Raw genomic sequence first — 144,179 nt, forward strand, 5'->3', positions numbered from 1 at the left:
CACAAAGTGATGGCACACTGACTGTGACATCTGACCCTTCCAATAATATACTGAGTAATTGGGATTATTGCCACTTTTACAGCCAGCAAAGTTAAGTCATGCAGCTGAGCAAAGTCTTGGTGTCTGTTTTGAAAACATTCTGAAGTTCAATATTTTTCCCTTTAGATTCCCTACATGACCTTAGACAAGTTACTTGACTTTCCAAATCTTACTTCCTCATCTTAAAACAAGATCAGTTGAGAGTCAACATTTATGTTTCCTTTATTCTCTAATATCCCATTGTTTTTGAATTATCCTCTTTTGAGATGTAATTCTTTCCATATGTTAAAAACAGTTATGTTCTCTCCAAATGCCTACTAAGTAGGATTCTATTCTCTCAGAATGGAAGAACTTGCCACTGTGAGCCAGATTCCCAACACAGTGCGTATCCCTCTAATGCTATAGTCTGTAACCAAACCTGTTTACATTAATAACTGTACGTCAACTGGAATTAACTCAGAGATTTCCCCTATGTGCTTCCCAAGTGTTTTCCTTATTGTTTGAGATAAAATAGTCATTCATATTTGCCCATGTCTTGAATCTGTGCCTACAATCATTGCCTTGCCCCTGCCAAGTTGAATTTTGCCTAAGGAAAAAAATGTTTGGTTTTTCAAAGTAAATCAGATGGATGGATGGAGAGTTGAGATGAATAGCTGGGAAGATGAATGGATGGAGGGAAGATCAAATAATGGCTGGAGGGCCAGAAGAATGATGAGATAGGTGTCTGGGTGGATGGGCAGAGGAATAAGTGAATGGGTAAGTGGCTAAGTGGTTAAAAGGATAGAGAAATGGATAGATAGGTAGATGAATGGATAAGTAGATGGGTACATAGATGAGTAAATGGGCAATTGGATGAATGAATGCACAGATAGATAGATCAATATGTAAATATAAATAACCAAACTTAGATGCAATAAAAAATACATACTCAGTCCCATCTTCACCACTTTGCACTGTGATTTGGGAAGCCCCCAGTTTGGGCTCAGAGAGACTTATCACACGTTTGTTCCAGAGGAACTTAACTTTCTGTATTTTTCCAACATTAAGATCCACATCAATAGCACATGTGTGGCTTGCATCTGGTTTGAGGGATCCTCTGAAAATGTAGACATAAAATGTTATGTCAGCTGGATATATGAATACATAACATGATTGCGATCTATCACTTCTCTAAACAATAGTTGCTGTTGTTGGTTTTCTGCAAACATCTTGGATGACTTCATACACATCCAGGGGCTGCCATAACATAAAAGTATTTGTGCAGAACACACCTTTTAAAAATACTGGACTCCAGATTTCCACTGTTTTAGTTTTTACCTACAGCTAAGTCAAATATTTGGGGTGGCATATTAATGCTCTAAGTTTGTTACAGGACCATTTGGGGCAATGTCTTATGTTTAAAGACGCATGTGGTTCAGCAGATGCCATTTGTTAGCATCTCATGTGTATTACAGGAATTTGTCAAGGACATTTAATTCAACACGAACATTTTTATGTAAAAGCTAGTGCAAAAACAGAACCTAACTTTATTGTACAGGTTATGCATTCATCTAACACATGTTTACCAAGCAGCTCATATGCCCAGCAAAAGCCAGATGCTAAGGCCACACAGCATGGATGAGATGGCCACAGGCTTCATATATGTACCTATGTGTGTGAGTATGGGGTGTGTATTGGGTATGTGCCATACAGATGTGCCTTGCCTGAAGAGATTTTGATATTTACAAAACCCAAGTCAGAAAGAAAACTATAGGCAATATCCCTGATGAACACAGACACAAAAATCCCCAACAAAATGCTAGCAAACCAAATCCAACAGCACGTTAAAAAGATAATTCATCACAATGAAGTGGGTTTTATTCCAGGAATGCAAGGATGGTTCTACATATGCAAATCAACAAATGTGATTCAACATATAAACAGAATCAAAAACAAAAAAACATATAATAATCTCAATAGATGCAGAAAAAGCTTTTAATAAAATCTAATGTCCCTCATGATAAAAAGCCCTCAACTAACTAGACATCAAAGAAACATACCTCAAAATAATAAAAGCCATATATGACAATCCCACAGCTAACACTTTATCGAATGGAGAAAAGTTGAAAGCATTCACCCCAAGAACTGAGACTAGACAAGGACGTCCACTCACATTTCTCCTATTCAACACAGTACTGTAAGTCCTAGCCAGAGCAATCAGGCAAGAGAAAGAAATAAAAGGCATCCAATTGGAAAAGAGGAAGTCTACTTATCTCTGTTGACTGATGACATGATTTTATATCTAGAAAATCCTAACAATTCCCCCAAAAGTCTGCTAGGCCTGATAAATCACTTTAGTAAAGTTTCAGAATACAAATTAATGAACAAAATTAAGTTGCATTTCTATACACCAAAAATGCTCAAGCTGAGAACCAAATCAAGAACTCAATCTCATAAACAATGGCCATACACACAAAATATACCTAGGAATACATTTAGCCAAGGAGGCAAATGAACTCTACAGGGAGCACTATAAAACACTGATGAAAGAAATTGCAGATGACACAAACAAACGGAAAAACATCCCATGCTCATGGATAGGAACAATCAATATCATTAAAGTGATCTACAGATTCAACGCAATTCCTATCAGATTAACAATGTCATTTTTTACAGAATTAGAAAAAACAATTCTAAAATTCATATTTTAGAATATGAATAAGAAAGAGCCCCAATAACCAAAGCAATCTAAGCAAAAAGAACAAAGCCAGCAGTATAACATTACCTGACTTCAAACTATACTACAAGGCTACACTAACCCAAACAGCATGGTACTGGTACAAAAATAGACACATATATCATTGAAACAGAATAGAAAACCCAGAAATAAAGCCACATATCTACAGCTAACTGATCTTTGACAAAGTCAACAAGAATAAACAACGAGGAAAGGGTTATTGAATAAACCTATTCAATAAATGGTGCTAGGATAACTGGTTAGCCATAGGCAGAAGAATAAAACTGAACCCCTATTCTTCACCATATGCAAAAATTAACTCAAGATGGATGAAAGACTTTAATGTGAGACCTGAAACTATAAAAATTCTAGAAGAAAACATAGGATAAAACTCTCCTGTACATTAGCTTAGGTGAGGCGGGTGGATCACCTGAGGAAAGGAGTTTGAGACCAGCCTGGCCAACATGGTGAAACCCCACCTCTGCTAAAAATACAAAAAAATTAGCCAGGCATGGTGGCGGGTGCCTGTAATCCCACCTATGTGGGAGGCTGAGGCAGGAGAATCGTTTGTACCCAGGAGGTGGAGGTTGCAGTGAGCCGAAATCTTGCCATTGCACTCCAGCCTGGGCAACAAGAGTGAAACTCCATCTCAAAAAAAAAAAAAAAAAAAAAAGAAAGAAAGAAGTTATGACTAAGACCTCAAAGCAAATGCAGCAAAAACAAGAATAGACAAATGGGACTGAATTAAACTAAAGAGCTTCTGCACATTAAAAGAAGCAATCAATGGAGTATACAGACAATCTACAGAGTGGGAGAAAATATTACAAACTATGAATCTGACAAAAGATTAATATCTAGAATCTATAAGGAACTTAAATCAACAAGAAAAAAACGAATAACCCCATTAAAAAGTGGGCAAAGAACTTCTCAAAAGACATACAAACATCAAGCAAACATATAAAAAAATTCTCAACATCACTAATCATTAGAGAAATGCAAATTAAAACCACAGTGAGCTACAATCTCATACCAGTCAGAATGACTATTATTAAAAAGTAAAAAAAAAATAACAGATGTTGGCAAGGATATGGAGAAAAGGGAATGCTTATACACTGTTGGTAGGGATGTCAGTTAGCTCAACCCCTATGGAAAACAGCATGAAGATTTCTCAAATACCTTGATAGAAAAATAGAACTTCATTTTGACCCAGCAATTGCACTACTGGGTATCTACCCAGATAAAAAGGAATAGTTTATCAGAAAAATACCCGCACTTGTATGTTGATCACAGCAATATTCACAGTAGCAAAGTCACAGAATCAACCTAAGTGTCCATCAGTGGTTGATTGGGTAAATCAAATTTGGCATATAGACAACATAAAATACTATGCAGCCATAAAAAAGAATGAAATCATGTCCTTTGTAACTACATGGATGAAGCTGAAGGCCATTATCTTCAGCAAAATAACTCAGAAAATCAAATACGCATGTTCTCACTTATAAACAAATGGATACACATGGACATAAAGCTGGAAAGAATAGACACTGGGAACTCCAAAAGGAGAGAGGTTGGGATGGGGATAAGGTTAAAAGTTTATCCATTGGGTGCAATGTTCACCGTCTGGGTAATAGGTAGACTAGAAGTCCAAACCTCACCATTACACAATATACCCATGTAATGAATCTGCACATGCACCCCCTGAATCTAAAATAAAATAAAATAACAAAAAAAGAAAAAACAATCTAGTCAGGTGACTGACATTCCAAAAGGAGTTAGCACATGACTCATTTTCAATAGTGAGTTCCCTCTCTCTGGGCCTCACTCTTCTCATATGTAAAATGGGACAATTGAACTAGACACTGAGACTTTCTTCCAGTTCTGACATTCTAGGATTCAATGCTTCTGTATAATAGATGCCTAGATTTATAAAGCACTTTATACTCAATCATTTTTGAATAATCTATTATGGAAAGTATGATCATTTCACATTACTATTGAACTTACTTGAAAATCTCATATTGTTTTGAGTTTCCATTACTTCCATACAAAGCAATCCTGATGTACCCATTCACTTTCTCTTTTCCAGAAAGTGTGGCTGATACCTTATATCTCCAACCTATACAAAGAAATACAACACATTTAATGAACTCATCTTATTGAAAAAATGATCTATGAAAACATTATTGTCCAAGCTCTGAATCCTCCAGGGGTGAGAGGCAATAGGACTGTGACTTAATTGAATTCCTGGGGTCCAGGAATTAAGGATTCTAGGTGGGAGCAAGGGACTCAGGGGTCAGTAAATATTATAGTTCAGCACAGTCCCTTATGAACACAGCAAGGTATGTGCTCTTGGATGAATGAAGGGCAGCTGATACTGCACATGTGTATTTTGACTGATACATGGTACAATGGACTGAATTCATGTGGGTAAGAACCCACATGAATGGGATCAGTAACCTCATAAAAGAGACCCCAGAGAGCTCTCTTGTCCTCTTTCCACCACGTGGAAGTACACAACAAGAAGACAGCAATGTGCAGCAGAACCTGATCGTGCTGGCACCCTGGTCTCAGATTTCCATCCTCCAGAACTGTGAGAAATACATTTCTACTATTTATAAGCCACCCAGTCTATGGTACTATGTTACAGCAGTCTGAACCAATGAAGACAATGGGTGTATTGCATGTTGTTTCGTCACTTGCCTTCTTACTTAATACACCTTAGAGGTTTTCTCTCTTCAGTACGCAGAGGTATAACCTTCTTTTTAATGGTTACATGTAGTATTTAATCTATAGTATTTAGTCATTCACAAAGTGGTGGGCATTTAGGTTTTCCCCTCAATCTTTCACTCTTAAAAATAAAGAGCAAGCATCCTTGAACACATCATCTTATGCACACACGCAAGTATTTCTCTATGGTACATTCTGAGAAGTGAAGTTACTGGGTTAAAGGAATGTGCATATAAGATTTTATAGATACTGCCAAACTGTTATCTTTTATGATAAATATTTTGAGGATTACAGGAAATACTGTAAGTGAAAAGTGTTTTGTAAAGTGCTGATAGAAATTTTTAAATTTGAAACTCCCTTAGAAAATAACTGCTCTTCTTTCCAGCCATTATATGATATTATGCACAGTAAATGAGTCTTGATAATTTTGCTATCTTGTACTTTTAAAATAAGAAGCAGGGCAAAATGATATCACCACGAAGTGTGTGTGTGTGTGTGTGTGTGTGTGTGTGTTTGTGTGTGTATGTGTATGTAGGAGGACTAATGTAATAGATAGTCATGACTGCAGTCACTTCTTGACTTACAGTGACTTTCACGTTGCCCTCTTCTGTTAAAAGATGCATCCTTCCAGCAACAGGGGTGGGTGAACATGTGACCCAGCCTGGGCCAATCATTGTACTTTTCTCTGCTGGTCAGGAGTATTGGTTAAAGTGGTGAGACCCAACACAAATTCCATTTCACTGTCCTTTCATTACAACTTAAGCTTGTTGTAGTTAAGTTTCTATCCATTGTCACCAAGGATACTGACTAATAAGGTTGGCACACTTTTAAAAATTAGTTGCAAGAATTTGAAGTGAGTAAAATGGAAACTTACTAGTAAAGTTACCACTCTCTCCTGTGTTCAGGAAAAAGGTTTGTTCCACAGCACTGGTTTTCCCCTTAAATTGGTCAGCATAGTGCCCCATTTTGGGGCATCCTTCAGCTGGACAAGGGAAACAGTTATTCTAGTGGGGAGAAAAAAACATAATTTGTCTGTTAGTGGTAGACCTTTGACTCACTCACTTAATCAATCAATTCAGCTTTCTTCCTATGTCTATCTACCCATCACTCACCCAACCATTCACTTTTCATTTACCTATGCAACCATCCATCTACCCATCCATCCCTTATCCATCCTTTCATCTACCCATCCATCCATTCTCATACCCATCCACTAATCCATCCATTCCTGCATCTATCTACCCATGCACCCATGCATCCATGTGTCCATCCATTCTCTCTTCTATCCACTGACTCATGCATTCCTTCATCTATCTACCCATGCATCCATGCATCCATGCTTCCATCCTTGGAATTGTGCATAGAACTGTGCTAGACCCTGCAGAGTATCCAAATAAGTGCCTTGAAAACTTGGAATATACTTGGGAAAACAAGTCATATCCAGGAAGCAGTAAAATTAAAATATGAATGGGGAATGAAATACAATATATGTAGGGAGAAGATAGGGAGAGATAATAAGTTATTTCAAAAGAAGTGAAGAAGGGAAGATCCAGGACCATTTTCACGTTAATGTGAATTATTTCTCCAGACTCATTGATTCTTATTTGTTGCTTCTCAAACGATAGTTCTTTAATTAGGTGCAGAGGAGGCAATTTGCTATCTTCGAATCAGGGATTTGATTGCTTTATGCCACAGTGTCATTGTCCTCTGCTCTTTGACCTCATGCCACATCCAAAATGCATGATGTGTAGAGCTATTTTGTTATTTGGAAGGAATCAGACAAGTACTAGAGGCCACATTGTTATCCATGACCCAACAAGAACTAGCACAGTGAAGGCTTCTCACTGAACACTCACAGACCTTGGAAATCAAATGTGATGTCCTTTTGACCTCAGTTCAACCCAAGAATGTCAAGGTTAAAATTAGTTTTGAAAGGACAAAATATGAGTTTAAACATCTTAATCAAGTAATTAAAGCTTAAGTCATCAAATAATGAATGAGTTTATGTCATCAAATAATGAGTGAACATTAAATGAATGTCTTTAGTTGTAATACACTGAGAAGGACCTGCTATTACTCACTGAAGCACCACCTAAAAAATCAAACAATTTCAGAGAGTGGGATATTCTGCCAAATACCTGGTCTGAAATCTTCATAACTGGCAAGTCTTCAAAGACCAAGAAAAAATGGGAAGCTGTTCTTGATTAAAGGAGACTAAAGAGACAACAAACTAATTGCAATGCAAAAAAAAAAAAAGAAGGGAAGGAAAGAAAGCAGGCAGGCAAACAGATACAGCTCTAGAGGGCATTATTTGGATAACTGGAGAAGCTTGAATATGTACTATATATTAGAAAATATTAGTGTATCAAAGATACATTTCTTGAGTGTTATTCTATAGGAGAAGGATCTTGTTTTTAAGAGATGGGGGCTAAAGTTTTTATAAGTAAGGTGTCATAATATCTTTAATTTACTTTCACATAATTTAGGAAAAAGTATACATACACACACATATATAAAATGTTAGCAATTGGTGCATCTAAGTGATAGGTGTACAGTATTCATCATTAGTCTTCTTTCACCTTCTTTGTAAATTGGAAATTTTTCTAAATGAACAACTGGGGACCCGAGTAAGGACCTAGCACAGTCAGGTCTGTGCCTTCCCCCTCCAGCCCACCCTGCTGCCCGGGGGAAGACGGCTTTGTGAGGCGCAGAATTTCCATTACCTCCTTGCATTAGTTGCAGAGTTACATCTCTTTGTTCTGTTCTAAGCCACAAGGACACAAAAGCACCCCAAACAGGGCCACCAACATCTTCCTCAGCCTCCTGGGGTAACCTACCTCCTGAAACTCATCATAGGAGGCACAGGGATAGCCCAGGAAGCCATCAGGGTTGAGGATGCTGCTTGAGTAATACTCGAAGCTTCTTAGGTGATTGCAAGCCACAGAGCCACTAATTCCTGAAAAAAAACAAAGGCCCCGGGAGCTCAAAGGAGGCCTTTCACTTTTAAGTGTGAATAACTCATTCTGACTAAGGAGGAATCAGCTGCACATTTCACCGATGGGTGTCGGCTCCTGAATATCTTGGGGCATTCGCTGAGCAGGGACCTACTCAGGGCTAGGTGACTGTGGAGGAGTGACACGTCCTGACAAGCACTTTTGTCCACTCTTCCAGGGGCGAGGCATGTAACACAAATGAATGAGGAGGGCTGGGGGCCGGGAATAGGGTGGAGTAGTGGGGGGGAGAGAGAGAGAGAGAGAGAAAGTGATAGAGAGAGAGGCAGACAGAGGCAGTTGGTCAGGGGAGAGAAAGAGAGAGTCAGAGAGAGACAGAGAGTCGATGGGGGAAGAGAGAGAGTAAGAGAGAATCAGAAAGAGACAGAGAGAGTCAGTTGGGGGAGAGAGAGACAGTGAGTTGGTAAGGGAAGAGAGAGACAGAGACAGAGAGTCAGAGAGAGACAGAGAGAGTTGAAGGGGAGAGAAAGAGAGAGAGTCAGAGAGAGACAGAGAGTTGGTGGGGGGAGAGAGAGACAGAGAGTCAGAGAGGGACAGAGAGCCGGTGGAGGGGGCGACAGAGACACATAGACAGAGAGAGAAATGGAGAGAGAAAAAGAAACACAAAAAGAGATAGTGATGAGAAAGAGATTCAGAAAGAGAGAGAGAGGATAGATAGAGACAGAGGAGAGAGACATAGAGAGGGTATATGTGTGTGTGTGTGTATATATATATAGTATATATACACACATACACATGATATATATATATTATATCTATAGTATATATACACACATACACATGATATATATATATATTATATATATATACACACACACACATACAGAGAGAGAGAGAGAGACTAAGAGAAGATAGCAATAGCGGTTAAAAGGGCCCCTCTAATCCTACACAGTCTAGCCAGGTGTCACATGTTCAAAGCCCCAAATCGCCTGGTCCTCTGATTTTTTCATAAGAAGCCAGTATCTCCACTTCTACCTGAAAACCTTCGCATGCGTGAGTGAAGGCAGCGCATCCCCATCTTAAAAACAGTTACCATGCCGGCCCATCCGATGCTGCTGCCGACCGCATCCTATCCCTGTGAGGACCCCAGAAACACCGGGCAGGCCTTCCCCATCAACCAGGCTTTTTGATTCTTTCTCTTTGCTATGCAGGGCACAAGGTAAAAGCGGTGACGGCAAGGTGGCCATGGCTTCTGGCCACTCTCTCACTGCATTTTATTTATCATCCTTTTCTTTAGAAAAAGCCCGGAAAGGTGTTTTTTCACTTCTCCGGATCCTTGGTAGAAAACTTCCCATGGGGAAATGCACAGCGACCCTGGCACACCTGTAGACCACTCCTGCGGGGTCTGCGGGGCTTTATTGCCACCCACTGAGAAACGAACACTTCCCTTTGTGCCCAGGCGGCTTCGTTCTCCACGGCTCCCAGCCCTCGGCCCAGTGACTTCCAGCTGAAGCCACGTTCCCTGTGCCCACGCCGGTGCTCATCACAGGACAAAAGAACCTGTTTCAAACTTAATTGTTTCTTTCATCCAAAATTGCTGCCCTGGGACCCCATAATGAAGGAGAAAGTGGATTTAATTATTCCTCAGCGCCCAGTGCCTGGGTGACTCGGAGCTTGACTCAATAGAAACACACTCCAGTGCTCATGGGCTTGTTCACTCGACATTGCCTCGCTAATTAAACCTGGGCTTGTTCCTATTATGTGTGCCCTGCTCATTGTTTGTGGGAGGGGGCAGCTATTATTGTGACTCTGGTGTGCTTTCAGGGAGCCTGGAATGGCCACGTCTCCCCAGGAGTTACCTGAGAGGGCAAAAGCTCCGTTTATTTGCTGGTGGATGCTGGCGATCGCTTTATCGACTCTGCTCTTTGACATTAAGCACATGGAATATTAAAATGACACACAAGGCTACTCAACTCAATTTAAAAGTATATTTCATGCCTGCTTTGGACGAGGCCCTGAGCAGGGTACTGGAGTGTCTGAAATATGCAAAACATAGTCCTTGGCCTTGGGGAACTCCCGGCTCAGAAAAATAGACTAAAATGATCACAGCCCCAAAACCTCCCTTCCCTTTTCAGGGAGGAGAGTGAAGCCTGGTGTCAGGGGAGGGGCAACAGGAATCAAAAAAGGCCAGAGCAAGGGGCAGCAAATCAGATGGGGCTATGAGGTCACCTAATGGCGGGGCATGGGCCCTGCTCTCTCAGATGAACAGAAATGTACACAGCTGGCCAGCAGCCACCATGGGTCTCCCAGACCTCCAGGCCTCCCCCTCCTACACGTGCACCCCAAACCCACAGAGCACATCCCTCCTTTGTCTTCTTCTTAGCAAAGTCCCCTTCCATTTCTAGCACCTAACAACAGCAACAGCAAGCAAGTCAAGGCCTTCAAATCTTAGCCTATGCCCTGCAGTTCTTCAAGGAGCAGGTGCTGCAGGTAGGATGGGTGGTCAAAGCCAGAGCCAACATGCCAGCCAAGCCGCTGTCCCAGGATCCTGACAACAGGGAGATACACAGGCTGGGGCATGAGATCAGGGCTTTATAGTTAGAAATTGGGCTTAGATATAGAGTGGCCTTGGATGAGCTATGTAATTTTTTTTTTTTTTTTGAGACAGTCTCACTCTGTCACCCAGGCTGGTGCAGTGGTGCTATCTCGGCTCACAGCAACCCCCACCTCCTGGGTTCAAGTGACGCTCATGTCGTAGCCTCCTGAGTAGCTAGGACTAAAGGCACATGCTATCACGTTCAGCTAATTTTTGTATTTTTAGTAGAGATGGGGTTTCACTATGTTGGCCAGGCTGTCCTCGAACTCCTGACCTCAAGTGTTCTGCCCACCTCAGCCTCCCAAAGTGCTGGGATTATAGGCATGAGCCACCACACCCAATTGAGTTATGTAATTTTTATGATCCTCAGTTTTTGGATCTGCACACTGGGACTAATCAGAGTAACCATCTCATTGCATTGTTGTGAAAATGCCTGGCACATTTTCACAACACTCCATAAACGGTGGCAAATGTCAGCATTATGAAGGCCAGACCATGCATTCTGCTTTCTCCCCAAACAGAGGAATTGCTGTCTTACTTCTTTAATTTACATACCTTCCCATATTCCATCGATATCAATAATTGTTGAAAGGATATTTTTCTTACATCCGGGCATTTCCTTTCCTCCATTTGGAAAGAAATCCAGATGGCCCACCTTTTGGCTCATTCCAAAACCTAAAACATTTGAAGCAGAGATGAGCGGTGAGGTGAGTGGTCCCAAAGTTAGGTTGTGGCCAGAGCAAGACCCTTTTTGGCAAATTCTCCCTTTATTACAGCTACCACTGCCTCTAGCTCTGCAGAAAGTTCTCAAAGATGGGTGCTTGGCAAGATGAGGAGGAAGGAGAGGGCAGAGGAAGTGAGATGAGGGGGAGGCTGAGCTTTGGGTGAGTGAGACACATACATTTGGATGTGTATCTGTGTGTCTTGGAGAGTCCTGGACCATAGTGATATGCCCTGGTACCATTACGCACCAGTAGACATATCAAGACTGGTACAATTTGTATTACTTTACTCATTTTAAAATTTTGATGTCTCCATTATATTGTTATGTGGAGACTACATAATATCATATTGTTATATTGTGAGCCATAGCATGTGGCTGGGATCTTTGGCTTTCAAAGCGCATGAACCCATGATCAAATCCTGGTTTTACTTACAGATTTTGTGATCTGGGGCAATTACTTAACCTAATTGAGCCTCAGTTCCTCAGCCATGAAATGGTGATAATAAAGCCCACTTTTTAGAGTGTTACAGAATTAATAAGCTAATGCATGCACAATGTTCAGTGTAGCACATGGTAAACACTAAGTAAGTGACAACATCCTCATCATCATCAAAAACATACCCTTTATTGGCAAGTTTCATGAGTGGCTATGTAAGAAAATATTGAAAAAAGAACACTGATTTTAGAAGAATTAAATAATGGGATAAAGTCTCCAACAAAACAAAGTGTAACCAAAGCTTTGACTGAAGAAGTAAGAAAAATATTCAAAAATTAACTTCGTATTTTGCAAGTACAGGTCAAGTTTTAAGAATGAATACATCTGCCACATTAGTTACTGGTAGATTGGGGAAGGATGCAGAGTTTGAAGATTGATTGACAACCTTTCATAGACTACAGAAGGGTTTTTGTTTAACCCAGGGCTGTAGGCTGATTCTACTGGCATTGAGCTAGCTATTTATTTGGGACTGGTACCCATTTTGACTGGTTGGTGCCCAAGCCATTCCTGTAGCTATTTCGAATGGCCTCCCCTGCTGCGTGTGTATGTGTGTGTGAGAGGGGATATCTGGACCCAATGTCATTAGCTGTAGCACAGGTCAGCAGGAGATGGGATTGAGGAACTCACCTAGGGAAGGAATCATGGGAGAAGAATCTGTGTGAATCACATCCACAAACATGGCGTCCGATGGGTCCAACCGAACCTCCTCAGGCGCATCCTGGAAGCACGGCTCTGCTGGATCCAGCCCTGAAAGGAAGAAGGTAGGCAGGCTGGACTCTAAGAACTGGGATTTAAAGCCAGTACTAGCAGACTAAGCATGGGGATTCCTCCCACTCCAGCAGCTACAGTTCTGGGGATTGGGTCTGCAGCTCTTGGTCTCTGGGAGAGACAGTCTGGGACAGAAAGGCTGGGAATGGGGTCATTGCCTGTGGATGAACATTCAGAAATACCCAGTGCCTGGCTCCGTGGAGGATCTGGGTAGCCTCCGTACACCCCTTCTTTCCCTTTCTCTTTTTGTTCTCACATGTTACCATTTGGCCACTGCTCTCAGAGACTGCAAGACCCCAGGTCTTACCCAGCTGCACGCATCTACTCCTTTGTGTGGCTCATGCCATTCTCCAGCCTGCTGTGCCCTTTCCCACATTCTTCCTTTATCTAAATCTTTCTCCTCCAAACCCAGCTCACACACCACCTCCTCATGTTGAAATGGAAAATCTAACCCCTCTCCTTTCTCAGCCCATTCCATCCACTTTGTATTATGCTGTCCCCAGGTCATCTTCAGAGAGAAACAGAGCGTGGGAGGAGGGGGCACACAGTGGCCTGTATTCTTGCCCTAGTTCTGCTCCAGGTCAAATGTCTGTCCTCTCTGAGCTTCTGTGTCCTTATCGGGAAAGTAGGAATAATGACAACCACCTACCTTACAGGGTCGTTATGAAACCCTCGTGAGAAGATGTAAGAGAAGGGACTTTGCAAACTGCAAAATTCTACATAAACACAAACCAATACCCCCTCATCCTTCACCCAGTGCCTTGGGCAAAGGGACACTCGTTAAATGTTGATGTGAACTGTTTGGTGAAGTTACAAACTGATTTGGCTGCACAAAATAAAGTTATTTGTGTCTTTGCCTTATATGCATTCAGCTTAGTGCTTCATTCATTCATTCAGTATTTACTGAGCACCTTCTATATGGCAGATCTCAGTGTACATTTGCATTTTCTGTCTTTGCCTGGCACAGTAAAGACATTCAAACAATTACGTGGAACTGATGAATTTTTAAAACCATCTCACATTTTTTCTTTTACTTTGCCATACTCTGAAAATAATAGCCCTTAAGTCATGGATTTAATGTGCTAGTTATATCTTTCTCCTTTTCTTTTCTTTCTTTTTTCTTTTTTTTCTTTTTCTTTTCTTTTTTTTTTTTTTTTGTTTTTTTGAGGCGGAGTCTCGCTGTGTCGCCCAGGCTGGAGTGCAGTGGCGCGGTCTCCGCTCACTGCAAGCTCCGCCTCCCGAGTTCATGCCATTCTCCTGCCTCAGCCTCTCGAGTAGCTGGGACTACAGGTGCCCCCCACCATGCCCGGCTAATTTTTTGTATTTTTAGTAGTGACAGGGTTTCACCTTGTTAGCCAGGATGGTCTGTATCTCCTGACCTCGTGATCCACCCACCTCGGCCTCGCAAAGTGCTGGGATTACAGGCGTGAGGCACCACGCCTGGCCTAGCTTCTTTTCTCCTCCCTTCCCTCCCTCCCTCTCTCTCTCTCTTTCTTTCTCTCTTTCCTTGCCTCCTTTCCTTCTTTTCTTTTCTTTCCTCCTTTCTTTCTCTTTTCTTTTTTTTTTTTTTTTTTTTTGAGATACGGTCTCCCTTTATTACCCAGGGTGTAGTGCAGTGGGGCTATCACAGCTCTCTGCAGCCTGGAATACCTAGGCTCAAGCAGTCCTCCCACCTGGGCCTCTCGAGTAGCTGGGACTACAGGCGAGAGCCATCACGCCTGGCTAACTGTACAAATTTTTTGTAGAGACCAGGTTTCACCATGTTGCCAAACTGGTCTTGAACTCCTGGCCTCAAGCGATTCTCTCGCCTCGGCCTACGAAAGTGCTGGGATTACAGGTATGAGCCAGTGGCCCAGCCTTTGTTTTAAAAAGAATGCATTTTTAATTTTTAATTATCTATTTTCTAGTACACATTATGGAAAATTATTTTTAAATTTAAGGCCGGTTATGACAAAAAATCGGGTCCCCAGGAGGACCATCAGGGGCGCCCTTCGCCATCGGAAGGTCGCTGGCCGAGGCTTCCGCGGTTAGCACCCGGGGGCCTGGGACTCCGGCCCAGGGCCCCCGCGACCCCTACCTGTGATCCTGCCCACGCGGCCTCCCAGCCTCCTGCCCGCCTCAGCGGCCGTGTGTGCGCCCAGGCTGTGGCCGATGAGATGCACGTCCTCAAAGCTGTACCCCAGCTGCGTCTGCGGAGGGATAGCGTGTCAGGTCCCACAGCACCGCGTGGGGACCCGCTGGTCTGAGAGCGGGGCGCCGGGCCCTGCCAGGGATGGGGGCAGGACCGGGGCTCGAGCACGCCGCCTGGGGCAGGGCGGCCCCGCTCCCCATCTGCAGCCGGCAAGTCCCGCAGGCCGGCTTGTGTGCGGGGCAACAGTGCTGACCAGCGGCCACCACGCCAACTGCAGGCCACCTGGGCGGGCGAGGCACACGGCCTGCCGCCCCGGACTGCCCCACCCCCAGCTCCCTTTCCTCGTCCCTGCCAGGGGTATGGCCTGTCTGGGCGAGTGCGGGTAGAGTGGGCCCTGTCTCTGGCTCCCCTCGCCCCCCTCCCGATAGATCCTGCAGAAAGGTCCAGGGCCTTCTCTCGTGGGTTGGCAGAGGATGAAAACTCATCTTCTGCACTGGGAGCTGCTGGGCAGCCCAGCCTGCTCTCTGACCCTTGCAGAACAGCCTGCAAGGAAGGTCCATTTCAAAAGGGGAAACCAAGGCTTAGTTTGCCTCAGGCCCCACAGCTAGACAGTGATAGGGCAAGGTGTCTTCAGGACAGCAGGCAAAGAGGAAGGTTGCAGAGCTTCATCTTGGGAATGGCCTTTCTTGATTACAACCTGGGCTACTGGCTGCTGGCCCCTACCCCTGCCCACGGGTCCCCAGGCTGCCTCTCCGCGCCACGTGGTACCTCCCTGCCCCTCTCTGACCCCTACCCACAGGACAGGGCCCAGGCAGGGTTTTACCGACAGTGCTTGTATTAAGAAAGCTGTCTCTGCCCCCACAACTCGAATGTTTTGCACGGCTTGGGTGTACATTGCCCGGGACCCATGGCTCCAGTCCACACAGATGCAGTTCACCTTCTCCACTTCAAACATTTTCTGGGGAAGACAAACAAGGGAGAGAAATCAATTTATAAACAGCACCCAATTGCACACCCCAGAGATAGGCATTCACATCTGTCAAACACCTAGCCCATGCCAGAGCTTTGATATTCCTATACCTGCCATAACGTCATCCTCACTGCAGTGCTATGGACTGGACATGCTAATACCCGCTTAACAGATATGGAAACTGAACCCTGGAATGGGTGAGTGACGTGTCTGAGGTCTCACACATCGTTAGGAACACAACCAGGTTAAAAAGACCACTTACTAAATCAGGTGTGAGCAGACTACTACTCAATAACACGTCAAATTCAGCTCCTCGGTTGCACCAGCCACATTTCAAGTGCTGAATAACATACATGGCCAGTGGCTTCTGATTTGGACAGTGCATATATAGAACACCTTCATCACTGCAGAACATTCTATTGGATAGCGGTGCTTTAGAGGGTAAAATTTAAGTGTTTTTTAATATCACAAAGGGGTTTTACATAAGTCATCAGGGATAAATGCCCAGTAGTTTGCTGCAGTCTCCACCTTGAGACTTTTTGACTGAACTCTGGGTATCTTCAGCCTCATAGGAGATTGTTGGCTAGAAATTGGTAGGTAGAGAGAGCTTGGTAATGGATGACCTTGGGAACTGGGCTTTCCTCGGTGGTTTTAAAAAGGACCCATCTCTCTCTGAAGTATTTCTTTTCCCAGTCTAAGGGAAACTGGGGGTACACTGTTTGAATCTGTGTGTTGGGTGCTGGTCTCACCAGGGAGTGGCCAAGTGGTGGGGCCCTACCTTGCACATGTCCGACGGCCAGCTGTCCTCCGCCTTGTCTAGGAAGCCATGGATGACGAAGCGTGTCTTGCGGTCCACTTGGAAGTTTGAAGCCTCAATGGTGTCTGGTTCTGTGCCATTGATTAGCTGGTTTAATTTAAAAAGATTAATTTGAATGTGGCCCTTTCCAAGCCACGAGTCTATTAGAGCCAGTTTCAGAATTGGTATCACAGCTTCAATGCCCACGAAGTTGGGTCAGACTAGAAGGAGCTCCTGATCTGGGGTTGTGGATAGATTTCAGAAAGTCCAGGTTCACAGACTTTCTATTTTAATTAATCCTTAATCCATATCTAGCATTTCAGTTCATCACAAAACTAGACAATAAACCACAGTGGTATTAGCAACACCTGTGACCCTGTCCCAGTAGAAGTCACAGGTATTTTCAGGTCATAATATAATTATTGCAGATATCTAAAAATATCATATATACTCATTAATATTTTAAATTATAGTAGTTATTAGACCAACCCCTAGATCTTGTTATTTAGTGAGATATAAAAAGCACATATATGACTATATCACATATTTATATATTTAAATGTTTTGGTAATTATTTTTCAATATAATTTGTTTCTTTTGTAATCCAATATATTTTAATTTGCATTTAAAAACATTGACCTGGCCGGGCACAGTGGCTCACGCCTGTAATACCAGCACTGTGGGAGGCCAAGGCAGGCGGATCACAAGGCCAGGAGATCGAGACCATCCTGGCTAACACGGTGAAACCCCGTCTCTACTAAAAATACAAAAAAAAAAATTAGCTGGGCGTGGTGGCGGGCGCCTGTAGTCCCAGCTACTCAGGAGGCTGAGGTGGGACAATGGCATGAACCGAGAAGGCAGAGCTTGCAGTGAGCCGAGATCGCGCCACTGCACTCCAGCCTGGGCAACAGAGCAAGACTCCGTCTCCAAAAACAAACAAACCAACAAAAAACAACAACAACAACAAAAATTGACCTAAGAAGGGGCCTTTAGGCTTCTCCCAGGTGGCCAAAGAGGTTCCTGGCACAGAAAAGGTGAGGAACCCCTGGACCAGAAGCTTAAGTGTGGGGGCAAGTTCAGTTCAGTGGAGCTGTGAGACTTTGGAATGCACTTCTAAATTGCCACAGGCTGCTCGACCCCCTTCCACCAACCCCTACAGATGAGATGCCAGAAGATGCCACCAACCCCTACAGATGAGACGCACAGTAACCATGTCCAAGCCGACTCTGGGCTGGGGGCACTAAGAAGGCTGGGCTGTAACATAGGGTCCCACAGTGGGTGACCTCAGAAACCTATTGACAGACACCTGGCTCCCTAAACTGTCAGGGGCCAGAGCTGTGAGCTGCTGGATTCTCAGCAATGTCTTTCTTGAAACTATCTCCTGGTCACTTCCGACACTCTCGAGCAAGTCTGATCTGCTTCTGCCGGGCAGACCTGCTGAAAACTGGAGGTTGCTCCAGAGGACCTCATCTTTTATCTATTGTGGCTACATGTTCCCTCTCCCCTACCTGTCTCCTAGCTCTTCAGGAAGGATTTACACCCGCCCCCACCCCCAATGCCCAAGAGGCTTCTCCCCCTCCACTCTCCTGTGTAAAAACGAGGCAGACTTTCCGGTGGCTACACCAGGCCTGGGCTTCTCCATAAATGCTGCTTATAGTGCCTTCCTCCCAGGGAACTAGGCATTTACGCTGGGGTAGCCCCTGAAGTTCTCTGCACCAGTGTGTGTGAATGTGTAAGTTTCTGGGTTAGGCAACAGTAGATTTCATTAGATACTCAGGTGTTTATGATCCTGACAGCTACGCCTTGGATTCTATGCCTTGGAGTTTCTGGAAAATTCCAAGGCAGTGACTTATGCCCTAAACAGCCATGCAAAGACTCCACTGTGGCGGCCCAAATATACCCACCATGCAGCGCTTACATGCCCGCTCTTACTTGGAAGTTGTTTGGATTTTCATTTGTGTACAGAAGAAAGCGGGTGTCAATGTCCTCGGGGGACCAGGGAAGTAATTTTACAGGTCGCTGAAGGGTTCCTGCCCACGGTTTTTCATCGGAAAAGCAGCCAAGTTGTCCGTAGCAGACCTCTTTTCCTAGGGTGAGCCACAAACAGGACATGTGTGAACTTCTGGAAAGAAGCAATGTCATATCCATACAGGAAAACTCTGCAGGACAGAGCCCAGTTTGGCTAAGGCCAGTGCTGGTCTTTATCTTTGCCATTTCCCAAACCTCTGGGACGATAAGAATCACCTAGGGGCCGCGGTGTCGAGGGGGTGGGAAGGGCAGGTGGGGGCGGGCGGCAGTGTGGGGAACAGGTGTTTTGTATATACACATTCATAGGTCCCTCCCTCAGAGATTCTGATTCAGAGGGTCTGGGGTGGGGTCCTGGAAGCACATATTCAGTAAGTGCCCCTTACCATTAGGCAAATTGGGGAATTGCTGATGCATAGGTTGGTGCAAAAGTAATTGCGGTTTTTGCCATTAATTTCAATGGCAAAAACCACAGTTACTTTTGCACCAACCTAATACAAACTGCTGCCTTAAAACCACCTCTTTCAGGAAACTTGCAGCTGGCCCTTTACATATAAGCATCAAATAGTGAGTATTTATCAAGTGCCTACAAACTCTGTAGCACAGAGTTGCTACTTTGTCGTGACATCTCTATTACACACAGCACAGGCCGTGCCCACACCAATTCACATGTCTTCATGTCATTCTTTTATGCACATTTTTTCAAATGATTCTCTGCCATTTCATATTTTCCCTTTTGCTCTTTGAAAAGGTAAGTTTCTTAAGAACAGGAATGATTTGTGTATTACACTATGTGTGGTAGAGACCCAATACATGTAATCCATGATCCAAATAACCACATCTAAGTCCGAGAGTACTTTCTGTGTCCATGACAGACATGATGACAGGATATGGTCACTACGGGTGACATAATTCCAGCCCAAAGGATTATAATGGGTCCTTTCTATTACGCTTCCTGAACTCTTGTACTGATGATGCCAAATATTGGTGAATCATTCAAAAAAAAACCGTGAGAGTTTATATTTATTTGCTATGTGCCAGATACCATGTTAGTACTTTCCTGGTATGGTATCATTTAAGCCTGAAAACACAAATATGGAATTAGTATTATCTCCATTTTACTGCTGAGGAAACCAAGGCACAGAGAGACAAGGTAAGCTACCCGAGGTCACAGCTAGTGGTGGAGGCAGGATTTGAACCCAAGAAGTTTAACTGGGAATAAAGCTAGAACTTGAGGGGACACCAAGATAAACGAGATATGAACCCTGTCCTGAAAGGGAGGAACTCTAACAGGGAAGCAATACTGATGGCATTGAATTCATTCCGGGAAGAGGTTGCACCCTTGGAGGTGGACTCTAGGAGGCTCAAGCAATGTTTTTGCCCCAGGGGAAAGGTAGCTGGTTAAATGAAGGGGCTCGAATGCAAGACATCTGGGCTCTGTTAAGTGGAGAGCAGGAAAGTGTTGGAAGGTGTGAGTTGGTGAGGTTGAGGGGAGATGGTGGTGGCAGTGGCAATGCTGTGCTTCCACAGGCAGTCCTGTGTTTTTGGGACTCGAGTACAGGGGGCTGAGAAGCAGAAGAGCCTGAGGAGGCTGGGGGCAGGGAAGTGAGGTGAGGCTTGAGGCCTGAGGCTTGGCCCTGATAGGGCTTCTTGCAACTCGCGAGGACCAGAAGCTGGGCAAGAAGGAAGGCCCCAGGAGGAGAGAGATGAGGAGAGAGCCTGGCGTGAGCCTTGGGGAATGTCCACATTTGGGGCAGGAGGAGGCTGCAGGTCAGCAAAGGAGATGAAAAGGGGCTGTATGGCTGGAGGAGCAGTCGCACCCACCCCAGTCTCTGCCATCAGGAGCCCGGCCTTAATTCATGGCTAGGATGGAAGGAGAGGCCAAGAGTAGGCTGGCGGAGTGGAGAAGACAAGGGGGAAGAGTCACAAGGCAGAAGAAAGCCCCCACAGGGACCCAAGGAGACCATGTCTCCTACAGCAGGACATGGGGGGCCAAATTGGGCAGTGAGGTATTCTGGCAGGAGAGGAGGTGAGGCAGCCCCCACGGAGAGGGAAAGGCTTCCGGAGGAAGCACACCTGTGAAGGCGTAGGCAGATGGGAAGTCAGCAGGCTGGGACTCAGGGGCTCCAAAAGAAAAGGAGGTGATTTGTGTTTTAGGATAAGTAGAACTTGAATATCTGTATCTCCTCCGGACAGAACCAGGTGGGGGAGCAAATTGGAGAGACAGAAACGGTGACTCTGAGAAGAGGACACATGGGCTTGATGGCAGAAAGGAAGGCTTGCCTGGCAGGACTGGGCTTTCTTGGGAGGGGGCACATCTACATGACTTTGGTCTGCAGGCAAGGACAAGGGCATTGGGACCCAGTGGGAACACCACACCCTCCGCTTGTCTCTCAGCCATGAAAGTCTTTGCAGGAAGAAGGTGGCCAAGCAGGAGGGTTACCGCAGATACTCTGTGTCCAGCACGTTGCCCTGTGTCTGCCTGAGAGTCAACACTCTCTGAGTGGCACAATTGTTTTCTCCAAGTAACGATAATCCTCTTCATAATCATTATAATAATTATTAATATACCTGTAGCTGCCTTATCAAAGGCCAGCCCAGGCATGTCACTTTCTCCCCAAAGGATTGGTGACAGCATCCTCACCTCTGACTGTGGCCAGCAGGAGAAGGCCGAGGGTCCAAGGGGGCAGCATCTACATGGATGGAAACATAGACACACACATAACCACGCGCACAGTGAGGCTGGCAGGGGCAGGACCCAGCCGGGTCAGGAGCCCGGGTCACAAGGACAGTGAGTGGAACAGACGCCCAGCAACCCGGGCCCCCCAGGGCTCTCCCTTGAGGTGGGGACCCTGAGGCTGAGTCCTCCCAGTGCACAGGGAGTTAGACAGCAGCACACTAGGACCCTGGACTCAGGGGCTCCACTGTGGCGGCTTCCCCGCCTCTGGGCCACGTCCCTCTTGTAGCCTGGGCTGCCCCTGCCGTGCCAAATCCTCTGCCCACATGGGGCCCTGACTTACCATGCTGCACCAGAGCCTCCACTCACAGCCCAGCAGGTTGGCTGTGGCCTTTTATAACCAGGCTTTATCCTTTGGACTCCTTAGAGGAAAGGTCAGGCAGGATAGTTAAGGCACTGCACGTGGGCACTTTGAACCTAACTTATCATAAACACATAAAACCAGCTCAACCCTGGGAACAGCAATGTTTGTTAAGTAAGATTCAAGGAAAGGAAAACCAGCTTTGAAAAGGGAAAGAGCTCTGTTAATCTGAGTTTACAGGTTTAGTTGCCAAGAGATTGTGTTCCCAAAGTGGTAACAGGGAAACATCATTCCGTACATAGCATCTCTGGAACAAAATGCCCTTGGACACATGAACCCCCAAACCCATCATGTCATCCTGTTGCTCTTGACAGACTGTGCAGGCCTAGGAAGTCAGGAGACTTGCTGCTCAGTGGAACTGACTGTTTTTGAAGACACACACCTTACTTACTTTGGGAGTGGGAGAGGTGGAGAGCTACCTTCCCATTAGAGAATCTAGACAGAGGACAAAAATGAAGGCAACCTCACAGACGAAGCGCCAAAGAATAAAATGAGGCCAGGCGCAGTGGCTCACGCCTGTAATCCCAGCACTTTGGGAGGCTGAGGCGGGCAGATCACGAGGTCAGGAGATCGAGACCAACCTGGTTAACACGGTGAAACCCCATCTCTACTAAAAATACAAAAAATTAGCCAGGCGTGGTGGCAGGCCCCTGTAGGCCCAGCTTCTTGGGAGGCTGAGGCAGCAGAATGGCATGAACCCGGGAGGTAGAGTTTGCAGTGAGCTGAGATTGCACCACTGCACTCCAGCCTAGGTGACAAAGCGAGATTCCGTCTAAAAAAAAAAAAAAGAATAAAATGAACATGAACACTGTTCAAATACAACTTTGTTTAGAAATAATATAGCTTGTCTTAAAAGTATTTCTGAGCTGCACAGACTGTACCTTGACCTGGAGATAAGAAGGGGAGATATTTTCTTTTCTTCACTGCTACAGAAGAACCTGGGTGAATAACCAGGTGCCATCCTGCCATGTTTTAAATGGGTGCGTAATTTAGATACACCAAAGTGCATACATCTTAAGTCGAAAATGTAATACAGGCTGGGCGCGGTGGCTTAAGCCTGTAATCCCAGCACTTTGGGAGGCCGAGGCGGGCGGATCATGAGGTCAGGAGATCGAGACCATCCTGGCTAACACGGGGAAACCCCATCTCTACTAAAAATGCAAAAAAAAAATTATCCAGATGTGGTGGTGGGTGCCTGTAGTCCCAGCTACTCGGGAGGCTGAGGCAGGAGAATGGCGTGAACCCGGGAGGAGGAGCTTGCAGTGAGCCAAGATCACGTCACTGCACTCCAGCCTGGGTGACAGAGCAAGACTCCATCTCAAAAAAAAAAAGAAAGAAAAAAGAAAATGTAAGTATAGTTTTATATACTCCTATGCATGTTCCCCAGATCAAGATATAAAACATTTCCAGGCTGGGCCCGGTGGCTCACGCCTATAATCCTAGCACTTTGGGAGGCCGAGGTGGGTGGATCACGAGGTCAGGAGATTGAGACCAGCCTGGCTAACATGGTGAAACGCCATCTCTACTAAAAATACAAAAAATTAGCCGGGCATGGTGGCGGGCACCTGTATTCCCAGCTACTCAGGAGGCTGAGGCAGGAGAGTGGCGTGAACCCGGGAGGCGGAGCTTGCAGTGAGCTGTGATTGCGCCACTGCACTCCAGCCTGGGCGACAGAGAGACTCCATCTCACAAAAAAAAAAACAAACAAAAAAAAAACAAAACCATTTCCAGCAGCCAGATCTTTCTACCACCATCACCACCCTTGTAACAATACTCTGATTTCCATCATCATAGGTTCATTTTGTCTGCTCTAGAATGTCATATAAATGGAATGATACAGTATGTACTCTTTAGCGTCTTGCCTTTCTCCCCCACAAGACATTTTTGAGATTCATTCACGTTGTTACATGTATCAGTAATTATTTTTTATTGCTGTGTGGTATTGATATATTTCTGTAAGAATACAGCACAATTTGTTTATCCATTCTGCTGTTGGTGGACATCTGAATTCTCCAGTTTGGGGCTATTACGAACGCTATTGCTAAGGACATTCTAGTCTAGTGCAGGTCTTTTGGCAGACATACGCACTCATTTCTCTCGGGTTTATGCCCAGGAGTATTGTGAGTCTCCTGGAGTGTGTTCAGCTTCAGGAGATGCTGCCAGACAGCTTCCCAAAGTGGTTACACCAGCGTAATTCCCACCAGCAGCTGGATGGGAGCTCTAGCTGCTTCCCATTCCACCCCTGGCCTCTGATCAATCCCAGAAGCACGAGGTTGCCAGCAATTTCCTGAGGGTTTCATGTCAGAAAAATAGTTTTTTTTTTTTTTTTTTTGAAACTCTCTTCTGAGAATTCTAAGGCTGGAGGAGTGTGGAGCTGAGGGAAGCCAAGAATGAACTTTCTTATCTCAAATGGGCTTTAGAAAAGTCAAGGTTTCTGGCTGGGTGTGGTGGCTCACGCCTGTAATCCCAGCAAGGTGGGCAGATCACATGAGGCCAGGAGTTCGAGATCTGCCTGGCCAACATGGTGAAACCCCGTCTCTACTAAAAATATAAAAATTAGCCTGGCGTGGTGGCGCATGCCTGTAGTCCCAGCTACTAGGGAGGCTGAGGCATGAGAGTCGCTTGAACCCGGGAGGCAGACATTGCAATAAGCTGAGATCGCGCCACTGCACTCTAGCCTGGGCAACAGAGTGAGACTCTGTCTCCAATAAAATAAAAAAATAAATAAATGAAATAAATTGAAAAAGAAGAAAAAAAGTCTTCTGGAATCTGTAGTGATGATGAAGCTTGAATGGGGTCACCTATGTCTCAGCAAATCCAGAGCCTGATGTCACCACCCGCTGCCCCTGGAGGTGATCGGCAGCTGAGAGAAGAGGTTAGGTCTAAGGCCTGACACTGATGTGCATAAGTGACCCCACTAAGGAGCCTGGAATGACAACATGATGCTGAATGAAGCCCTAGGCTCATGACATGGGACCAGTGGGTGCCGGTAGCTTTTGGGAAAACATCCAAACTCCTTACAGTGGCCTTTAGAGTGTGGTGTTCTCTGGACCTTCTCTTCCTCCCTGGCCTCACCTGTGTCTCTCTCCCTTGCTCACTAAACTCCAGGTGGTCTCTTGAAAGTGCTCATCTCAGGGTCTTTCCACATTCTATTTCCTCTTCCTGACACTCTCCCCTTTGCCTGCCTAAATCAAAGTCATCCCTGAGGGTCCAGCTTACAAAGAAGCCTTTTTCAATCCTCAAATTCAAAGCAGACCTTCCTTAACATCTCTTGTCATGTTCCTTATCTTTGCTTTCATAGAAAGTATCCCAATTGATAATGACATTTCCATGACAATTTGTTTAGGTCTTGTCTTGACAAAAGAGTCAAGTCCTGTGTAGCCATTGCTATGTCGTGACAGCATAGCACAGCACCAGCCAGATAGTAGGTAATCAGTAAATACTTGCCAGATGTGAACATGGGGAATTAAAAGTTAATGACTCATTTTAGCCAGATGTGGTGCCTGTAGTCCCAGCTACTCGGGAGGCTAAGGAGGCAGGAGGATCACTTGAACCCAAGAGTTAAGTCCAACCTGGGCAACATAGGGAGACCCTGTCTCTAACAAACAAACAAACAAACAAAAAACAAAACACAACAACAACAAAAAAAGTTAATGATTCATTAGGTTGGTGATGAGCTGATCCTATCTGTGTCCCCAGATGTAGTCTCCCTTCTTCTTCCTCTCTGCTCTGTGCCCTGAGGCTGCCTCTATGGGCTTCCTCCCTGGGCTACTTGGCCCTTGGCTTTCTGATTGGGTTCAGCCAATGGGAGGTATCAGCAGGTGGGATGGTGGACAGAAGAGGTTGGAGTATTTCTTTCCAAGGCTCTGACAGGTGCAGCTGGACACTGGACTCCTCCTGAGAGAGAATGATTGCAGTTGTTCAGAGGCCTGTGGTCCATTTTAGGGGATTAGCTAGGCACTTTCCTTTCCTGACTCTATATTCCTAACAAGGATTTCTGTCTTCCTTAGGAAAGACAGAGGGTTTTGGATTGTGTAGTTCTTTGATTTTTGGTTTAGCCACCCATGCAGTAGCCAACCCATTCTGTGGCTTGCTCGTAGCCTTTGGTGAGGTTTAGCTAAGGCACTTTCAGATAATCTGTGGGTCCCATCATCATCCTCACCTGGCTCTAGCCATGAATAGTCAAAGAAAACTTCTCACTGAGTGGCCAGTGGCGTATCATCTGGTCAACATCCACCGCAGAGAGCAGAGCTAGAAAAAAAAGGGGAGGTTGCAGTTCCTTTAGGCAAGAGGCAATTATTGTTATTTCCTGGTCTGCTTTATTCAGACTCTGTTCTGAGTGCCAAGTCAGATCACAGTCACCCCTGCTCTGGAAGGACTCACTGAGGCAGATTTGCTCAGTGTAAGGAAAAACTTTCCAGAGCTTAGACTCATTGGAAAATAGAATGGAGTTTTGTTGGTGGGGAATGAGCTCTCTGCCCCACTTGAATGACATTACAACATGAGCAGAGGTTGGCAGAAGTCAAGCAGCAGGTAAGGGTTGACTTAGGGGATCTTCTTCCAAGGTTGTTTTCAAATCTGAGACCCCACAAGAAATTTTGGAAACTGCAACCTAGAGAAAGGATGTTGCTTTTCTATTCAAGCAACAGTCACCCTGAAGAAGCACATCCCTTAAACCCCCTTTCTAAAGGGGATAAGAAATCACCCAAGAGGTAACAATGCCCAAGGTAATGAGGAGTAAACTGAGCAAACACATCTGGGGCATATAGTCCCAAGGGCAGATGTGAAGGGCCATGGGAGAGAGCTGAGAATGGGAAAGGAATCAGGTGGTGGTGGTTTAGAAGCTGTCCTCAGATAAATGGCAGTGATCAAATCCAAGTTCTTAGAGTTGTAAAACATTCAAGAAAGAGAGTCTTATTTAATTCCTGTTTTACAGCTGAGACAACAGAGGCCCCGAAAGGTTAAAGGGCTTAGTGTGAGGGTGAATGGAAGAGGAGGGACTTGACCTCTGGGTTTCCTCTGCTACTATGGTGCTATTGTCTCTCCTCCTGCAGGTCAGTTTGTTGATCTGTGAAATAGATGGAATCTAGGCTCATCAAGGAACATTGTCCTTGCACCAAGCTGCTGTCCAAAGAGGGCTGGGTACCCCTGCCACAGTCACCAGTAGGAAGCGAAGGTCAGCACCTGTGGGAAAACTTATTTGCTGACCACATGGTTGGCAGGTGGGAGGGTCAGGACCTGAGTGAGCCCTGCCAGCTGGCACAGCAGCTGCCCAGGGGATGGGGGTGGTTTTGGTCCTCCTTTGCTTGTCCTTGAGGCCTGTTGAAACCTATTTGTCCCTCCCCTTAACACTTTCTCTTTTTTCGAGACAGGGTCTCACTCCAACACCCAGGCTGGAGTGCAGTAGTGCAATCTCGGCTGTCTGCATCCTCCACCTCCCAAGATCAAGAGATCTCCCCAGCTCAGCCTCCTGAGTAGATAAGACTACAGTCATGCACCACCACTCCCAACTAATTTTTGTATTTTTTGTAGAGATGGAGTTTCACCATGTTGCCCAGGCTAGTCTTGAACTCCTGAGCTCAAGCAATCCTCCTGCCTCGGCCTCCTAAAGTGTGGTATTATAGGCATGAGCCACCATGCCTGGTCCCCTCCCTTCATTCCCGGTGCCCTTCCCCTCCTGGGGCTAGCATCACGTCTTTCTAGGCCATCTCCCTCCAGGTCAGCCTCCCCCATTTCGTAAAGTCCTTCTCGGCTTGAATCCTGTGGGTGGTTCCTCACTGCCTTCAGATGCATTATTCACATGTCGGTTCACTCATTCACACTCATTTTCGCATGGCTACAATGTGCTAGAGCTCTTCCAGCCTTGAAGGCACAACAGTGAGCAAAACATCCTCCTTTCCTGCCTTCATGGACTGATGGTCCCATGGGGCACAGACAATGGTTACCTATAAATACATATATAATTACAAATGATCAAAAACGCTAAGAAGAAAAGGCAGGTGAGGAGAGCTATCATGTAATTTGGGCTTTATTTAAAGAGAATAACTCTGTGGAGAGGGGTAAGAATTAAGGTGGAGTCCAAGCACCAAAACTAGGTATGCAAGGGTGATATTTTAGTCCATTTGTGCTGCTATAATAAAATACCTGAGACTATGTCATTTATAAAGAACAGAAATTTATTTCTCACAGTTCTGGAGGCTGGGAAGTCCAAGATCAAGGCACCAGCAGATTCAGTGTCAGATGTGGGATGCTCTCAGCTTCCAAAATGCTGCCTTCTTGCTGTATCCTCACATGGTAAAAGGGGACAACAAAGGATGAACTCATGGAAGATGAGATGGAAGGACCAGGCAGCTCTCTGGAGCCTCTTTTATAAGGACATTCACAAAGGTGGAGCCTTCATGATTTAATCATTTCCCAAAAGGCCCTACCTCTTAATACTGTCACAATGGGGATTAAGTTTTGACATGAATTTTGGAGGGACACAAATATTTAAACCATAGCAGATGGACATTGATATGGGTTGAATACAGGCCCCACAAAAAGATATGTTAGAATCCTAACCCCCAGTACTTCAGAACATGACCTTATTAGGAGATAGGATCTTTACAGAGCTAATAAAGTTAAAATGGGGTCATTAGGGTAAGCCCTAAGTCAATATGATTGACATTCTTATATAAAGGGGAAATTTGAACACAGAGACACATACATCCTGTGAACATGAAGGCAGAGATTGCCAATGAGTGGCCAGCAAACCATCAGAAGCTGTGGAAGAGGCCTGGAACAGATTCTCCCTCATAGCCCTCAGAAGGAACCAACTCTACTGACACCTTCATCTTGGACTTCCAGCCTCCAGAACTGGTGGGAGACAATACATTTCTATTATTTAAGCCCCTCAGCTTGTGCTTCTTTGTTATGGCAGCCCCAGCAAACTAAGAGCTCCCATATGACCTCTGCCCAGCCTAATTTCTGCCAACACCCTTGATGCCTTCCCAGCTGATAATTGCCTACCCAGAAGGACACAAACAGTCAACACTCACAGTTCTGAACCTGCTTTTCCCCTCTTCTGAGCTTTTGCACCCGGGGTTCCCCATGCGAGGGATGTTTCCACACCTCCACCCCTGCTCCCAGGTCTCCCAGCTTTGTTTCTCCTCCGTTGCCCAGGGCTCCCTGCCAGCACATTTCTGCCTTTATTTCAGGTCCCAGGTCAAACTCTCTCTGCTCGCAAAGCCTGTGACATTGGATATCTCTTCCACATTTTCAGTTCCAGATCATACTTTCCAAGATTTTTCAGATGCCAGTAAATAAGTGAACTCTATTCTTTCTAAAAAAAAAAACAAAACAAAACAAAACAAAAAAAAAACTCTCATGGGCTGGGTGCGGTGGCTCACGCCTGTAATCCCAACACTTTGGGAGGCTGAGATGGGTGGATCGCCTGAGGTCGGGAGTTCGTGACCAGCCTGACCAACATGGTGAACCCCCATCTCTACTAAAAATACAAAAATTAGCCGGGTATGATGGTGCGTGCCTGTAATCCCAACTCCTCGGGAGGCTGAGGCATGAGAATCGCTTGAACCTGGGAGGCAGAGGTTGCAGTCAGCTGAGATCATGCCACTGCACTCTAGCCTGGGCAACAAGAGCAAAACTCCATCTCAAAAAAAAAAAAAACTCACAACCCCCTGGAATATTCCTATTGACTTCGTTGTATTAAGCCTCAGCTCAGGAAACAAAAGTTCTGCTACAAATTATCACAACAAAAAGGAAGATTTATTTCTATAACTGGTAAAAATAGATTATCATCAAAATGGAAACATAGTAATTTCTCAAGAGAGAGTCTGCCCAGGAGCCCTGGGAGTTAATACTCCTATATCAGGGCAGGCTCTCACCTAGCTGCACATGGGAATCACCTGTGGATTTTTAAAGAGGCCTGTGGCTTATGATTACCCTTTAATTGGTTAGGGTGGGGCCTGGGATTGCTCTGTTCTTTTTTTTTTTTTTTTTGGTCGGATTCTCCTCTTGTTGCCCAGGCTAGAGTGCAGTGGCATGATCTCAGCTGACTGCAACCTCTGCCTCCCAGGTTCAAGCGATTCTCCTGCCTCAGCCTCTCCGGGTAGCTGGGACTACAGGCGCCCGCCACCACGCCCGGCTAATTTTTTGTAGTTTTAGTAGAGACGGGGTTTCACCGTGGTCTCGATCTCCTGACCTTGTGATCCGCCCGCCTCGGCCTCCCAAAGTGCTAGGATTACAAGCGTGAGCCACCGCGCCCGGCCAGCTCTGTTCTTTTTTTTTTTTTTTTTTTTTTTTCCCTCCCCCAGGTGACTCTGGTTTGCAGCCAGGATGGAGAACAACTGGCATGTCTTGATTGTGTTTTGGCTTCGTGCACCTTGGGGTTGTATGCAGGGTGTGGATTGGGTGGCATGGAGCAAACCTTAACAAGCATTGCTACCTAGCAGGGACCCCAAAGCTCTGCATGACTACAGCCTTCAGGTAACTTTGGGGTGTGCGGCCAGACTGTGATCACACTCCTTAGATGGTCTTGCTCGCCTTATAGCACACTGACTTAAGGCTAGAGCCTTACGTTCCCATGGTGATGCTGATTCTGTTAGAATCCAAGCTTGTACAACCCACAGCCCATGGGCTGCATGCAGCCCATGTCGGCTTTGAATGCAGCCCAACACAAATTCGTAAACTTTCTTAAAACATTATGAGATTTTTTGCAAGTTTTTAAATTTTTATTTTTATTTATTTTTAGCTCATCAAGCTGTCATTAGTATATTTTATGTGTGGCCCAAGACAATCCTTGCAATGTGGCCCAGGGAAGCCAAATGGTTGGACATCCCTGTAAGTTAGACCCTTAGGACAACATGAGAAAGGCAGGGCTCAAATGTTGCATTCATTTTACCCATGAGAAAGCTATGGTCCAGAGAGGTGGAAACCCCTTGTCCAGGGTCACCTGGCTTGACTAGAATCCTGAATGCTAGCTCAGTGCCCTTTTTCATTGCTTCCAACAAGACTGGATGTCCATCTGAGCTTTATGTTAATAAAGCCAATGTTAATATGCCATATTTTCATTGCCCCAAAGACTCTATCCATGTGCATTCTGAACAATGCGCCACTTTTGTTACTTAAAAAACAAATAGAATAGTCCAATCAAGCTGGCCTCATACAACCCCTTAAATCTAGAAACCTGATCAGATTTGGTCAGGGCCATAAAGACAGGGCAGGCCTACCCCAGAGAACCCTGGACTCCACATCTCCTCAAGTCAGGGTGTAAGGGCTGTGGATCTGTGGGGCTGAGCTTGGACTCCCCAGTGGCATCAGAGAGTGGACTGTAGACACCCACACTGATCAGTAGTCAAAGTTCACACTGGTGTTCTTGGAACCTGCTGTTCTTTACCTTCCTGGGGATTTTTCCAGCTGCATAACTGATAAAAGGACATAGGTTCCAGGAAGGGAATGTGGGAGGAGTGAGTAGGGGCCTGGCCCCGTTCCAGCTCGGGTCTCCATCTGCTGCTTCCCCTGCTCCTGGAGATCCAACCATCTCTGCCCCTGCAACTGGGACCCAGGTCACCACAGGTCACTCCAAGGTTCAGAGCAGTGCCTCGGCCGAGTGCTTATGGACGTGGCCAACAGCCTTGGGGAGCCTCCCCAGCTGGCTTCCTCTCTCCAGTTTCTCTCTTCTCAGTTTCCTTCCTATTTTAAAATTGTTTTTCCCAAGTCATCACCCATAGCTGTCAGTCTGGGAAGCATGGTGAGACAGACTGTCCTTGACCAGAAAGCAGGGCTCTCACCCATGGTCAACCAGCCACACCCCCTCCCTTATACCTTCGTTCCAATCACGACCCTCAGATGGTCCTTATCACTTCTGGGTATTGGCAGATGCCGCCTCCTCCTAGCTGGCCTCCCAGCCTGCAGTCTTGGTAGGACATCTTCCTTCAAGCCTGGGCCTGTAACAACCCTCTCTGTGGAGCCTTCTCATCTTGCTCCTTCCCTCTTCTGAAATTCCCTGGCCTGGGACCTACCTTGCTTTTTGTGCCTAGCAGGCAGCATCACAGTGCTTTTTCAGGGGCAGCCTCCCTAACAACGAGCACTGCCTGAGGGCAGCATGTCTTCTGATTTCCTCTCCTGCCAATGCCTGGCACAGGGGTGGGTACAGAGCTGGTGTTTGATAGGTGGTGAATCTACATTCCATTGATTGAGCTCTTTGCTTGGGGTGTGGGTTCACCGCGGATGCTGCTGAAACTGACAGAGAACCAGAGGGTTCGGTTGTCTCCCACTTGGTGCCACCACCCAAGGGGTGGGTGTCCCTGGCCGCCGCCGTCTTTGTCACCCTCGTCATCACCGCGGTTTACCGAGCACTCGCTTTGCACCCTGTCCTGTGAGGCCCCTTCCTAAGGTCGCTCTTTTGATCCTCGCTACGACCTTGCTTTGGAGGGACAATCGAAGCCCACTCGCATTCAAGTCTTAAGTTCAATGATAGCTCGACGTGGCCACACAGGTTAGAAACAGAAGTCGGTGGCTGGGCGCGGTGGCTCACGCCTGTAATCCCAGCACTTTGGGAGGCTAAGGCGGGCGGATCACAAGGTCAGGAGATCGAGACCATCCTGGCTAACACGGTGAAACCCCGTCTCTACTAAAAATACAAAAAATTAGCCGGGCGTGGTGGCGGGCGCCTGTAGTCCCAGCTACTCGGGAGGCTGAGGCAGGAGAATGGCGTGAACCCGGGAGGCGGAGCTTGCAGTGAGCCGAGATCGCGCCACTGCACTCCAGCCTGGGCGACAGAGCGAGACTCCGTATCAAAAAAAAAAAAAAAAAAAGAAAGAAAAAGAAAAAAAAAAGAAACAGAAGTCGGCACCAGGACTGCCGGGGTGGGATTCGGGGCTTGGTGAACCACGGAGAGACTCCCTGGGGGAAGTGGTGACTTGGGACACCGCGGGGCAGAAAGGCCTCCTGAAAGAACGCCAGCTCCTCCCAGGTCTCTGTGGGTTGGGCCCATGGGGACGCCAGACTGGCTGGGGGCTCCTCGGGGCCCCAGCCGATTGGCTGACGGAAAAGCCCCTTTCAGCAGGGCCCGCCCTGGGCCCTGCCTCCGCGCCGCTCTGTGCATAGGTGTCCGCGAGGCAGCCGCTACCCACGGGAGCGGGGCGGAAGCCCGAGAGCGCCCTGCACCTGTGTCCGCCTCTGCCCACCTCCCCAAGAGCCAGGGCCAACAAGGGGTCCCCTCACCCTCAAAGCTACCTCCTTAGAGAGGCTCGTCCTCCCGGGCCTGCCGCGATCCCTCCGGGTGGTCTCTGTGAGTCAGGGAGGGTCGGTGAAAGAGGGGTCCGGAGCCCGGCCCTCCGACCTGTCGGGGACAGCGGGTCACTCTGTGAGTTTGAACAGCTGCCTGCCCCTCTGGGCCTCAGTTTCCTCCCTGTGAAATGAGGCGCGGGGCTAAAGGCTGGTATCCCCGAGCTGAGGCTCCGGAGTTCAGTCCATCGCCACCAGCTCAGGCGCGGAGAAGACAGTCGACCCAGGCACAGGAGCCAGGGAAACTGTGTGACCCAAAGTTAATAGGGAGAAACCCAGGTATGGGAACGTGCTCGGGACATTTGCAAACGTTCCATTCCCAAATGTATCCCCGGGAGGCGGCCGCGGCAGGAGATAGACTCAGAGCATACAGATGCACCAGTGGATTTTATCGGTGTGAACGCAGCAGCCAGGTCGCCCCGGTAGCTTAGCAGGGCATGAGAGTGAGCAGCGTGTCTTCCCGCACTGTGTCTTCGCTACAGAAGTTGTACCTGGGGAGAAAAGGAAGTTTTGTAAGCGTTTGGGTCACCTTAGCAAAACCGAGTGGGTTTTTTTTTTTCTTAAGGGGTTAAGCCCAGGTCACAGTCGATGAGTGATTCAGGAGGCACGAGGGGCCACTAGGGCTGGAGCTGTAACCAGCGCCTGCAGCGCTTGCTGCCTGGAGGCTCTAGGACAAGGTCTGCTATGGTTCTGGAGTGTCACACAGGACGGTGGCCTCCGAAGGCAGGGACTCTCACTCCCTTGTCCCCACAGGCGCCTGGCGGCCTCCATAGGCCCAGCAGCCTGGCTTACAGAGGGATGCTGTCCTCCAGTCATTCTCGGAAGGGGACAGTGGCCAACACGCCCTGAGCCCTTCTCATCTGCAGCCAATTATGCTGCTTATTTCACTTCATCCTCACCACACATGTGTGAGGGGGTCTGAGGATTAGTTCTACATTACAGGAGAGGAAACTGAGGCACAGAGAGCTCTCCATTAATCAGCAGAATAACAAAGATGCAAAAACAGGTCCATCTGATGCCAGAGGCTGTAATTTCCACGGTAGGATCACACGTCAAGCCTTCCTTGACCTTGTCTTCCAGCTCTGGAGTCGGGGGACCTGGCGTTCCTCCCTGGAGGTCCTCATGACCTTGCCCTCCCACATTTGAGTGCTTCGGAGCTAGTTATCTGAGGACCCTGAGGAAGGATGTAATAACTGGGAAGCTAAAGAAAATCAAGATTTTGGTCCAAGCTTTTCTCAGAATCCCCTCATATTTTTTAATAACCTTATTGGGGTATTAATTCCAACTAAAGGACCTGCCCACTAGGATTCCCTCCAATGACACAGTATCAAAAGAGAAAGGCAAGGCCTGGTGTGGTGGCTCATGCCTGTAATCCCCACACTTTTGGGAGGGCGAGGCAGGTGGATCACTTGAGGCCGGGAGTTTGAGACCAGCCTGGCCAACATGGTGAGACCCCGTCTCTACTAAAAATACAAAAATTAGCCAGGCGTGGTGGTGCATGCCTGTAATCCCAGCTACTTGGGAGGCTGAGGCACCCAGGAGGTGGAGGTTGCAGTGAGCTGAGATCTTGCCACTGTACTCCAGCCTGGGCAACAGAGCGAGACTCCATCTCAGGGAAAAAAAAAAAAAAGAGAGAGAGAGAGAAAGGCAGCCCTCTTCATTTGTAGAAGAGGGCTCCCTGCCATGACTGTTGAGAGTTCCATGATAAGAACGTAACATCCCACGACGGTAAATGTAAAAAGTCTTATAATTAACACAAAACAATGCAGATGTAAGCAGTTATTATTGTGGTTCTCTCAGGCCTAGCCACCTGTGAGCTTGGAAGCTTTGCCCCATTTCTTCACTTGTGTTCCTTGGCCCTTCCCATCTTCTCTTCTGTGTTTCATTTTTTTCCTCCAAGAAGCCCTAACCTGGCACCAGAGGCCTCCGATCATATTCCCTGCACTTGGGCCCTGTCGCCCCTCATGCACCTGAACCTATTGCCCTGCCCTTGTGCCCTTCCTCCCTCCTACTCCCTGCCTCATCCTGAGAGCTGCCCTTCCTTCCATCACAGCCTCCCCGGGGCCCTGTGCTTTCCTCCTTGGCCACTGTCTCTCTGAGCCTCTCCTGGGAGTTCTTTATTTGGTCTTTTGACCTTTCCTGTATAAGTCTGATTTTTCTCAACAGCTAAACTGTAAGCTCCTTGAATGTAGGCTCTGTCTTTGCACCCCTTACTATTTGCCAGGCCATACAATAGGTACTTAATAAAGTCATTTGCAAGGGTACATTTACCAAAGATACTTCATAAAGAAAGAGAGGAGGACAGGGAGAAATAAAGAGGGGGAAGGCTGCCTTTCTCTTTGGATACTGTGTCATTGGAGGGAATCCTAGTCGGCAGCTTCCTTAGTAGGAATTGAAACCCCAGTGAGGTTACTAAAAAATGTGAGGGGATTCTGAGAAGAGCTTGGACCAAAATCTTGATTTTCTTTAGCTTCTTTATTATTATTATTATTATCATCATTATTATTATTAAATGTTACTGGCCATTTTCATAACAGGAAAATGTTTGAGTAATTCAACTAATTCAATGTTTTTACTCCCCAAACTAGTTTGAGAGATTTGAAGCTGGTTTTGACTTTCCTCTGTTTAAAAAACCTGGTGTCTTATATCCAGCTGCTCTTAAGAAAGAGTCTTTCTGGAGCAGACAGCGAGGGGAGCTGCACTCAGCCACTGGAATGCAGGTGACAGCTGATGGGCACAGGGCCTCAGGTGCAGCCTTAAGTAAGTTCTGTTCCATTTGCAGAAAGTTCAGAAAGTGTCAGCCTTTCCTCAGGAAACCTGGAAGATGCAATGCCCTGGTGATTTGGCCTCGTATGTCTTACCTGTGAGCAAGTCATCTCCTGGGAACACCTCTCATTTTTAAGATTCCAATGATGCCACCACCTGACATGTTTTTAACTACACAGTCCCAGGATCCAGGCCATGGGATGCTTGCTAATGGGGCCTTGGGGAGCTGAATTTTAGAGGCTGAGTATCCTCTGACGGGGTCAGGGAGGAAAGGATTTGGTTGCACCTCCAGCCTGCACAGGGCTCCCGACCAGCCCGGCCCAGCCTCCTGTGTACCGTGCTCTAGCTTATAAGGCCTCCTGGTTCCACCGACCACCTGGCAGGGCCAGCCTCTTTGTTCTCCTTGCCTCGTGGGGATAGGGATAACGTCACTGAGTCATCCAGTTCGAGGAGACCCAGATGTGGAGTCAGCCCCATTCTACGCTGCCACCCCACCCTCCCCACCTGGGGGAGGGACAATCTCTGGGACCTGAACTCGGTGACTCCACCTAACCCCAAACTTCAAGACCATCGGTGGCTGAGAGCCCAGGATCTCCTTCCCACAAAGCCACATGTTCTACTGGCCAGAATTGGGGTCTGAGGTTTGAGAGACAGTCGCTCTGCCCTCTCAGGTCACCACACCAACTTTCCTCCAGCTGTCCCTTTTTCCTACCCATGGCCCTGTGCTTATTCAGGCCCAAAGCCAGGGAGGCCACAGGTCAGGATCTCACAAGTATTGCAATCCCAGGGCTTTCTTGTCCTATATAAAATTTTCGGTCTTTTCCTAAAACCGATTTATTTTCCATTTTATTATCCTGAAATGTGATTGGTCTTCTCCTCTTTCAAGTATAGCTATTCACTCGCCCATACTTATAAACTTGTACCCTTCAGAAAGGATTTCTTGTTCTCTTTCTTATGTTTTCTCATTTTACCTTGAAAGTGCAGCCTTATCTTCTGTATTCCCACAGGCAGTGCTGAGAACACCCAATGAGGTGCACCCAACAGAAACGTTTTATGCTCTTTGTCAGTTGCTTGTTTGAGGAGAAGGGGCCACAGATGGGTAAATTTTCTTGGCTTTTCTTGCTTAACTACATGTAACTTTCTGGGGTGGGTTTTCATTATAACATGAATCTCTGCAAACATTTTTAGGCACCAGCCAGCAAAGATACATACACTGTCTTCTCTTCTCCCTTTTGCACAGTGATCTTGGCAGCACCCACTTTGGGGAGGGTTGGATTTATCACATTGTTATTCCAAAGAAACTTGACTTTCTCAATTGTTCCAACATCCAGCTTTGCATCAAACTCCTAGGAATGGGTTGAGCCTGGTTTGAGAATCCCCCTTGAAATAGAGAAACATAAACATCCCTGTTCATGGAAATGAGTTCTAATTACCATACGACGCCATGCTGCTGTTTTCTATTCTAGATTAACAGGATTATTTTTCTGAATTAATTTCCAAATAAAGGATGGAGAAATGGAAAAGCCAGCTATATGCTAGCACCTCAAACTATGGTTTTTAAAACTCAAGTTAATTTTTCCTTAAAGCTTTCTAATAGAAAATAAAATAGAATTCCTGCATATCATTTTATATGTTTTGGAAGAATTATTTGTACAGTAACAAATTAGCCACATAGTATGGCACAATAAGCATGTGTTATTGTACTAATCAGAAAACAGGACATCTGAAGTAATATTAGATTTATGTTTAAAAAAACATCTATTAAGAGAGAAAGAGGCAGGGCATGGTGGCTTACGCCTGTAATCCCAGCACTTTGAGAGGCCGAGGTGGGTGGATCACTTGAGGTCAGAAGTTTGAGACCAGCCTGGCCAACATGGCAAACCCCCCTCCCTGTCTCTACTAAAAATACAAAAGTCAGCCAGGTGTGGTGGCACATGCCTGTAATCTCAGCTACTTGGGAGGCTGAGGCACGAGAATGTCTTGAACCCAGGAGGCGGAGGTTGCAGTGAGCCAAGGTCGTGCCACTGCACTCCAGCCTGGGTGACAGAGCAAGACTCTTTCTCAAAAAAAAAAAAAAAAAAAAAGAGAGAGAGAGAGGACGAAATGCCTAGGTTTATAACAGAAAAGAAAAATTGTTAGCAGAAGTCTGCAATTGACTTCAGTACATAAAGTAATATAGTCCTGCATTGCTTAACAATGGAGATATGTTCTGAGAAATGTGTCCTTAGGTGATTTAATCATTGTGTGGACATCATAGCATGTACTCACACAAACGGAGATGGCACAGCCTACTACATACCTAGGCTGTATGGTACAGCCTATTGCTCCTAGGTTACAAACCTGTACTACATGTTACTGCATTGAGTTCTGTAGATGATTGGAATACAATGGTAAGTATCTGTGTATCTAAACACCCAAACATAGAAAAAGTACAGTAAAAATATGGTATTACAAGCTTATAGAGCAACTGTTGTGTATGTGGTCCATCAACTAAAATGTTGTTACATGTTGCATGACTGTAATTAAAAACCATTGACATATAAAGAGATGATAAGTGTTCAAATTAAGTGTGTGGTTTGAAGGCTGTGTATATCACCAAATGAGACGTAGTGTTAAAATAGGAAATTACCTGAAGATACTGTACTGGTGAGTGTTCCCCTTATTTCCAAACAAAGCAACTTTGATCTGACCAGTGGCTGTTCTTCCAGACAGTGTGATGGAAACCCCATATCTCCAGCCTGCACAGGAGATGGAAGAGTTCAATTTATTCACATACAAAATAGGTAGCCTACATCCCAGACTTGTCTCCTTCTCTTACTCTGAGGCATCAAAGCATAAGAAATTCCTTTTTAAAAAATTATTATTATTATTTTTTGAGATGGGGTCTCACTCTGTCACCCAGGCTGGAGTGCAGTGGTGCAATCTTAGCTCACTGCCACCTCCGCCTCCCAGGTTCAAGTAATTCTCCTGCCTCAGCCTCCCTAGTAGCTGGGACTACAGGCACACACCATTACGCCTGGCTAATTTTTGTATTTTTAGTAGAGACAGAGTTTCGCCATGTTATTCAGGCTGGTCTCCAACTCCTGACCTCAAGTGATCCGCCCATGTCAGCCTCCCAAAGTGCTGGGAATACAGGCGTGAGCCACCACGCCCAGCCAAAGTATAAGAAATTCTATTTTTTAATCTACAAATCAAACAAGGCCTTAAGGAGAAGTATGTATTTAGCAGTATCCCCCTCTAGAACTGCATTGCCCAGTGAGGAGGTCACCAGCCATACGTGGCTGCTTACATTTAAATCCAAATTAAATACAATTAAAAATTTAGTTTCTCAAACTCATTAGCTGTATTGCAAATGTTAAATTGCCACATGAGGCTAATGGCTACACAGAATATGCCCCTCATTGCAGAAAGTTCTGTTGGCCAGCTCTGCCCCAGAATGGCAGTACAGTGAGGTAAGGTGAAGAGAGAGGGAATAGGAGCTTGTCTCCACATTTGGGAAGGTAGCTCGGGAGTGCAGCCTGGCAAGCACCTCGAGGGCGGGGACTGTGTTTCCTCTCTGCTCCCCAGGCCCTGGGCAGTCTCTAGCACAGAGTAGGTGCACGAGCAGTTGTCACTTAGGCTCCTACCTGAAGTGCTGTCCCAGGGCCTGCATGCACACACACACAAATACAAATACATATACACAAACATATGCATGCGTGTGCACACACACAAATACATATACACAAACATATGCATGAGCACACACAAAATACATATACAGAAACATGCATGTGTGTGCACATACACAAATACATATACACAACATATGCATGTTCAATATACATAGACACCCGCATACAAATACACACACATACACATGCATGCACATATACATAAACATACAGACACACATATACATACATATATAAACACATGCATACACACAAAGGTACATACACACATAAACACACTCACACATGCATGCATACACCCACACATGTGCACAGATGTACATTAATATACACACACATGATTCTTGCCTAACTCCTATTGATCTTTCATATCTTCAGAGACCTTGACCCTGACCCTCTTTCTGGTCAGGGCCAGGTTCTCTGTCCCATAATGTCATGGCAACAGCTACCAAGCCCAACACGCTTGTAGTTGCTTGCCCAGTTTCTGTCTTCGGCTGGATTATTAATTTCATGAGAGGAGTGCCTTGTTCGTCCCCACATCCTCAGTGTCTAGCATAGTCTGTGGCCCATAAGTAAATGTTGATCGAGGAATGAATACATGGTTTTTGAGTGTTTAATTTGTTGTTGAAATATTAGCAAGTATTCCATGCATCACAACATCAGTGGAAGGATTGATTAATCAATGTCTTCTTACAAAAAAATATACAGAGTGATATATATGGTGATAGAAATGTTCTGTATCTTGATTTGGAGGTGGTTACACAACTATTCATTTGTCCAAACTCATAGAAGTGTATGCTAAAAAGCGTGCATGTTGCCAAATATAAATTTACCTCAATAAATCTGACTTTAAAAACTATGTAAGATGTGTTACATATTTATATGAATATATAACCTCTGTCTTTACTGGGTCACCTCCTATGGAACTGTCATGGGGCAGGTTGGTACAAAGTGGCCCAAACATGCCCAGTCTCTACCCTGTGTCTTAGTCCATTCAGCAGGTTTTAGAGAGAAACCATCCTTCCCCCTGATTCCCGCCTGCACTCCACCAGCGAGGCAGCCCCTGGGCATCAGGGATGCACAGACAGAGGGGAAAGCAGAGAATGGAGTTGGGCTTCTTAAGGGACACAGCCCAGCAAAGAGCTGGTACCAATTACATCTTTGCTGAATGAAGAGAAAAGGTGTGTCTGATGCGGCCTTAAAAAGGAAAGAAACAATGAACTGTGGAGTGGTAAAAATTCAGGGTAGCTGGTCACAAGGATGTGCAAATTGGCCTCATTCCATTAATTATACTATTTGCTTGCTGTCATTTCATGCCACAGAAATAGAATGGAAGAAATGCACACTCTTTCTAAATCCTCAGTTGACTTGTAATTGCAATAGTTTGGGTGAATGTGTCCATTTCTAAGATAATTAAAATGTACCCACAAATATTTCAGGTTGAAAGCAAGCCCCTCATTTGTAACAGAAACTACATATTTTCTTTACATGGGCAGGTAGTCAAAGTGCAACTTACGAGCGAAATTGCTAGCCTCTCCTGTGTTCAAGAAGAATTTCTGCTGCTCTTCACTTGTCCTGCCAGCAAATTTATCAGCATAGTGACCCATCTGTGGGCATCCTTGATCTGGACACGGGAAGCACTTGTCCTATTGAGAAGAGATAGATGGGACTGTAAGGAGAATTTGTGTTTGTATGGTTGATACATCTGAGGGAGCAGACACTCAATTTTCCTACAGCCTAAGCGTTCTCCTTTGTGACAACAAAGGGGTTGGAGCAGATGATCTCTAAATTACCTTCATCTGGATCAGGGTTCCCAACTTTTAGGCACAACACATTAGAATTATTTGAGGAGCTTTAAAAAATACTGATGCCCGGCCGGGCGCGGTGGCTCACGTCTGTAATCCCAGCATTTTGGGAGGCCGAGGCGGGCGGATCACGAGGTCAGGAGATCGAGACCATCCTGGCTAACACAGTGAAACCCCGTCTTTACTAAAAATACAAAAAATTAGCCAGGCGAGATGGCGGGCGCCTGTAGTCCCAGCTACTCGGGAGGCTGAGGCAGGAGAATGGCGTGAACCCCGGGGGGCGGAGCCTGCAGTGAGCCGAGATCGCGCCACTGCACTCCGGCCTGGGCAACAGCGAGACTCTGTCTCAAAAAAAAAAAAAAAAAAATACTGACGCCCAGGACCTAGGTTAGATCAATTATACCTTCTGCTGAGTGGAGGTGGTGAATGATAAGCAGCCAATTCTCTGGGACAAAAACCCTGGATTGCAGTGCTTACCAATTTCAGTGGTGTAAATACTCTAACTGTGGCCAATTTCAGGCTACCAACATGATGTCTCTGAATGTGGAGTTGGGAAGGGATACTCATGCTGGCTCTTGTGAGCCGGAATAGGCAGGCTCTAGCCTGTCATTCTTCCATCTCTCCCCTTGTTGCCAGCCTGGCATATAGGACTCCAGCATCCACCTTGCTTTCTCTGTGGTGTGAATTATTCTCTATACATTCTTCTACTCCCGCTCTGCCCTTGCCAGAAATGTGCATTCCTGTGTTTTCTAAACTGTATCATTTTTAAGCCAGATTCAGAGGTCGCCTCCTGCAGGAAGCCTCTCTATATCATTGAATTGACTGCTCTTTCTCTCTGATTTCCCAGTTTTCCTCTGCCACATGACTCATCTAATCTAAAATTTTAGCCACCTCCTGCCTAAAGTTGTTTACTTTTTTTCTCTTCCACTCCACAGGACCATGAACTCTGAGGGACAATGCAAAACACGTAGTGGGAAGGCACTGCAAATCCCAAACACAGCAGGACAACAGTCCCATGGAGGAGTGATGCCCGTTGCTCGAGGCAGGACGATAGCTTACAGACTCAAAGGACTTGTAGGAAGCGCAGGGGTATGCAGCAAACCCATCAGGGTGGAGATGCTTTCCAAGTAATACTCGTAGCTTCTTAGGTGATTGCAAGCCACAAAGTCCCGGGTTCCTGGGAAAACAAATAAGGAAGTCTGAACAGGTGGTTGGGTGCTGGAACAGCTTCTCTGCCTCTCTGTCCAAATGGGATGGTTCCAAGGTACGACCGTATTTTCAGAAACTTAAGATAAATCCAAAATTCAGCCACAACAATGACAATTAACATATAGAGGGTGCTTTCTGCATACCAGGCAACGTTCTGATCACTTTACATGCCTTGTCCATGTAATCCTCAGTCTTCCTAGGAGGTGGGTACCATATCATCCCTATTTATACATTATCATCTCATCCCTATTTTACAGAAAGAACTATGGAGTATAGCCTCAGATTTACAGTTGAGCTAATAGGTGGGAAAGCTGGTAATTAGACCCATACCCATCTGGTCTTGAGCCCATCCCTTTAACTTTTGTGCCATCTCATGTCCCAGGCACCATGCTGGAGGTCCTCAAAGACATGACCAGATGTGATATGATCAAGCCAATGCGAGGACATCTCCATGTGGCAGTTATACAAATAAAAACAAGGGCTGGATAACTTTAGGTGGCTTTGTATGAGCATCGCTCTTGTAGCGTCTTGATTTTCCTTGCAACCTTTCTTGGCTCCCTGCAACTCCTGCCAAGTGACAAATGTTACATTATACCTTCCACACCTGGCCTGAGCTTGCTGGGCCATTACTGATGAAGAGTTTCAGCTGCCCTATGCACGCAAACCCTTATGAGGCTGTGAAAGACAAACTGCATATGTCCTCATTCTTTATTTTATTTTATTTTATTTATTTTTGAGATGGAGTTTCACTCTTGTTGCCCAGGCTGTGGTGCAATGGCATGGTCTCGGCGCACTGCAACCTTTGCCTCCTGGGTTCAAGTGATTCTCCTGACTCAGCCTCTCGAGTAGCTGGGATTGCAGGCACACACCACCACGCCTGGCTAATTTTTGTATTTTTAGTAGAGACAGGGTTTTACTATGTTGGCCAAGCTGGTCTCAAACTCCTGACCTCAAGTGATCTGCCCGCCTCGGCCTCCCAAAGTGCTGGGATTATAGGCATGAGCCATCACACCCGGCCTGTCCTCATTCTTAGTATCTGCTTTGATGGCATCCATATATGCCAAGCCATTTTGATGAAATTCAATAAAAATCTTTACTCATTACATTTGGTCAGACTACTAAGGGTTTTCTCCGTGTGGTGCCACATGACAAGCCTGGATGAAAACTTCACCTGTCCATTGTCCTTTTGGCCTCATTAGATACAGAGTCAGAGCTGTGTCTGCAGGATGCCCTTTCTTCCCAAGTGTGCTAGATCAACAATAAAGAATAACCACGTCCAATAGCAGTCTCCCATCTCACCTTCCTTAACTGTGATTGCTCCTTATTCCTACTCAACATGGGTGAGCAGTGGCTCTCATTGTGCAAATAGGTTTGCTGTGGAAACCACTGGGAATATTCTCATTCTAGCTACTGAAAGGAAGCTGATTACATCATTTTGAACCTTATCACTGACTCCCAAGAGAGAATTTGTAGCAAAAGTCTCTTAGTTACGGTCAGGATGTTTGCTTTTATGGTATTTCCTTTCTCTATTAGGTAACTACAAATTGATTGTTGGAGTCACAGCTTTAAGTGACAGTTTTATAATTATTTGTTGCTTGTACACGCCAGGACATCCACAGCAATGTTTTAAAGAAGCACAAAAGCAGTAAAGCTGAGATATAACAAATACTATGTAGCTACATTTTTTCTGAAATAACCCCCAGAAGAGGGAATTGTATATTTTTAAAGACAGTTTCATTTTTATTCTTAAGATTTGCTACAGAAAGGTATTGGTCACTCCAGGAAAGAACCTGCCCTGCTCCCTTCGCCCCACCATGACTTTACCTGCCCAGATTCCATCTAGATCCACGATCTGAGACAGGGCATTCTTCTTGCATCCCGGCATGCTCTCTCCTCCATTGGGGAAGAAGTCAAGATGACCCATCTGTTGGTTCGTTCCAAAACCTGAAATGTTTAGAACAACAACGAGCTTTTTGTCATGCAGGACTTTCATCGTTAAAACACAGTTGTGCATGCTCACAGCTGAAGCATCGTAGGTCTCACCCAAGAATGGGATCAGGGGAGCTGCATCCGTGTGAATCACATCAACAAAGTCAGCATCAGAGGGATCAAGTCGCACCTCTTCAGGAGTACTCTCGAAACTTGCTTCTACAGGATCCAACCCCTAAAGAGATGATCAGCACTGCAGAACAATAGACCTGACTGTAGATGTCAGCAGCACCAACGCGTACAGCTGCCCAGGCCATGCACTGCCCAACTCAAGGGGTACCATGCCCTGGAGTTATGCAGTGCCATGGCCTTGGATGCAAATATGAGGACATAGAGTCTGAATGTGGCTCACTGCAAAAGGGTTCCCAGTGGCGTGGATGGAGGAGGACAAACGAGCAAAGAAATTTAGATTTTGTTTAGGCAAGGATTTTTTCCCCACCGGAGTCTCCCATTTACTTGTGTATCTTTCTTCAACATCCTTTCTCTCCCCAAGTTTGTAGAAAGAAAGGGGTGAAGCAATGTGGTATCATGGTTAAGAACACAGGTTCTGGGTCTAGGTTGCCTGGCTCCAAATTCCTACTCAGCTGCTTTTGGGGCAAGATGCATGACCTTGAGCATGTCACTCTACCTTTTTGTGCTTCAGGTTCTTCATTTTACAAAATGCGGTGATAATGGCATCTATTCGATATGGTTGTTACAGATTAAATGAGTTAATATGTAGCACTTAGCACAATGCCTGGTGTATAGTCATGAGTGTATAAGTAAGATATTAATAATTATTGTTTTTGACAAATTTCCTTCTTAGTAGGGATCTTGGATTTGTTAATAGTTTTTGAAGGCTTTGTTAGAGCAGCTGATAAAATAGGAACGTGAATGTAGTTGCCAGCTGCAAATAGAAGAGAGATTTCTTATAAAGAGTTGCTTGAGCCAAACATCAGCAAAACCAGGTCTGGATCTCAGTTGTCCCACTGATGAGCTGTGTGGCTTTGGGCAAGTTATTTGCATCCCTGAGCCCTTTTCTTCAGTTCTGAGAATTATATAAGAAAATATAAAACATTTTGTGCAGTATTTGGGATAAGCAGGTACTTAATCTATGCTTATCATAATAATTATAATAGAATTATTATTATTATCACCATCATATTATGTAGATATATCTTGTTGCTGTTATAATTCAAATGCTTTGATGGGGTTAAAAGAATGCTTTTGGCCATAACGGCAACTGGGTTTCTTCTACTAGTAGAAGCAGTGGGAAACACTTTTAAGGTTCTATTCTGCCCTTGATTTCAAAGAAAAGGGAGAAAGAATTGGCAATACAGACCCTCCTTGATTATGTTTTGCTCATGTTCATACTGGTCTCACTCTGCATTTTCCTGGGTGCCCAGTCCTGTTGAGAGACTGACACCACCAGAAAACCAGGACTCAGAAACGAGGGGCTAGGACAGAGGTGGAAGAAGCAAAGAGGAACAAAATCACCCTTCCCTTGCCGTGAAGGTGGCGCATGAGCTTCTTGGGGACTCCCTAAAATGTTCTGTGCAGGCTCCAAGCAGCTCTATCACAGCCAAGGGGAGCAGTGAACTCTCCTTCGGGGGAGTTCTGAACTGGGCTGCATTCTTGAGACCTCATTCTGGGGTTTCTGGGGACAAAACTGGGGCCCTGCCTCTGGGGCCTTACCTGTGATCCTGCTTAGGCCTGGAGTCTTGCTGCCTGCCTCTCCAGCCACGTGGGCTCCCAGGCTGTGGCCGATGAGGTGAACTTTGGAAGAGGGGTAGCTATACTCTGTCTGGAGAGGGAAGATTGTATTTTCAGGAAATTTTTTGCTGTGGTTTTTCTAAAATGCCAGCCTAATGGATATTACTCCTCTGCTGAAAATCTTCCATGCCTCTCATTGCCTTCAGGATCAAGCCCAAACTCATTCTGAAGGCCTCAGAGCTTTCCTAACTCATCATCTATTTTTCTAGACCCTTCAGCCAAACCCTTTGTTGAACTTTCAGACCCTCGAATACATCATAGCCTCTCACCTCTGGGCCTGGTTTGTTCTTCTCTTCCTGTTGTTGTCTATCCCCCAAGCACTTGCCAGCTAACATCAACAGACTAGCCTTCAGCTCTCAATTTAGACATCTCTTCCTTGGGAGACCTCCTTAATCCCTTTCCCCACCCCATCAGTGTGGATTAGCTGCCTTCTATGTGTTCCTGTAAAGCTCCTACTCTCCCCATCAGAACCCACTAATAGATCACACTCTACTGGCATTGCAAGTCTTCACTGCAAGCTCCTTGATGGTCTGGGACCTCATGTGTCTTCTTTACTTCCTCACATACTCCTGACATTGTTCTCCAAAAATACTGGTGAACAAGCAAATCAAATAGAGCTATGAGGTATTTGCACATGTTGATCTCAGAGACATTCACCCAAAGGCACTTCATTTATTGGTCTACCATACTTCTTGTACAAATACCATGGGTTTTGATTTCTGCAGGAGTGCAGAAGTTGATTCTTTTGTAGACCCTTTAACTATAAGACAGAATTGGCTGTAGTCATTACCTGGTATAGAAAATAGTCACAAAGGATTAGCAACTTAAAGAATTAAAGACTGAAGGAGTTAGCTATAATGAAACAGTGTAGGAAGAAATAAGTGAAATGATTGTGGCAGAAGGAATTCTCCAACATCAATAGCACCCACACCACCAGGCCAGTAGAGTTGGTACATGCTAATTGCACGTACTGTCCGTTGGCTCTCTGTGGCTGTCTCTGGCCATGCTGTGTTTCACCCCAAACAGAGCCCATCTGGTGTTGTGGGTGAATTCTAAAGCTAGATGGTTTGGATCAAAAGGCAGCTCTTCTATTCATTTGCTTTATGACTTTGGGAGCAAACTGGTTAAAGTTTTTGGGCCTCAGTTTCTTTATCTGTAAATTGAAGAGGATTTTAAAAAAACCACTTTCTAAGTGTTAGCAATTCTTATTTTTGCTTCCACTGGCATGTCATTATGAAGGCAAATTTCAGAGTTTTAGAAGTAAGGTCTGGATATCAATTCTTTCTCCTTCTTTAATCCATAACTCTCAGCTGCATCTCTACCAAACAGAGACCAGCAGGCAGGCACTGCTTCCCTCCTCACGTAGCCCATCCAGCTGACTCACCAAGAGGATGTTGAGCATCTGGGCCACCTGGGCGCCCACCACTCGCACGTTGTTGGCAGCCTGTGTGTAGGTGGTTTGGGAGCCCGTCTTCCAGTCCACACAGATGCAGTTCACCTCCTCCACCTCAAACAGGTTCTGGTGTTGGGGAGATAGCGGGGTTGGGGAGATAATGGGAGCAGGGGAAACCTTATCCAGTCAGGGCTCAGAAATGGCCACTTCTTTCTTCTCCTAGCTAGGGCATGAGATAAACTAGACTCTGTTAGGGAATCTTGTTGGTAATTAGGAGTTATCCTTCAGGGTGAACGTTATGAGAAAGGCAAACTGATTCCCCCTCCAGCTTACAGACTAATTGGAAGCTGGCCACTCTCTGGTTTCCTTCAACCAAATTCAGTAAGGTTGGTTAGTAAGGGAAAAACAATTGCATCATGAAAAGAGTCCTATTTTGAAAAGGAAAAGTTAGGTGCAATCTCCGGTGGCCAGTGTCTAAATGACCTTGCGGATTTCACTGTGAGGGGTCCTTTCAGGCTCTTGGCGATGCCCCAGGCTGCTGGGCATTCACTGAGCTGGAAAGTGAGAGAAAAGCTTCACTATTTTTATAGTCACAATGACACAGTACTTCACGGAGTAGACACATGTAGATATTTGAAAAATAGAACTGTACTGATTTAAAAGAGATTGAAGAATTCTGGAAGGAAAATGTCTTCCTGGATGTCGAAGGAGCTGATATATCTTTAGGAGTTCTGCCAGGCAGTACATATTACCAGCTTGAATTTAAAATGGTACTATAAATTTAAAATCCACTTGGAATCATTCCACATATAGTATACTAATATGTGTGATCACATGCACAGAGATAGTGGGAGTTTTCTCCTCAGGACTTTTCTTTTCTTTTCTTTTCTTTTTAAGACAGAGTCTCGCTCTGTCACCCAGGCTGGAGTGCAGTGGCACCATCTCAGCTCACTGCAACCTCCACCTCCTAGTTTAAGTGATTCTCCTGCCTCAGCCTCCCGAGTAGCTGGGACTACAAGCGCCTGCAACCACACCTGGCTAATTTTTGTATTTTTAGTAGAGGCAGTGTTTCACCATGTTGTCCAGGCTGGTCTTGAACTCCTGACCTCATGTGATCCGCCCACCTCGGCCTCTCAAAGTGCTGGCATTAAAGGCATGAGCCACTGCGCTTGGCCAGGACTTTCATTTTCAAGCAATCCTAAGGAAACTTTCACAAGCCTGGAGAATTTGGAGTATAAACTGCATCAATAAGATGCTTATTAATGATAGGACAGGAAAGGTGCCAAGAGTGAAATGCCTGTTAAACCAAGGCCAAGTGCAGAATGACTTTAATTTTCTGGGTTTGCAATTTTTCCTTTTGACATTACTGGTTGGTGTTATTAATGTATGTGTGGAAGGCAGGCTCCTGGGGTAAATTCTTAGGCAACAGAAAAATCAATTGAACTAGTCTCCACATAAAGAGAAAGGATGATGGCATACTGTGGTATATTGCATGCACATGTGTGTGTGTGTTTGTGTGTGTATGCACAAGTTGTACACACATGTCCATGTATGTATGAGTGTGTGTGCACATGTGTGTATTCTTCTGTTGCTCTCCTTCTGACCTATATTACATGTAGGTGACACTTTCTGTTCTATCATTGTAGTAACTTAATCTTAGTTTTCTTTTTATTCTTTTTTTATTTTTTGAGATGGAGTCTCACTCTGTTGCCCAGGCTGGAGTGTAGTAGCACAATATTGGCTCACTGCAACCTTTGCCTCCCAGGTTCAAGCGATTTTCCTGCCTCAGCCTCCTGAGTAGCTGGGACTATAAGAGCCTGCCACCACGCCAGGCTGATTTTTGTATTGTTGGTAGAGATAGGGTTTCACCATGTACGCCAGGCTGGTCTTGAACTGCTGACCTCAGGTGAGCCACCCACCTCGGCCTCCCAAAGTGCTGGGATCAGTTAAATGGTCACAGCGACACATGTCAGCCTTTCAGGGATATGGGAAAAATTTGAACAAAAAAACACCTATAGTCCCTCGTTTATGGGATACAAAATACCCTCAGTAAAAATGGAAGCAGAAAACATCAGGCCTTGGTTTAACCAGAAATCAGATAGTAGGAGTATTTTTCTGATAGCAAATGTGGTTGCTTCAGGGTGCAGATGTAGTGCAGAAACATGGAAAGGCATTTTAATTTTTGTGAAGAGAAGCATTTTAATTGCATAAAGTTACCTAATATGTAAAGATTTCTTGAGTGCATAAAGTGAGACAGAGGTGTTAGCAGAAGTGTTGGCCTCAGCTGGCCACAGGGATCAGAGCTGGCTCCTACCTTGCACATGTCTGTCACCCAGCTCTCATCTCCTTTGTCTATGAAGCCGTGGATGATGAACCGGGTCTTTCTGTCCATTTGAAAATTTGATGCCTCAATTGTTGATAGATTAGAGAGGAGGAGAATCTGTGACAGACACAGAAGTGCTGCATGTTTTCGCAGCCCAGCCTCACAGGCCTATATTTTTCCTTCCTCATCTCCACCTGTCCCAATGCCTCTACTTTTCAAAGCTTAGCAAAAAGCCACCTCTTCCATGAAGCCCACCCTGATCTCCCTTTTCCTGCCCCATCTCTCCAGGTGAGTAATCACTGCTTCCACTAGGCCTGGATTGTGGTTTGAGGTCTTACCTTCCCTGTGGTTCTTGTTAGACAGTAAGCTGTTTGCCCCAGACCAGAATCACACAGTAGCTAGAGGTTCTGGCAAATGCATGAACCATTCATTCATTCAAGCCAACATTACTAAAGACCTGCTCTGTCTAGGTCTAGCCAGGTCTGGGGGGCAGCTTGAGGGATGGGGTGGGGCATGGTGGAGGAAGAGGGCACAGAGATAAGGTATTTGTGGTCTGCAGGGTGGGCGTAGCCCCGTGCCCAGTTACAGTGACATTTAAATGACAGAGGTCTCACTTGAAAGTTGTTTGGGTTTTCATTGGTGTACAGCAGGAAGCGGGTGCCGATCTTCTCAGGGCTCCAGGGGAGAATTTTTAGGGGCCTGATTGCTGTCCCGCTCCAGGGCTCAGTGTCAGAAAAGCACCCGAGGTCCTCATAGCACTTCTTTTCCTACAGAGAAAGGTTGAATCTGCTCAAGGATTGCTCTCGAGGTGTGCTCTGGTGTGTCACTGCTATTCAGGCCTGGTCACTCCTCTGTTCAGTGACAGTCTGAAGACAATGGATGAACCTACTGCAGCCCCTCCCACTCTCTTCTTGACCCCAGTGCCCACCTACTGGCCTGGTATCAGTCCCATTGAATCCCACATGGACACCATTGGTGCCTTTGTTTAGAACTACCATCAAAACTGGAAAGTTCTAAGTCCCATTCCTAGCTCTTCTGATACATTTATTTGACCAATGTGATCATGGGCATTGATAAGTCGATACGTTAGGCAGATGTTTCATGCTTTACCTAGAAATGTCTGGCCTTGGGCACCCCGAGCATGAAGGTAGGCCACTGGGGGGATCCCCAGAAACGGGTCCCCCTTAAACTGCCCAGCCTACTCTCCCAGGCAGAGAGTGTCAGCCCACCTCTTCTCTCTGGTACCCTGGAGCTGCTGGGAGCTCTGCCACAGTTAAAGCTTTCTCTGGCCAGGGCTGAGAGCGTAAGTTTAAGCCCTTCCTACAGGGCAGGAATGGTGTTTCTTACCTTTGGCTGCTCCCAGCAGGAAAAGTGTGATTGTCCAGAAGATCAGCATCTACAATAAATTTAAACATAACTCAGTCTCACAGGGCATTGCCAGAGCAGTGAGAACTGACGCCCTGGACTTCAGTACTGTTTGCCTCACCTGTACGTCACAGCAGGGGGAAAGGAGTTGCAAAGGTGGCTTACCCTGTCTGATGTTCCAGATGTTCCCTCCCACCAGATCGAGTATCCAGGCCTTTCTAAAAATATATATTCCAGCCTTATCATTTGGACACTACTTCAAGAAAACAGCAGGTGATGATAGCCCATGCTGTGCGCGCTTAATACTTTAATCTGCCCAAATACACAAAACAAGATTAATAATAGCTGTCAAGTCTTTCACAAGTCTGAAAAGATGACAGAATGCTTGGTTAAAGGAGGGAGTGAAGTCACCAACCTTGTACCTATGTAACTATGCATGTACTTGTGAGCTGAAAGGGCCCCCACTTTTCAATTTTATATTTCATCACCAAATAACTTACAAGTCTCAATAGGGACACAGCAGCAAACCCTAATAATGGAGGATAGTATTTCTCACTTAGAATAGATGAAAATACCTGCAAATAGTTGATAGTAAAGAGAAATCTCTGATTAAGAAAACCTCTTCTCTCTCTCTCTCTCAATTTTCTTCTCTCTCTTTCGAAGACTAGGAATACTGGGCATCTGAGCTTTGGAGAAAAATTCAACAGCCCCCACAGTAGCCTCTGACCACAATCCTCCCATTAACTGCCTATTCCACTTATCTATTGCTATGCAATGAACCAATCCAAAAGACAACACTTTAAAACAATGGCAATGGCATTATGCCACTATAATCTCAATAGTTGGGTTCAGGAGACCCCAGAGGCCCATGTCATGTCTGTTGAATTTCCCCAGGTCCTCTGAAGGTTGCACACCTGCAGATAATTCTTGGCCCCTGTAAGTCCATCATGATATAACCAGAGACCGCTGCATCTGTGAGCAGCCCAGCCAGTTCACACAGCAAGGCAGATAAGCCTTCACAAGGCAAACACCATGAGTGCCTCCCCTTGCCAAGTTAAATATGCCTCAGTATCAAAGTTCTCAATCTTAAATAACCAAAACACAAGGGTGCAGGCCTAAGGGCCTTCCTCTTAAGAAAATGGAAAGGACTCCTGGAATCATAAAGAATAGCTGCCAACTGTTACGAAGTCTTGCCAAGTACAGTCAGAATTCCAAGCACCTTACGTTTATTACCTAATTAGTCTTAAAACAACCCCATAAGCCTCTCTTTATAAATGTGGGAACTGAGGCACAGAGAGGTAAGTTAATTGCCTAAAAAGTCACACAACTAACCAGTGATGAGGTAAGATTTGAATTCAGGCTGTACAGAGTTGTTGAATATTCAGTTGTGCTGAGCTAGTAATCAGCAAGCTTCAATGGATGTCAACCATGTAGAACAAGAGGGATACACAGAATGAGTCAAAAGAGAAAATGTGAAAACCCTCTTGGCCCCTGACCTGTTTCCTCCCCACTTCCAGGCTCCCCCAGGATGGAGAAACAGGCTAGACTTGATGATGGATTAGGAAGGTGGTCACAGTTCTTCATCCCTTCCTCCTGTACACACACCCTTTGCAATGTGATCTTGCAGCTCCTTCAATCAAGAACTGGAGTTTATTTCTCCACCTCTTGAATCTGAGCTAGACATGGTGTGACTTGATTTGGTCATTAAGTGTGGTAACAGCAACATCTTTGAACAACTCAAAGCCAGCTTGCCCCCAAGTATGTAAAGGACCTAGCCAAGATTAGTGGCACTGCCTACTGAACCCACTGTAACCACAGAGGCATGAGTAAATCCAGCCAAGACCAGAAGAACCACCCAGCAAACTCAGATTTCTTGGCATGAATAAATGCTTACTGCTTTAAGCCACTGAATTGGGGATAATTTGTTATGCAGCAGTAGCTAACCAAAATAGGAACCCAAGCCAGGCCTGGGATTCAGGGACAGCAGCACCTGTTGCACTCACTGTTATTATTCTTCGGCACACAGCATCAGGTTCGAGCACACCCTTTCCTAAGACAATGAGGAAACTCCCTGCATCAGTCAATATACACTGTGCTCCAATGCACTGGCTCCTGTTTAAATGCTCTACGGGATTTAATTAAGCCTCTAGCAAGGTTGAGGTTCAAGCTGCTTCTCCTTCAGAGGCTGTCAGAACAATTTATTCATTCCACACCAGATTTCTGGGTGAGGCTTTCAAACAACAATAACAACTGGAATTTTTTTTTTTTTTTTTGAGATGGAGTCTCGCTCTGTCACCCAGGCTGGAGTGCAGTGGGGCTATCTTGGCTCACTGCAAGCTCCACCTCCCGGGTTTATGCCATTCTCCTGCCTCAGCCGCCCAAGTAGCTGGGACTACAGGCACCCGCCACCATGCCTGGCTAATTTTTTGTATTTTTAGTAGAGACGGGGTTTCACCATGTTAGCCAGGATGGCCTCGATCTCCTGACCCCATGATCCGCCCCCCTCGGCCTCCTAAAGTGCTGGGATTACAGGAGTGAGCCACCGCGCCTGGCCAACAACTGGAATATTTTGAATGAACTTACATCCAGTTTCAGGATCACAAGTAAGGATTCATAGACATACAAATCTGTGGATCTCTTTTTGAAACCATGACTTCATGTCCACCAGACAGCTCTCAGGTCTTCAAGACGTATGACTCATCAAAGGTCACAAAAGTAAAAAGTGAAGTCATCAGCTATTATCTGTTACACATATATGCGTAGATGGAGCCCAAATATCTGCTTTCCTTCAGGCAATCAGCTCTGTCCTTGTTTGCTCCTTCAATTTTAATTCTGGGGGAATGATAGAGTTGGGTTCAAGGTGGGTTTTCAGAGTCCCTTAATTTTAGAGAAATGTTTGTTTTGAGAAAGCTGGTTTTTAAATCTCTTCCAGAGCATAGACTCAGACTATTACATTGAACTATGTTTCTAAGTCTCCCATGAACTGGCAGACTCCCTCTGTGTGTTGTAATGGAAGCAGGGTACAAGACCTTGCCTCATCATTAGTCAGCTATTGATTTCTTTTTCTTTTATTAGAGATACCTGTCTGTGGGAAGTGAACTCAGCTTCTGAGTTTCACCTAGAGTTCTCAAAGTCCTTGATGACCGCTGGTAGATCTCACTGAGGCCAGACAAACCCTGGTGCCAGTTGGAGTGCATTAGGTCCAAAAGTCTGCACTCCTCTGTAGGGGTCCTTGGCATTTCCAGAACAACCCCCAGCCTTCAGAATCTGGGTGCTGTGAAGTTCTGCAAACTTGAATGACGATTTAAGGAAATAATCAGAACTTGCTCTCCATGCAAGTATCAAAATGGTTGATTTACACCCAACACTTGGCTGAAGCCACTTTTGGGGGCCTCTGCTTGTCCATGATGAAGTCCTCATCATGCAGCTGCCATGGACCTTGGACACCAGGAACTGGGTCTTTTTTTTCGCTCACTTGTGCGTCTCCAGTGCCTAGCAGAGTGCCTCACATATGGTAGGTGCTCAGCACATGTTTGTGGAAGGAATGAATGCTTACTCAAGAACCATCCTAGTCTTGTCTCCTACAATTCTCCTCTCTGAATACTGCCCAGAAGCCATAACAAACTGCCTTCTTAATATTAAACGAGTTAAGCTTTTAAAAACTATGTAACTTTTCTGTACTTACCTTTAGTTGTTTCATAATGGCCAATATCCTATTTAAGAAAATGTTTTAGATCTTTTAACATTTCTTACAAACTTCTGAAATTCTAAATTAAGTGTTTTGATCTCAGAATAACTTTGGGGACATACCAGAGTGTCCCTGGAGCTTCTCAAAGAAAGAGAGATATTAAACAAATTAGGATTATTAAATACGTTAAGTTACATGGGAAACATTGTAAATAAGAAATTATATTTAACCTTCTTTGAGTTATATTTGTATAAATGTGTTGTGAATATGTGTTCCACAAACTAATAAATTCTTAAAAATCTAATGTGTTAGCAGTTGTAATTTATTATGTTAAAATGTTACGTGCTACAAAACAACCACACTTCCTTGTGAATTGTGTCACTATTATAATGAATGCTCAACTTTCAGCGATGGCCGTTTTAAGTTCTGTTACTCATGCACAGATCTTTAAATAGTTAATTGTTTTCTTTTTTTCTTTCTTTCTTTTTTTTTTTTTTGAGACAGAGTCTTGCTCTGTCGCCCAGGCTGGAGGGCAGTGGCAGATCTCAGTTCACTGCAGCCTCGGCCTCTCGGGTTCAAGCGGTTCCCCTGCCTCAGCCTCCTGAGTAGCTGAGACTACAAGTGCACACCACCATGCCTGGCTAGTTTTTGTATTTTTAGTAGAGACAGGGTTTCATCACGTTGGCCAGGCTGGTCTCGAACTCCTGGCCTCAAGTGATCCGCCTGCCTTGGCCTCCCAAAGTGAGCCACTGCACCCGGCCAGTTAATTGTTTTCTGAAAGCTTTTTGCAAGCAACTATAACATTACCGAGCTTCAGCTTTATGGAGATTCATGGAAAGTACTCTGACAAGTACAGGCTGATAACTCTAGGATTATCCCAATGGATTGGGTAAGAATTTGCAGAGCTCTAACAAACCGGTGTCTTGATTACAGGCATGAGCCACCATGCCTGGTGCTCTCTATCCACTTTTTAAGACCTAACACAAATATGCTTTTCTTTCTTAGGATGTTATTGTTTGGACATGGCCTAATTTTAAATACTTGACCCTAGTTGATCCATTCATTGTTTCCATTAGTGGGAAAGTCATTCAAAAAATATTTATGTGCTCTTCTACTACATGCCAGGCATGTAGGCAATAGGCAAGTTTAGAAATGGGATATACAGAGAAATGAACCAGCAATTATGATATGGAGAGTCAAGAGTTGAGGTGGGAACATTTCTGGGTGCAGTAGGATTATTTCTGGGAAGCCCCTTATCAAGTCTTAGGGGGTATGGGTAATGGAGGTGAGGAAAGATTTCCTGGAAGAAGTGCTGTCTACTCAGATATTTAAGAATCAGTAGGAGTTGAACAGACAGGAAGATAAGGAAAAGAACACCTGGGGAAGAGGAACCATTCATGGCAACATCCAGCCGCATCAGAGATCAAGGCCCTTTTGGGGGACAAGGCCAAAATGTAGAGTTCCAGAAGGAGCCTGGTGAGAGATGAGGGCTGGAGTCCAAGGTGACAACTAGAACATAAAGGACCTCACAAAGCTCATTAAGAAATGTGGATTTTGTCCTGGGGACCATTGGGAGGATGATCAATTTGTGCTTTAAAAAGATCAAACAGGCTGCAGAGAGATGAGAGGTCTGGTTTAATTTTGACGTTGACATTGTCATGTCAACTTGGTTATAACTGGTAAAATTAAAACAAACACTCATGGAATTTATTAGAAATAACCTACATAGTTGCTTTCACAGGGATAGGGGGATGAGTTAGGAATTATCGATTCTATACAGTCCTCATCTCCTTGTGTGGCATCTCTCTTGAGATGTCTGATGTGGAACAGACGCAGAACTAAAGATGTGGGAAAAGTGGCAATGGTTGGTACTTTCCTCATGGACCTATCCAGAAGGGGTCATTTTGGACCTGGAAGTCTGCTTACGTGATCAGAATGACATCAGTAATATTAATAATGAAACTGATGACAGTATCATGTAAACAGTATTCCCAAGTTCAAAAGGTAGCAAAATTCAACAGTCATGTATGGTTCTTGAGAACTTATTGAAAAGTTTCATTGAGAATAATGAAAATTGATGACAAAAGACAAGAATGTATCGCTCCACCATTAATTTTATTAGCAGTAAGATTTAGTAATCACATGTCAGCAGCCTCCTAACGAAATGTGAGGGTGAACAGAACTTCCTCTCACATGGTTTCTAGACTACAGAAGTTGAAAAATATAAAAATAAAGTTAAACCAAAGAAAGGGGAGAGGTAGTTTCCATACTTACTGTATTTGCAAGCTATAGTGGAAATAAAATGTGCACCCTCATAGCTAGAATTTGTTGAATGCTAATTATTACATTTTTGGCTTTAACCTAAGCATTCAATATATATCATCTCTTTAAGGCCTCCCACCAAGAATGTTGAGTGTACCATTAATATTTACATTTACAAATGAAAAACCTGCCTTAGAGAATTGAAGTATTTTACCCAAAGTCATTCAGCTATTTAATGTTAAAACCAGGATTCAAATCCTCTCTCTTAGTCACTAAAATATATATCCTTGGTAATTTTGACTTCACTGGGCATTTTAATTACCTGAAATGTTACTTCTAAGTGGCATACATTAAAATTTTTTATTTCAATAAATTTATAGTGAATAGTCTTTTATAAAAACCCAAGCAACAGATATATAATTTTTAAGATTAGATATAAGAATCCAACCTAGATATCTAGAAAATACCAAACAAGATGACGAAAAAATCTTGGTAACTATAAGATTACACAGAAATATCCACATATCCATAATTACATAGTTTAAAGGTCAACATTCAAGAAAAATTGCTCATGTTCATTACCATCCTGTAGACATAGTTTAGATTTACATACACTAATTTTTTTTGTTCATTATTATTTCCAGAGCAAGTTTGAACATTTACCTGATGCATACATATATGATGGTAACTAAGGTAGACTTTAGATGTTTTCATTTACAAAGCCATTTTTCTTAAGTCCTCAGATGCTTTATCTCTATTAAAATACTTATCTATGATCAAAAGTATAGGTATGCAAGTATAAATATTCATTCAATAAGTATTTTACCTTTTTACATTTTCTGAATTGGGCCACATGATCAGAAATCAGAACCTTTAGAGTCCTTGTATTTTTTTAATGATATTCATCTTTTGTCTATAGCACCCTGTTTAATACTACATGTGACTCAAATGTGCATTAAGGACATCCAGAGATTTTATTCATTTATGTCTACTTCCCATTGACAGGGATATACAAAGAACAAGTTTCATTTATGGAATAAATACCATAAATAATATTAGGTTGGTGCAAAAGTAATTGCGGTTTTGGCCTTAAAAGTAATGATGACAACTGCAAGTATTTTTGCACCATCCTAATGGAAGAAACAGAATTAAACCCAAAGGCTCAAAATTTGTATAATTAATTATATTCTGCATCAATAGCATTGCTAATGAGCCTAACCCTCATCGGCCAGGTGTTGTGGCTCCCTTCGGTAATTCCCATGCAAAGTAAATGATTTTCATGTTTCTCTTTCACAGTCATAATGAGAAAGGGAAATGAACTGAATTTCAGAACTGGTGGTAGGAGCTCTACTTTGAGATTTTACTATGTAGAATGAACCCCTGATGGACATGAGGAGTTGTTACCCAGAGGTGATGAAGCAAGTGTTTGGATTTGAAAGTAATAATGAAGGCAATTACTTAAGCACATTCAAATATAACATTTTCTGTATTTTTGGTTATCATCAGTTTATTATCATTGTGTTTCTCTTCAAGACACAAAAACAAAAAGCTAGTTTAATTTTGAGGTTGACATTATCATGTCAACTTGGTTATAACTGGTAAAATTAAACACTCATGGAATTTATTAGAAATAACCTACCTAATTGCTTGAATCAAAACAAACAAATAAACAGCACTAGTTTATTGACCCAACAAAGGTTATTGATGATGCCGAAAGCTAGATTTTTTTTGCAGTTTTCTTTTTTTTTTTTGAGACGGAGTCTCGCAGTGGCGGGATCTTGGCTCACTGCAAGCTCTGCCTCCCGGGTTCACGCCATTCTCCGGCCTCAGCCTCCCGAGTAGCTGGGACTACAGGCGCCTGCCACCGCGCCCAGCTAATTTTTTGTATATTTAGTAGAGACGGGGTTTCACCGTGTTAGCCAGGATGGTCTCAATCTCCTGACCTTGTGATCCGCCCACCTCGGCCTCCCAAAGTGCTGGGATTACAGGCGTGAGCCACCGCGTGCCCGGCCTGCAGTTTTCTTTCAACTAAGGGGAAAGAGAAATTGCTGAAAATGGCTTTGTCGTTGATCATACCTATGGATTTTTTTGGAAAGAAGATTCAGGGAGCAATGTGTATGGGTTTTTGTATAACCTGAGGATACTTACTTGAAGAACATCAACAAAATATGCCACTTCTTCTTCCACAATCTGGATGTTCTGCGAGGCTCAGGAGCCACTTTTCCAGTCCACACAGATACAGTTCACACTTCCCAGCTGGAACAGATTCTGGTAAAAAAGGCAATAACTAGATATATAATTTGGGATCTTTATTAATTACTAGTTAACACATTTTCAGACTAGGATAAATTCTCTTCTTGGCCTACGCAATATCATTTTGACCCCAATGCAATTGACAAAACTTCTAGTCTTGTATGGATATGGAATCCCTCTTAAAGTTTAACATCAGCTCTATGCTAAAGGTTTGACCACAATGGGAACTGGAATCTTTGGATTTCTACTGTAATAGATACATAGACATTTACTTCAAAAAATGTACAAAACGTGGTATGATGGGTTGTTCCTTAGGTCATCTTAAATGTCACAAGACATTGTCCCTTACTAGGATGCAACTAAGGACATTGTTTGCCTTGTTCACTGCTATATCCAATTCTTATAACAGATTCTTGCACACAGTAGGTGCTCAGTAAATATTTACTGAACGAATAAAAGATTACTTTAGGTTGTCTTATATAAACATATTGAAGGTAAGGAAATAAGCTTTTCCATGATTGAAAGACTAAGCAAAGCTTTTGGATGAATGTATTTTATTGTACATCACTAAAGAGTTATTTCAATAGAAAATATAACTTACTAGATATCTACTGGAAGACTTGTTTAATGAGGGTCAATTATGGTTTCATGAATGTTTGGGCATGAGTTTTGTTTATTTGACTATGTTTATACATATCCTCAATTTTTTCTAAAAATAATTTGGAAATGATAAAGCAATCTTGGAAATGATCTCCAACTTTTTCATTTTACAGCAGGAAATATCCAAAGCAAGGAAATGATTGTCTTGAATCCAGTCTGGCTACTCTTGAATGGCAACATAAAAGTGTGCATAGGGCACAGCACTTCTGATATCCTGGACTGAGTTTGATTTGACTAATATCATGGTTGGCTAAGGAGAGAATCAGGACGGGGATCCAGGACCTTTATTCTTCTAGTTTAATCTCCTTGTTTCTTCATCTAAATACAACAGTGTTGTCAAAGCTAAACCAAATACAAGAAAAACACAACTGCTTTTGGGATCTCAGAAATAAATTGTATTCACTAAGAAAACTATATTCCTTTTGAGCTAAGAATCACATTTCCTTTTTCACTGTTGTATAAAAATCTATTACTACCTCCAGTAATTGTCAGCTTTAAATTATTTTGGAAGACAAATTGTGGTTTTACTGCTTGTGTTTAAACTTGCAAAATATATGGACTCTAGGGTGCTCATCTGTCTTCAGGATCAATGGATATGCTCTGGAGTTGACTCGTTCTGCCCTTGGTTTGAGCCACAGGCAGACCCGAAACTGTACGGGCTTAGGAGGAACCTTATGTCTTTCTTCTTGACACCTGAAGAAAGAACTTCTCCATTTGTGCCACAGTAGGTCAAAGAAATGTGATGAATACATGAATAAACACTTGAATAAGTGAATTAATAATAATGTTCCTCAAGCACTAGCAGTTACTAGGAAAATTTATTCTATTTGATTTTCTTTCTTTTCATTCTTTATAACAGGCACATAGCCAAAGGCAAATTAAAGAAAATAGGATCACTGCTGTTGAAACAACAGAAGCCAAAAATGAAAACCTACACGGTTTCCCAAGTTATTGCTATCGGAGGAGATCAAAGAGTAGCAAGTGAAAATCAAGAAAAAGAGTTTGTTCAGGCAAGATGAGATCTCTCAGCACATCACATGAAAATTGAAAAGTAATGAAAGAGAGGCTGGTACAATGGCTCCGGCCTGTAATCCCAGCTATGGGAAAATATCCCTTCAGATCAGGAGTTCAAGTCAAGCTGGGGCAACATAAGGAAAGCCTGTCTTAAAAAAAGAATTTTTTTTTTCAATTAAGCAGGCATGGTGGTGTGCACCTGTAGTCCCAACTACTTGGGAGGCTGAGGTTGGAGGATCCCTTGAGCTCAGGAGTTTGAGGCTTCAGCGAGCTTTGATTGAGGCACTGCACTCCAGCCTGTGCATGACAGTGAGACTCTGTGTCTTTATTTTATTTTTATTATTTATTTATTTTTTTTTTTTTTGAGACGGAGTCCTGCTCTGTCGCCTAGGCTGGAGGGCAGTGGCACAATCTCGGCTCACTGCAACCTCCGCCTCCCGAGTTCAAGCGATTCTCCTGCCTCAGCCTCCTGAGTAGCTGGGATCACAGGCACATGCCACGACGTCCAGCTAATTTTTATATTTTTAGTAGAGATGGGGGTTTCACCATGTTGGTCAGGCTGGTCTCGAACTCCTGACCCTGTCATCCGCCCACCTTGGCCTCCCAAAGCACTGGGATTACAGGCGTGAGCCACCGCGTCTGGCCAATTGTTTTTAATTTTTTTATTTTTTGAGACAGAGTTTTGCTCTTGTTGCCCAGGCTGGAGTGCAATGGTGCTATCTCGGCTCATTTCAGCCTCCACCTCCTGGGTTCAAACGATTCTCCTGCCTCACCCTCCCCAGTAGCTGGGATTACAGGCATGCACCACCACGCTCAGCTAATTTTTTTTTTTTGAGACGGAGTCTCGCTCTGTCGCCCAGGCTAGAGTGCAGTGGCGCGATCTCGGCTCACTGCAAGCTCCACCTCCCAGAATCACGCCATTCTCCTGCCTCAGCCTCTCGAGTAGCTGGGACTACAGGCGCCCACCACCATGCCTGGCTAAATTTTTTTTGTATTTTTAGTAGAGACGGAGTTTCACCATGCTAGCCAGGCTGGTCTTGATCTCCTGACCTCGTGATCCACCCACCTTGGCCTCCCAAAATGTTGGGATTACAGGCGTGAACCACCGCGCCCGGCCAATTTTTGTATTTTTTAAGTAGAGATGGGGTTTCTCCATATTGGTCAGGCTGGTCTCGAACTCCCAACCTCAGGTGATTCACCCACCTCGGCCTCCCAAAGTGCTGGGATTACAGGCGTGAACCACTGTGCCTGGCAGACCCTGTGTCAAAAAAAAAAAAAAAAAAAAAAAGCAGTGAAAAACAGGGGCCTGGGACATGCTGTAATGCTTCAGTATGGTAGGAACTTTTGCTGAAATTTTGAAACATCTGTGTATTAGTTATTAAATAACCACTGCCTGGACCCAGGAAATGCCTGATTGTTGATGGATCTGCAATGAATTCCTGTTTAGGCAGAAAAGTGTTTCATGTCAGTTTCTTATAGTAGCCAATGGAGCCATTTGTTCATGGAGGGAGGTGGTAAGTAGAGGAGTGCTAGGATTCAGGATCCTTCTGAATAATGATTCTCCCATTACAACCACGCTATTCTCAATCATCACTATGTTGCTATTTCCTGGTCATCACATGTTTGCAATTGTTCAACTTGGAATAATGTATCTGTTATAATCTTGGTGGTAAGGATCTTCTCTTCACACAATGGAAGGCTTTGTGCGTTTGTGTGTATGTGTGCATGTATCTATATATATATCTGTACTCTACCCATCTAATACAGAGATACATATACATATAATTGGGAGATTATATAAACATATAATGTTGGGAATTTTTACTATATATAGAGTAAAAATATATATAAATCTCCTCATATTTAGAATATTTGTTAAATGGTACCATGAAGGTAGAACAAAAATAATATGAAGTTGAAGAACTTTTTATAGAAAGTTACATAAAATAACAGTTCAGATCACTGCCCTAAAAGTGTCTGTAGATGCAATTCCGTTATCTGATTTGTTCTCTTTAGAAGATGTGTATATTCCGTATCCTTACTACATAAAACAGATGGAACTTTGTCCTGAAAACAAAAAGCATGCATACCTGGAAGTCGTTTGGGTTCCCGTTGGTGTATAAAAGGAAACAGGTATTGACATCTTCTGGAGCCCAGGGCAATATTTTGAGAGGTCTTTCCTTAATTCCTGACCACAGGGCATCATTGCTGAAGCAGCCAAGTCTTGGGTAACAGACTTCTGTTCCTGCACTCTCCTAGATGTGTTTCCAGGATATTAGTTTAACCTGAACACTCTTTTTAATAGCCTCTCTGCCAAAATGTGAGTTAATTTACATTTTGTGGCAGATTTTCCTCCTCTGTTTCCGCAAACGCCCTCTTAGCCAAACACTCACAGAAAATGCCACTGTTAGATACAGGCTACTGTTCCTAAAATCTACCACATAAGATCACCTCACTTCCCTTGTGTCTCTGTCCCGTTCCAATCTGGGACTCCTTTTAGCCTCTAAACTCAAATGTTTTGTTTGGGCCCTTGGTATTTTGGGCTTTGAGCCCATATAACTTTGGGCTTTGAACAGAGAGCTTAAGTTCATGGAAAGGCCACAAAACCCGTGTATCTCCATCCTGGCTGTACTGAAGGTCATCTCCATTCCTGTGATGAAGAAGCTGTTCACAAACAACCATCCATGGTTTAACACAACTCTAGGCTTGAATGTCACTCCATAAAGGAACAATCCAAAGAAGGGTTCTCTTTCCTGGGTAGGATAAATCTAGATTAATGGTAGGAGTAAGAGTAGTAGCTGTTGTGGGGGCTGCTTTTCTCAAAATCTTACCATGTGCCAGGTGCTAGGCAAGATGGTTTACTAATCTGACCTAATTCTCACAACACAGGAGAGGGGGAATCCTATTCTTTACATTTTACAAAGATTCTGAAGCACAGAGGGGTTAATGATTTTGCTCAGGATAATAAAGTTGTAGGTGGCAGAACCAGGGTTCAAACCCCTCACTTGACCCCAAGCTAAAGTGGCTAGATTTAACAACAACAGCAATAAATATATTCAAATTTAACTTGTACATATATATTTGAATTTCAAATAAGCAATAACATGTTCAATATAAATGTATCACATGTTTGTGGGAAACAGTTGCCATTTATCTGAAATGCAAATTTAACTAGGCGTCTTAGATTTTATCTGACAACCCTACTCCAAGCATTTGTGCTGTTAGCCATGTATCTCCCTCTCTTTGCTTGTCATCCACATCATGCCTTGAATTCGGCTGCCATAGCCCTCTTGACTGTTGAACAGTGAATCTTTCCCAGCTCCATATTCATATTTTTTCTTACCTGCGACTGCTCCCAGCAGCAGTGAAAGAGTCCAGAGTAGCAGCATCTATACAAGGTTAAAAACATGATTGAATCTGGCTAAGTTTTTTTTTGTTTTACAAGATTGGCATAACTCACGTTCATTTAGCCCTCTCTGTGAAAATGGGTAAATTCTGATAAGTTAGGCCTGGAAAACATGTTATAGCAACACAAAATGGACTAAGACAGCAGCTTTATTCATAGTAGCCCCAAGATGGAAAAAATGCAAATGTCCACTGAGGGGTGAAGGGATAAAAAGCTATACTATATTAATACAATAGAAAACCACTCATATATAAAGAAAAGAACTATGAATAAATGCAGCAATATGGACATATCTCAAGCACCTTAAGCTAAATACAAGAAACACAAAAACAAAGTATGCATATCACATTACTATCCTTACATGACATTCTAGAACAGGCAAAACTAGTCTATAATGACAGGGAGCAGGTCAGTGTCTGCTTGGCTTGGGGGTGAATTAGGGGAATATGTTCAGAAAATACTGGAAATGTTTCATTGTACACATGGACATATACATTTTTCAAGAGTTGATTGTATACATGGATATATACATTTTTCAAAACTCATTGAACAATACTCTTAAATTGGGTGCATTTTCTTGTATGTAAAATATACTTCAATAAAATTGAAAAAATTTTACATGCCAGGCCCATGCTAAGTGCTCAGAAACTATTCATTTAATTGAATTCTGTTAAGGGTGACTGACAACTGGATGGTTCCGTCAATTCACTTCTCTTGATATTTTGATGCTGGTAATTCATTCATTCACTCATGCCTTGCTTCATTGTCAGTTGTATATTTTCTGCATAACTCCTAGTTGCTGTCAGAGGTCTTGTGAATAATTAAGACCCAGAACTCTTTCATGCTAGCAGCAGAAATGATGAGAATTGCCCAAATTCTAGATATATTTTGAAGACAGGACTGATAGGATTTGGACTGGAGTTGGGGAAATGGAGATGAGTTAAGGATGACCCCCAAATTTTGGCTTGAGCAACCGGAAAGCTGAAATTGCATTAACTAAGGTGGGGAAGGCTGCGTGTCAGTGGAGCAGGTTTGGGGTGGAGATCCAGAGTTCAGTTTGGGCATGGTTAAAATGAAATGTCTTCTTGTAGTCTAAGCGGAGATGGAGAGTAGGCAGTTATTCTGTAGTTCAGAAGAGAGGTCCAGGTAATAAATATCAACTTGGGGTTCATCCGTTTCACATAAAGCCATTAGTCTAGATGAAATGAGGTTCAGGTACTAAACCCTAAGGCCCTACAATGTTACAAGCACAGGGAAGTGAGGAAGACTTGAAAAGGAACAGCCAGTGAAGATGGAGGAGAACCAAGGGAAAGTGGTGTCCTGGAGACAAAGAGAAGAAAATGTTTCAAGGAGATGAGATGATCAGTAGGCTCAGAGGTAAGAATGGAGTTGACCGTAAGAATGGAGAAAATGAGTGAAAACAATGATTTGGCTAGGTGGAGGCTAAGAGAGATTTCTATTGAAGTTACAATTTTCACTCTATCTTTCAACTTTCTTTCTTTCTTTCTTGCCTGCCTGCCTTCCTTCCTTCCTTCCTTCCTTTCTTTCTTCCTTTCTTTCTTTCTCTCTTTCTCTCTCTTTCTTTCTTTCTTTCTTTTTGAGACGGAGTCTCCTTCTGTCACCCAGGCTGGAGTGCAGTGGCGCGATCTTGGCTCACTGCAAGCTCCGCCTCCTGCATACAACTCCAAGGTGCACAAAGCCAAAACACAATCAAGACATGCCAGTTGTTCTCCATCCTGGCTGCAAACCAGAGTCACCTGGGAGAAAAAAAAAAACAAAAAAAAAAGAACAGACAAATCCCAGGCCCCACCCCAACCAATTAAAGGGTAATCATAAGCCACAGGCCCCTTTAAAAAGCCCACAGGTGATTCTCATGTGCAGCTAGGTGAGAGTCTGCCCTGATATAGGAGTATTAACTCCCAGGGCTCCTGGGCAGACTCTCTCTGAGAAATTACTATGTGTTTCTATTTTGATGATAATCTATTTTTACCAGTTATAGAAATAAATCTTCCTTTTTGTTGTGTTAACTTGTAGCAGAATTTTTGTTTCCTGAGCTGAGGCTTAACAGAATGAAGTCAGTAGCAATATTCCAGGGGGTCGTGAGAGTTATTTATTTTTTTTTTTTTGAGATGGAGTTTCACTCTTGTTGCCCAGGCTGGAGTGCAGTGGCGCGATCTTGGCTCACTGCAAGCTCCACCTCACAGGTTCACGCCATTCTCCTGCCTCAGCCTCCCAAGTAGCTGGAACTACAGACACCTGCCACCACACCCGTCTAATTTTTTTTGTACTTTTAGTGGAGACGGGGTTTCACCGTGTTAGCCAGGATGGTCTCGATCTCTTGACCTCGTGATCCGCCCGCCTCGGCCTCCCAAAGTGCTGGGATTACAGGTGTGAGCCACCTTGCCTGGCCTCTTTCAAAATTTTATTAGGAACATGAAGCATTTAGCTGACCACCCAGCCATTATTCTCCGAGATTTAGAATTCTTTGCCACCTTTTATATCTTAACAGCCACACTTTTCCCTGATGCAAACACAGTTGGGGTTCTATCCCTGTAGATCCCAGCGCCTTGTTTTCTGTCTGTGTTATGGCTCACAAAACAACGTTCAATGAAAATTGAATGATCAAGTAGACAAAAAAATGAAATACATAAAGCACTCTTCCTTGTGCCTCGTGTGCCAGAAACCAATTCCAAGTCTGCACATGAATGGGGCCATCCAATTGTAATGTGAGACATCTCTCCAGCACACTCCAGATAGTAAACAATATGCCAATGATGCTATGTAACATCTAAGGTAGTCATCTGATAAGAGAATTTGGCTGATAGCATATTCTTTGTTTTCTCCCCCATTATAACAGGTATCATTATTATTTTGGCTTGTTTTTTAGGCTTCTGTGTGACAGTGTGATTTGCAACAGTTTTTACTACAAGAAATGTAATTTTGAATAATGACTGTAGCTGTGGGTTTATTTCTACCTTTAACTGCAAAATTAATTGATTTCATCCTGGAAAGCATTATTTGTTGCTTGTTTTAGAAAAAGATCAATTATTTATCTGAGCATACAAAGATATTATTTGAAAATATTATGAAAACACCAACATCGTCAACTCCACTTAGGGCAAATATTCATGACTAAAAGCAATGCAGACAGGGAGTTGGGTACAGGATACTGTATAGGACAAATGATCTCAGATCTAGTATCAGCCAAGTTTAGCTGATCATTGCTGTGTATCCCATTAGCAACATCACATTTTCCACTTGTTTCAAGATATAAAGATTGATAGGGGGGAGTTTCATATGAGTCTTATCCACTATTTCAGTTACAATCTTGTTCTGAGATACTGTATTTGTGTTAGTATTTTTATTTTCATTGCTGCTTTTTCACTTCAATGAACCACTTGAAGCCATTGATTTTTTTTTTTTTTTTTTTTTTTTTTTTTTTTTTTTTTTTTGAGACGGAGTCTTGCTCTGTCGCCCAGGCTGGAGTGCAGTGGTGCAATCTCGGCTCACTGCAAGCTCCGCCTCCCGGGTTCACGCCATTCTCCTGCCTCAGCCTCTCTGAGTAGCTGGGACTACAGGCACCCGCCACCACGCCCGGCTAATTTTTTGTATTTTTAGTAGAGACGGGGTTTCACCGTGGTCTCGATCTCCTGACCTCGTGATCCGCCCACCTCGGCCTCCCAAAGTGCTGGGATTACAAGCATGAGCCACTGCGCCTGGCCCATTGATTTTTTTTTACATCCCAAAATGAGAATATAACTTAACAGAATGAGAATAATATAAAATGCACACTTAACACATGAGAGTAAGCAACTACTTGCAAATGATGTGAAAGTACATTTACCCACAAAAAAATGTTTTCTTAGTCAAGGAAATGATGCTGAGGCAAAATGTCAAGGGCCTCTGCACCACATATGACCACAATTCTTAAGAAAGGAAAGGAATGTCTGTGGAAATATTAATAGATTTTAACTCAAATTTGTCAAAAGCGAGAGAAATGTTTCTATTACATTCCTTAGTAAAACTGCGAAACCACCTAGATTGACTACAAAAATGGTCCCAGTTCCTTACTGCTCTCCCTAGCAATGCCTTTTGCAATATGACTTTTTAGCTCCTCCCATTAAGAAATAGAGCCTATGTATTCATCTTTGAATTTGTGCTTACCTTGTGACTTGCTTTGTTCAATAGAATGTGGGGAAAATGATATTTTGCTACTTCTGAGCCTAGGCCTCAAGCAGTCTTCCTTGCTTATGCTCATTTTCTTGGTCCCTTGGGAGTTCAAGTTCAATAGCACAGGCTAGCATGCTGAAGGATGAGAGACCATGTGGAGGAAAGCCAATGCACACAGGCCCTACTAAACCATCCAGCCCTCTGCCAACCTACAAGCTGACCACCAATACATGAGTGAGACCAAGCAAAATCAGCCAACACTGGCCCAGATCAGGGGATCTGTCTGTTGGCCCACAGGACCATAATACATGATTATTGTTATTAAGTCACTGAGCTTTGGGGTGATTTGCTATGCAGTGCTAGCCAACTAATTCATCAGCTGTCTTCTATTAGGTGGATCACACTTCGAGAAACATCAAATAAGACAGAAAACTCCATGAGGGTAGGGATGATACCTATATTTTCAACTTTAGTTCTCTGATATTAGACTAGGGCTTGGCACATTGCCAACACTCTCTAAGCACTTATTGAATTAACAAATTCATCAATTCTCTGCCATTGTCTCTACCACTATCTTACATCATGCATTCTGAACATTATCAGCATGCTTTCACAAGTGTTCATCTTTTAGGGAAGAAAAATTTGATTTAGGGTTCTAAAAGTAGTACTAAGTTTAGAAATATATAAATAATTTGAGTAAACCATTCATTTGAAATGATTCAACTAACTTGGAAACAGCTTCATTATGATGAAAATGGATATCTTTCTTTACAAAAGATTTTTAACTGATTTTTAAAAATTAAACTCCTTTGTTTCATCTTATTAAATGAGTAAATTTGCACAAAATCCTATTTCTTCATTGATATTTATTATTCATTATTCATCATTATCATTAATGTTTAGGAAACTTTAATGAGGTCCTCATAGTAATTACAATTATAAACATTCATTAAGCTCTCACATGTGATAGACATTGCATTATTCTCTTTGCAGTGAAGTGCAGTGCTTAAAAATGACATCTATAGACTAAAGATGCCAAAGTTTATATGTCTAACCCAGATTTCTGTCCTCACTTCTGTGCTTATATATCCAAATGTCAGCATGCCATGGCCAGTTGCATGCCTGATGAGCCTCTCAAATTTGACATGACTAAAACTGACCTTCTGACCTGCCTCTTCAAAATCGTGCCTCTCAAAGCATGTGCATTTCAGGCAATGGCAACTCCTTCCTTCCAGTTGCAATGATGACCCATGAGTCATTCTTAACTCCCTTTTTCGTTTAGATATCAATTCCTTCTCTATATAGTTCATGTACTTTGAGGATGCTGGCCTTGCTCTTTGTCCAGGAGTGTTCACTGACTGACTTAAGACAATCAGCATATTCTACTTCCCTGGTCAGGGGCCAATAAGAGTGAATCTCACAAATTTTGTGAGAAAAAAACAGGAAAGGAGATGCACTTTCTCTCCTTGTTGAATGTGAAAGAAATGTTTATAGCCTCAATTGTGGGAGATGGCCATTCTTCAACTGAGAAGGGTGCCAGACTTGGTATAAAACTAGCACCATAGACATCAGAAGATAGAAAAAGAAAGTGGCTTTTGAAGAGGTTATTGAGTGACTGGGTCATCAGAACCTGAAGCTTCCTCCACCTCTGAACTTTCCAGTCACGTGAGTCAAAACATTTCCTGGTTGTCTAAGCAACTTTGAGATGGAGCTTTTGGTTCATGCAAGTCAAAGCATCCTAATTAATGTAAATGGATGACCCTTTAACAAGTCTTTGTGTGTTGATTAACTTCATATATTTTGGTGAAATACAGAATAAATGACATTTTCAATTTTTCATAGCCCTGTGCCTTTGGCTATGTTGTTCCTTCTTTCTGGAGTGCCCTTCCCACCATGTCCTCTCAGCAAATCCCTACTCAACTTTTAAGACCTAACACAAATATCTCTTTCTTTCTTAGGATGTTATTGTTTAGACATGGCCTAATTTTAAGTACCTGACCCTAGTGGATTCATTTGTTGGTCCCATTAGTGAGAAAGTCATTCAAAAAATACGTATTTGCTCTTCTACTACATGCCAGGCATGTGCCAGGCACATACAATGGGAAAACTCCTTAAGGAGTTTAGAAATGGGCTATACAGAGAAGTGAGCCAGCAAGCAATTACAATATGGGAAGTCCAGTGTTGAGACGGCAAAATGTCTGGATGTGGTGGGAGTATAATAGTGGTAAGCCCCTAATCAAGTCTTAGTGGGTATGGATGATGGAGGTGAGTCCTGGAGGAAGTGATGTCTACAAAAAGATTTAAGAACCAGTAGGAGCTTAACAGACAGGAAGACAGAGAAAAGAACATCCCAGGAAGAAGAAGAGTTCCTGACAACATCCAGCAGCATCAGAGATCAAGACGACCCTCTTGGGGGACAGGGTCAGAATGTAGAGTTCCAGAAGGAACATAGTGAAAGATGAAGCTAGAGTCCAAGGAGACAACCAGACCAAGAGGGACCTCACAAGTCTTACTAGAGAATATGGATTCTGTCCTGGGGACCACTGGGAAGATGATTTATTTGTGCTTTAGAAAAATCAAAGAGGCTGCAGAAGTGAGGGATTTGGGGGAGCCCCACATAGACCAGGTAGACCTGTTAGGGAGCATTGGATCTGTCTAGTCCTCATCTCCTTGTGCGTCATTTCCCCTGAGATATCTGATTAGGAGCAGACACAGAACTTAAAGATTATGGAAAAAGTGGCAATTGTGAGTCTTTCCATGTGAGCCCACCAAGAGGGGGTCATTTTGGACATGGAAGACTGCCTTAAGTGACCAGAATGGCATAAGTAATATTAATAATGAACATGATGACAGTACCATGTAAACAACATTTTTAAGGTCAAATATGCAGCAAAATTTAACAGTCATTGGTGGTTCTTTTGACCAACTCCAAATTTTGGATTTTAGTCACTTTATCCAACAGATTCACTTGAAACAATGGAGGTTTTGGACAAAAGAAACAGGCATGTCATGCATCACCACTAGATTTTATTAGAAGTCAATTCATTGGTCAAATAACAGCAGTCTCCTAACATGCTGTGAGGGTGAGCAGAACGTCCTCCCTGACGGTTTCTGGACTACAGAAGTTGAACCTGTGGAGAAAAAACAACACAAAGTTACCGCCTCTTCCTGGCACACAGCTGGAGTGTGACAATGAAGACAACCTCTGCCCCCAACCTCCCAGTCTGAGGGAAGGGCACACCCTGTGCTGGAGACCAGACAATGGCTGAGGGAAGACCTCTTCTACATAAAGGACTGAATTCTTCTTTCCAGTGTTATTTTCTGGTTGCGCAATAACCAAGAGAGAAGCTATCAATAGACACCCCAAAGAAAAAGAAAGACTCATTTGTCATGAGCAGTCACTGAACACTTAGCCCATGTCAACCAATGCAACTAAGGAACGGCAGAGTCACCATCATAAGAAATCAGCCCAGGGTATAAAATCTAATTTCTGGTGTTACGTTGGCTAACCATTATTTTAATTCAATATTTGAATAGAAATGACAAACTTTTCTCATTATGACTGAACAATATGCCTTCTTTTCGTGTGTGCATCAAAGAAAAGAAAGGAAGGAAGGAATAAAGAAAGAAGAAAGAGAGAAAGAAAGAAAGAGAAAGAAAGAAAGAAAAGAGAAAGAAAGAAGGAAGAAAGAAAGAGAAAAAAGAAATAAAGAGAGAAAGAAAGACAAAGAAAGAAAAACAAAGAAAAGGGGGGAGGGAAGGGAAGGGAAGGAAGGAAGGACAGAAGGAAGGAAAAGAAAGAAGGGAGGGAGGAGGGAGGGAGGGAAGGAATAAGGGATGGACAGAGGGAGGGAGGGAGGAAGGGAGGAAGGAAGGAAGGAAGGAAGGAAGGCAGGGAAGGGAGGGAGGGAGGGAAAAAAGGAAAGAAAGAAAGAACAGGCTAAATAATACTTAGGATGCTTTGGAATATTTTTCTTTAATAAAATACCTTACCATACGTAAACTACTAGGCACAGAAAAAAAGTGCTCAGAAAGTGTTTTTTTTCCCTTCACGCTCACTTCCTCAATGACTGGCAGCCTCACAAATAGGAAATTAAAGGTTAAAACTGTTATCAATCAGGGACACAAGAAATGAAAGGCACCAATATTTATATATGATTAAAAGTGAACTGAATTTGTTTTGTAGTAGTTCAGAATTTTGTAGAGTCAAACTTCCTGCATAGAAATTTAGAAACGGTACCTTAATTTAATTATCCATAAAATAAGGATAAGAAAACTATCTACCTCATAGGATATACATTTTTGTTTTAACAGCTTTATTGAGCTTTAATTTACCTGGAATAAACTGTATATATTTAAATCGATACATTTTCACACACACGCAACACACATACACCTCTGAAACCCTCACCAACATCAAAGTTATAAACATATCTATCATCCCCCCAATTTTCTTTCTTCTGCTTTGCAATTGCTTCTTCCCATTTCCTCCAATATTCACCCCTCCCAGGCAACCACTGCTCTGCTGTCACTATAGAGTAGTTTGAATTGTCTGGAATTTTACATAAATGGAATCTAGGGTGTATGCACTCTTGTCTAGCTTTTCATTCAGTATAATTATCTCAAGATTCATCCATATTGTTGAGTGTACCATTAGTTAATTCCTTGTTACTGCTGAGTAATATTCCATTGTATGGACAGACCATAGTTTGTTTATCCATTCCTCTGCTGGTAGACATTTGTATTGTTTCTAGTTCTTGGCTGTTACAATAAAAGCTGCTATAGGCCGGGCACGGTGGCCCACACATGTAATCCCAGCACTTTGGGAGGCCAAGGCAGGTGGATCACCTGTGGTCAGGGGTTCGAGACCAGCCTAGCCAACATGACAAAAACCAGTCTCAACTAAAAATACAAAAATTAGCTGGGCATGGTGGCGCATGCCTGTAATCCCAGCTACTGGGGAGGCCAAGGCAGAAGAATCACTTGAACCCAGGAGATGGAGGTTGCAGTGAGCCAAGATCGTGCCACTGCACTCCAGCCTGGGTGACAGAGCAAGACTCTGCCTCAAAAAAAATTGCTGTAACTATTCATGTACAAATCTTTTGTATAATCATATGTGTTCTTGCCTCAGGGGTAAAAATCAAAGACCGAAATCACTGACTCAGCGAAATGTATGTTTGGCTTTTTAAGAAACTGTTAAACTGTTTTCCAAAGCAGTTGTATCGTTTTTATATTCCCATCAGCACTGTATGATAGTCCTTCACAAGAGTTGGTATTATCGATCTTAATATTGGCCATTTAAATAGGTGGTATCTCACTCTGTTCTTAATTTGCATTTTTCTAACGATTAACAGTGTATCATTTTCTGTTCTTTCACGTTGAGAAATCTATTTGTGTTTTTATATTTAAAGTGCATTTCAGGCTGGGCACAGTGGCTCATGCCTGTAATCTCAGCACTTTGGAAGGTCGAGGTGGGTGAATCACTTGAGGTCAGTTTGAGACTAGCCTGACCAATATGGTGAAATCCTGCCTATATTAAAAATAAAAAAATTATCTGGGAGTGGTGCTGCTGCCTGTAATCCCAGCTACACAGGAGGCTGAGGCAGGAGAATCACTTGAACCCAGTGGGCAGAGGTTGCAGTGAACCGAGATCGTGCCACTGCACTCTAGCCTGGGTGACAGGGCAAGACTCTACCTCAAAAAAAAATTAAAAAGTGCATTTTATATAGCCAGAATACAATTGAATATTGAGTTTTTAAAAATACAGTGGGGTAAGTTTTGTCTTCTAATTGTGGTATTCAGATCATTTTTACTTTTTTTTTTTTTTTTTTTGAGACAGAGTGGAGTCTTGCTCTGTCGCCCAGGCTGGAGTGCAGTGGCGTGATCTCGGCTCACTGCAAGCTCCACCTCCCGGGTCCATTGCCATTCTCCTGCCTCAGCCTCCCGAGTAGCTGGGAATACAGGCACCTGCCACCACGCGGGCATGGTGTATTTAGTAGAGGCGGGGTTTCAGGGTGTTAGCCAGGATGGTCTCGATCTCCTGACCACGTGATCCACCCACCTCGTCCTCCCAAAGTGCTGGGATTACAGGCGTGAGCCACCGCACCCGGCCCCTTTTAGCTCTTTTTATACTCTATTTTGGATTATATTTTATTCCATTTTATCTCCTTGTTTGGTTTACTTGCTATCATCCTTTGTTTCATTATTTTAGTGGTTGTTTCATTATTTGTTTCATTATTTTAGAATTTATAGCGCATATTTTTAACTTATCACATCATACCTTCAAGAGAAAGTACACCAATTCACAAATGGTATAAGAACCTACCAATAGTATATTTTCAGTTCTCCCTTCCCGCCTTTTATGTCATTGTTATATTTTACTTATACATATATTATATACTCCCCAAAATACTGTCATTATTTTTTAAATAGTCAATTTATTCAAAGAGAATTTAGTAATAAGAATTAAAAATATTATGTATTTATCATGTATTTCCTATTTCCTGTGTTCTTAATTTCTTTTAGTGAATTCTTTTCTACCTGGTATCATTTTCCTCTGCCTGAAGGCCTTCCTTTGACATTTCTTTTAGTGTTAACCTGCTGTTGAGGAATTATTTCAGTTTTAAAAGTCTTTAATTTATGGGTATAAACTCCGGGTTAACAGTTTTTCCTTTGCATACTCTAAGATGTCATTTCACTGTCTTCTGGCTTGCATTGTTCCTGATTAGAAATTTGCTGTAATTTTTTTTCTTTACTCTTCTAATGTGTCGCTTTTCTCTGAGTGCTTTCAATATTTTGTCTTTATAATTGGGTTTCAACATTTTTTTATTTGTGTAAATTTAAGGGAACAAGTGAAGTTTTGTTAGATGGATATATTGTATAGTGGTAAAATCTAGATTTTTAGTGTAATCACCTGAATAATGTACATTCTACCTGGTTGGAGCATTTTGATTTTTATGTGTATTGGTGCTGTGCTTTTTTCTTCATGTTTCTTGTGATTTTCTTTGATCTGTTGGTTTATAGTTTTCACCATGTTTGAAAATTTTCAAGGTATTATTTCTTCACATATATTTTTCTGTCCCTTTTTTGTTAGGGTCTTCAAAGACCTAACAAAGGGTCTTATTTCAAATAAATAAGCCTTATTTTTATTGTCCCATGGATCACTGATGTTCTTTTAAAGTTATTTTTAAGATTTTTTTCTATGTATTTCATTTCAGAAAGTTTCTATTATGTATTCAAGGTCATTAACCTTGTCTTCTATAATGTCTAATCTACTGTTAATTACATTCTGTGCATTTTTTGTTTGTGACATTGTATTTTTCATCTCGAGAAACTCAGTGTGGGTCTTTTTCTATATAGGTTGAGCATCCTAAATCCAAAAATAAAAAAATCCATTCCTGAGTGAAGTAACTCAGGAATGGAAAACCAAACATCGTATGCTCTCACTATTATGTGGGAGCTAAGCTATGATGACGCAAAGGCATAAGAATGATACAAAGGACTTTGGGGACTTGGGGAGAAGAGTGGGGGGGCGAGGGATAAAAGACAACATATATGGTGCAGTGTATACTGCTCAGGTGATGGGTGCACCAGGATCTCACAAATCATCACTAAAGAACTTACTCATGTAACCAAATACCACCTGTACCCCAATAACTTATGGAAAAATAAAATATATTAAAAATAAATAAAAAATCCAAAATGCTCTGAAATTTGAAACTTTTGATTGCCAACATGATGCTCAAAGGAAATGCTTATTGGAACATTTCAGATTGTGGATTTTTTTTTTTTAAATTTTTGATGCTCAACTGGTACATATAATGGAAGTATTCCTAAAGTCTAAAGAAATTCAAAGTCTGAATCACTTCTGATCTCAAGCATTTTGGATGAGAAACACTTAACCTGTATATGCCATGCCTTTACTGACCTTTTAAGCAAATGGATACAGGCTTAAGAACTATTTTAATTTTCTCCTCTGCTAATGTAACATCTGTGTCAGTTTTGGTTTGGTATCGATTGATTATTCTCCTCATTATAGGCTGTATTTTTCTGCTTCTTTATATACCTGGGAATCTTTGAGTCAAAGTCAGATACTGTGGATTTTAGAGTTTTAGGTACTTGATAATTCTGGATCTTTATAAATATTCTTGACCTTTTTGTTCTGCAATGCAGTTAAGTTATTTGGAAACAGTTTCCTTACACATCTTGGTCAATATAGGTAAATTATTTTCCACTATAAAGCAAGACTTTCTAAAATACTCTACCCTGTGTCCTTTGAATTATAAACTTTTCCAGACTGCTTGGTGGAAACAAGCACCATTCCCAGTCCTGCAAGAGTAGGGGAACTATTTTCTCTAATCCATCAAATGGATATTTCAATGACCTCCAGCTGGTTTGTTCTCATACATGGGCCAATCAGTACCTTGATGAATATTCAGGGGGACTTTTCACAATCTCTGGGATTGTCCCTCGGCAACTCTCTCCTTTCTGGTATGCTGTCCTATGAAATCTACTTCCCTGGATCTTCTGATTCTCAGCTCTGATTCTTTAACTTAAGGAGTCCACTGGACTCTGCCTGGGTTTCTCCTCCCTGTGATACATCCTGGAAATCTCTCGGAGCAGTAAGCTGGGGCAATTGCAAGGCTCCATCTTGTCCGTTTTTGTCTCTCGGGGATCACTATCCCTTATTCCTTGATGTTCAGTGCCTAGAAAACTGTTTTTTCATATACTTCGTTTGAATTTTTTGGTTATTTCAGCCAGGCCGGTAAATCTGGGCTCTGTTACTCCATCTTTGCCAGAAGCAACGTCCCCTCATTTGGTTTTTATGAGGATGGAAGGATAGAATGACAGAAGCACAGTGCTTGCCTCAGAATTTGGCCTAATACTCAGAAATACTTGGTCTAGTATTGGTATTGTTATGATTATCATCAGATCACCTTTCCTGGTAGTTCACCATGGTAGTTCACCATCCTTTGGCTCCCACACACTCCAGTCCTGGTTGAAACCAAGGATTATCTCCTGGGCCTTCGTCTTCACTAAGAAGACCAGTGATTTGGAAAAGCCTATTTATATTCCTTGATACGTTCACTGTGTTCCTAGCAACTTAAACAGCAATTAGGTGAGCCCGGGAAGCTGGGAAGATGCACACAAGAAGCACTCACATAGCACAAAGCACAGCTGCCAAAGGAAACATTCCTCTCACCTTAGAATCATGAAGCCGGTTTCTCATTCTAACATTTAATTTGTATCAGCTAACACATATTTATCATGAATTGATCAAAGCTGTTTCCTAAAGTTCTACCCTTTTTCCTAAAGAAACAGAAGGCATTAGGAAGGAACTGTAACTAGGATGTAGGCGATCCCCTGTAGGAGGTTTCACTTAAATTAGACTTTTAGTGGGAAAAGAACTATAAACACAGACTCGATACTTCACATATCCTGGGATTTTCATTACTTACTGTTTTCCAGCACTTGTCTCCACTATAATCTTGGATGCTCCCACTCTAGGTAAAGTTGGGTTGATCACATTGTTATACCAAACAAATTTAACCTTCTCCAAGTCCCCAACCTCCACATCTGAGTCAAATTCATTGGAATGAGTACTATCCGGTTTGAGAGTGCCCCTAAGGATTTAAGAAGTTAAAAAAAAATACATGAGCATACATATAAATATACACATATATATTTGTGTGTATGTAAGTGTAAGTGTATGTAAGTGTGTGTAAGTGTTTAGAAACATAAATACATTTATGTTTCTAAGACCAGCTTACAATGCATTTCTGGCTAAGGTGATTGGCAGTACATTTGTCATTCTAACATATTAAACAAATTCAGACATGCATGCTAACTCAGTGGTAGTCCATTTGCCATGAATATCTCATATTAGTCACCTTTACTTTAATAAAACTTCAAACATGTATTAGTCACAATTCCCCCACAATTTAATAAATGATGAGAGTATTCCATCATCTTTTCACATATGCTTTGTGGGCAGACTAATTAATTACTGATCATAAATCAGATGCCAGTTATCAAAGCAAACATGAATGGTTTTATCAGGAAATAGCATGAAAATATTTAGAAACCGAATTCTGAATAGTATTAAGGTGTAAGGATGACATAATTTCTTCCTTTTTCCTTATACATGTCAGTGCTCTACTGCTATATAGTAATGAATAGACAAATTCTTATGTTGATGACATACATTATACATGTGCAGTATTCCAACATTAAGAAGCATTGGCTGGCCACTGTGGCTCATGCCTGTAATCCCAGCACTTTGGGAGGCCTAGGTGGGCAGGTCACCTGAGGTCAGGAGTTTGAGACCAGCCTGGCCAACATGGTGAAACCCCGTCTCTATTAAAAACACAAAAATTAGCCAGGCGTGGTGGTGGGCACCTGTAATCCCAGCTACTCGGGAGGCTAAGGCAGGAGAATTGCTTAAACCCTAGAGGCAGAGGTTGTAGTGAGCCAAGATTGCACCACTATACTCCAGCCTGGGCGACAGAGCGAGACTCCAACTCAAAAAAAAAAAAAAAAAAAACGCGTAGGGCAATATTATTTTACTCACTTGAAAATTTCATACTGCTTAGAGTTTCCTTTATTTCCAAACAAAGAAACTAGTATGTGTCCTGTAACCTTTTTTCCAGACAGTGTGACAGATACCTTATACCTCCAACCTGCAAGGGAGAAAAATTGCAGAATGTCAGTTTGGAGATAAAAGACACTAAAAACAAGTTAATTTGGATCCCACTACTGCCGAGTTTTGAATAATTTATTTATAATTGTGTGTGTGTGTGTGTGTGTGTGTATATGTGTGTGTATGTGTGTGTGTGTACGTGTGTGTGTACGTGTGTAATTTTCTAATGAAATAGTCATAGATATTCCTTTATATGTGTTTAGGGGATAGGCATTAGGTAGCAGGGGCTTTGCAGATTTTTTTCAAAGTTAAGACAGATTTTTTTTTCAAGTCAAGGGACTAAGGAATACATTTAGTTTTCAATTTCCAACCTGACAATTTATCCTTGAAAGTTATAAGAACTTTATGTTAAAAGGTAGTTGTAAAATTGTGAACTGTGACATGTTTTCAGTTTATTTTCATAGATCACCAAATTTTAGAGTACTGCTATCTTTTTGTCTAAATATCTACATTTACTTTCAAAATTCTATAATTCAACTTTTCATTGCCTTTGGGAATGTATTAATTTATGAAAACCAAAAGAACGTTTTCTTGGTGCTAGCCAATAGTTTGCCATTTAGAGATAGCCTGAGCAAATTGGGGAGGAGATTAAATTTGTCTTTAGTATTTAAAAAAAATTGGTAACCCCACTGACTCTCATCCAAATAGTTTTCTTCCTCTATTATTCAGTAAAGAAAACCAGAACTTGTTCCCATTCCTACCACTCCTCCATCCTCTAATTCCCACCACCTATGGAGCCTACAATCCTAAACGTCTCTTAAATCTGTCAATGTCTTTCCATTCTCACAACCTCTGCCATTCTGCCGTCTCTCTCTCCTAGATTACTTTTCTGCTTTTACAAAAATCTCAGAATTTTGTTCAGTGAAACTTTTGACTGAATATAAAGAGGCTGGAGCAGAGAAAACCTTCTGAATTCAGCACCAGAATCAAATGTGAAGAAATTCATTTTTGCAGCATTAAGAGTCCAGGACCCAAACTCTGTTCTGCCCCCCTAATTAGCTATTATCACCTTGAACATAGCATTGAGCATTTTTCCACATTGCAGAGGGGATGTTTAAAGCTTTTGTATAGAAGAGCAAGTATGCACATTTTCAGTGGACATAATAATAAAATATATAGCAATAAGAATATTAGATACAGAAAATAGAAACTTACGTGCAAAATTACTGGCATCACCAGTGTCTAGATAAAATTTCTGGCCCACATCATTTGTTTTCCCAGGATATCTATCAGCATAGTGACCCATCTGTGGGCAGCCTTCACTTGGACAGGGGAAGCACTTGTTCTAGTGAAAACAAACAAATGGTGAATGAAGATGCCCTGTCTTTTAATTGTGTACCATATTTCCTACATGTTGTTGCTATTCAAATATTCTAAAGCCACTTCTGTTCTAATGGTAAATGGGGACTTTAATAGTGTCTCAGCAGCAAAGATTAACAATGCATTTCATTATTCACAACAGTAAGTCACCAACTTCACTGTTAAACAACACAATACTATAAAAATCATACGGCCGGGCGCGGTGGCTCACGCTTGTAATCCCAGCACTTTGGGAGGCCGAGGCCGGCGGATCATGAGGTCAGGAGATCGAGACCACGGTGAAACCCCGTCTCTACTAAAAATACAAAAAAATTAGCCGGGCGTGGTGGCGGGCGCCTGTAGTCCCAGCTACTCAGAGAGGCTGAGGCAGGAGAATGGCGTGAACCCGGGAGGCGAAGCTTGCAGTGAGCCGAGATCGCGCCACTGCACTCCAGCCTGGGCGACAGAGGCTCACGCCTGGGCGACAGAGCGAGACTCCAACTCAAAAAAAAAAAAAGGCGTAGAGTAATATTATTTTACTCACTTGAAAATTTCATACTGCTTAGAGTTTCCCAGCACTTTGGGAGGCCGAGGTGGGCAGATCACGAGGTCAGGAGATCGAGACCATCCTGGCTAAGATGGTGAAACCCCGTCTCTACTAAAAAAATGCAAAAAAATTAGCCGGGCATGGTGGCGGGTGCCTGTATTCCCAGCTACTTGGGAGGCTGAGGCAGGAGAATGGCGTGAACCCAGGAGGCGGAGCTTGCAGTGAGCTGAGATCACACCACTGCACTCCAGCCTGGGCGACAGAGTGAGACTCCGTCTCAAAAAACAAACAAACAAACAAAAAATCATACAATGAGCTGGGCGCAGTGATCCACAGGCTGAGGTGCGTGGATCACCTGAGGTCAGGAGTTCGAGACCAGCCTGATCAACATGGTGAAACCCCATCTCTACTAAAAATGCAAAAATTAGTTGGGCATGGTGGTGGGCACCTGTAATCCTAGCTACTTTGGAGGTTGAGGCAGGAGAATCGCTTGAACCCAGGAGGCAGAGGTTGCAGCGAGCCAAGGTCACGCTATTGCACTCAAGCCTTGGGCAAGAGAGCAAGACTCCATCTCAAAAAAAAAAAAAAAAATCATACAATGAGAGAATGTGTGTGTGTGTGTGTGTGTGTGTGTGTGTGTGTGTATCTATCTTCTATCTATTTTTTCTCTTTTGCCTAATTTCCTCCCACAACATTCATCTACTTACAGCTAGAATTTATTTTAGAAAGATTGCATAAGTAGAACACAGGTTATAATCAGCTTCTGATAAACATAATAGAATTTATTAGCAGAGCAATAGGCTCAAAAGTCAATTCTTTGTTTGTTTGTTTGTTTGTTTGAGACGGAGTCTCGCTCTGTCACCCAGGCTAGAGTGCAGTGGTGCGATCTCTGCTCACTGCAAGCTCCGCCTCCCGGGTTCACGCCATTCTCCTGCCTCAGCCTCCCGAGTAGCTGGGACTACAGGCACCCGCCACCGTGCCCAGCTAATTTTTTGTATTTTTAGTAGAGACGGGGTTTCACCGTTTTAGCCAGGATGGTCTCTAACTCCTGACCTCATGATCCACCCGCCTCGGCCTCCCAAAGTGCTGGGACTACAGGCATGAGCCACTGTGCCTGGCTTTTTTCAATTGTTTTAGCTCATGTTTAGCATATCAAGCCCTGAAGGATTCGGATCCCGGAATTTTCTCTATGTGAAGAGAAAATGACCCAGCTAGCCTAAGGCTTACCGTGAGGTTGATACCTGGAGAAGACATATTCGTATAGGAAAATACCCCTTATTTCTGGACCAAGGACTTATGGGAAAAAGAGATAGAGAGGCAGGAACCAAGTTGGCAGGACAAGTGTCCCAATTCCCACTATGAGGGGCAGGGCTACTCTACAGTAAAGGCAAGTGGCAGACTCCTGGCTCAATGGACCATATTATGGGCTTATCACAGTCCCAGGGTTGGCATTCAACAAAAGCCAGGTGTTGCCTAAGCCAGCCAGGAAGAAATGGCCAAAGCTCTCTGAGGGCATTGCTAGAGCCAGAAGAATAGACAAGCCCAAGAGATCATCTCTAAATACAGCAGTGTGCCCATCAATAAAACAGGCAAGGCTATTACCCAGAGTCGAAAGGAGCCCAAAGACTTTGCACCCATGGACTCCCAATTCATTTCCTCTGCTGAACACACATTGACCACCACCACCAGATCACCTGGCCCCAGCACTCACTTGGAGAGAAGCTTAGAAGGGAGTGCAAAGGTGAAGAAATCTGCAAGACTGAGACATTTTTTCTTATACAACTGCTGAGTATCACTTAAAAGAACTGTTTATATTGTTGAATTAGACTAAGTTTTAACTGGATGAAACTTGAGGCTTTTGTGTTTGCTTCTTTAATTTTTCCCCCATTACTTATTGTTGGGTATTGGGGAAGAAAATAAAAATAAAGTTAAAATAAATAAAGAGGAGGGATCTTCTGTCTCATTGCCTATGGAAGCTGTAGTGTGAATAATATATGTACTCCTTCTCCCATAATAGCTAACATTAATTGAATGCTATTATATTTTTTGCTCTGGGCTAAGCAATTAACATATGTATTCTCATTAAGTCCTCTCACCAAATATGTTGAGTTTACCATCAGTATTTACATTTATACATGAAGAAACTTCTTGGAGAACAGTTTTGCCCAAAGATATTCAGCTATTTAATGGTGAAACCAAGATTTGCATCCTCTCTCTTAATCACTAAGGTATATATCCTGGGTAATTATGACTTCAGTTGGCACATTTGTTACTGGAAATTTTCTTATTAAATCCATAGGTTTTAAATTTTGATTTCAAAAATTTATGGTGCAAAGAAAAGTCAATTAAAAAAAAAAACCCAGACAATAGATGCGTCATATTTGAGATCACATATAAAGAATTCAACCAAGAGGACGCCACTACAGCACACATTGACCTGTGTAGCAAACCTGCACGTTCTGCACAAGTATCCTAGAACTTAAAGTAAAATTAAATAAATAATTCAACCAAGACATCAAGCGAATACCAAATAAGATGAAAACTCAAAAAAAAAAAAAAATCTTGACCATTATGAAATTGCACAGAAACGTCCACATGTCTATAATTATATATTAATAGTTAGAAAGGTCAGCATTTAAGAAAATTTTTCCATGTTCATCAGCATCCTATAGATATTGCTCAGATTTCCATAGACTAATTATTTTTTGTTTGTTTAGGGTTATTTCTAAAACAAGTTTGGACATTTACCCAATGCATACAAAAGTAATACAGATGAAAGTAAACATAGGACATTTCCATGTACAAGCTCATTTCTCTAAAGTGCTCTAATTTATCACTATTTAAATACATATAATTAAAGGCATGTATAAGTTCGAAAGTATAAACACTCATTGAATGATGGCATGTATAGGAAACCACACCAGTCATGAGACGTGACAGTCACAAAATTCTTTATGCGGAAGGTGGAGTCTACTTACAGCAGTGAAGACGTTGTAAGAGGCACAGGGGAATCCAGCAAAGCCATCAGGGTTGACGATGCTATCAGTGTAATATTTGTAGCTTCTTAAGTGATTACAGGCCGCAAAGTCTCGAGTCCCTTCGAATCAGACACAATTACACATCAAGGACAGATTTTATTTTTCCAAGTTAACGTCATATTCAGAATATAGTTGTTGAATAGATTTCTCTAATTAGTGTGAGCTCATGCAGGCATGCAGGTCACAGAACAAAGTCATTTGTAAAGTATATTTGTGATTTGTGATGTAATCAGAAGTTGAGTACTGTTTAAGATTATAATACATAACACTGTAATTAAATGAAAGGTTTAAAATACTGTAGAAGAAAAAGATTGGTTTAAATAAATAAAAGCTCATTCCCTGAATTCGGTGCTCAGAAGTTGACTGAAAATATGCTTTCTTTCCCAGTCTCCTCATGCCCACTTATCCCAGTGAAAACCTACATCTCATGGATACAATTAAAAGTCTTTTGTTACATAAAATGTGAGACCTGTACAATTCCAAAGAATTTAGCAAGTTTAGCAAAACAAAATACAAGCTTTCCCCCAAGATCTCTCTGTACACATAATAGATATTCTACCTTCCCAGATTCCGTCTATGTCCACAATCTGAGAGAGAATGTTCTTTTTACATCCCGGCATTTCCACTCCTCCATTTGGAAAGAAATCTAGGTGGCCCACAACTTGGCTCATTCCAAACCCTGAAGAATCATAAAAATACATGAGGGTTTATGCTAATGTATATAGACTCAGACACTATAACACCCTTTGGGGGACGGGTTGAGCAACTCACCCAAATTGGGGACTATGGGGGCACCATCCGTGTGAATTACATCCACAAATTGGGCATCGCTGGGGTCCAATCGGACTAATTCAGGTGTGCCCTGAAAGCAAGGTTCTGCTGGGTCCAACCCTAAAGTAAAGAGTATGTTTCATGAATTACGACAAGTCCTGAGTACAAGTATTAAGAGGAAAATATGAGTTATGCATGGAAAGGGATGAATGAGTTCTTCTTTACCTGACCATTTGCTGAAGAGGAATCTGCTTCTGGCTGTTTGCTTTAAAGTGAATTTTCCCCAAACCAAACAATATGCCTTTCCTCATGGCTGCAAGTCACTGGGAGAGTCTTAGTCACTAGCAGCAGTTACAACAAAAGAGGTAGACTCTGGGACACACTGGACTAAAAACCACTCAGGGTAAAAGAGTCCCCATTAGACTGTGAACTCCCACAAGGGCAAGGACCTTGGCTTCCACAAATGTCACTGAGACCACAGGCGTGCATTGCACAGCACCTGGCTGAGCAGGCTGTGGGAAAGAAACATTTACAGACTATGGAAAAGAAAATCTTATGCAGATCTCCCCTTCAGCAAATGAACGGATAGGCATTCCAGATTATCCCAAGTCCAAATACAGCCGACTTATCCCAAGGGTTAAAAAGAGAATCACCAAGTCAGAGACAAAAAGGTTGAACATAGATGGAAGAGGAAAGTGGTCCTTCCTTGAAATAATCACCTCTCAGATACAGGATGGTAGCATCTTTCTTATAACCTTACAGAGGTTTTAGAACCTGGGTATCCAATATGTGAGCTCACTGGCTGAATGCAGCCAGCCTCAGGTTTGTAAAATACTATTTGTTATCACATTAGCAGCACACAGAACTGGCAGCCCAGGGCACCCTGACCACCTTTTCCCTGACAAATCTGGGGTTATGTTTGAGGTTTAAGCACATTTGCAATTGCTAATGAAACAGAATATAATTAGTTATACAAATTTCAGCTCCTTGGGTTTAATTATATTCATCCTACTATTTATGAAATTTATTCTATTCATGAAACTTGTCCTTTGTGAATGTCGGTCAATGAGGAAATAGACATGAATAAAATCTCTAGATGTCCTTAATTCACATTTTAGTCACGTGCAATATAAATATGTTAAACAGAGTGCTGTAGACCAAAGATTGGTATCAATGAAGACTTTACAAAGCCTCAGAACATAGCGATTTCTGATCATGGGGTCCAATTCAGAAAATGTGAAAAGGTAAAACATAGGGTTGCACCAAATTTCCATCTTGTATTTCCTTTTAGACCACATACAGGCTGCATTTAGTCTAAGTTTGTAGCTTTCTTTCTTTCTTTTTTTTTTTTTTTAAGGCGATAGGAGTCTCGCTATGTTGCCCAGATTGGCCTCAAACTGCTGGGCTCAAGAGATCATCTTGCCTCAACTCCCCTGGCATCTTTCACTGTTTTCACCAACCTGTGATGCGTCCTATGGTCCCATTGGTTCTCCTTCCAGCCTCCCCAGCAGCGTGGGCACCCAGGCTGTGGCCAATGACGTGCACGTTGGAAGGTGAGTAATCGAACGCCGACTGTCGGAAAGAAAACCTTTTCAGAATGTCTTCAAGTACAGCCATGAGTTGCTTAACAACAGGGATATGTTACAAGAAATGCGTCATCAAGCGATTTCATTGTTGTGGGAACATCATAAAGTGTATTTACATAAACCTAGATGGCATAGTCTACCACCTACCTAGGCTGTGTGGTACAGCCTGTTGCTCCTAGGCTACAAATCTGTACAGCATGTTACTGTTCTGTGTACTCTAGGCTACTGGAACACAATGTAACTAGTTGTGTATCCAAATATATCTAAACCTAGAAACATACAGCAAAAATACGGTATAAATGATTTTAGGCTGGCCTTGGTGGCTCATGCCTATAATCCCAGCACTTTAGGGGGCCAAGGTGGGCTGACCACCTGAGGTCAGGAGTTCAAGACCAGTCTGGCCAATATGGTGAAACCCCATCTCTACAAAAATAAAAAAATTATCTGGGCGTGGTGGTGGGTGCCTATAATCCTGACTACTTGGGAGGCTAAGGTGGGAGAATCACTTGAACCGGGGAGACGGAGGTTGCAGTGAGCCGAGATCGTGCCATTGCACTCCAGCCTGGGCGATAGAGCAAGGCTCTGTCTAAAAAAAAAAAATTCTGAAGTGGTACATCTGTAGAGGGCATTTACCATGAATGGAGCTTGCAGGACCGGAAGTTGCTCTGGGCGAGTCATGGAGCAAGTGGTGAGCGAATGTAAAGGCCTAGGACGTTACTGCACACTGCTGAAGACTTTATATACTGTACATTACTCTACACTCAGTTCATTTAAAATATTTTTCTTTCTTTATGCAATTTTTATTTTATTTTATTTTATTTTATTTTATTTTATTTTATTTTATTTTATTTTATTTTTTATTTTATTTTATTTTATTTTATTTTATTTTATTTTATTTTATTTTTGAGACAAAGTATCACTCTGTTGCCCAGGCTGGAGTGTAGTGGTGCGATCTCAGCTCACTGCAAGTTACGCCCCGTGGGTTCACACCATTCCCCTGCCTCAGCCTCCTGAGTAGCTGGGACTACAGGTGCCTGCCACCACGCCCGGCTAATTTTTTGTATTTTTAGTAGAGACAGGGTTTCACTGTGTTAGCCAGGATGGTCTCGATCTCCTGACCTCGTGATGCACCTGCCTCGGCCTCCCAAAGTGCTGGGATTACAGGCGTGAGCCACCGTGCCGGGCCACAATTTTTATTTTTTTAAACTTTTAACTTTTTGTAATAACCTTTAGCTTAAAACACACTGTATCCCTGTATCAAATTATTTTATTCTTTATATCTTGATTCTATAACCATTTTTATGTTAATTTTTTAAACTTGTCAAAATTTTTTGTTAAAAACTAAGACACAAATACTTGCATTAGCCTAGGCCTATACAAGGTCAGGGATCATCAACATCACTGTCTTCCACTTCCACATCTTGTTCCCTGGAAGGTTTTCAGGGGCAATAACATGCATGAAGCTATCATCTCCTATGATAACATGTCTTCTTCTGGAATACTTCCTGAAGGATCTGCCTGAGGCTGTTTTATTTTTTTTAACAAGTCGAAGGAGTATACTTTAAAATAATTGATAAAAACTGTGGTAAATATGTAAACCAGTAATGTCATCATTTATTATCATTATCATGTATTACATACTGTACATAATTATATGTGGTAGACTTTAATATAACTGGGAGTGCAGTAGGTGTGTTTATACCAGCATGTCCACAAATCCATGAGTAATATGTTGTGCTATGGTATCATGATAGCTATAGGTCACAAGGCAATAGGAATTTTTTAGCTCCATTGTCATTTTACGGGACCTCCATCATATCTGAAGTCCATCATTGACCTACACATCCTTCTGTGGTGCATGACTGTATTGCAGAATTCATGAGGGGCGCAGAGGGAGAACCTTCAAAAACCTCAGTGTCAAGAAGATACACTGCCTTTCCAAAGCACTTGACTTCCATGTTTTTTAAAATAGTTATAATGAAAAATGGAAATGGGTTTAACTTTTAATCTGGTGGAAATACGGCTGTATTTTGTTGTTTTACTATGGAGAGAGAACCCTTAATGAACATGAAGAGTTGTTATCCAGAGATGATGAAGCAAGTATTTGGATTAGAAAGTAAAAATAAAAACAATTATTTAAACACATTCAAGCATAACATTTTCTGTGTTTTTTGTTACCAAATGAGGTTAGCTTGTTATCACCGTGCTTCTCTTAAGAAAGCAAAACTAAAATCAAACAAAACTAGATTAATCTTAAGGTTGACATTGGTAATAACTAGTAAAATTAAAACAAGTACTCATGGAATTTATTAAAAACAACCTACCAATTGCTTGAATAAGTTAAATTAAAAAAATTAGTTTATTAACATAATGGGTTATTGATGAAACCCAAAGCTAGATTTTTTAAAATTTTTCTTTGTAACCAAGGGAAAGGTCATATCTGAGTAGAGAAATGTCTTTATCTGTGATTAAATCTACAGGCTTTTTTTTTTTTTGGAAAGATAATCTGGAAAACCATGTGTACAGGCTTTTATACAATCCAGGGGTAATTACCTGAAGAACTTCAACAAAATATGCCACTTCTGCTCCCACAATCCTGATGTTCTGTGAGGCTTGTGTGTATCCAGTTCGGGAGCCACCTTTCCAGTCCACACAGATACAGTTCACACTTTCCACCTGGAACAGATTCTGGTGGAAGGGGCACAATACACAGATAAATAATTCAGGATCTTTATTAATTACTGGTTAACATATTGAAGGACTAGGATAAATTCCCTCCTTGAGCGACACGATATCATTTTAACCTCAATGCAATTGACAAAACTTATAGTCTGTTACAGATATATAATCTCTGCTAAAGTTTAACATCATCTCCAAACTGGAATTTGACCATAGTGGGAACTGGATTCTTGGGATTTCTACTGTAGCAGATACAGAGACATTTAATTCAAGAAAAAAATGTATAAACTGTATAAAATGTGGTACAATGTGTTGTTCATTAGGTCATCCTAAATGCCATAAGACTACGTTGTCCCTTACTAGAATGCACCCAAGGACACTGTTTGCCTTGTCCACTGGTGTAGCCTCAGTGTCCAGAACAGATTCTGGTACACAGTAGATGCTCAGTAAATATTTAATGAATGAATGAATGAATGAATGAAAGACAATGTTAGGACCCCTTATATAAAGGTAATAAGTTTTTCTGCAGTGGAAAGACTAATCAAATTTTTTGGATGAACGTGTTTTATTGTACATCACTAAAGAGTTATTAATATTTCACACGAAAACATTGCCTACCAGATATCTACAGAAAGCCTTGTTTGATGGCATTTAATTATGGCTTCATGGAGGTCAGTTCTGGAAGGAATTCTGTTGTCTGAGTGTGTTTATGTATAGCCTCTTTTTTTTCAAAAAGAATTTGAGAATAGGCCGGGTGCGGTAGTCACGCCTGTAATCCCAGCACTTTGGGAGGCCAAGGTAGGTGGATCATGAGGTCAGGAGATCGAGACCATCCTGGCTAACATGGTGAAATCTCGTCTCTACTAAAAGTACAAAAAATTAGCTGGGCCTGGTGGTGGGCGCTTGTAGTCCCAGCTACTTGGGAGGCTGAGGCAGGAGAGTGGCGTGAACCCGGGAGGCGGAGCTTGTAGTGAGCCGAGACAGCGCCGCTGCACTCCAGCCTGGGTGACAGAGCAACACTCTATCTTAAAAAAAAAAAAAAAAAAAAGAATTTGGGAATAATGGAACAATCTTAGAAATCATCTCCAACTTTTCCATTTTCAAAAGGAAAAATCCAAAGCAGGGAAAAGATTTGCTAATCATATTTAGCTAAGGAGAGAGTCAGGACTGGACTGTAGAACCTTTATCCTTCTAGTTTAAACTACTTGTTTCTGCATACCAAAGCAATAGTTCTGTCAAAGCCAAATCAATGCAAAACAAAACAAAGCAAAAACAAACCACAATTGCCTTTGGGATCTTAGAAATAAATTGCATAGCCATATCAAAGGAAGCTATATTCCTTTTGAACTGAGAATCACATTTTTTTCTTCACTGTTGTATAAAAATTTATTACTACTCTCCCTCCAGTAATCATCAGCTTTAAATTATTTTGGAGGACAAGTTGTGGTTTTACTGCTTGTGTTTAAACTTGCGGAGTGTACGGATCCTAGAGTGCTCATCTGTCTTCAGGATCAATGGATAGGCTCTGGAGTTGACTCATTCTGCCCTTGGTTTGAGCCAGAGGCAGACCTGAAACTGTGGGCTTAGGAGGACCTTTGTGTCTTTTTTTTTTTGAGACGGAATCTCACTCTGTCGTCCAGGCTGGAGTGCAGTGGCACGATCTTGACTCACTGCAACCTCTGCCTCCCGGGTTCAAACGATTCTCCTGCCTCAGCCTCCTGAGTAGCTGGGATTACAGGTGCATACCACCATGCCTGGCTAATTTTTTTTATAGTTTTAGTGGAGACGGGGTTTCACCCTGTTAGCCAGGATGGTCTCGAACTCCTGACCTCGTGATCCGCCCGCCTCAGCCTCCCAAAGTGCTCAGATTACAAGTATGAGCCACCACACCTGGCCTGTGTCTTTCTTCTTGACACCCCTGAAGAAAAGACTACTCCCTTTGTGCCACAGCAGGTCAAAGAAATTTGATGAATACATGAATAAATACTTGAATAAATGAATCAACGGTAATGTTCCTCAAGCACTAGCATTACTAGGAAAATTTATTCTATTTGATTTTCTGTCTTTTCATTCTTCTTTATGACAGGGCATATAGCCAAAGGCAAATTAAAGAAAATAGGATCACTGCTGTTGAAACAACAGAAGCCAAAAATGAAAACCTACACGGTTTTCCAAGTTATCGCTACTAGAGGAGATCAAAGAGTAGCAAGTGAAAATCAAAGGAAAAGAATTCATTCAGGCAAAATGACACCTCTTGGCGCTTCACATAAAATTAAAAACTAATGAAAAAACAGGGGCCTATAACCAGCTAGTGTGCATCAGCATGAGAGCGTCTGTTGCTAAAATGTTGAAACACCTCCATATCAGTTACTAAATAACCACTGCCTGGATCCACCAAGTGCTTGCCAGCCTCACTGCTCTGACCATCCTAAACCCCCTCTTCCCACCACCACCTCTTTGACCTCTCCTAGGAACTCCAGGCTCAGCAGGGGTCTGAAGATCCTCCAAGACCTCCAAGCACTGTCCTCATTGGTCGGGGCCAGTGCCTTACGGCTGTTAATTAGCACTTTGGAAACGACCTTTCCTTGAGAGATGACCACATCTCACCTTGCATATATTGACCAGCCAGTCTTCTTCTCCCTTGTCTATGAATCCGTGAATAATAAAGCGAGTTTTTCTATTTGTTTTGAAATTGGAGCCACTGATGGTCGATGAATCTGCGACAAGTTCCTGTTTAGACAGAAAAGTGTTTCATGTCAGTTTCCTATAGTAACCAATAGAACCATTTGTACATGGAGAGGGGCAGTAAGTAGAAGACTGCTAGGATTCAGGATCCTTCTGAATAATGATTCTCCCATGGCAATCACAGTATTCACTATCATCACCATGTTGCCATTTCCCAGTCATCACAACATGTTTGCCATTGTTCAACTTGGGATAACATGTCTGTTATAATCTTGGTGGTAATGATCTTTTCTTCATACAATAGAAGGCTTTGTGTGTGTGTGTGTGTGTCTGTGTGTGTGTGTGTATTTTTATATATCTTTATCTATATAGAGATACATATATATAATGGGTGATTACATAAATATGTAATATTGGGAATGTTTATATACGTTATACATATAAATATAGCCCTATATTTACAATATTTATTAAATGTTATAGAGGAAGGACAAGAATAATACGAAGTTAATGAACATTTTATAAACAATTTACATTAAGTAATACCTAAGCTCAGTGCCCTGAATATCTACAAAGATGCAAATTTCACAGCTGATATTTTTCTCTTAAGAACTTGAATACTCAGTATCCTTATTACATAAAACAGGTGGAACTTGGCTCTTCTTCTTTTTTTTTTTTTTTAGACGGAGTCTTGCTCTGTCGCCCAGGCTGGAGTGCAGTGGCGTGATCTTGGCTCACTGCAAGCTCTGCCTCCTGGGTTCATGCCATTCTCCTGCTTCAGCCTCCCGAGTAGCTGGGACTACAGGCGCCCACCACCACGCCTGGCTAATTGTTTGTATTCTTAGTGGAGATGGGGTTTCACCGTGTTAGCCAGGATGGTCTCGATCTCCTGACCTCGTGATCCACCAGCCTCGGCCTCCCAAAGAACTTGGTTCTAAACACAGTGATAGTTCTTACTTGAAAGTTGTTTGGGTTCTCGTTAGTATATAGGAGGAAGCGGGTGTTGACATCTTTTGGATCCCAGGGCAATATATGGAGGGGTCTTTCCACAATTCCTGACCATGGGGAGTCATCACTGAAGCAGCCGAGTCTTTCGTAGCAAACTTCTTTTCCTGCAATCCCCCAGAAGGATATTAGTTTTACAAGCATGCTCTTTTTAATGATCTGTCTGCCAATATATGAGTTAAATTACACTGTGTGGTAGACTTTCCTCCTCTACTACTCTCAACACCCTCCTAGCCACACACTCACAAAACAGCTTTAAAAGACAACACAACTATTCCAGACAGGCTGTTGTTCCTCAATTCTACCACATGGATCACTTCACTCCCCTTGTGTCTCTGCCCAGTCCCAACGTGGGACTCCTTTTAGCCTCTAAACTCAGATATCTTCCTTGGGCTATAGGTGCTCAAGAAAGGGACAGCACTGTGTCCCTAAGCCTTAACTTCTTGTAGCCACTGTTCAGCTGTGGACTTTGAAAGGAGAGCTTAAATTTTATGGAAAGGCCAAAACCGTATATCCCCATCCTTGCTGTACTGCAGGTCATCTTCATTCCTGTGATGAAGAGGCTGTTCACAAACAACTAAACAAGAAATCCATGGTTTAACACAACTCTAGGCTTGAATGTCACTCCATAAAAAAAATAACCCAAAGAAGGGTTCTCTTTTCTAAGGAGGATAAATCTAGATTAATGGTAGGAGTAAGAGTAGTAGCTGTTGTGGGGGCTGCCTTTCTCAAAATCTTACCATGTGCCAGGTGCTGGGCTGGATGGTTTACTAATCTGACCTAATTCTCACAATAATCCTAGGAGATGGGGAATCCGACTCTCCCCATTTTGCAGACAAAGATTCTGAAGCACAGAAGAGTTAAGAATTTTGCTCAGGGTAATACAGTTGTAGGTGGTGGTAGAGCCAAGGTTCAAACTCTTGACTTAATGTCAGGGTTGCTAGATTTAGCAAATCAAAATACAAGTAAATTTGAATTTCAGATAAATGATAATGTTTTAGTATAAATTTGTCACATATTTGTTGTTCGTGGGAAATATTTGTTGTTTATCTGAAATTCAAATTTAATTGGGCATCTTAGATGTTTTCTGACAACCCTGCTCCACGTACCTGTGCTCTTATGCATCTCCTGTGCTTTACTCCTTGAAGTAAAGCTTCATGTTATTACTGCGGCCTGAATTCAGCTGCCCTAGCCCTCTTGACCGTGTTGAAAGGTGAATCTCTCCCAGCTCAATATTTATATTTTTTTCTTACCTGCTACTGCTCCCAGCAGCAGTGAAAGAGTCCAAAGTGGCAGCATCTACACGAAATTAAAAACATGATTGAGTCTGGCTAAGTTTTTAAAAGATCGGCAAGTTTTAGTTCATTTAGCCCTGTCGGGGAAAATGGATAAATGCTGATCAATTAGGCCTGGAAAACATGTTCCCGACTCACCGTGGCAGTTCCGTCAGGTTCCACACACAACCGGATAGCAACAAAAGGTCCTTTTATAGGCGAAGCTTATCTTTTTGAAACCATGGAAAAATGGCATGCAAAGAAAGTCTCAAGGATGTGTTTCTAATTTTAATCATAGATAAACAAAGGTTGACAGAGGAGATAAAGTTTTCCATAGTTTTGTGGGAAGATGAGAAAGGTGGTAGATATGTGATTATGTAAAGCTCAAAATCACTTTAATTCCATTATAGTAAAGGTTCTATATAGTAAAGGTTCTAGTCTTTCTGTCCCTTTTCAAGTTTACAATTCTCTGTGCATGTCTGTGGGCATGTGTGAAACTAAATTGTTTTCACAGATTTGATAACAGCAGTCTTAAAAACAAGTACTAACAGCCTACCAGCTCTTGCCATTTTTGTATAACCTTGCCTTACCCTCAAAAACAGTGAAATAGAATCAATCCTTCAAGAGAGTTCATACCTTCTGGAAAAGCATTTGATTTGTTGTTTTGATAGTCCATAGAACTGATTTATTTCTCAACAATATCATGGAGGAAAGAATAAATAAGCTAAGAAAAGGAATTGGGGGTACAGCCAAAAGCATAGAGGCAGAATCAGTGACCCTACTGTCAGATGAAATGATGAATAAATGGGAAAAATATGATTCAACTTGGAAGAAAATGGTTCAGAAGAAATAATCTGAAAGAGAATTGTTTGATGGAAAATAATTGGGATGTTTTCAGTTAATGATGGATTGCTTACAATAAATGTTAAAAAGAGTACAATGTGATACCATAATTTTAAGAGACCAGGACCTTTTAGCCCGAAACTGTCACAGCTATACACTGAGTTGTTGAAATTGTCACATTCATAGGTCAAAAGTGGTCAAAAATAATTCAATCCCCTGGAAAAGTTTATAGGTATGGAGAAAAGCAGCAGAATTATTGTATACAAGGGAAGTTCAAGGAAGTTTGGCAAGGGAATTCTTAAGATAAAGACAGAAGGCACAAGGAAGGATCCATGGATGGACACTATCGCAAATTCCCACCTAATCTTTCAAATATCAGCCTTTCATCCCCTCCTCAGGCAGTCTTCCCCAGCCATGGTTAAGCTGTTTCCCTTGTTCCCTCTAACGAAGGTTCTCTTTAGAACTTCTCTCACTTGAGACTGATCATTTGTATATTATAAACTCAGAGAAGGCTGGAATGTTCAGGGCCTTGTTGTCACATCCTAGCACCTAGCCCAGTGCTTGATACACAGCAGGCCTTCAAAACATCTCTGATGGATGATTGAACAAATGAGGGAATGAATATGAAAAGCAAAGCAATTTATTTTGTATAATGGCTGCAATAATAATTGTCTCCACAATCTCGTAAGTAAAAAGATGCTGAAACTTCTTTTATTCAAAACATGCGAAGAAAAAAAAAATCCTGAAGCTTCTAAGAACAGAAATCTTACATCTCTCTAGTATTTAGCGATGGTAGTGCTATATTGATCTCAGAGTCATATCCTATGAGAGTCATTGTTTACTCTGGTTTTACCATGAAGTCATTTACATTTTGTGTGAGTTACTAAGTAATTCACACAAAGTTTCTAAGTTGGCATTTTAGATGGCACAAAATGTAATCCATAATTAGGGGGACATTTGTTTAATATAGTCTAAAGAATTAGGATCAATAGTCACCAAATTCTGAAATGGTAAAATCTGTGGGGATATTTTGTATACTAAAATAAATTCAAATTTTATAATATCTCAAGAAGATTCAACTTCTCAAATTTATAAAAGCTAAGAACGGAATGGTACATAATCACCTGTCTATTATATCTGCTCTGGATGAATAACTTCCTCTAGACATAATCCTGCTGAACTCTTAAGCTGGGCTATGAAATGTTATAAACCACATTGTTCCATTCAGAGGACAATGTACTATCTAGAAGTGTCTATTTACATAGTATGTGTGGCACAGTTGCTAGCATCTTTTTTTTTTTTGAGATGGAGTCTCGCTCTGTTGCCCAGGCTGGAGTGCAGTGGCGTGATCTCGGCTCACTGCAAGCTCCGCCTCCCGGGTTCACACCATTCTCCCGCCTCAGCCTCCCGAGTAGCTGGGACCACAGGCACCCGCCACCACACCTGGCTAATTTTTTTGTATTTTTAATAGAGATGGGGTTTCACCATGTTAGCCGGGGTGGTCTCGATCTCCTGACCTCGTGATCCATCTGCCTTGGCCTCCCAGAGTGCTGGGATTACAAGCGTGAGGCACCGCGCCCGGCCTTGCTAGCATCTTTCTACAGGGAATAGAACTAGACTTATTCTCTGTCCTCCCTTGCAGGGAGATGGGGTCATGTAACCAATTTTCTGGCTAATGAGATGTGAGTGCATGGATGTGCACCCCTCTCAGTCCTGTTCCTAAAAAACCCACACATGGGCTGGTCGTGGTGGCTCAGGCCTGTAATCCCAGCACTTTGGGAGGCCGAGGCGGGCGGATCACAAGGTCAGATCCAGACCATCCTGGCCAACATGGTGAAATCCCATCTCTACTAAAAATCCAAACAAATTAGCCGGGTGTGTTGGCACCGGCCTGTAGTCCCAGCTACTCAGGAGGCTGAGGCGGGAGAATCGCTTGAACCTGGGAGGCGGAGGTTGCAGTGAGCTGAGATCACGCCATTGCACTCCAGCCTGGCAACAGAGCAAGACTCCGTCTCAAAAAACAAAAAACAAAAAAAATCCACACATGGTCCTCCATGTGCCATGCGTTCTGTGGCTTGATGCAGACAAATACAAATCCTTAAAGGCCATGTGTTGAAGCTGGTAGAAACACAAGATGGAAGGAACCTGAGCTCCCTGCTTGATAGAACACTACCCACAGTCACAAACATCCGTTTTAAATTGTACGTGAGCAATAAATGAACTATTATCTTAAGCCTTGAGATTTAAGGGTTATAACAATTAACATTATCTTAACCAACAGATTATTTATTATATGATGTTTCTCCTACTTCCATGAACAGTCCCTGTATCAAACATTAAATGCTAGACTAAAAATTTCAACATGATATTTGGATGGTACTTATGGATAACACTAATACTTGGACAGATTTTTTCTAATACTTGATTTTTTGAAAATCCCTTTCCTGCCACTTCCCATATCACAGAAAGTAAGTGCTCAAGTATTCACTTTATTGTGGTAAATTTTAAATTCTAATGGGCATTTTTCAGTTCAGTCCCTAGTGGTGACCATTGTTCTACAGACAATCTGAACCTGTATGATACCCACAGTTTAGAGAAAATTCACCCAGTGTTGCTTGGGTCCCTAGACACGATTGATGTGAACTTGGAGCAGCTCAGTGTTCTTGAGACATAGGAAACCCTGCAACACCGGAGGCAGATTGGAGCTCCCATCAAAACCTTACTTTCTACCAGCCTCTGTCACTCCTCACATCTTAGGATTGCAGGCTTGACAAGAAGCTGTTCAAATGGTAATGAAACGTTGAGAGTCCTCACCCTACTTCCTCATGACAGCCAAGATGGCATCTCACTGAGAATTAATTCCATGTGTCCTATTTACCAATGCATTATATAACATCAATTCAACTTTGCCCCAGAAACCTTGCAGACTTGAAAATAAAAATGCGAAACTTGGACGCTTCTAATCAAGTTGCAGCAGAGTTAAATATTGGTTTAAGTTTAGGCTCTGCTTCTGACAACCTCGTGATACTAAACTCCTGGTGAGGGAAAGAAAGGTTTCAGAACACCTGTGTGGCCAGATAACCAGCATGTTAAGCATGTTAGCCAAAGGAGGTCTCATTTACTTAACCTTCAGAGAGCCTGGCCTGCTTCCCTTTATCTAGCTCAGCCTCTTTCCAAGATCATTGAAGGTAAGGAGGACATACTCTCTGGAGCATCCCAAACTTCCCTGAGCAGAAAAATACTGTGAAGTCCTGGGGGTGGTTAATTGCTTCACACCTTCTAGAGCAACCATCCTGCCAAATGTGAGTGGGTCACACATTCACTATCCAGGCCCAAGGCGTGAACGTATAGTCAGCCCTCTTCTGTTATGCATAAAGATGGTTTTCTTTGTGGCCTAGAATAACAAGCATACCTAAAATTTTATAGCATTAATTATTTAGGTTTCCACAGTTTTCAAGTTTTTGCCTTTAATCTCCCACCAAACTTAAAGGATTAGCTGTTTTCCTTATGAAGTTGGTGAGACATGAGTTTAATCAACCTGCCCAGGAACACACAGTTGGTAAGTAGCAGAGCTGTCAGGAGGGACAATTTCTTCCCACCATTTCCAAATGACTTGTTTGTGTCAATCCACGGAAGGCCATATTCTCCCAGGCTATGTTAGTCTAGCCTTGTACTAAAATATAGTCAGGAATGAATACCAGGGGCATTAGTACGTATATACAGGTGTGTAAGACTGGGTGTTTGCTTTCCAAAACAAATTCATGCAAATACACTTTGTATAGCCTATTTTTTTGTTTTATTTATAGTCTGCTTCCCAGTACTAATGCAGTAAATGGTAATTTTATCAAACAGAAATACAACTTTTGTGATACTGAATATGACAAATCATGTCTTTCCTGAGCCATCACAGTAGTCTAACTGCCTTCCTTGCCCTCAGACTGTTCCACTTCTCTCTGTTCTCTATACACTGTTAGAAAGTCAGTTCTAAAATGCAGACTGGTCATTGTACTGTCTTTCTTAAAACCTCACTTCCCTTCCCCTCTCCTGTGCTTTCTAGATTAGCACTGCCCAATAGGAATATAAGCAAGCCACATTTAAAATGCAAAAAGAAACCAGTGAAAATAATGTTAACAATTTTTATAATTCAATACATACAAAATGTTATCATATCAATATTAACATGTGGCACTAGCCGCATTTCAACTGATCAATGGTCATATGTGGCTAGTGGCTGCTGTAATGTATTGCACAATTCTAGATTAACTTTACTCTCTTTACATCACAAATACAGCTTTACAGAACTGGTTAGCTTCTCCGTGGTTTCCGGTCAACCCTGTTGTATACCCACTTAGGCCATCTTCCACCCCTTATGAGCTTCTTTCAAAATATGGACTCTCAATGGGTTTGGAATGGGAGGCAACTGAAAGTACTAAAGAATGGAATAACAAACTTTTCCAGGTGCCAATGAACAAGAAGAGAGAGTAAATAGGAAGAGTTGCAAAATTCAACAGACCCAAAGATCACAGCGTGAATATTGAGAGGTGTAATGAAAGTGGAAAAAGAGAAAGCACAAAAGAGAAAAATAAAAAAGAAAGAAAAAAATGACTAACAATAATTTGTACCAAATATATATATTTGTTCCATACCTAAGATGTTTGAGGCACTAAACAATTATGAATTATACAAGGAGCCTCACAAAGGGGCAGGCTAAGCCAGAGGTTGTTATACATGTGCATTTCATAACTACCCTTGTAAGGCAAGAAGCAAAGTCTCTTTCAAAAATTATAAGCTGAGGGATTTACACTTCTAGCCATGATGGGGCAACTGGTTTCAGACTTGCTGTTTTACCATAAATAATTAAAAGTCTGGAAAATATATATGAAGTTTCCCAAGATTGGACAATGAGCAATGCAAGACTATAATAAGTGAAAAAGGAAAACAAATGAGATGAGATCACCAATTACTTCAACTGTATGTCTGGAGACATTTCCAGGACCCTAGCAGAGAGAGGGAGAATCCAAGAAGAGAAAGGCGGACTCATCAGGCTGAGGAGATGAAGATCAGATTTCAGTGAGGCCAAAGTATTTGGAATGGGCAGAGCAGAGTACTGAAGAGGAGAAGCTACAAATATGAAAAGCTCCAGAAATTGGCACAGGAGTCCACCTGAGTCCTTGAATAATACTAACATGCTTACAAAGAATAAGATTCCGTGAGACTGGTCAGATAACAACCATATGAGAAAGAACAATTTGCTGATGGAATTTGTAATCCAAACAACTCCTGGAGCTCACACATGATGGAAGACATTTGGTCCAACAGAGTAAGAGATTTTATTGAATGATCAGAGCATTTAGTAGACACCCGCAAAAGGCCATGCTTTAGGAGGACTAAAATATCCCTAGAGTAAACGTTAATCTCAATCTGCTGTAAGAAAGCATCAAAACAAACCTTCAAGCATCAATCTGATCTGCAAAAATGTAAAATTATTGGTATTCAGCATCCAATATCAAATTATTAGGCATACAAAGAAGCAGAAAAATATGACTCACTAGTCAATAGAAGGAGATCTAGACTTGATAGGGATTATATTAGCAGATGAGTACTTTAAAACAGCTATTATAAATAAGCTTAAGAGCTAGAGGAATGCATAGACATAATGAGAAGACAAATAGAAACTATTAGGCAAGATTAGCATATTAAGAGATACAGAAGAGAAGATCAGAAAACTGAGACATGGCAATAGAAAAACCATTCACACTGAAGTTCAGAGAGGGAAAAAAGGGCTGAAAATCCGCAGAGTCTTTGTGATCTTTGGGGTAATAATAGTTTCACACACAGAAAAGAAGGAAAGAAAGAAAGAAAGAAAGAGAGAGAAAGAAAGAAAAGAAAGAAAGAAAGAAAGAGAAGAAAGAAAGAAAGAAAGAAAAGAAAAAAGAAAAAAAGAAAGAAAAAAGGAAAAGACGGACGAAAAATATTTAATCAATAACTTCACAAAAAAGATGCATAGGTGGCAAACAAGCATGCAAAAATATGCTCAACACCTTTAGTCATTGGAGAAATGCACAATAGAATCACAAGGAAATATCATTACAGCCCAGTAAAATGGCAAATATCTGACAATTCCAAAGGTGTAGAACAATTGGAAATTTCATAAAGTGCATAAAGTGCTAGTGGGAGTATCAAATTGACAACCAGTTTGGAAAAGTTTGACAGTTTCCTATGAAGGTAAAAGTCACTTACATAAAAACCAGCAATTCCACAACTAGGTATAAGCATATATCCACAAAAAGACTTTTTCATGAACAGTCATAGCAGCTTTATTCATAATAGCCCAAGATGAAAGTAACCCAAATGTTCATTAACTAAACTATGACAACATTAAATACAGCAGTCTGTTTTTATTAATGGTTTCTCTTTCTGCAGTTTCAGTTACCTGCAGCCAACCACAGTTTGAAAATATTAATTGGAAAATTCTAGAAATAAAATAAACACTTCATATGCTTTAGATTGCATACTCTTCTGCGTAGCATTATCAAATTTTGCACTGCCCTACTCCCTCCTGCCTGGGACATGAATCATCCCTTCATTCAGCATTTCCAGGCTGGACATGCTACCTATGTGTTAGTCACTTGGTAGTCAGTTGTCTGGGTTATCAGATCAACTGTTGGGGTATCCAGTGGTTTTGTTCAGGGAAGGCTTATATTACTTAACAATGGCCCTAAGTCACAAGAGTAGTGTCACAGTTGTTTGTGTCCATGTGAAAACGACATAATCATCCTGATAGATGCAGAAAATATTTTGATAAAATTAAACATCCATTCATGTTAAAAACCCTCAACAAAATAGGTATTGAAGAAACATATCTCAAAATAATAAGAGCTATCTTTGACAAACCCATGGTCAACAGCATATGGAATGGACAAAAGCTGGAACATTTACCTTGAAAAGTGGAACAAGACAAGGATGCTCATTCTCACCACTCCTGTTCAACATAGTTCTGGAAGTCCTAACCAGAGAAATTAGGCAAGAGAAAGAAATAAAAGGTATTCAAATAATGAGAGGAAGTCAAACTATGCCTGTTTGCAGAGGATATTATTCAATACCTGGTAAACCCCATGGTCTCTGCCCAAAAGCTCCTTAATCTGATAAACAACTTCAGCAAAGTTTCAGGATACAAAATCAATGTACAAAAATCAGCAGCATTCCTAACACCAATCACATTCAAGCTGAGAGCCAAATCAAGAATGCATTCCTATTCACAATAGCTGCAAAAAGAATAAAATACCTAGGAATATAGCTAACCAAAGACGTGAAAGACCTCTCCAACGAGAATTAGGAAGAATTAATATTGTTAAAATGGCCATATTACTCAAAGCAATTTACAGATTCAATCCTACTCCTATCAATATTATTCACATAATTAGGAAATTCATATGGAATCAAAAAAGAATCGGAATAACCAAGTAAGTCCTAAGCAAAAAGAACAAAACTGGAGGCATTACATTACTTGACTTCAAACTATACTACAAGGCTACAGTAACCAAAACAGCACAGTACTGGTACAAAAACAGACACATAGACCAATGGAATGGAATAGAGAGCCCAGAAATAATGCTACACACCTACAACCATCTGATCTTAGACAAAATTGACAAAAACAAGCAGTTGGGAAAGGACTCCCTATTCAATAAATGGTACTAGGATAACTGGCTAGCTATATGCAAAAGATTGAAACTTGATCCCTTCCTTATGCCATATACAAAAATTAACTCAAGATGGATTAAAGACTTAAATGCAAAACTATAAAAACCCTGGAAGACAGCTGAGAAAATGTCATTCTGGACGTAGGACATGGCAAAGACTTCATGATGAAGATGTCAAAAGTAATTGCGATGGAAACAAAAATTTATAAATGGGACGTAATTAAGCTAAAGAGCTTCTGCACAGCAAGAGAAACTATCAACAGAATAAACAGTCACCCTACAGAATGGAAGAAAATATTTGCAAACTATGCATCCCACAAAGGTCTAATATCCAGAATCTATAAAGAACTTAAACAAATTAACAAGCAAAAACCAAATAACACCATAAAAAGTGGGCAAAGAATATGAACTGACACTTTTCAAAAGAAGACATACATGAGGCCAACAAGCACAGGAAAAAATGCTCAACATCACTAATCATTAGAGAAATGCAAATCAAAACCACAATGAGATACCATCTCACACCAGCCATAATGGCTATTACCAAAAAGTCAAAAATATCAGACAGATATTGGCAAGATTGTGGAGAAAAGGAAATGCTTACACACTGCTGGTGAAATGTAAATTATTCCAGCCATTGTGGAAAGAAGTTTGGCAATTTCGCAAAGAACTTAAAACAGAATTACCATTCAACCCAACAATCCCATTCTTGGGTATATACCCAAATGAATGTAAATCATTCCACCATAGAGACACATGCATATGTATGTTCATCACAGCACTATTCACAATAGCAAAGACATGGAATCAACCTAAATGCCCATCAATGGTAGACTGGATTAAAAAAATGGTACATATACACAATATAATACTACGCAGCCGTAAAAAAGAATGAGATCATGTCCTTTGCAGCAACATGGATGCAGCTGGAGGCCATTATCCTAAGCAAACTAACAAAGAAACAGAAAACCAAACACTACTTATAAGTGGGAGCTAAATTTTGAGTACATACGGACACACAGAAGGGAACAACAGATACTGGTGCCTATTTGAGGGTGGAGGGTAGGAGGAGGGTGAGGATGGAAAAACTGTATCTGTTACTATGCTTACTTCCTGGGTGACAAAATAATCTGCACACCAAACCCTTGCAACACAGTTTACCTGTATATTAATAACAAACCTGCGCATGTACCCGTGAAGCTAAAATAAAAGTTTAAAAGTAAACAAATAAGAAGTAAAAAATAGCAACCATAAAAAGGAATGAAAGCACGTCCTTTGCAGCAACATGGATCAGCTGGAGGCCATTATCCTAAGTGAATTAACACAGGAACAGAAAACTGAATACCACATATTCTCATTTATAAGTGGGAGCTAAACCTCAGTGACTTGTAGACATAAAGATGGCAAAAATAGACACTGGAGACTATTATACAGGGGAATGGTGGGGGGCAAGGGTTGGAAAACTGACTGTGGGGTACCATGCTTAGTACCTGGGTGATGGCATCACTCATACTCAAACCTCAGCATCATGCAATATAACCAGGAAATAAACCTGCACATGTGTCCCTGAATCTAAAATAAAAGTTGAAAAAAATTATGCAATATTCATACAGTGAAATATTACTCAGTTATATAAAGAAATGAACTATGAGTACATGTAGTCTCATGGACAAATCTCAGAGATATTAAACTAAATGAAAGAAACCCAACAAAAAAGAGCATATAACTACATTATTAGGCTTCCATGAAGTTCTAAAACAGGCAAAACTAATGTTAACTACAAAGAACAGATCAGTGTCTGTCTAGGGTTGAGGGTGAATTAGAGGATTATTTACAGGGTGCCTGTAATCCCAGCTACTCGGGAGGCTGAGGCAGGAGAATTGCTTGAACCTGGGAGGCGGAGGTTGCAGTGAGCCGAGATCGCGCCACCGCACTCCAGCCCGGGCGACAGAGTGAGACTCTGTCTAAAAAAAAAAAAAAAAAAAGAAAATGGATAGGATTTGGATGGGAGTTGGGGAAATGGAGATGAGTTAAGGATGACCCCCAAATTTTGGCTTGAGCAATGGGAAAGCTGGAATTGCATTAACTAAGATGGGGAAGGCTGCATGCCAGTGGAGTAGGTTTGGGGTGGAGATCCAGAGTTCAGTTTTGGACATGGTTAAAATTAAATGTCTTCTTAGAGTCTAAGTGAAGATGGAGAGGTGGCAGTTATTCTGTAGTTCAGAAAAGAGGTCCAGGTAAGAAATATCAACTTGGGTTTTACATAAAGCCATTAGTCTAGATAAGATCTCTTAGAAAGATGCTTCTAAGTATTAAATACTAATTCCTGAGGCTCTACAATGTTACAAGCACAGGGAAATGAAGGATTTGAAAAAGAGCATCCAGTGAGGACAGAGGAGAACCAAGAGAAAGTGGTGTCCTGGAAACAGAGAGAAGAAAATATTTCAAGGAGGTGAGACGATCAAAAGACTCAGAGGTAAGAAAGGAGTTGACCATAAGAATGGGAACATGAGTGAAAACAGTGATTTGGGTAGGCAGAGGTTGATTAAGAGAGATTTCTGTTGAATTTACCATTTTCACTGTGTCTTTCAACATTCAATCAGGAACATGAAGCATTTAGTTGATCATCAGCTGGTCTCTGAGATTTAGAATTCTTTGCCACCTTTTATATCTTAACAGCCACATTCTTTCCTTATGCAAACACAGTTGGGGTTCTGTCCCTGTAGATCCCAGGGCCTTGTTTTCAGTCTGTGTTATGGCTCACAAAACAATGTTTAATTGTGAAAATTCAATGATCAAGTAGACAAATGATCAAGTAGACAAAAAAGAGTGTAAAGCACTCTTCCTTGTGCCTTGTGTGTCAGGAACCAATTCCAAATCTGCACGAGTGGGGCCATCCGATTGCAATGTGAGACATCTCTCCAGCACACTCTGGGTAGTAATTTTAAACGATATGCCAGTGATACCATGTAACGTCTAAGGTGGTCATCTGATAAGGGAATTTGGCTGATAACTCATTCTTCGTTTTCTCTCCCAATATCGTATCATTATCATTTTGGCTGGTTTTATAGCTTCCATGTGACAGCATGATTTGCAAGTTTCCACTACAAGAAATGTTAAGTTTGAACAATGCCTGTGTACTCTTGGGTTGCTTTTCACTGTTAGCCACAAAATTAATCAATTTTACTGAGCTTGGGACCCTTCCAAACCTTGCTCTGTGTGTCTCTTCATTTAACTGTTTCATTTGTGTCCTTTAAATTATTCCTTGTAATCAGTGGCTAAACTAGAAAAAAAATTAATTCATTTCTTCTTGCAAAGCATTATTTGTTGCTTGTTCTGGAAAAAAAAGGTGACTAAATTTATTTATCTGAACAGTCTCTAGTATTATTCAAAATATTATGAAAACAGCAACATCATCAACTCCACTTAGGACAAATATTCATGACAAAAGCAAGGCAGACTGGGAGTAGGGGGCAGGACACTACAGGACAAACGAATATGGATCTAGTGTCAGCCAAGTTTAGCTCATCATTGCTGTGTACCCTGTTAGCACCATCCCATTTTCCCTTGTTTCAAGACAGAGATTCGTATGGGGGATTCTCCTTTGAGTCTTGTCCACTATTTAGGTTATGAACTTATTGTTCACTATTTAGGTTTATGAGCCACGGTATTTTTGCTGCTGTTTTTATCACTGTTTTTTCACTTTAATGAACCACTTGAAGCCATTAATTCTTCTTTTTTTTTTTTCTTGAGATGGAGTCTTGCTCTGTCGCCCAGGCTGGAGTGCAATGGTGCCATCTCAGCTCGTTGCAAGCTCCGCCTCCCAGGTTCAAGCAATTCTCCTACCTTAGCCTCCCGAGTAGCTGGGACTACAGGTGCCCACCACCACGCCTGGCTAATTTTTTGTATTTTTAGTAGAGACAGAGTTTCACTGTGTTAGCCAGGATTGTCTCGATCTCCTGACCTCGTGATCCAACTGCCTTGGCCTCCCAAAGTGCTAGGATTATAGGCGTGAGCCACTGCGCCAAGCCTATCCTTTTTTTACATACCCCAGAATGAGAATATAACTCAGAATAGGTATAATATAAAATAGAAATTTGACAAATGAGAATGAGCCAGTACACAAGGGTTGTGAAAATACATTGGCCCATGAGAACTCTTCTCAGGTGAGGAAATGGTGCTGAGGCAAACTGTCAAAGGCCTCTGCACCATGGATGGCCACAATTATTAAGAAGTGAAAAGGATTTCTGTGAAACTCATAAGAAATTGCACAACTCAGATCTGTCAAATGTAGGTCAACAAAATGGTTTCATCACATTCTCTACTAAAACTAAGCCACTAGATTGATTCCAAAAATGCACTAATTGCCTACCTCTCTCTCTATCCATGTCTTTTGCAATATGGCTTTTTAGCTACCTTCATCAATAAGTAGAATTTATCCTTGAATTTGAACTTGCCGGGTGACTTCCTTATCCAGTAGAATGTGGTAAAAATGACACTTTGCTTCTGAGCCAGGGCCTCAAGGGGTCATTCTTACTTATATTCATTTTCTTGGACCCCTGGGAGTCCAAATTCAAAAGCACAGGCTAGCATGCTGAAGGATGAGAGATCATGTGGAGGAAAGCCGATGCACACAAGGCTGCCCTAAACCATCCAGCCCTCTGCCAACCAGCCACAAACATACGAGTGAGACCAAGCAAGATCAGCCAACCCTGGCCCAGACCAGTCAAACAGTCTCGTTGACTCATAGAACAATCATAAATGATTATTTTTCAAGTCACTGAGTTTTTGGGGTGGCTTGTTATGCAGTGCTAGCCAACTGATTCACCATCTGTCTTCTTTAAGACACTTTAAGAAACATCAAAGAGTCAGAAAACTTCATTAGTATAGGGATCATGTCTATATTTTCAACTTCTAGCTCTCCAATATCTAAATTAGGGTTTGGCACATTGTCAGCACTCTCTAAGCACTTACTGAATTAATGAATCTATCAACTCCCTACCATCATCTCTACCACCATTTTACATCATGTATTCTGAACATTATCAGCACCCTTTCAAACTGACATAAAGCTCATCTCTTAAGGGAGGAAAAAAATTTGAGTTAGGACTCCAAAAACAGTATTTTCAAAAAAAGTACCAAGTTTAGAAATACGTGAATTATTTGAGTAAACCATTCATTTGAAACAATTAAACCAATTTGTAAATGACTTCATTATGATAAAAGTGGATCTCTTTCTTAACAAAAGGATTTTTAACTGATATTTAAAAAAATAATTTATACTCCTTTGTCTTATTAAATGAGAAAATTTGCACATAACCCTATTTCTTTATTGTTTTTTATTATTCATTTTTCATCATTACCATGAGTGTTTAGAAAATTTCATGAGGTCCTCATAGTAATTATAATTGTAAATATTTACTAAGCATTCACATGTGGTATTGTGCTATTCTCTGCAGAGAAATGCAGTGCTTTAAAAAAAAGCCACCTGCAATCTTGATTCCCTTTTTCCATGTAGCATGACATATTCACAGATTCTTCAGATTAGGATGCAGACATCTGGACAAAGGGGACTGTTATTCTGCTGACCACAGCCTTTAAGTACTGAAGGGGGAATCAGGCCTCTCTGAGTAGGTGTTGGGAAGTTTCTTTTTGAGGCTATTAGGATTTTATTAGCTATGATGACTTTTTGAGTCCATTATGACTGATTTCTCTGAAAAGGTAGGGTTTGTCTTGCTCACACGTAGCTTTACATAGAGTATCCAATAAGGCATTTGCAAAAACAAGAGGCACATAAATCAATAGCTGCAAATCCGAGGAACTTCTGTAAAGTCTGGATTCCTGGGATGCACTATTATCTACTAAATCAGACTCTTTGGGGGTGGTACTGAGGAACTGTATTTTTCAGAACCTCCCCCAGTGACTCACAGCACACACGCTTGGAGGGAACACTGATACAACGTATTGGGTTTGGGGTGTTGACTGAAATGTTTTTTCCTCTGGGCAGGATGCCCATGGAGCTGCAGAGTTGCTGCTCAGGGATTCCACAGAGCAATGCTGCACTGCATTTTCTCCAGCGGACACTTCATCTTGCCCACACAGACATCTCAATGTGTTCAGTGAAACTGCTGGGTATTTCAAAATCTGTTCCAAAAAGAAAAGCCTAGAACCTCACCAAACCAAACTTGAATACAAAGATGTTCATTCTTGTATCATCTAGTGTTGTGGTCTTTCTGCTTCTTAGCTCAGCTAGGTCCAAGTTTTTGTCTTGCAACCAGGAGGAATTAGGCATGCAGACACCAGAGAGTGAGTGGAATATAATTTATTAAGCAAAAGGAAAGCTCCCAGCCAAGACGGGATGCAGGTTGGGGGGTTGCCCTACCCAACGGCAGGAAAGTCCCCCGTGTGCCTGGGTCTGGGGCCTTTTATGGACTCAGAATTGGGAGTGAATGCTGATAGGCTTGTGAGTATGCAAAAAAGGTTAAAGTGAAGACACCACTCAAAGGTGGGCACGACAGTGTAGAAAACCAATTAGGAAAGGGTAGGTATATGTAAAATAGGTGAAGGGTGGGGATCAATCAGAGGAGAATGCACCCAACAGGAAGACAAGTTCTCAATCCAGTACGAGGATTTAGTTTGTATCTTGGCTTTCAGGCTTTAAACTGTCTTCAGTGTGGAGGTGGGATTTCACTGGGGACCCGCCCCTATCTGCCTAGGCATTTGGCTGCCTCCTGCCATTCTCACTAGTAGTTTAAGAACCCAAATCCCGGCCGGGCACAGTGGCTCACGCCTGTAATCCCAGCACTTTGGGAGGCCGAGGTGGGCGGATCACAAGGTGAGGAGATTGAGACCATCCTGGCTAACACAGTGAAACCCCATCTCTACTAAAAATCCAAAAAAATTAGCTGGGCATGGTGGCGGGCCCCTGTAGTCCTAGCTACTTGAGAGGCTGAGGCAGGAGAATGGCGTGAACCTGGGAGGCGGAGCTTGCAGTGAACCGAGATCACACCACCGCCCTCCAGCCTGGGTGACAGAGACTCCATCTCAAAAACAAAAAACAAAAAACAAAAACAAATCCTACTGTGCTATCCAAGCCAATGATACTAGCTTTTGACATATTTTTATCCATAAAGATGATACTATAGAGGACATCTTTCATCATGGCACAGAACTTAATCATTTGAGAAAGTATACAGGAACTTAGGAACAAAATGACAGGTATCTGCAGCGTTTGATAGCTGACCTGACTCACTTCAAAGGCCTCAGTCACAGGCCCATCTGGGCAACCAGCCTGGTGTAGGAAGTTCTTGTTCTAATGAAAATAAATAAATCTTGGGGTCTTACCTTTTCAGGAATTGGAATGGTCTCAAGTCATCGCTATTTGGGAGGTAAAAAGTGATCTTAATAACATTTTAAAAACATCATCTCTTGAAAGACCATTTTCTTGGCAAAACACATATAGAATGAATAGCTTTCCAGCAAATATTGCCACTTTATAACAGGGGCACATGAGTTTAGTGCCTAATTTGAGACACAGGAAAGTTCCCTGCCTTCCTTCCCCCATGACCAGGCAGTCTGCACCCAAGCCCATGTACACTCCATCCCACCCCTAACCCAGCCCTAACCTGGAAATACTCTGCAGGTCTCCAGTCCAAAATCCCTTCAGGCAGTGACGACAACAGGTAGAAAAAAATTAGACTTTGTCTTTCCTTGATTTACTGGCTCTGATTTTTACCAAATCAATAGAGGAAATGGCAGGTGTGTTCTGTATCCAAAAGCTTGGGACATAATTCTGCCCCTCTTGATCTTATCATTTTGCCCAGACGCCTCCCAAATTCCTTCCTACACTTATGCCCCAGTAAGAAGCAGGCTAGACAGCCACTTGTTCTGCTTCTAATTGCTACTTACTTGATTGTATGTAGTTTTTCTCATTACACTATCATTTTTATAACAGGGGTCCCATGGCCAGGTATCCTTGCATGACACAGAGGCCATTTTGGATGGACCCTCTGTTGCATTTGCTCAGATGCCAGCTATGTTCTTAGTTCCCTTCACCCCTGTGGTCTATGGCAGAGATTGGTAAATTTTTTTCTCTAATGGGCCAGAGAGTCTCTGTAGCTACTACCCTACCTGGCTGCTGTGACATGAAAATAGCCATATATAAACAAAAAAGTGTACTGTGTGTCAATAAAACTTATTTATGGGCACTGAAATTCTAATTTCAGATAATTTTCGTATTTCACAAAGATATTTTTTTTTTCAATGTTTAAAAAATGTAAAAACCATTCTTAGCTTGCAGGCTTAAGGTGGCAGGCTTAAGGTGCAGACCCCTGGCCTAAAGAATGCAAAACCTTCTACAGTTTTGTGGTGATGTATGTGGGATTAGAAATCAGATTTCCTTGGTGTGAATCCCAGCTCGACTACATGCTAATGTGTTCTTAAACTTGTTGCTTAAGCTCCTTGTATCTCAGTTTCTTCATCTATAAAAGACGAATGTTATAGAAGCTACCTCACTGGGTAAAGAATAAATGAGACAGGAAAAGCATACAGAATAAGGCATGGCACATTGCAGGTACATAATAAATATTATCATGATTGTTATCACGATTAATTTTTCCTGCTTTGTATTCCTATAAGGTCTTGCAGAATTTACTAACTTAATCTATTTTATCTCTTTGAGTCAAGCTCAATACTCCTCTCTTCTAAGTGAATAGACCTCACCTCTGATTAATACCACACACTTAACGTATAACTTGATATTTTCATTGTGAAATGATGTATATCACTAAGTCTGAGTTTAATAAACACATATTTTAAAAATTTGATTATAAGAAATAACTGATAAATAATTAACATTGCATAATGAAAATTACAACACATGAAAATGAAACCAATTACATTTTTTTGTTCATTTGGTGACTATAACTTTGTCTAGAGAGTATCAAACATGTAGATGAAAAGTAAATATTTCAGATGAGCCAGTAACTTGAATAACCGAGATTAAATTAAATTTAAAGTTAAATTAAATTTTCTCTAAAATATCCTTTCCTGGATAAGCAGTATGTAAAATAGTTCTTAAATGCATAACATGTGCAGAAAATCATATGAGTCATAAAAGTGACTGAAAATAATATCCTGTTTCTTTATGGGTGATACTATTCCCTAGTCACTGCCATGTCAAGACACTTTCCCTTATGAAACTTTACAGGAAGGGCAAGGATATCTTGCAAAGATACCTGTGTTGAGAATATTACTGGAAAAACCATTTAGCTGTTGACACATTATAAATTCTCTTATAAAATCAGACTTGATTACACATTAATGACCATTTTTTTTCTAGTTAGTATCCTGTTCAGGATATAATGAGATAGGCATTATTGTAACTGGATCAGAATCACACTGAAACATTACGGCCTTAGGACTCATTTTGTAGTTCCCAAGAGCTGTTTCAAATAGGTCATAGATAAAAGTGCAAAACAAACTTAGAGAAAAAGATTGATTCATTTAGATGAGTCTTACTCATTAATGGATAGCCTAGATTCGCTCAATGAAATGTTTATAATAAACATTCTTTCTCCAACAGTTTTCTTCATTCACCCTGGCAGAATACTCACAGAACACTGGCAGTCTTTGGAACAATGTTTGAAGTCCTTATACATTAAATAAAATAAGAACTAGATAATATTTAGCAAGTTTGGCAAAACAACATTTTCCTGGAAAAAAATCTTTCTATACACAAAATGGTTTTATGGTCCCAGACTCATTCTCTATTTACAGAATAGAAGAGAGAATTCTTTTTGCATATGATATTTCTTTTCCTTTACTTGGAAGAAATAAAGATTCTTGCTATTCAAAGTGAGGTCTGCGGACCAGCAACCTTGGCAGAACCTGAGAGCTAGCTAGTTACAAATGCAAAAGCCACTTGTTCCTGCTGAATGGGAATCTGTATTTTAACAGGATCTCCATAGGGCTTTGTGAGCACATTGAAGTTTGAAAGATGCTGATCTGGATGGCCCCAATTTGACTTATCCCCAAACCTAATATACTTGAAAAGGGGCCAGGCGCGGTGGCCCACGCCTGTAATCCCAGCACTTTGGGAGGCTGAGGCAGGCAGATCACCTGAGGTCAGGAGTTCAACACCAGCGTGGCCAACATGGCGAAACCTCGTCTCTACTGAAAAATACAAAAATTAGCTGGGCCTGGTGGCAGGATCCTGTAATCCCAGCTACTGAGGAAGCTGAGGAAGGGAGAATTGCTTGAACCTCGGAGGTAGAAGTTGCAGTGAACCAATGTAGTGCCACTGCGATCCAGCCAGCCTGGGCAACAGAGCGAGAGTCCATCTCAAAAAAAAAGAAGGAGAAGGGGAAGTTAATAAAATTGCCATCTGAGCAATAATAGCTGATCACCCTTGGAAACTGGGGTCCAGGAGCTCCTCTATTTGGGTGTTATGGTGCCACCCTCTACATCATTTGCATCTACAGATACAGCATCAGTGGCATCTTCAGGCTTTTTCAAGCTGGGCAGATTCAATTCTAAAGAAATATTTACACTGCTGGGAAAGCAACCATCGTGAGAACTGCCTGCCCCTCTCTGGGATTGCTCCATCAGAGCCCTGGGCATGGGACATTCCTCTATATGGAAGCTGGGTGCTGAGCTGTTGCTTGTTCTCTGATGCTTTTTCCTAATTAGGAGAAAACTCGCCCCTGTTCTGGGTACAGAGTGAGCTTCCCTGTATTGCTCAAGTGCGTGCTACATGGCCAGCCGCACCAGTATATCTTCTACCACCACACCACCCAAGGGAATGTGGGTGTTCTCCAGCAGCCCAAGAGATCTGTGTTCAGCCCATCACCCTGCGTTGGCTATTGGGAAGGATTTATGGCCATGGGAGGTGGGTGCACACTACAGGGTACTGTTGATGCTGGTCTCTTCTTACTGTGAGTAAAGCATTGATCCAACCAGTGCCTTGTGCGTTGAGTCCTCCTTGGCGTCTCCAAACCCATAGAAGATGCAGTAGGCTCTGATTTCTGGTGGTTGGCATTGCTATGGTCTTTGGTGTCCTTACTTGAGATTGGGTAGCTGGATCTTGGAGCCAGACACACTCGTCATGTTAATAGCGTAGATGTGAATGCCTAGGGGCATTGCCTCTGTGGGCGGGAATGTGCACAAAAATCCAGCTTTGTAATTGGGTCTATATATGGGATGAGACTCCCCTGCCATTTTTTTTTTTTTTTTTTGAGACAGAGTCTCGCTCTGTCGCCCAGGCTGGAGTGCAGTGGCACGATCTCAGCTCACTGCAAGCTCCTCCTCCCGGGTTCATGCCATTCTCCTGCCTCAGCCTCCCGAGGAGCTGGGACTAGAGGCGCCTGCCACCGCGCTCGGCTAATTTTTTGTATTTTTAGTAGAGACAGGGTTTCACCGCGGTCTCGATTTCCTGACCTCGTGATCCTCCCGCCTCGGCCTCCCAAAGTGCTGGGATTACAGGCGTAAGCCCCTGCACTTGGCCCTCCCCTGCCATTTTCTGAAGTAAAATCGCCTAGATTGCCATTTACATTACTGAAGGAATTCACAAAAGTATCTCCTATCTCTCTAAACCTCAGTTTTTCTCTGTAGAGTAAGAACAATAATGGTAACTTCACCACGGAGTTACTGTGGGGAATATATAAAATAATGCATGTAAGGGCTAAGCACAGCCCCTGCTAAGTGCCCAAAAAGGGGCAGCTGCTGCAAACATCTAAGGCTGCTTGACTTAGGATTATCTCTTCCTCAGGCAATTAGTGAGATTCTGCCAAAGGTGGGAGATGCTGGTTCCATAAAAGCAGCTCAGCTGTGATGGAGAACGCCTCTTCAGCAAATAACCTGCTAGAAATTCTAAATATCAAATATCTCTTCTAGGATATCTGAAAACAAACAAATTTCTTGAAGAACTGATGAGTTTTAGGAAAGTCACAGAGAGATAAGAGACTCACATTAGCACAGAGAGAAAGTAACACAGGAAGAGGGTTACTGGTTCCTGAAGTGCCCCTCATCCACTGGGGGATTATGGGAGTTGCATCCATGTGATTTGTATCTACAAAGTTGACCTTGTTAGCCAGAGTAGCAGATAACAGGTAGCCCTCGGTTGCCTACGGATGGTCCAGGGATTCTGCAGCCCATACTATTTTAATGTCATTATTCAGGGAATAAGAACCAGAGGGGTCTGACCTCCTTTCCCTCCTTCTTGAGTAATTGACACTACCTGGAGTCCAGCTGGTAGCTCTGTATCTATGAGTGACTGCAGTGGATGCTGGCTGTGAAGAACTATACAATTTCTAGCTCTACAAGTTTAATTCCACTTAAATTACATCATGGACCTGGGACACTGGAAATGGCCAACTGAGTGATGCAGATGAGGTCCCCAAAGCACTTTTGAGTCTCAGATAGTATTTATGTGTGAAACATCTTCTGCCAACCCCGCTATCGGTATCAGTAAAACCAATCATGCTCACTATCAACCCTTCGAAACTGGATCCTGTGTTCTCGTACTGAAAACACTTGGGAACCACTCTCCCAGGCGAATATGTAACTATTTGAAGTTAAATGTGCTGCCTGTTCTGCCCTGGGCTGCCAGATGAACAGGCTGTGAGTTGCCCGATGGCCTCATCTGCTCTCCTTCCAGCCTCCCCAGGAGAGTGGGAGCCCAGTGGTCTCCAATGATGTGAACCTCAGAAGACCAGTGCCCACTTTTGGAGAGTAAACAGTTTCAGAATGTGCCAGAATGAGCCAGTAATAAAATAGTGTATGTAATAGGAGCCTCTGGCTCCTTAATTTGCCAAGATAACTTGACAATAACATCTACAGAGAAATAATGGGATTTGGGTCCAATTAAGGGAAGATATAAAAGCACTCCAAATATTCATTAGCCATTTTTCTTCACAGTCATATGAGAAAATAACAGTACATCTAACTCTTAAGGTAGTTGTCATGGGTCATTATCTTGTCCCTCTGCTATGAAGGAGTTAATTTAATAAGAATCATTGCAGGAACTTGCTATTAGAAAGAATTTCTTCAAGAAAATAATAATGAGAGTAATGACTTAACCCCATGAAATTCAAGCATATGTTTCTTATAGTAAGTTTAGCTTTTCATTTACTCCATGAGTTTCCTATAACACAACCTATTTAATATTTTGGATGAATTACACCAATTTATTAGAATTGACACTGATAACACATGAAATTCAGTTTAAAGATGAGATTAATTGCTTGATTAAATTGCCTTAGCTATATTTACATTCTAAAATCAGAAAAGACTAGTAAATGAGGTCAAGCTGGCTTCTGACTGAAGCTGAAAATAGTTGTCATTCACAGTATTTTTCTGTTCAATAATGGGTAAAGCCAGTGCTCCTGGGGGAGTGACTGTGTCATTGATCACACCTAGAGCATTGCTTTAGGAAACACCCCAGAGAGCAGAGCCTGTGGGTTCCCATGTGACTTCGATATAGTTACCTGGCAAACCCTCACAAGAAATGCCTCATTGCCTCCCACCACCCTTTGCTCCAGCCCACACATGTGTTCATCTTTTTCACATGGAAAACACAGGAACCATCTACAAAAGTGGGAAATCATTCAGGACCCAGGCGTTTTCTCCTTTAATACATTTTTGAGGATAAGATAAAATTTCATTGATTTTTTACATTCTTCCACACAAAGCTAATCTAACAGTAACAACCAATAGTCGGGATAAAAAATTAAATGTCATATTCCTATATATGTAGTCTCTGATACATTTTAATACAGAATCCAAACTAGAAGTTCAACCTGAGTGAGAACTTGAGTATTGAGAATTTTACTGTAATATAGGCATAGGATTTTTTAAAATGAATAAAATGTATCACTGGCTATTAAGTGTGTAAGCAGCCACTGTTGTCATGCTATGTCCACCTTCTTCCACTAGAGGGCCCCTCAACTAAATACATTGAAGGAATGTGAAATTTTTTTTTAAGATGAAAAGATCAATATTCTCTTTAATCAAAAAGGCTTTTGAATCTATACCATTATGGTACCTCAGTGGAAAGTTATTTCACAGAAAAGCATGCAGATATTCGATTAGAGCTTTATAAGGCAGAGAACTATGACCAGAAGACAATGTCAACAAAATAAAAAATAGAAATGTACAGTGTTAATGATGAACAGAAGCTTTTAAAAGAATAATAACATAACTTACAAACACTCTTACCTGTTTAAATATTATATTTTTAAGGACAAGAATCTTAGAAATAATCCTAAACATTCTCAGTTTTATAGATGGAGAAACTGAGGCTCAAGGAGGGGAAATAATTTGTCCAGGACAAGATTACCAGTTACTCTGTGGGGGCAGAGCCAGGTGCCCTAAGCCCCAGCTCAATGCTTTCTCCACTATTCTCTAATGTAATACTATTCTCTATCTCTACCTATCCATCTATCTACCATCTGCACTAAGTAATTTTACCTCTGATTCTCAAGTCCTGGGAAAAGTCCCGTACCACCTGACTTTTGGGTAATACTGCAGGTAGGACGGCCATTTTCTTCACTGTTACGTGGAACTGTGTTCCTACAGCCACACACCTCTGTTCTTCCATGATGTCCTTGGCTTCTCCAAATGTCTGTCAACAGGTGAGCTGATGAACAAATGTGGCATATCCATACAATGGAATAACACTCCGCAATATAAAGGCGTGGCCTATTGTGAAATGCAACAACATGGACAAATCTTGAAAGCATGATGTTGGGTGAAAGGAGCCAGACATATAAGAATACACACCGCAATTCGATTTATCTACAATCCTAGACAATGGAAACAAATCTTTTTGCACCAAAAGAAAATTTGCGGTTGCCTGGAACCAGGTGGAGGAAAAAATGGACTGCAAAGGGGCAAGAGGAGACTCCTGGGGGTCTACCTTGACCATGATGATGGTTTCACAGGCTAACACACTGTGTGAACTCATCAGATTGGATATTTTAAATGGGTGCCATTTATTTTAAACAAAGTTTATAGCAAAGTTGATTTTTAAAAATAACCCCATGAGGCAGGTGCTATTAAAATCCCTATTTCATAAGAAAAAAGCAAATAATAATGGAATATATTATTAAATGGGAGAACAAGAATGATATCAACTTAAAAATAATATCAACATAATAAATCAGTTAAAATTAAATTATATAACATGGCAATCGAGTTTACTGATTCTAAAGATCTCTAAATATAAAATCTCATTATCTAAAGCCATCTAGATTTTTAAAAAGTTAACATATTTGAAAATGAAGGGATAAGTACAGTAAAGTACCCAAATATTAATTTCTGTGCATGTTACACCCATGTACCTATCACTCAGATAAAGATATAGAAAATTTTAACAATGAGAAGACTTCCTTAGGACCCCTCCCAGTCAGTAACCACTCCCAGGAGTCACTATTCTGACCTATATCACCTTTGATTATTGCTTTTATTGTTTTTGAACTTCTTCAGATTGGACACTTTAAATAGGTGCCATTTATTTTAAATAATAAAGTTTATAACAAAGTTGATTTTAAAAAATAACCCCATGAGGCAGGTGCTATTAAAATCCCTATTTCACAGGGAAAAAAGCAACTAATAATGGAATATATTTGTTAAATGGGAGAACAAGAATAATATCAACTAAAAAAAAAATCAACACAATAAATCAATTAAAATTAAATAACACAATACTTGAGTTTGCTGATTCTAAAGATCATATGATTTGTATTCTTTTGTGTCTGACAGTTTTCACTCAATATCATGTCTATGAAAATCATTCCTGCTGTTGTGCATATTAATCAGATGCTTCTTTTCGATGCTATGTAGTATTTCATTGCATGAATATACCACAATTTATTTAGCCACCTATTACTAATAGATATGGGTTGTTTCTGACTTTGGGCTATTAAAATAAAGCCACTATAACATTTTTGAACACATCTTTTGGTGAGAATGGAGCCATAATTTCTGGTGAACATATATCAAGATAAGATTGGTGTGTCATAAATTTTTTAAAATTGCATGTTTAGCTTTTTTTTTGATTAGATAAAATATACAGGCATAAAATATAAGACTAATTAGTACTTTTCCTTGAAAGTTGTTTTTGTTGTCATTAGGTGAGCAGGTGTTAATATCTTTCCCACACAGGGGTCTTTGGAAAACCTCCCAAAATGAATTTCAAGGATAACAGTTTTCCAGAATGTGACTTTGTCAAATGATCCATGATGAGTTAAAATGAAGTTCATAGCAGGTATTTCTTCCCCTCTGGCTTTTCTCCCAGGACCCCACATACAATCATCCAAACCAGTGCTTCAACAATTTCACTTCTGTATGGGTGGCAGGAATGCTCTTTTCCAAGGAAGTAAGCTGTCTTTTTCCTGCCACTTCTCAGATCAGCCATACTTTCAGACTCATTTTTACCATTCAAGATAGATGGCCATTGCCATTAATTCAGTCAATTCATTAATGGTTTAGGCTTTACCTTGAGCACTTAAGGTTCCCGTTGTGACCAGAAGTTTTTCCTTTTCATGCATGTCTGAGCTTTTCCATCTCTGGCTTGAGTTTGAGGGTCCCCTGGATGCAAGTGCTACTTATGAGCAAAACAATATGAGGAATTCTTTCGAGTTTCTAAAACTACTCTATGAAAATAGGTATCAAAGGAAAATACTCAGTATATTCAGTTTCATCCATTACATAATTTGAAATCATATTATCTTGGCACTTTACAAAATCTTTTAAAAGTTTTTATTTATTTATAATTTTAGAGACAGGGTCTCACTTTGTGACCCAGGCTGGAGTACAGTGGCATGATCATAGCTCACTGTAACCTCAAACTCTTGGGCTCAGGCAGTTCAGCCTCCCAAGTAGCAGGCACACACTACCATGCCTGGCTAATAATTTTTATTTTTATTTATTTATTTTTTCTTAGAGATAAGGTCTTGCTATGTTGCCCAAGCTGGTCTCAAACTCCTGGCCTCAAACTTCTCCCGCCTCAGTGCTGGGATTACAGGCATGAACCACTTAGCCTGGCCACAAAGATTTTTATATAGCATCTCTTTCAACACAGACATAAGTACAGGCATACCTCGGAGACACTGGGACCACAGCAATAAAAGGACTCCAAAGTATTTTTTTGCTTCCCAGTGTGTATAAAAGTTATGTGTGTGCTACACTGTAAGGGTGCAACAGTATTATGTCTAAACAACCAATGTGCATACTGTAATTTAAAAATACTTTGTTGCTAAAAAGTGCTAATGATCATCTGAGCCTTCAGTGAGTCATAATCTTTTTGCTGCTGGAGGTCTTGCCCCAGTGTTGGTCACCGACTGATCAGGGTAGTGGTTGGCAAAGGTGGGAGGCTGTGGCTAATATCTTAAAATAAGACAACAGCGAAGTTTGCTGCATCAATTGACTCTTCCTTTCACGAAATGTTTCTCTATAGCATACAATGATGTTTGATAGCATTTTACTCACAGTAGAACTTTTTCCAAATTCTAGCAAGACCTCTCAAACTCTGCTGCTGCATTATCAACTCAGTTTATGCAATATTCTAAATTCTTCATTGTCATTTCTTTTTTTTTTTTTTTTTGAGACAGAGTCTCGCTCTGTCGCCCAGGCTGGAGTGCAGTGGTGCGATCGCAGCTCACTGCAATCTCCGGGGCGCGGGTTCACACCATTCTCCTGCCTCAGCCTCCCGAGTAGCTGGGACTACAGGCACCTGCCATCACGCCTGGCTAATTTTTTGTATATTTAGTAGAGATATACACCATGTTAGCCAGGATGGTCTCGATTTCCTGACCTCGTGATCCACCCGCCTCGGCCTCCCAAAGTGTTGGGATTACAGGCATGAGCCGCCGCGCCCGGCCTAACAGTGATATTTTTAAGTGGCTTTAACTCAGAAAATTCAGTGCCATGGTAATACAGTCGGCCCTTCGTGTTGGTCAGTGCCACATCCATAGATTCAACCAACTGCAGATCAAAAATATTTGAGAAAAAGAAAACAATAAAAGTGACAATATAACAATTAAAATAATATAAATAAAAGCAATAAAACATAGCAACTACTTACATAGCATTGACCTTATGTTAAGTATTTTGAGTAATCTAGAGATGATTTAAAGTATGCTGGAGGATATACGTAGGTTGTATGCAAATACCACAACATTTTATATAAGGGACTTGAGCATCTGAGGATTTTGATATCCTGAGTGGGGGAGCCTGGAACCAATCCCCGAGGCTATCAAGGGACAACTACAGTTTAATTTGAATATAGATAAATAGATACGAAATAAATTTTATATGTAAAAAACATTTGCCATTACCTAATTAAGTACGGCACATTTTTCACCTCACCAAGTAGCTCCAGGAGGTTTCAGATATCATGCCAGAGTATAAATGCCCTTTTATAGGTAAATGTTTGCTTTTTCCTATAATTCCATAGAAAAGGAACAAGAAAAGAGAGGTTTCCAGGATATATTTCCAATTTAAACCACTGAAAAGCTTACATCGATAACAACTGAGGAAAGGTCATAAATGCACACATAAAATTTATTTTTAAAACTGGGTGATCAGTGCTTAAATGAGTCACTTTTTCAGTGTGGTTTTTTTTTATTCCACAATTTCAAGCATATACATCCTTGTGGCTGAAAGGGTTTTGTGACCACAAAGCCCATTAGGGTTGCCTGGCAAATAAATATGAAGAAATTACCTGCCCATACTTTTTCTATGAACAGCTTGTCTAACTCACAGCAAGATGAAAAACAGAAAATTAGCAATCGTTCTTCACTCACTGCTAAGCCAGCAAGATCATTCAGTCATTCTAGAAAAACGGGTATTTTAGCTTAGAATAACATATAACCAGTCCATTTACCTCTCAGCACTAATGTAGGGGGAAAAGTGAGCTAACAGAAGGAGCCGTGGTCAAATAATAAAGGAAAAATAAGTTACAGGCTGCCCAGTGAAATGATGAGAAGGAGAGTAAACTGAGATTCAACTTGGAAAATTCCCTCTAGGAAAAAAAGAGTCAGAAAAGATCTTCTGGAGAAGAGAATTGGAGATTGCGTGTACAGCGTCTGCCTTGTCCATCAGCTCCTAAGTTCTTGAGGCCAGAAGCAGAGCCTTGTGGTATGTTAAGAAGAAATAGTTAAGAGCCATTGTGGCTTGCCTGTGTGTCCCTAAAAGAGATATTCAGTGCCCAAGTAAAATGGCAGGTACAGAAAATAGAAAGCAGGACCAATAAGGAGGCAGAGACCTTTGTGTGTAATGACTGACCAAGAGGCTCGAGTGATGTTCTTGTAATGACACAACACAAAGAAAAGGACCAGTTCTCATAAAAATTAGATTAGTTATGGATATAGAAGAATATATTATTTTGTCTAGTGGGCCTGGTCACATCAGCTGTTTGTAAAATCTTACACTAGGACTTTAATGAGCTCTCATTATCTCAAAACTGGGCTAAAACACTGGAGAACAGAAACTTCTGAGAACCAGAGTCCTAATTCTTCAAGGCATGTGCTCATACCAGTGTCAAGTTAACCCTATGGTCACAGCCAGAGACTAGGTCTGCACAGCAGCTCCTGGCTGCTATTTAGGAAATACAACATCGAATGCCTAATTACTGCAGCCTTAGCTGTTTATACTCGAGTTCTAAGCTTATTTACTAATTGAAACACTTGAATTGTAAGCTCGCCTGCTTCCTCTTCTATTAACCCATGGGAATAAAGTGGGCAGATGCAGGTGGGAGAAAAACCCACTTTTGTCTTTGAATACCTTTATAACAAATTAATATTGAATTTTCAGAAAAGAATACTTAGTCCAATCAGGCTGCTATAACAAAATATCACAAACTGGGTGGATTTCAAACAACAGAAATTGATTTCTCACAGTTCTGGAGGCTGGGAAGTCCAAGATCAAGGTGCCAGCAGATTCCGAGTCTGGCGAGGGCCCCTTTTCTTGTTCATAGATGACGTCTTCTTGCTGCATCCTTACAGAGTAGAAGAGTGAGGGGTCTCTCCCAGGCCTCATTTATAAGGGCACTAATCCCACTGATGAGGCCTCTGCCCCCATGACCTAATGACCTCCCAAAGGCCTCACTTCCTAATGCCATTGCCTTGGATGTTAGGATTTTAATATATGAATTTTTCTGGGACACAAACATTCAGACCATAGGAAATCCTGATAAGCTATGTCTAGGGTAGAAAGAATCATGTTGCAGTGACCGTTGCTCTTTTGCTGAAAACCTCCTTATAGTGTCACATATTCCTTAGAGGAAAAGCCAAAGTCTTCATCACGATCTACTCTCCAAGCCACCACCTCAGACCTGGCCTCCTCTTCACCCTTCTCCAACTGGGCTCCAGTCACCTGCCTCCATCCTGTCCTTACAGCAGAGTTGACCACTGCCACCTCCCCTGGCCCTCAGACTCAAGGCCTTTGCCCTGGCCCTTCCTCGGCCCACAGCTCTCTTCCCCACACAGTCACAGGGCTGAGCCTCACTTCCTCCAGGAATTCTCCCAAATGCCTGCTACCTCCGCAGTGAGCCCTTCCCCTGCCACCAAATATAAAATTTCAGCACCCATCCCAGCCAATACTTCCTCTCCTTCTATTCTTTATTTAAAAAATCCTTAGCAGTTATCACTATAGAATATATATTATTTATTAATCAATTATCTCTCAGCATCAGAAGTCAGCTCCGGTGGGCAGAACAGCTGCTCTCTCTCCTGATACAGAGGGGAGGCTCTGAACAAACATTTGTTGAATGCATGTGTGAACAAACACTCATAAATCTACCACCCAGTTGAAGGATCAGGGCAAACCTCCTGAGTGACCCTCCTCTATTCTACCCACTTCCCTCCCCCATCACAGGTGGTCACAAATCTAAATACGTTTATCTCTCCCCTGCTGTCTTTATACTTTGTGTGTTTTACAATATGTTTGTATCTCTAAGAACATACTGTTTGGTTTTGCATATTTCTGACTTTCTATAAATGGAGCAAACTACATGCATTCTTCTGTGACTCAGCTTTTTCATTCAACACAGTGTTTCCAAAACTCATCCATGTTGTGTGTCCATGTTGTGTATAGCCTGGATCCAGTGTTCACCACTGTATAGTATTCTGTTGTATGATTACATCATAATTAATTATCTGGGCACATGTGGACATTTGTAGTGTTCCTAGTTTTGGCACAAAACTCGTTGCTGTGAACATTCTTATACATGACCCTGTGCAATTGTATATGTTTTTTTCAGGTTACATACCTAGGAGCGAACTTGTCACGTACGGTCTTCATAGGTTGGCCTTAGTCTTTACTGGATAGTGTCAAATTATTTCCAAAGAGATTGTTCCAATTTACATTCCCATGAGAACTGTATAACTGTTTCAGTTGTTCTCCATCCTCACAATAACTTGATGTTATCAGGCTTTTCAAAGTTTTGGTAATCTGCTGCCAGTAAAACAGTCTGGTCATTTCAATTAGTTTCCCTGTTTGCCAATGACCTAGACCTTCTTTTTGGGTTATTTGGATTTATTACTCAATAAAGTGCCTTTTGACCATTTTTTATGGGGTTGGTTTTCTCCTTTTTATTAATTTGTAAGCATCGCTTATATATTCTGGATATAAATAATTTTCCGGTTATATGTTTTGCAATATATTCTCCCAGTTAAAGGATTGGATTTTCACTTTCTTTATGTTTTCTTTTCATGAATAGAAGTTCTTAATACTACTGTAATTGAATATATTATGTTTCCCTTTATGGCAGGAGTCCCCAACCCCCAGGGCCACAGATTGATACTGGTCCATAGCCTGTTACGAATCAGGCCTCACAGCAGGAGGTTAGTGGTGGGCAAATGGGTGAAGCTTCATCTGTATTTATAGCCATTCCTCATTGCTCACAGTACTGCCTGAGCTCTGCCACCTGTCAGATCAGTGGCAGCATTAATCTCATAAGAGCACAAACCCTATTGTGAACTGTGCATGAAAGCGATCTAGGTTGCATGCTCCTCATGAGAATCTAATGACTGATGATCTGTCTCCTGTCATCCCCAGATGGAACCATCTAGTTGTAGGAAAACAAGGTCAGGGCTCCCACTGATTCTACATTATGGTGAGTTGTGTAATTATTTCATCACATATTACAATATAATAATAATAGAAATAAAGTGCACAATAAATGTAATGCGCTTGTATCATCCAGAAACCATCCTCCCGCTCTGGTCCATGGAAAAATTATCTTCCACAGAACCAGTCCCTGGGGCCAGAAAGGTTGGGGACCACTGCCTTATGGTCTATATTTTTTAATATCTTAAAACAATCCTTCTCATTCAGAAAACATAAAGATATTTGATATTGTCTTCCAATTGTTTTATAGTTCTTCCTTTTACATTTGAGTCTCGAATCCACCTGGAGTTGATTTACTTAGGTATCCGATGATGTAAGGGGTCAAACTTCATATGTCTAACCAGCTGTCCATGCACTATTTGTTGAAATGCCTAATCTGTCCCCACTCATCCGCATCTGCCAGTTCAATAATGTATCATTCCTATATTTGTGTGGGTCTGTGTCTATTTTGTTTCATTGGTTTCCTTGTCTATTACTTTTTTTAATTATTGTATTGTGTCAAGAACACTTACCATGAGATTTTCCTCTTCACAGATGTTTAAGCGTGTGATACAGTATCATTATCCACAGGCACGGTGTTGTACAGCAGCTCTCTAGCATTACTCTGTTTTGCATAACTGAAACTTCATGCCCACTGATGAGCAACTCCCCATTTGCCGTAGTAGAATGGCAACCACTATTCTACTCTCTGTCAATATTTATTCTTGATTAAAAAATGAACAAACAAAAATTTTGAAAGGAAGAATACAAAACTACTTCAACAGAATGATAATACTTCTCAGGAATCAATGTTTAATGATGACAGGCTAGAAGCATTTTCATTTACACCAGATGAAGCAAGGATGCTTGTCATTTATTATAATTTAAATTGTTCTGAAAGTGCTAAATAATGCATCAATTCAATAACAAGCAGTTAAAACCAGCTGGAAAGAAGGAGGCAATATTCCCTTATTTCCAGATGCTATCACTATATTGAAAAAAAAAACCATTGAAAACCATAAGAGAGTTCAGTAAGGTGGTTAGTTGTAAAATTTGTATGTAAGAATCAACAAACTTCATGCTACAGAAACAATTCACGTCATGAAAGAAGAAGTTCTGCTCACAAAAACAAGACACAAAATATCTAGGAATTGCAATGGTAGCTAATAACAAGCACCTGTTGAAATGGGTTTTTTTTTTTTTTACATTTATCACTTAATCCTCAAAACAAACTATGGGTTGGCATTAACATTATTATAATCATTTTGTAACTGAGAAAACCGAGCTTCAAAAAGCATCACCAGCTTGCCAAAATCATTTCCAGAACACAGGAGAGTCAGGATTTGCACCAAAGGTTGTGGTCTTAATGGCTAGAGACTACCGCTCTACCTTTACAAAAAAAAGCTATAGAACTCCACTAAAGTATTATACAAGCACCTGACTCAGTGGAGATATGTCTTGAAGAGGATGGCTGCGTATCATAAAAGGTTTCAGTTCCTACCAAATTATATTTGAATTAAATGCAAACCCAATAAAAGGTTGACAGGATTTTAAAAATATAACAACTTTATTGATACATAATTTACATCAGGATTTTTTTCTTAATTCACTGGGTGATTCTAAATTTTGGAATTCTGAATGTGGAAATTCTGATAAAAGGGGGTAACTTGCCCCACCTAATACCAGAGTATGCTGGGAAGCCACAGTTATTATTAAAATAATGAGGTAGAGGGATAGACATAGACCAGGGTTCACAACTGGGGACAATTTTGCTCCTCAAAGACATTTGGCAATGACTGGAGGTATTTTTTGTTATAATTAAGGGATGCTCAGTTGTGTGTTACTGACATCTAGAGGATGGAGGCCAGGGATGCTGCTAAGCATCCTACAATAATGCACAGGACGGCCCCCCATTCCCACCTGCCAATGAATAACTAGCTCAAAAATGTCAATAGTGCCAAGGCTGAGAAACTAAAATAGACAAATGAACAGCACAAAGTAGTGAATCTAGTATTAGACCTAAGCATCTATAGCAATATAAACTAGTATAAAGATATCATTAAATCAATTAAATGGAAATTGATGGATTTTAGATAACTAGTGAATGGTATTTTTTTTAAATAAAGCTAATCTTAACCTCAGTTGAATGATGAGTGCATAAAAATAAAAAACATCTCCACAAGATAAAAACAAAGACAAAATGCAAACCACAACCTGGGAAAAATATTTGCAAAATATATGTCAATCAAAACAATATCCATGATATACAAAGAGTTTTTACAAATCAATCAGGAAAAGACAAACCATCCAGATACAATAAATAAGTAAAGAGGTAAAATATACAAACAAGAAATTCAGAACTTAAATATATATACATATGAAAAATTACACATAAAATAGAATTAAATACAGTAATGACAATGCAAATTAAATTGAGACATGATTTTGGCAAGAGATAAAACTGAAAGCCTGCAATGACTGAAAGCACAGGCTTTTGAGTCCAGTATCCTAGGAACAAATCTCACAGTGTCCTCTCTCACTAGCAGTCATATCAATTTCCAGCAATGTAAGCCTTCTCTTCTCCAATCTCACAGGAAAGCTACAAAGGGCATCTACCAAGGGTGTGGTTACATAATGAATCGTCTGAATTTATGTTGCCCACATGCTGGATAAACAGCTTTCCTTTCCTAGACTGACCTTGTTTGACTGTATAAATCTGTACAAATTCAATCTTCCTGGTGAAAATTCACTAGAGGCAATATCAGGAAATTTTATTAGCTGTAATGATTTATTTAGGCCTCTAGAGTGCCATTTATTTCCCAGTAGAAAAATAGTTTCGGGTATTTCAGTATTTCATTATTCACTGATTTCCTTCTAAAGTCCATTAAAAGTTTAAGTAAAAAAAATTCTACAGGGCTGCCAACATCCTTAATGGCTTGGGCAGTACTTATGAATATTTCTGAAGATATAGTATTTGTGCATAACCATAATATCCTAAAAGAGCTTTTCTATATTAGAAAAAAATCATTCTCCATTTGCTATCCCTAAATTACTTAAAATTCATGATTTGGTAGGGTACTTGAATATATCCATCGTTATTTATCATACCTACAGGAATTGTGATTTCTAGGCAGCCTGAGGTCAATTGAAACCCAAAATCTCAGTGCAGATTTACCCAGTGTTCCTTGGGTCCCCAGATATCATTTATATGAGGCTGAAGTTGCCCAAGGGGCTAGTACACAGAGGGCACTCACATACCATGTGGAGCCGCTTGAACTTGCCCCCCAAACCTATTCTCCTCCAGTCTCCACAGCACATCACATCTCGAGATAGCTCAACTATGGTCACCCTTGACTTGCTTAGATCCCCATCAGTCACAGGTGCCCACAGGAAGGAAGGCAGTTCTCCAGGGTCTGTTCTTTCTGACTCTAGGGATCTTGCTAATGCCTGTGTGCTGTGTGGAAGCATGACTTGGGAACAAAAGCACTTAGGAAAGAAAAGACTCCTTGCAAAGAAGTGTCAAGGTAGTAATTCTTTAGAAAAACTGGTCCATTAAGTAAAACATCCAACAGGTATTTATTTATTTATATAAACGTACAGGGTACAAGGGTAATTTTGTCACATGCATAGATTGCACAGTAGTGAAGTCAAGGCTTTTAGAGTATCATCTGAATAACAAACATTGTGTGCATTAAGTAATTTCTCATTGTCCACCTCCTCCTGCTCCCTTGCTCTTTCAAGTTCCCATTTTCTATCATTCCATACTCTATGTCCATGTGTACACATTATTTAGCTCCCACTTCTAAGTAAATCTGGTATTTGTCTTCCTGTGTCTAACTTGTTTCACTTAAGATAATGGCCTCCAGTTCCATACGTGTTGCTGCAAAAGACATAATTTCATTCATTTTTTTTTTTTTTTTTTGAGACAGAGTCTCGTTGTGTAGCCCAGGCTGGAGTGCAGTGGCAGGATTTCTGCTCACTGCCAGCTCCACCTCCTGGGTTCACGCCATTCTCCTGCCTCAGCCTCCTAAGTAGTTGGGACTACAGGGGCCTGACACCACACACCTGGCTAACTTTTGTGTGTGTGTGTGTGTGTGTGTGTGTGTGTGTGTGTGTGTGTAGTAGAGACGGGGTTTCACTGTGTTAGACAGGATGGTCTTGATCTCCTGACCTCGTGATCCGCCCATCGCTACTTCCCAAAGTGCTGGGATTATATGCCTGAGCCACCACACCGGGCCAATTTCATTCTTTTTAATGGCTGAGTAGTATTTCATTGTGTATATACACCATATTTTCTTTATCCAATCATCCCCAACAGGTATTTAAACACCAGATTGCCACCAGGTTTACATTAGTCTTTTAATGTCAATCACAGTCACAAAAATGAGGCTATGTCTTTAGTGAAGAGCTCTGCAAAAATGAAGGGTAAAGGTGTTCCTCTTAGGGAGCTAACTTAGAGGACGTGCTCAAGATCTTCCACGGGTCTCCCAGCTTCCTTGGGATGTGTTCCAAGTTCCTTACCATGGCTTGCAAGGTTGGTTGTTTGCTCCCTCACGTCATTTCTTCTCACTTTCTGCCTTGCACTCTGGCTCTGGCCACGCTGCTGTTTTTCAGATAAGCCAAAGAGGCTCCTACCTCAGGCAAACTTTTGCTGAATGTACAAATGAGCATGAGTTTGAAAGCTGAGAAACAAGGACTTGCAGAGAAACAGTTGTTCCTCTGTCTTCCCTTCTGGACCCCAGAGAGGATAACAAAAGAGATTCCAAGAATGACTGGGTAGTGGAATTCCCCAAGGGCCCTGGGGACTCACGGCAGAGTTGCTCAGCTCTCCTCTCACTTTGCTTTTGCTCAGCCAGGAACATGATTTCCTCCCCACTACACTCCCTACCCTCATATTCCCCCATCCCCCACACACCTGGCAACACTCACCCATGGCCCACCCAGCGACCCTGGTATTCAATTGGTATCTATCTATCTGTATCATAATTCCCTCCCGAGCATGAAATCTTCCCCTTTGGTGCTGTCCTCCAGTCCTGCCCTCACTGTGCTAATTTTTTCCCCAACTTTCTTTTTTTTGAAAAAATTTTTTTACGGCATGGTCTTGCTATGTTGCCTGAACTGGTCTCGAGCACCTGGGCTCACATAATCCTCCACATCGGCCTCCCGAGCAGCTGGAACTACCCTGTGCCTGGCTTCAAGCATCTTTTGAGTAGTCTCTATTTGCTTAGTGAGCTATGAAGATGTCTGAATATGCCCACACATTCAGGACTTCATCAGGATGGGAGGTGCCACAGGGCCTTTTTTTCACAATATCTCAAAAAAAAAAAAAAATCAGCCGCAGTTATATAAAGGTAGGCTACATCCTAGACCCCTAAAATGGCAACGTCTTCTCAAATGCCACTACTTAGTAAAAGGAATCAAAAAAGGAAAGAGATAAAATTCCTGAGAATCTATGGAGGTAGCTTGGTCATTGTGAGCTATGCTAAAAAAAAGAAGAAAAAAAAAACTAATAATTTGTGCCAACTGTTTCTTTCGTTCCATACCTAAGATAGCTGGGTGATCAATCTCTGTTCCGCAGCTTTGGCTGTATATTGGAATGACCTGAAGATCTCTAAAGAAAACACTGATGCCTGGGACCCATTCCCAGGGATGCTGGTGAAATTGGGCTGGAGGATGGGCTGGGATTTTTAAAGCTTCCCAAGAGAGTCTGGTGTATATCTTTATATCATCGGCTGGTGTAATGTTTGATTAAATTATACACCTATGTTGGCCGGGCACGGTGGCTCACGCTTGTAATCCCAGCACTTTGGGAGGCCGAGGTGGGCGGATCACGAGGTCAGGAGATCGAGACCACGGTGAAACCCAGTCTCTACTAAAAATACAAAAAATTAGCCGGGCATGGTGGCGGGTGCCTGTAGTCCCAGCTACTCAGAGAGGCTGAGGCAGGAGAATGGCGTGAACCCGGGAAGCGGAGCTTGCAGTGAGCCGAGATTGCGCCACTGCACTCCAGCCTGGGCGACAGAGCAAGACTCCGTCTCAAAAATAAAATAAAATAAAATAAAATAAATAAATTATACACCTATGTTAACAGTGTACGTGGTAAATATGTTTGAGAACACACACACATACTGAGTGTCACAGTGGAATCACCGTGCTGCAGACACCTGTTGATGTTTTACAAAGAAAGTGATGAATATCTGAGAATCTAGCCATTCTTAACATCCTCAATTGAGGATATTGAGGTTTCTTCTTTATTCTTAAAAATATGCCTATTTGGCAGCAGGGCATAGGGCTGAAGGGGGCGAATGGGGAAAATTATTGAGTAATTAGAAAGAATCAAATCTTGGGCATCAAGCAGTTTCTCACCATATTTTTCTCTTCTTAAAAATTCTATTGTTTCCCCTCAGTATTAAAAACTGGTATTTTTATCCAAGAAGTGAGAGGTTCAATCTATTCAAGAAAATAAATCTATTGCTAAGATCATTCATTGGAAATAACGGAACAGACATCATCAGGGGTATCGAACACACTTTTTTCTTCTTCAACATGAACACACTTCCCTTCAGACCTGGAGTTCTTTTCTTCATACAGCATGCTGAACACATACTCCGTGGCCACGATATTGTCATATCAAAAATTTCACGATCTTTCTTAACACCATCTCAGGATCAGAAGGCATTTTGTAGACCAACTGTTCTTTGCACATTCAGTCATGCGTGAACCGGCATTCTGGTGCCATATTTTTCAGTTGTGTCCTCACAGCCTCTTTACTGCAAACACAGCTGGTGTTGTCTGTGTTGATCCCAGAATACCTCTTCCAGTTTATCTTATGGCTCACACACCAACCATCGAGCTAGGTGGAAATCTTTGCTCCTTTTGGCATGGGCTTTCCACAATACAGAGGACAAAAGGTCATCATACTTCTCCCTCGTACTACTTTACATATCGATGGTTTTGTACAACTGTATAAGCCTGTTGGTGTGCACAAGTGATAGTAATTCCACATGGTATACTAGTGATATGATGCAACATCCAACAGCTTCATCTGAAAAGGCATTTAACCGATAGCTTATTCTGTTTTCTCAAAAATATTTGTCACTGACTTTGAGACTGGTTTTACAAGCTCCCCTGTGATACGGTGACTTGCACCTGTTTTTGCCATAAGGGCTGAACACTGAATGATGCCTGTGTACTCTTGAACTCATCTCCTATTTATAAAGCTCATGCTGGAAGGTATTGTTTTCTGCTTGTTTAAAAAATAATACACTTAGGCCGGGCATGGTGACTCACGCCTGTAATCCCAGCACTTTGGGAGGCCAAGGCGGGTGGATCATGAGGTCAGGAGATCGAGACCATCCTGGCTAACATGGTGAAGCCTCGTCTCTACTAAAAACACAAAAATTGGCTCGGTGTGGTAGGGGGTGCCTGTAGTCCCAGCTACTCGGGAGGCTGAGGCAGGAGAATGGCGTGAATCTGGGAGGCGGCGCTTGCAGTGAGCCAAGATCGGGCCACTGCACTCCAGCCTGGGCAACAGAGCAAGACTCCGTCTCAAAAATAAAATTAAATAAATAAATACACTTAATAAAGAGGCCACCACATTTTGCTTAAAAATGTCATGAGAATGTCAAAAACTTGACGCCACTGCTGGAGAAATGTTTACACACTATAGACCTGAAGGAAGACGGAAAAAATTTTGCTGTTCAGTTGGCTTCTCGCATGCTTTCAGATTCATTTGAGCCAGGGCTGGGCTTTGGTTTATTACAGGCTTCTGTGCCTAGTACTTACGCTGCTGTTGTCATCTCTGATTTCCCCTTTCACTGAACAACTTTGGAGCCACTGATTCTTTCTAGTGAAGTGGGGATGTAACAAACACAGGAAACAAACACAGGAGTAACAAGAAATTGTGCAAATTAACAAGCTCAGTTGAAGAATAAACCCACAAATGGTGCGAGAAGACATCAGCTGAGAAGGCTTGCTACTAAGTAAAATGCTAGCTGAGGCCAAAGTATGGATTCCATCCTCAGAGCACATTGTTAAGAAGGAAGCAGGGGTTCCAAGGAAATGATAGTAAATGTTACATTTCCTATTTGTCAAGTGCATGCAAACAACATTGTTTCGTTCCTTCATTCCTCTGAAACTTCCAAGCTAAATGCTCACCTCTTGATGGAACCCTCTCTGTGAAGTGTGGGCCGGTGAACCTCACGAGGCTGGGGGCCATGTTTATTTTCTTCTTTTGAACCCTGCTGCCAAACATGGGGCCTGGACACGAGCAACTCTATAAATACTTGTTAAAGTAATGAGCACACACACCATTATCAGCCTGAGATACAGGAAGTGTTTATGATTTCTCACTTTATCATCACTTGCCACTCTCAGGCCCTTAGTGCATGTTAAAAAGGAGATGCAAACAAATCACCTTTTCCTGCCTACTCAAAGTGCACAGGGGATAATAGTAACACCCGAGCCGAGGATGACAAATTATTTTTGTATGTCAATAATAATTAACTGGTTGTGACTGCCCGGATCATTGGAGTGAGAAGTAATCTGAGGTCACATTTGATTTCAGTGGGAAGATGATGTTGATCAATTAGTTGCAGGGTCATTGGTTGGGAGTAAAAAATGATATTATATCGGCTATACATTTTCCATTCCCGTCATTAGTGAGTTATTTTGACAGTGAAAAGCTAAACACTTTAAATGCTGATGGTAGAATTGAAGGTGCCAGTAATAAGGTGGAGGAGTGATTGAAGATACCAGCCTTTTGATGGATGCTCCAAAAATTCCAAGGCTTTACCTGCCTATAGTCTGCTCCATACAGGGTATTAGATGAGGCTTTGGGGACAATAAAAGACAGGCCAATGGTTCCCTTACCTGGATGAACATCAGAAATACCTGTGAAATTTTATAAAATCAATTCCTCAACTGAGATCTATTAGATCACATGATCGGGGCAGTATTTGGGGTTCAGTTTTTTTTTTAATTCTTTGATTACTCAGATGCACATACAAATCTGGGAAACAGTGATAGACATCTACTGGGGGGAACTGAAATCTGAATCGTTCCCAGTAAGATCACTAGGAAGCTGTTTGTCAAAGCTGCTCCTTAGGATTCTATGCAGCAATGGTAGGTAGTGTTATTTCACAACTCTGATATCCAGATAACTGGTTGTCTCTCTTTTTGTGATGTTAGTAGCCAATGATAATCATTGCCTAGATACTATAATTCTTTAAGGTTTGAAAATAATGGTATCCTAATTATGTAATTTCTATTTCATGTATTAGCTAGAATATTTCTATAAAGAGGAATTTGCCTCTCTATTTACTAGCACTTGCCTCTTTAATAACTAATTACTGTGAGTTACAATTCATATAGGAAAGCAGGATCAATGATTTACCATTTATTTGCCAATTTTCAAAGTAATGAGTTTATCATCCTCCAAAGGTGATGAATAAACTTTTTGTTTTGATTTCTAGTCTCACTTTGAACTCATGAGTAAACAAATTTTAAATGTTTCCATCTATGGCCATTGCCATATAACTACTGTTTATTGATGCTCATAGTGTCCCATCTGCAATAAGTATGAGCCTCTTTAAGTCAGCTCCTTAGTCTCTTTAACATGACCCTGTAATCCTTGACAGTTTCTTTGCTTTCAGATCAGACAAGATGTGCTGGCCTCAACTTCAACCTGAAGTCAGCCATTTCTCCAAGAAGCTTTGGTTATTTTTATTGGGAAATGGCAAGTGGAGGTCACAATTTGGGTGTCAGGGTGTTCGTCACTACTGGACTGGTTATTGTTTCTAGGCCTTTAAATATGACTTTACAAAAGCTTTTTATTTTAGAAAAAGAAAAAATGGATTATGAGTTCCCACTGGAATTCCACTTCAGTACTAAAGGATTTTCTGTAATCTCATTAACCTTGCATCTGTATATCCCTTTTTTTCCATGCCAGAAGTACTGGTTCTCAATGACATCAACTTAATTTTCATTTGTTTTATCCTACAATGGTCTCAAAATAACACAGGCATCAGTCTCAAAATGGCAATATCAACACCAGCAACAACAATATAAATACTGGAAAGAGTTTATGTGGTTTTTCCTTGCAGGTCTTTTTATCCTTCAGGTTATCCCACTGGGGATATAAATCAAATGACTGCTGTAAAATCACTTGCAGTGGTTTATCTTTATGTGATTATGCAAATCAGCCAGACACACACTGAAGTTCATTTATTTCATATTGAGTCCAGTATTTAGGGATTGCTTTTCTATTAGTTTATTTTGTTATATAATCATGTAAAATACCTACATGTTTCCAAAATGAAATCTACAAAACAAAGTAGATTCAGAAAAGTCAGGCTTTCTCTGTTATTTTCCCATCTTATTTCTCTCCACACCATTGGTAATTTTTTTTTAATTTAAAAATTTTACTTCCATTTTCTAAGTGCAGTTAAACAATTATATATATATAAACAACTTTATGTGTATATATATGTATATATATATATTCCATTTTCTTGTGAATATGTTTTGGAAAAATCAAGCCACAAATTGAAAATACAAAAGGCATATTCTTTAGGTAAAATATATAAAACATTATATTATATAATATTGAGTTCAATATTTAGGTATATATATATATATATATACACATATATATATATATATATATATACACATATATATATAAATTTTTTTGGGCCAGGTGTGATGGGCCACGCCTGTAATCCCAGCACTTTAGGAGGCCAAGTCAGGAGGACTCCTTGAGTTCAGGAGTTTGAGACCAACCTGGCCAATATAGAGAGATCCAGTCTTTACAAAAAAGTAAAAAATTAAAAAGCCAGAGGCGTGGACACAGTGGCATGTTCCAGTAGTCCTAGCTACTACCTAGGAAGCTGAGATGGGAGGATCATTTGAGCCCAGGTGTTTAAGGTTGCAGAGGTGAAGCCAGCTGGGCTTCTGGGTCAGGTGGGGACTTGGAGAACTTTTCTGTCTAGATAGAGGATTGTAAATGCACCAATCAGCACTCTGTAAAAACACACCAATCAGCACTCTGTGTCTAGCTAAAGGTTTATAAACACACCAATCAGCACTCTGTAAAAACACACGAATCAGCACTCTGTAAAGTGGACCAATCAGCACTCTGTAAAACGGACCAGTCAGCAGGATGTGGGCGGGGCCAAATAAGAGAATAAAAGCTGGCCACCCAAGCCAGCAGCAGCAACATGCTCGGGTGCTCTTCCACACTGTGGAAGCTTTGTTCTTTCACTCTTCACAATAAATCTTGGTGCTGCTCACTTTTTGGGTCTGCTCTACCTTTATGAGCTATAACACTTACTGTGAGGGTCTGCAGCTTCATTCCTGAAGTCAGTGAGACCATTAACCCACTGGGAGGAATAAACAACTCTGGACGCACCACCATTAAGAGCTGTAACACTCACTATGAAGGTCAGCGGCTTCACTCCTGAAGTCAGTGAGACCATGAACCCACTGGAAGGAAGATACTCCGGACACATCTGAACATCTGAAGGAACGAACTCCGGACACAGCATCTTTAACAACTGTAACACTCAGCACGAGGGTCCATGGCTTCATTCTTGAAGTCAGCGAGACCAAGAACCCATTGGAAGGAGCCAATTCCAGACTTATTTTGGCGACCCAGATGGGACTATTGCCAAGCAGTGAGCACCATCGGACTCCTTTCACTTGCTCTTCTGTCCTATTTTTACTTACAATTTGGGGGCTAAATACCAGGCACCTGTCGGCTAGTTAAAAGTGATGACTGCAGCCACTGCACTAAAGACACAGGTGTCAGGCTTTCTGGGAAAGGGCTCTCTAACAACCCCTGACTCTTTGGATTTGGAGCGTTGGTTTGCCTGGAACCAGCTTCCACCTTTCCTGTACTTCTGGGCTGAGCTGAGGGTCGACAGAGAGGAAAGCCATTCAGCTCCAGGGTCCCAACAACAAGTTGGTTGACCCTGCGGCCATGAGTGGAACTCTCAAAGTTACATTGCCCAAGTGAGACTCGCCCATCTATCCTATCTATCCTGACCCTTGCCTCCTGGGTCCTAATCCCTGTCAGACAAACTTCCTCTCGCCTCTCTTCTCCGAGACAAGTCCCACTTCTAAAAACCACTCCCTGTCTCTGGTGCTTTTGTAGTTTCTCCTCTAACCATGATTTCTAGTAGAAACCTCAGGAGTCTGTTCCCTTCTTTAGGCACCCAGGCTCACCAATCAGAAAGACATAATCTTTGCCCAAAGCCCCATCGGAGTTGGGGGCTACTATCTGGAATTTTAGGATCCCTCCTGAAACTAGCAGGCCTAATAAAAGCTATTCCTGAAGCTAGGATATGGGGAGGTTCAGAAATGGTATCTTTCCTATTCATATAAGTGAGGACAAAAGGCATCACTCTTCCAACTCTGGAGATCCCTTTCCTCCCTCAGGGTATGGCCCTCCATTTCATTTTTGGGGCATAACATCTTTATAGGACAGGGGTAAGGTCCCAATAGTAACAGGAGAATGCTTAGGACTCTTAACAGGTTTTCGAGAATGTGGCAGTAAGGGCCACTAAATCTGACATTCCTCAGCCCTCCTTGTGGTCTAGAAGGAAAACTAGTGTTTCTGCTGCTGCGTCAGTGAGCACAACCATTCCAATCAGCAGGGTCCAGGAACTGTTGCAGGTTCTTGGGCAGGGGGAGAAACAAACCAAAACCGTGGGCAGTTTTGTGTTTCAGATGGGAAACACTCAGGCTTCAACAGGCTCACCCTTGAAATGCATCCTAAGCCATTAGGACCAATTTGACCCACAAACCCTAAAAAAGAGGCGGCTCGTTTTTTTCTGTACTATGGCTTGGCCCCAATATTCTCTCTCTGATGGGGAAAAATGGCCACCTAAGCGAAGTATAAATTACAATACTATCCTGCAGCTTGACCTTTTCTGTAAGAGGGAAGGCAAATGGAGCTTATGTCCAAGCTTTCTTTTCATTGAAGGAGAATCTACAACTATGCAAAGCTTGCAATTTACATCCCACAGGAGGACCTCTCAGCTTACCCCGATAGCTCCCCTTCCTATTAATGATAAGCCTCCTTTAATCTCCCCCTCCCAGAAGGAAACAAGCAAAGAAATCTCCAAAGGACCACAAAAATCCCCAGGCTATCAGTTATGTCCCCTTCAAGCTGTAGGGGGAGGAAAATTTGGCCTAATCCGCATACATGTCCCCTTCTCCCTCTCTGATTTAAAGCAGATCAAGGTAGATCTGGAGAAGTTTTCAAATGATCCTGATAGGTATATAGATGTCCTACAGGGTCTAGGGCTAACCTTCGATCTCTGTTCGAGAGATGTCATGATATTGTTAGATCAAACCCTGGCCTTTAATGAAAAGATTGTGGCTTTAGCTGCAGCCCAAGAGTTTGGAGATACTTGGTATCTTAGTCAAGTAAATGACAGAATGACAGTCGAAGAAAGAGACAAATTCCCTACCAGTCAGCAAGCCCTCCCCAGTAAGGATCCCCACTGGGACCTTGACTCAGATCATGGGGACTGGAGTCATAAACATCTGTTGACCTGTGTTCTAGAAGGACTAAGGAGAATTAGGAAAAAGCTCACGAATTATTCAATGATGTCCACCATAACTCAGGAAAAGGAAGAAAGTCCTTCTGTCTTCCTTGAGTGGCTATAGGAGGCCTTAAGAAAATACACTCCCGTCACGCGACTCACTCAAGGGTCAATTGATCCTAAAAGATAAGTTTATTACCCAATCAGCCGCAGATATCAGGAGAAAGCTCCAAAAGCGAGCCCTGGGCCCTGAACAAAATCTGGAGGCATTATTAAACCTGGCAACCTTGGTGTTCTATAATAGGGACCAAGAGGAAGAGGCCCAAAAGGAAAAGCGAGATCAGAGAAAGGCCGCAGCCTTAGTCATGGCCCTCAGAAAAACAAACGTTGGTGGTTCAGAGAGGACAGAAAATGGAGCAGGCCAATCATGCGGTAGGGCTTGTTACCAGTGTGGTTTGCAAGGACACCTTAAAAAAAGATTGTCCAACAAGAAACAAGCTGTCCCCTTGCCCATGTCCACAATGCCGAGGCAATCACTGGAAGGTGCACTGCCCCAGCGGACAAAGGTTCTCTGGGCCAGAAGCCCCCAACCAGATGATCCAACAACAGGACTGAGGGTTCCTGGGGCAAGCACCAGCTCATGTCATCACCCTCACTGAGCGCTGGGTATGTTTAACCATTGAGGGCCAGAAAATTGACTTCCTTCTGGACACTGGCACGGCTTTCTCAGTGTTAATCTCCTGTCCTGGACAGCTGTCCTCAAGGTCCGTTACCATCTGAGGAATCCTGGGACAGCCGGTAACCAGGTATTTCTCCCACCTCCTCAGTTGTAATTGGGAGACTTTGCTACAGATAGTAAGTATGCTTATCTAATCCTACATGCCCATGCTGCAATATGGAAAGAAAGGGAGTTCCTAACCTCTGGGGGAACCTCCATTAAATATCACAAGGAAACCATGGAGTTATTGCACACAGTGCAAAAACCCAAGGAGGTGGCAATAGCAGCATAAGCGGCTGGCAGAGACAGAGAGCGAGAAAGAGAGAAAAAGATAGGAAGTCAATGAGAGAAGGAGACAGAGAGGAAGAGACAGAGAAACAAAGAGGGAGTCAGAGAGAAAGAAAGAGAAAGACAAAGTCAAAGAAAGAGAAGGAAAGAGAGAGAGGAAGAGACAGACAAAGAAGGAGTCAGACAGAGAGGAAGAGAGAAAGAGACTGAAAGTCAGAAAGAGAGAGAGACAGTCAGAGAGAGGAAGAGACAGACAAAGAGGGAGTCAGAAAGAGAGAAAGAGACAAAGAAGCAGTCAAAGAGAAAGAAACAGAGATAGAAGTAGCAAAGAAAAAACAGTGTACCCTATTCCTTTAAATGCCAGGGTAAATTTAAAACCTATAATTGATAATTGAAGGTCTGTTCCGTGACCCTATAACACTCCAATACCACCTCGTTGTCAGTGTAAACGTAGCCCGAAAGCACTGAGGCCACTGACAACCCATAGCCTTCCTATCAAAAATCCTTAACCCAGCAGGTTTCCTAACAGGGAATCTAAATCTTGATTAATTACCATACAAAGGTCTGACCAGACCTAGGAGGAACTCCCTTCAGGACAGGACAATAGATGGTTCCTCCCAGGCGATTAACGGAAAAAGACACTATGGGTATTCAGTAAGTGAAAAGGAAAATCTTATAGAAGCAGAGTTAGGAAAATTGCCTAATAATTGGTCTGGTCAAACGTGCAAGCTGTTTGCACTCAGCCAAACATTAAAGTACTTACAGAATCAGGAAGGAGCTATCTATACCAATTCTAAGTTAATATGGACTGAATGAGGCTTATTAATGGCAAAGAATAATTTAAATCCCAAACTTACAAGGTTTTCAACAAAAGTAAAGTTTGCTAACAGTGTAACATGTATTATCCTACTACCACACACTCTCAAAGGAATTCTCAGAGAGTTTGCAAGAAATAACATAATCTATCCTTACTCTATAATCCCAAATAGACTCTTTGGCAGCAGTGACTCTCCAAAACTGCTGAGGCCTAGCCCTCCTCACTGCTGAGAAAGGAGGACTCTGCACCTTTTTAGGGGAAGAGTGTTGTTTTTACACTAACCATTCAGGGATAGTACCAGACACTGCCCGGCATTTACAGGAAAGGCTTCTGAAATCAGACAACACCTTTCAAACTCTTATACCAACCTCTGAAGTTAGACAATATGGCTTCTCCCCTTTCTAGGTCCCATGACAGCCATCTTACTATTATTCATCTTCAGGCCCTGTATTGTTAACCTCCTTGTCAAATTTGTTTCCTCTAGGATCAAGGCCATCAAGCTACAGATGGTCTTACAAATGGAACCCCAAATGAGCTCAACTAACAACTTCTACCGAGGACCCCGGACCAACCCACTGGCCTTTTCACTGGCCTAAAGAGTTCCCCTCTGGAGGACACTACATCTGCAGGGCCCCTTCTTCGCCCCTATCCAGCAGGAAGTAGCTAGAGTGGTCACTGCCTAATTCCCAACAGCAGTTGGGGTGTCCTGTTTAGAGGGGGGATTGAGAGGTGAAGCCATCTGGGCTTCTGGGTCGGGTGGGGACTTGGAGAACTTTTCTGTCTAGCTAGAGGATTGTAAATGCACCAATCAGTGCTCTGTAGAAATGTACCAATCAGCACTCTGTGTCTAGCTAAAGGTTTGTAAACACACCAATCAGTACTTTGTAAACATGGACCAATCAGCACTCTGTAAAATGGACCAATCAGCAGGTTGTGGGCCAGGCCAAATAAGGGAATAAAAGCTGGCCACCTGCCCCAGCAGTGGCAACATGCCTGGGTCCCCTTCCACGCTGTGGAAGCTTTGTTCTTTCGCCCTTCAAATAAATCTTGCTGTTGCTCACTCTTTGGGTCCACACTACCTTTATGAGCTGTAACACTCACCACGAGGGTCTGTGGCTTCATTCCTGAAGTCAGTGAGACCACGAACCTACCAGGAGGAACAAACAACTCCAGATGCGCCACCTTTAGGAGCTGTAACACTCACTGTGAAGGTCTGCAGCTTCACTCCTGAAGTCAGCAAGACCATGAACCAAAAGCTAATTCGCATAGGGCACCCGGAGAATGAGTTCTACAGTCATCCTATCAAGATATAAATGATGACAGGTAGAAAAAATGAGACCCTGTGGGTTTTCACTCTTTGATTTATTGACTCCCTGTTGACCAAAGCACTGAGAGAGACAATAGATATATAGATATATGTTTTGGAGCATCACCATTCATTTAGTTCCATTATTTAGAACCCAGATGCTTCCCTATGATGCTGCTATGACATGTTGGCTGCAGATTCTTTCCCAAATGGATCCACGAACTTCTCCCCAAGTAGAGTTTCACTCCCCTAGTTTCTCTGCCTTACTACTATTACTTCATTTGCACATCATTCCCCCATCCCTCATTTTGCCTGCATTGTCATTAAAGTGGTTCATTGCCATGGCAACTAGAAATGGTGAACCCTCATTTTAGGTTCAGTAAAACCCTGTGCTCTATTTGGTCAGATTCCAGATATTTTTTTGGTTCTCATCACTCTTGTGGTCCACAATGTGTAAAACATTCACCTTTTTGCAGTACCACTGACACTGGGGCCAGACTGCTTGGGTCTGCCCCCTGTTTCTGCCATTAACCAGCTGTCTGATCTTTGGCTAGTTACTTAATCTCTCTGTGTCTCAGGTGCCTCATCTGTATATACCTCATAGGGTTGTCATGAAAACTGAATCAGAAAATGCCCAAAGCTCTTAGAATTGTAGCTGACATGATCCTATATATAGAAAACCCCATTGTCTCAGTCCAAAAGCTTCTTAAGCTGATAAGTAACTTCAGCAAAGTCTCAGGATACAAAATCAAAGTGCAAAAATCACTAACATTCCTACACACCAAAATAGACAGCAGAGAGCCAAATTCACGAATGAACTTTCATTGATGATTTCAACAAAGAGAATAAAATACCTAGCAATATAGCTAACAAGGGAAGCGAAGACCTCTTCAAGGAGAACTACCAACCACTGCTCAAGGAAATCAGAGAAGACACAACAAATGGAAAAACATTCCGTGCTCATAGATAGGAAGAATCAATATCATGAAAATGGCCATACTGCTCAAAGTAATATATAGGTTAAATACTATTCCCATCAAACTACCATTGGCATTCTTCACAGAATTAGAAAAAAACTATTTTAAAATTCATATGGTGCTGGGTGTGGTGGCTCACACCTGTAATCCCACCACTTTGGGAGGCCGAGGTGAGGAGATCACCTGAGGTCAGGAGTTCAAGACCAGCCTGGCCAACATGGTGAAACACCATCTGTATTAAAAATACAAAAGTTAGCGGGGCATGGTGGTGTGCATCTCTAATCCTACCTACTTGGGAGGCAGGGTCAGGAGAATCAGTTGAACTTGAGAGGCAGTGGTTGCAGTGAGCCAAGATCACACCACTGCACTCCAGCCTGAGTGACAGAGCAAGACTCTGTCTCAGAATAAATAAATAAATAAATAAAAAATAAAATAAAACTCACATGAAACCAAAAAGAGAGCCTGTATAGCCAAAGCAATTCCAAGCAAAAAGAACAAAGCTGGAGGCATCATGCTACCCAACTTCAAACTATAGAACAGGGTTACAGTAACCAAAACAGCACGGTCATTGTACAAAAACAGACATATAGACAAACAGAATAGAGAACTCAGAAATAAGACCACACATCTACAACCACCTGATCTCTGACAAACCTGACACAAACAAGCAATGGGGAAATGATTCTCTATTTTAAAAATGGTGCTGGGAGAACCGGCTAGCTATATGGAGCAAATTGAAACTGGATCCCTTCCTTACACCTTATACAAAAATTAACTCAAGATGGATTAAAGACTTAAATGTAAAACCCCGAACTATAAAAACCCTAGAAGAAAATCTAGGCAATACCATTCTGGACAGAGGCAAGGGCAAAGATTTCATGACGAAAATACCAAAAGCAATTGCAACAAAAGCAAAAAATGACAAAGGGGATCAAATTAAATTAAGGAGCTTCTGCAAAGCAAAAGAGACTATCATCAGAATGAACAGACAACATACAAAATGGAAGAAAATTTTTGCAACCTATCCATCTGACAAAGGTCTAACATCCAGAGTCTACAAGGAACTTAAACAAATTTACAAGAAAAAAACACCCCATTAAAAAGTGGGCAAAGGACATGAACAGACACTTCTCAAAAGAAGACATTTATGCAGCCAACAAACAAGAAAAAAAGCTCAACATCACTGATTATTAGAGAAATGCAAATAAAAACCATGCCAGTCAGAATGGCTATTT

The 144,179-nt window shown here is 42.0% G+C and overlaps 3 protein-coding genes across 3 annotated transcripts in view; all 3 read right to left on the reverse strand.

Moving 5' to 3' along the window:
• The window catches only part of LOC116478472 (pancreatic lipase-related protein 2), a 24,392-nt gene extending 2,407 nt beyond the window's left edge, over positions 1–21,985 (reverse strand). Inside the window, exons 1-12 of the mRNA XM_032169728.2 lie at positions 21,960–21,985; positions 21,584–21,632; positions 18,847–19,001; positions 16,897–17,022; positions 15,972–16,106; positions 15,095–15,206; positions 12,877–12,996; positions 11,585–11,704; positions 8,320–8,438; positions 6,357–6,486; positions 4,760–4,871; positions 968–1,135 (exon numbers count right to left, since the gene is read on the reverse strand). Of these exons, the coding sequence (XP_032025619.1) occupies positions 968–1,135; positions 4,760–4,871; positions 6,357–6,486; positions 8,320–8,438; positions 11,585–11,704; positions 12,877–12,996; positions 15,095–15,206; positions 15,972–16,106; positions 16,897–17,022; positions 18,847–19,001; positions 21,584–21,632; positions 21,960–21,962 (1,349 nt within the window). The 5' untranslated portion in view covers positions 21,963–21,985. The remainder of the gene's footprint in view (positions 1–967; positions 1,136–4,759; positions 4,872–6,356; positions 6,487–8,319; positions 8,439–11,584; positions 11,705–12,876; positions 12,997–15,094; positions 15,207–15,971; positions 16,107–16,896; positions 17,023–18,846; positions 19,002–21,583; positions 21,633–21,959) is intronic.
• Positions 21,986–33,750: 11,765 nt separating this feature from the next.
• LOC116478481 (inactive pancreatic lipase-related protein 1-like) lies at positions 33,751–64,865 on the reverse strand. The gene is given in 13 exon segments (XM_032169745.1): positions 33,751–33,814; positions 37,302–37,469; positions 38,719–38,827; positions 41,280–41,409; positions 42,628–42,683; positions 42,686–42,745; positions 44,602–44,721; positions 44,821–44,941; positions 46,436–46,549; positions 47,903–48,037; positions 50,226–50,351; positions 63,567–63,721; positions 64,820–64,865. Coding segments are annotated over 13 exon segments (1,404 nt in total).
• A 7,197-nt stretch (positions 64,866–72,062) lies between these two features.
• Positions 72,063–94,820, reverse strand: LOC116483124 (pancreatic triacylglycerol lipase). Its single transcript, XM_032176865.2, has 13 exons — positions 94,795–94,820; positions 94,615–94,660; positions 93,314–93,468; positions 92,279–92,401; positions 89,546–89,680; positions 86,867–86,978; positions 85,407–85,526; positions 85,195–85,314; positions 84,576–84,694; positions 80,907–81,036; positions 79,623–79,731; positions 78,511–78,675; positions 72,063–72,183 (listed from the first exon to the last, which is right to left on the reverse strand). Exons 2-13 carry the CDS (start codon positions 94,658–94,660, stop codon positions 72,120–72,122), a joined length of 1,398 nt encoding a protein of 465 aa, XP_032032756.1. The 5' UTR covers positions 94,795–94,820; the 3' UTR covers positions 72,063–72,119.
• Between the last annotated feature and the right edge of the window lie 49,359 nt (positions 94,821–144,179).

Source organism: Hylobates moloch, unplaced genomic scaffold (genome assembly GCF_009828535.3).
Source record: "Hylobates moloch isolate HMO894 unplaced genomic scaffold, HMol_V3 SCAFFOLD_3, whole genome shotgun sequence".
NCBI lineage: Eukaryota > Metazoa > Chordata > Mammalia > Primates > Hylobatidae > Hylobates > Hylobates moloch.

Excerpts from the sequence above, each read along its gene's own strand:
- LOC116483124 (XM_032176865.2), bottom strand. The coding sequence starts at position 94,660 with ATGCTGCCACTTTGGACTCTTTCACTGCTGCTGGGAGCAGTAGCAG. Across the intron at positions 85,315-85,406 it reads CCCCATAGTCCCCAATTTGG|GGTTTGGAATGAGCCAAGTT; the intron begins GTGAGTTGCTCA and ends ATGATTCTTCAG. Across the intron at positions 79,732-80,906 it reads TGATGCCAGTAATTTTGCAC|GTTGGAGGTATAAGGTATCT; the intron begins GTAAGTTTCTAT and ends TCTCCCTTGCAG.